This window comes from Taudactylus pleione, unplaced genomic scaffold, assembly GCF_031769625.1.
Source record: "Taudactylus pleione unplaced genomic scaffold, aTauple2 ptg000202l, whole genome shotgun sequence".
In the NCBI taxonomy this organism is placed as follows: Eukaryota; Metazoa; Chordata; class Amphibia; order Anura; family Myobatrachidae; genus Taudactylus; species Taudactylus pleione.
This window is the reverse complement of record NW_028284604.1, coordinates 12,585,544-12,729,722: the sequence shown is the minus strand read 5'-3', so window position 1 is coordinate 12,729,722 and position 144,179 is coordinate 12,585,544.

Genomic DNA, 144,179 nt, shown 5'->3' with positions numbered 1-144,179 from the left:
AACAGTAGCACGGGAAAATGGAAGTGCATCACCAAAAAATGTTTCATTTACCAGAAAATGTATCATAAATTATCGCTACTGTCATAAAGAGTTACAAGATGTTCCTGTAGGCCAGGGATGGGGAACCTCAGGCCCGGGGCCGTATAAGGCCCTCGGAGCCATTTGGTCTGGCCCTCAGAGCTTTTCTCTGCTAGCCTCATCTGGCTAGCAGGGTGTCTAGAATGGCATCCCGCAGCCAGAATATGTGCTTCCTGTAGCATCCTTAGAATGCTTCAGATAGTCACACGGCTGCCTTTACAGTGACGCCCCTTGTACCATCATGCGGAGAAGGGGCGTAGTCTGCATCAGGCCCGCGAATAATGTTATATATATCAAAATGGCCCTCGACAGAAAATAGGTTCCCCACCCCTGCTGTAGGCCATGCAGCACTTACACAATCAGGGACAGTCATTTCCAGTGGCTTGCTCACCACTATGATTTACTGGGATGCAGTCGGGATGCCGACCATCGGCATCCCGACTGTTTAATCCCGGCAGGTGTCTAATAAGCGGCGTCGAAATCCCAACGCCAGTCATTAGACCTTAGCCGGGAGCCCGACACCCGGCTTACCGATCAAAGGTAAACCGGGCACGATTAGCTGCGTGGGGGGAGGCTTAGGTTTAGGGTTCCCAGGGGGGATTTAGGATTAGGCACCCCCCCGGGAGGTTAGGTTTAGGCTAGGGGAAGGGAGGGTTAGGGTTAAGCACCCACCACGGGGAGGTTATGGTTAGGCACCCCCCGGGGGACTTAGGTTTAGGCGACGGAGAAGGGGGGGTAGGTTTAGGTTCTTAGAGGTGGAATTAGGGTTAGGCACTTGGGGGGGAGGTTCCGGTTAGGCAACCCTAAGGGAGGGTTAGGGGCTAAAATTAGGTTAGGAAATACTTACATAGGACGATCGGGATTTTCACCCCTGCCGGGCTCACACTGTCAGGATTTGAACCGCCAGCCGCATGTATGTATTCCGATTCGCAGCAATTCACCATCTTAGCCCACCAGTGCCAGCTCCTGCCTCCTCCAGGGTTGGGCCACAATAGAACTGTACATGTGCGCTGGCCTCTTGGACTCCTCTTCGTGAACATCATCAGCAGGTACCTATGCTCCAGCCCTACACATTCATTCAATGCTTGGTTATCTCAGCTATACCTGGTGTTCTTGCTGCTGCAATTTTTGTTACTGAATTTTCAATGTACTTCTAGCTTTGTGTTTAACCGTGCCACCGCTATTACCATGTACGTGCATCTTAGTGTAGGATTCAAACGCATTTTCACAGTGTTCCTAAATCTTCTTGCCATCATCAAAGCATATTCTCTGTATGTGTGAGAATGTTATATGTGCTGAGATACAATAATACATGCAAACCTTCCATTTACGTCCGTATTTTTGTAGTGCGCATGCACCTTTGATCATGTTTTATTGGTGTTACGAATGAATCGCAACTTATGTACGGTTTAATTTTCATCCGATTCTACTGTGTCTGGTCAAAGAAATAGTGTTGTGCGTGCACACATTCGACTATTCCTAAGATTTTTCCTTTGAGTGTTCCTACGATTGTACATAAAACCAGTGCCGCCTCTATGGCCATGCATAATTAAACTCAAGAGGAGAATCATGCTATGTCACATATTTCCAAACCAGAGGCACGTGGAAGAAGGTGTCTTGTCTTAGCAGCCAATCCCTGGTCCAGCAACTGTGGTACCTGGTCCTCTTTCTCTTCCTGATAACCTGCTTCATTCTCATTAAAGCAATAAGAATGCAAACTTTATCCTGTCTCTTTCTCAAGCTCAAACTCATGATGGGAAATGAAACAAACATACTCAATCCTCAGCAATTGTTCTGGAAAATGGAGATGCAAGTCCGTGACTCTTGTTTTGTTCCCCTTTCTACGCCCTGTTCTCTGGTCCTTATAGTAATTTAAGAACCCTTGTTGTGACTCCAGCCCTGAATCTGTACTGTGTGTGTGCTTGTACGATCATTTTGTTTCGATATTATGGCTGCCAAGGATCGAAGGATCACAAGTATGATTGTATATGTGTGTATGTGCATATTGGCACTATGATCGACACTTCAGAATGGGAATTAAGTCGTACGAGCAATCACATCGAAAGTATGATTGTATCCGTGTGTACCAGCTTTAGTAGAAGCAGCCGCCCTCCCTCCCCAGCCCAGCACATGCTGCTGGATTGCTGAGGGTCCAGGGACACTGCTGCAGATAATAATGAATGGAGTGGTACTAAAGTGGTAATAAGTTAAAACTTTATCTTAACAAAGTAGCCCATAGTGATACTTTAAATTGATTCAGACCTGGTTGCTAAGAAGCGTTCGCTCGTAGTTGCCGATGGTTTGCATTGTGCACATGCGTATGCATTGCAGTGTGTGCGCGGACCACTGCAAAAGATCAGGAAGCGTACGCTCGCCCAGCATAGACAGCCCAGCAGAGTGAGTGACAGGAGAAGCCATTTGTGGGTGGTAACAGGGGCAGGCTGCTAGAAACGGGGGAGGGAAGGTGCAAACGCAGGCGTGCCTGAGCATCTTAACTCCTCCCTGGCGGAAGCTCTAGCCGCAGACCTGTGCAATGGGCCCATTCATAAACGTGGCTGCAGATCTTCCAAGAGTTGGATGTCAACAAGGATGTATCAGATGGAGCTGGGGCACCAGTGACCGAGTCTGGGGGCAAACCTTTGGTGGAGCAACTTCCCAGCATGTGAAGCAATCGGCAGTAGACTGGGCATTTTGTGATTTGTAGTCCCACCACAGTGGCAGTCTTACAGTGTCTTAACTCAAACTCAGGAGTCGATTCAGCCCCGGACGCTAAGCCGTTTTCGCTCGCATCCAAAAGGGGCCAAGCATGCAAATTCTGCGATCACACTGTCTGGTGTAAGGACGCTCTCTATGTCTTAGAGAGTAATGGCAGAGAGAGCGCGCGCCGGTATAAAGACGCTCACTTTTTTTTCTTAGCACACGTCATCTCCAGGAAGTGTAAGATTAATCAGAACCATCGGGAGACATCGGAACTGCACGTAGCGCTTGAGGTAGACCCTACTCCACCACAAGCACTGCGTTCACTGCAGGCTGAAATACAACCAAGTGACGTGTACAATGATGCTTCCATGCTAATTATGCACACCCATAAAACGCTGTTTAGATGCCGACACGCCTGCGTTCGCAGCACCACTCCCCCCGTTCACAAGCACCTTTCCCCTGTTACCACCCACAAACGGCGCTGTCACTCAAAATAGCGTCCAGTCTTTGTGTTTCGAGCGTACGATTCCCGATCACAGTGACTGGCTGGTGCGCCCGCACTGTGATGCATATGCATGCGCAGACGAGTGACAATCGCCCATAGCGTGCGTCCACGGCTTAGCATCCGGGGCTGAATCGGGCCCTGAGTCCTCAAAGCCCCCACATCAGGTGGTTTTCCTCTCCACCAGGGGTATCAGGAGGGCTCCCCATCCCACATCAGATGGCTTTCTCCTCCATCAGGAGGACTCTCAGCCTCATGCTAATTGCACTATACAGGTCACTATCTTATCTGTGACTAATAATGAATATACTCCTAATTAACCCCAGGGCTGTTCAGTAGTTGAGGAAAGTATTCATACATACATACATACATTACATTCCTCGGTGCAGTCCCCATCTTTATAATAGACAATGTTGCAATGTTCTCCGTTATCTTGTGTCTCTGGTATACGATGGGAGAGCTGTATCCCTTTGCATGTGGATGCGTTCCTCATCTCAGCAGTCGGGATGCCGATGCTAGGGGGAAGGTTAGGGTTAGGCACTCAGCGGAGAGGGTTAGATTTAGGGTGCAGGGAGGGGGAGGTTAGGTTCAGGCACTAGAGGGGGAGGGTTAGGGTAGGGAGTTTTTATGCAGTTAGCATAAAAACCAACAAGTGTCCGGATGCCGGAGACAGGATTCTGAACGCTGGGATCCCGACTGCCGGCATCCCGTACCCAACACCTTTGCATGTGTTCCAGGCACATTAACTGAAGGGGATCTATACACAACCCTAATGCAAACCCTTCCCTTCTCCTAAGAGTGGTCTGAGTAGAGAGTGATAGGGAGGGATGTTATGGAAGCCTCTTCTGATACTTTTTGCGATCTGTAGACCATAGGCAACAGCAGCTAATGCCACCTTGAGATAAAAATGGTGCTGTCACTGTGTATATCTGAGTGCCATGATAATAAAGCTATGTTTGTACCATATTACTGCCTACACTTGTCTCTCTCCTTACACAGAGTTTGCAGGGATCTTGTAGTGTCTGACCTCGGCAGGAATTAGCAGTTAATAACTTAGTACATTAGGTATCATCTTCTCCATACAAATTCTAACACTTTCTTTCTGTACATTAGATTTGTCTTTAGGCTCACACACACTTTCAATTACCTGTTATTCACTAAATGACTACAGTAAGTATAGTTTTTAAGATGATAGGAAAAGCCTCATAGAGCTAGAAAATTGTTGGTGTTATTAACACTGTTCTTTCTTTAAAATACTTTATTATTATACCATAATACAATTTTCTATAATCCCTGAATGTGTTCTGGATGTGTGTCTTCAGCTGATTACCCAGATGTGCTGTAGTTTATCCCATGTGAGGGATATGCAGGTAGAAATGGGAAAATAAAATACCCAATACATGCCAGGGTCATATAGATGAACAAGTTACAGTAGATGGAGTATGTGTAGTGGTGCACATTGGTCATCTTCTGACTTCATAAATTAGTTTCTTACATGGTAGCTATGTACAGTCTCTAAATACAAAATAAACTGGACAAATATATGCAGTGGTGATGATGACTAGCACTAGCACTAATCAGCCCCTTCTGACTGAACCTGACCCTTCCCACTCAGACAGAACAGGATTAAGAGGGGGCGCTGGGGCATGGCTCTCAGAGGCACACCTGCAATGATCGGATTATCAACTGCTGTGAGAGTCTACATGCTTCGGCTGCTCAGTGCTCACTCACTGAGCTGTGCTAATGGATGGCCGTGTCGACACTACAGGTAGTCTGAACTCTGCAGTGGCACTTACACCGACATAGTGAATAATGTCCAACCCCCTAATCTTAACTGTGGGGATGGTCAAGCAATTAGAGACAGTGTATTTGTTAGTAATTAAAATTAGGGGTGAGCGGGTTCGGATTTCTGAAATCCGAACCCCCCCGAGCCCCCCCGATCTGAGTCCGATCCGAATCAGGCTCCACTTTTCCCGCCTGAATCGGATCTGAAATCGAGGCAAAACGTCATCATCCCGCCTTCCGAGTCTCGCGGGTTTTGGATCCTATATAAGGTACCCACGTCGGCGCCATTTTCTCACTCGGCTGTGGACAGTGAAGAGGGAGGGTGGGAGTTAGGGCTGTGTAGTGTAGTGTAGTGTAGTGCTGCTGTTGTCCACTACTTCAAAGTCCATAGGGGCTGGCTGTGTTGTGCTTTGCTGCTGTTGTTAATAGGGGCTGTGTCCACTACTTCAAAGTCCTAAGGGGCTGGCTGGACTGTGTTGTGCAGTCAGTTCTCCATAGGGGCTGTGTCCACTCCAAAGTCCTGTGCAGTGTCCCAGTCCTAAAGAGGTGCTGTAGTGTTGTCCAGGGGGTGCTCTGTCCATCAGGGGTGCTCCCCCCAAGTGCTAAAAAAATAATATATTTTCTGTGTTTGTGAATTGTGTGCGCAGTAGCCGCACGTGCATCAACAAAGTAGTGCCAAGCGTGCGCCTGTGTCATAAGTAAAGGGCCAGCTGGCTTGACCGTTAAAGGGTGCTGTAACCCCCAAAGTACACTCCAGTCCAAACCAAAAAAAAATTTATTTTCTGTGTTTGTGAATTGTGTGCGCAGTAGCCGCACGTGCATCAACAAAGTAGTGCCAAGCGTGCGCCTGTGTCATAAGTAAAGGGCCGGCTGGCTTGACCGTTAAAGGGTGCTGTAACCCCCGAAAGTACACTCCAGTCCAAACCAAAAAAAAAATTATTTTCTGTGTTTGTGAATTGTGTGCGCAGTAGCCGCACGTGCATCAACAAAGTAGTGCCAAGCGTGCGCCTGTGTCATAAGTAAAGGGCCGGCTGGCTTGACCGTTAAAGGGTGCTGTAACCCCCAAAGTACACTCCAGTCCAAACCGAAAAAAAATTATTTTCTGTGTTTGTGAATTGTGTGCGCAGTAGCCGCACGTGCATCAACAAAGTAGTGCCAAGTGTGCGCCTGTGTCATAAGTAAAGGGCCGGCTGGCTTGACCGTTAAAGGGTGCTGTAACCCCCGAAAGTACACTCCAGTCCAAACCAAAAAAAAAATTATTTTCTGTGTTTGTGAATTGTGTGCGCAGTAGCCGCACGTGCATCAACAAAGTAGTGCCAAGCGTGCGCCTGTGTCATAAGTAAAGGGCCGGCTGGCTTGACCGTTAAAGGGTGCTGTAACCCCCAAAGTACACTCCAGTCCAAACCGAAAAAAAATTATTTTCTGTGTTTGTGAATTGTGTGCGCAGTAGCCGCACGTGCATCAACAAAGTAGTGCCAAGTGTGCGCCTGTGTCATAAGTAAAGTGCGCCTGTGTCATAAGTTAAAGGGTGCTGTAACCCCCGAAAGTACACTCCAGTCCAAACCAAAAAAATAATAATTTTCTGTGTTTGTGAATTGTGTGCGCAGTAGCCGCACGTGCATCAACAAAGTAGTGCCAAGCGTGCGCCTGTGTCATAAGTAAAGGGCCGGCTGGCTTGACCGTTAAAGGGTTCTGTAACCCCCAAAGTACACTCCAAACCAAAAAAATATATATTTTCTGTGTTTGTGACTTGTGTGCACTGTGGCTGCACGTGCATCAACAAAGGAGCAGCGCCAAGCGTGCGCCTGTGTCCCATAAGTAAAGAGCCGGCTGGCTCATTTCTTAAAGGGTGGTGTAACCCACAAAGTGCACTACTCTCCAGCAAAAATAAAAAAATATTTTCTGTGTTTGTGTGCGCTTTAGCCGCACGTATATATATCAATATAACATAAATGGAGGACCAAACTTTCTCTGATAAAAATAAAATAGGGAAAGATCAAGAACCACTTCCTACTAGTGCTGTTGCTGCTGCTGGGAGTTGTTCATCATCCCAGAGAGGAAGTAGGAACATCACTACTTTTACTAAACAATTGACCCTCCAACAGTCCCTAGCGATGAGGATGAAGTACGACAGCAGTCATCCTGAAGCAAAACGTATAACTGAGGCCTTGACTGCTATGTTGGTGTTAGACGTGCATCCGGTATCCGACATTAGTACAGTGGGATTTAGACAATTGATGGAGGTAGTGTGTCCTCGGTTCCAAATCCCGTCTAGATTCCACCTGCATCCTCAAAGCAGCAGCGACAAGCGTGCGTCTGTCTGTTAAAGGGTGGTGACACCCTCAAAGTGTGCTACACAAACAATTAAAATATTGTTCTTTTTTTTCTGTCTTTGTGAAATGTGTGGGCTGTAGCCGCACCTGCATCCTTAAAGCAGCAGCGACAAGCGTGCGTCTGTCTGTTAAAGGGTGGTGACACCCTCAAAGTGTGCTACACAAACAATTAAAATATTGTTCTTTTTTTTTCTGTCTTTGTGAATTGTGTGGGCTGTAGCCGCACTTGCATCCTCAAAGCAGCAGCGACAAGCGTGCGTCTGTCTGTTAAAGGGTGTTGTAACTCTCAAAGTGCTCCAAAAAATCAAAAAAAATTTTTTAATGTGTTTGTGACTTGTGTGCGATGTAGCCACACTTGCATCCTCAAAGCAGCAGCGACAAGCGTGCGTCTGTCTGTTAAAGGGTGGTGACACCCTCAAAGTGTGCTACACAAACAATAAAAATATTCTTCTTCTTTTTTCTGTCTTTGTGAATTGTGTGGGCTGTAGCCGCACCTGCATCCTTAAAGCAGCAGCGACAAGCGTGCGTCTGTCTGTTAAAGGGTGGTGTAACTCACGAAGTGCTCCAAAAAAAAAAAAACTATTTTTTTAATGTGTTTGTGACTTGTGTGCGATGTAGCCGCACTTGCATCCTCAAAGCAGCAGCGACAAGCGTGCGTCTGTCTGTTAAAGGGTGGTGACACCCTCAAAGTGTGCTACACAAACAATAAAAATATTGTTCTTTTTTCTGTCTTTGTGAATTGTGTGGGCTGTAGCCGCACCTGCATCCTTAAAGCAGCAGCGACAAGCGTGCGTCTGTCTGTTAAAGGGTGGTGACACCCTCAAAGTGTGCTACACAAACAATTAAAATATTGTTCTTTTTTCTGTCTTTGTGAATTGTGTGGGCTGTAGCCGCACCTGCATCCTTAAAGCAGCTGCGACAAGCATGCGTCTGTCTGTTAAAGGGTGGTGACACCCTCAAAGTGTGCTACACAAACAATTAAAATATTGTTCTTTTTTTTCGGTCTTTGTGAAATGTGTGGGCTGTAGCCGCACCTGCATCCTTAAAGCAGCAGCGACAAGCGTGCGTCTGTCTGTTAAAGGGTGGTGACACCCTCAAAGTGTGCTACACAAACAATAAAAATATTCTTCTTCTTTTATCTGTCTATGTGAATTGTGTGGGCTGTAGCCGCACCTGCATCCTTAAAGCAGCAGCGACAAGCGTGCGTCTGTCTGTTAAAGGGTGGTGACACCCTCAACGTGTTCTACACAAACAATTAAAATATTGTTCTTTTTTTTCGGTCTTTGTGAAATGTGTGGGCTGTAGCCGCACCTGCATCCTTAAAGCAGCAGCGACAAGCGTGTGTCTTTCTGTTAAAGGGTGGTGTAACTCTCAAAGTGCTCCAAAAAATAAAAAACTATTTTTTTTATGTGTTTGTGACTTGTGTGCGATGTAGCCGCACTTGCATCCTCAAAGCAGCAGCGACAAGCGTGCGTCTGTCTGTTAAAGGGTGGTGACACCCTCAAAGTGTGCTACACAAACAATAAAAATATTCTTCTTTTTTCTGTCTTTGTGAATTGTGTGGGCTGTAGCCGCACCTGCATCCTTAAAGCAGCAGCGACAAGCGTGCGTCTGTCTGTTAAAGGGTGGTGACACCCTCAAAGTGTGCTACACAAACAATTAAAATATTGTTCTTTTTTTTTCGGTCTTTGTGAAATGTGTGGGCTGTAGCCGCACCTGCATCCTTAAAGCAGCAGCGACAAGCGTGCGTCTGTCTGTTAAAGGGTGGTGACACCCTCAAAGTGTGCTACACAAAGAATAAAAATATTCTTCTTCTTTTTTCTGTCTTTGTGAATTGTGTGGGCTGTAGCCGCACTTGCATCCTCAAAGCAGCAGCGACAAGCGTGCGTCTGTCTGTTAGAGGGTGGTGTAACCCTCAAAGTGTGCTCCACAAACAATAAAAATATTCTTTTTTTTTTTCTGTCTTTGTGAATTGTGTGGGCTGTAGCCGCACTTGAATCCTCAAAGCAGCAGCGACAAGCGTGCGTCTGTCTGTTAAAGGATTACATCGGTGACAGCATCCAAGTAGGCATGTCAGACAGTCCGTACCTGTACTGGCAGGAAAAAGAAGCAATTTGGAGGTCCCTGTACAAACTGGCTCTATTTTACCTGAGTTGCCCCCCCTCCAGTGTGTACTCCGAAAGAGTGTTTAGTGCAGCCGGGAACCTTGTTAGCGAAAGGCGTAGGAGGTTGCTTCCACAAAATGTGGAGAAGATGATGTTCATAAAATGAATGATCAACTCTTCCAGGGAGACCAGCCTCCAGAACGTACAGAGGGACCTGTGGTTCCAGCAGGGACGAATTAATACTCTGTGAGGATGAGGATGTACATAACACTGAAGAGGGTGAGGAATCTGTGGATGAGGAGGATGAGGACGACTTCTTGCCTCCGTAGAGCCAGTTTGTGCAGGGACAGATTAATTGCCAGCTTGTTTTGTGGGGGCCCAAACGAACCAATCATTTCAGCCACAGTTGTGTGGCAGACCCTGGCGCTGAAATGATTGGTTTGTTAAAGTGTGCATGTCCTGTTTATACAACATAAGGGTGGGTGGGAGGGCCCAAGGACAATTCCATCTTGCACCTCTTTTTTTTCTTTGCATTATGTACAGTTTGGGGCCTAGTTTTTCAATGCCATCCTGTCTGCCACTGCAGTTTCACGCCTAGATGGGTCACGTGTTTGTGCCGCCCACTCGTGTCGCTTAGCATAGTCATCCAGCTACCTCGGTGCAACCTTTTGGACATAAAAACACTATTGTGAGGTGTGAGGTATTCAGAATAGACTGGAAATGAGTGGAAATTAAGGTTATTGAGGTTAATAATAGCATAGGAGCAGAAAAACCTACAAATTCTGTGATTTTAGCTGTTTTTATGCTTTTTTTCAAAAAAATACAGATCCAAAACACAAAACCCAGAACCCAAAACACGGAAGGGTGGTTTTGGCAAAACCAATCCAGATCCAAAACACGAAGAAAGATCCAGATCCAAAACCAAAACACAAAACACGAAAAGTGGCCGGTGCACACCCCTAATTAAAATGAGGGACGAGACATTGTGAAACAGGGAAATTATGATTCATTGAAAACTGTGACCACAGAAGTGCATTTTCTACACAATGATGGGGCAGGCACTGATAGGCAGTGATTGTATAAGTAATTAAAATGGAGGGTGCAGACACAGTATTTAATTAAATAAAGCATTTTTCAGCTGATTGCGAAAGGCAGGGAGCAGAGTTAGGGCTCTACTCCCTATAATGAACAGCCTCCTTACAGTGTGCGGCCAACCTACCTACTGAAATCAACCAAGTAGGTGCACAGATTTGCCTATTTATTTTTTGTTAAGATACAAATAAAGCTGTCCCAAAGATACATTGTTAGTAACTCTCTCTCTCTTTCTCTCTCTTTTACACTTATGAATGACAACAGAGTTTTCTTAATTTTACACCTAGAGGCCTTTAGTGGGTAGTACCCAAAGACTTATTCCAGCACTGCACTCAGGGCTATAACAAGAGGTTTGCAACTGGTGTTATTAATAATATTAATATTAAATAATATTATTTTATTACTTCATTCATTAGAGTTGCATTCCTTAGTCAGTATCCTGCATCAGGAAAAATTCCAATATGTTTTTACAGAGGAAAACAACAAATGTTGGTATATACGGTAATTATACTTTATATGGTAAATATGTCTTTCACATATATTAATAACACTGTCAAGACACACAAATAAAACAATTACATTTTTCAATATGACATGGACATCTCAATATACTATAGTACAAGATAGTGAGATTGATATACACTGAACTGCTAGTTATCATAATCATGTGCGACAGAATTATCCTGTATTCCATTCTATTCCATCTTCTAGAATCAATCCTTTATAATTGGGCTTTCCTGCAAGTTTTGGGGCTATTTATCATTTCCCCCTAGACGGGACCATTAAGCAGCTGTCCTCAAAACTGAACTAATAGTAGCAGCAAAAGTTTACACTGAGGGGTCCTGTCCTGGCACTGTAGAACCAGAGTAGGTGGGGGATCTACATGGATCCCTCTTCGCACTTCGGGAGATCTCTCAATAGAAAAGAGCAAGCAAATGCCATCTGATGATTGCATTAGCTACCGGATTAAAACACCCAAACTTTGCTTTCGAAGCTTACTAAATAGCACAACCACAATGCCTCATACAGCTTTAAACCCAAGATTACAATTATAATTCAAAATGTTAAAATTTGAATATTCCTATTAGAAGACTGAAATGTTCAGCAATGTCACCTAATACTCCATTGTGTGGGAACATAAACTTACTAGAATTAGGCAAACATTGTGGGTGGATGTTTGTGTGTTTTTAGGGGTGTATTTACTAAAGATTGATTTAAAATTGATGAAAATCAATAAAAATTGATCACCATCGATGTTGTGTTTCTGGGGCTAAATCACACTAACCCCAGAAAGTTAACATCGATGTTGATCGATTTTCATCGATTTTAGTAAATATTCTCCTTAAAGTCATATTTGATGATAAATTCACTATTTTTAGTCCAAGTACAGTAAGTTTAACATTCCCAGCGCATGGTTTCCAATAATCTTTTGTGTCACTCAGTCAGGACTCACTGTGACCCAATGTCTGTCTGGTCTATATTTTTACACTAAGGCCCTCATTCAGAGCCGTTCGCTATTTGCGGTCGTTCGTTTAAAAACAAGGGGTGGCTATTCAAATGATCCGTACGCACATTGCAGTCTGTTCACACCTCTAAGTCTGAACGAACGAGCAAAACATACGCTCGTTTATTTGTTAAAAACGCCCCCTGGCCGCACGCATCCTACGTCATGTCCGCTATTTATTAGATTAATCGAGTACATCGACCAGCGTATGAACTGCTCGCTATTCTTGTGGTTGGTGTTTGCTACCACAAATTTGCGAGCAGTTCTGGCTATAAAATAACCCAGTGACGTGGTCAATGACGCTGCTGTTTTAAATATACACACCCATAAAACGCCCGTTTTGACCTTTAAGCACGCCTGCGTTCGGATCTCCACTCCCCATTTTCAAGCACCTTCCCCTGTTACCACCCACATACGCCTCATTCTGTCACTCAAAATAGCAGGCACTCGCTATATAGCGTACAAAGGATTTTCGGCCGCACTGACTGGTTCGCGCATGCGTACTAAAAAGCGTACGCATGCGCAGATGTGCAAACATCGCTCGGAACGAGCGTACTGCCGCTAACGAGCGGCTCTGAATGAGGGCCTAAGTTAGAGTTTGCGATTCCTCTAAATATATGCACTTGCTTCTTATACACCCTGTATTATATTATACTCTTACCATCACTAAGAAAAATATTTACATTCACTTTGTGGGTATTCACCTTTGTGTTATGATTACTTGATTTGATTTGTCTACAATGGTGACACCGCACTCATTTGTGTGTATTATATCTTGTTACACACGTTTTCCACTTGACATTAGGAAAGCAAATAATATAGCAGGTAAAATGTTACAGGTATACCACGAGTAGATAGCTGTTTATTGCAATATGAATGGTATGGCCGCTCTATTCACAATATATCAGATTCTTGTATCTATTCAGATTCTTGTAATTCTGTCTTGTTTTGAAAATTGCTCAACAAAATAAAATATATATATAAAAACGTATTTGCAAAGGTTGATGGATCTGGGAACATCTGTAAAGAAGTGTGGGAGAAAGTTCTCCTAATCCCACAGTCACAGTACATCAAGTACTAAATATATACAAAGGCTGAACTGGCATAGAGCACATTTATATCCTATCCATATTAGGGGTGAGCGGGTTCGGATTTCTGAAATCCGAACCCCCCCGAGCCCCCCCCGATCCGAGTCCGATCCGAGTCAGGCTCGACTTTTCCCGCCTGACTCGGATCTGAAATCGAGGCAAAACGTCATCATCCCGCCTTCCGAGTCTCGCGGGTTTTGGATCCTATATAAGGTACCCGCGTCGGCGCCATTTTCTCACTCGGCTGTGGACAGTGAAGAGGGAGGGTGGGAGTTAGGGCTGTGTAGTGTAGTGTAGTGTAGTGCTGCTGTTGTCCACTACTTCAAAGTCCATAGGGGCTGGCTGTGTTGTGCTGTGCTGCTGTTGTTAATAGGGGCTGTGTCCACTACTTCAAAGTCCATAGGGGCTGGCTGGACTGTGTTGTGCAGTCAGTTCTCCATAGGGGCTGTGTCCACTCCAAAGTCCTGTGCAGTGTCCCAGTCCTAAAGGAGAGCTGTAGTGTTGTCCAGGGGGTGCTCTGTCCATCAGGGGCGCTCCCCCCAAGTGCTAAAAAAATAATATATTTTCTGTGTTTGTGAATTGTGTGCGCAGTAGCCGCACGTGCATCAACAAAGTAGTGCCAAGCGTGCGCCTGTGTCATAAGTAAAGGGCCGGCTGGCTTGACCGTTAAGGGTGCTGTAACCCCCGAAAGTACACTCCAGTCCAAACCAAAAAAAAAATTATTTTCTGTGTTTGTGAATTGTGTGCGCAGTAGCCGCACGTTCATCAACAAAGTAGTGCCAAGCGTGCGCCTGTGTCATAAGTAAAGGGCCGGCTGGCTTGACCGTTAAGGGTGCTGTAACCCCCGAAAGTACACTCCAGTCCAAACCAAAAAAAAAATTATTTTCTGTGTTTGTGAATTGTGTGCGCAGTAGCCGCATATGCATCAACAAAGTAGTGCCAAGCGTGCGCCTGTGTCATAAGTAAAGGGCCGGCTGGCTTGACCATTAAAGGGTGCTGTAACCCCCAAAGTACACTCCAGTCCAAACCAAAAAAAAAATTATTTTCTGTGTTTGTGAATTGTGTGCGCAGTAGCCGCACGTTCATCAACAAAGTAGTGCCAAGCGTGCGCCTGTGTCATAAGTAAAGGGCCGGCTGGCTTGACCGTTAAGGGTGCTGTAACCCCCGAAAGTACACTCCAGTCCAAACCAAAAAAAAAATTATTTTCTGTGTTTGTGAATTGTGTGCGCAGTAGCCGCACGTGCATCAACAAAGTAGTGCCAAGCGTGCGCCTGTGTCATAAGTAAAGGGCCGGCTGGCTTGACCGTTAAGGGTGCTGTAACCCCCGAAAGTACACTCCAGTCCAAACCAAAAAAAAAATTATTTTCTGTGTTTGTGAATTGTGTGCGCAGTAGCCGCACGTGCATCAACAAAGTAGTGCCAAGCGTGCGCCTGTGTCATAAGTAAAGGGCCGGCTGGCTAGACCGTTAAAGGGTGCTGTATCCCCCGAAAGTACACTCCAGTCCAAACCAAAAAAAAAATTATTTTCTGTGTTTGTGAATTGTGTGCGCAGTAGCCGCACGTGCATCAACAAAGTAGTGCCAAGCGTGCGCCTGTGTCATAAGTAAAGGGCCAGCTGGCTTGACCGTTAAAGGGTTCTGTAACCCCCAAAGTACACTCCAAACCAAAAAAATATATATTTTCTGTGTTTGTGACTTGTGTGCACTGTGGCTGCACGTGCATCAACAAAGGAGCAGCGCCAAGCGTGCGCCTGTGTCCCATAAGTAAAGAGCCGGCTGGCTCATTTCTTAAAGGGTGGTGTAACCCACAAAGTGCACTACTCTCCAGCAAAAATAAAAAAATATTTTCTGTGTTTGTGTGCGCTTTAGCCGCACGTATATATATCAATATAACATAAATGGAGGACCAAACTTTCTCCGATAAAAATAAAATAGGGAAAGATCAAGAACCACTTCCTCCTAGTGCTGTTGCTGCTGCTGGGAGTTGTTCATCATCCCAGAGAGGAAGTAGGAACATCACTACTTTTACTAAACAATTGACCCTCCAACAGTCCCTAGCGATGAGGATGAAGTACGACAGCAGTCATCCTGAAGCAAAACGTATAACTGAGGCCTTGACTGCTATGTTGGTGTTAGACGTGCGTCCGGTATCCGACATTAGTGCAGTGGGATTTAGACAATTGATGGAGGTAGTGTGTCCTCGGTTCCAAATCCCGTCTAGATTCCACCTGCATCCTCAAAGCAGCAGCGACAAGCGTGCGTCTGTCTGTTAAAGGGTGGTGACACCCTCAAAGTGTGCTACACAAACAATTAAAATATTGTTCTTTTTTTTCTGTCTTTGTGAATTGTGTGGGCTGTAGCCACACCTGCATCCTTAAAGCAGCAGCGACAAGCGTGCGTCTGTCTGTTAAAGGGTGGTGACACCTCAAAGTGTTCTACAGAAACAATTAAAATATTGTTCTTTTTTTTTCGGTCTTTGTGAAATGTGTGGGCTGTAGCCGCACCTGCATCCTTAAAGCAGCAGCGACAAGCGTGCGTCTGTCTGTTAAAGGGTGGTGTAACTCTCAAAGTGCTCCAAAAAATAAAAAACTATTTTTTTAATGTGTTTGTGACTTGTGTGCGATGTAGCCGCACTTGCATCCTCAAAGCAGCAGCGACAAGCGTGCGTCTGTCTGTTAAAGGGTGGTGACACCCTCAAAGTGTGCTACACAAACAATAAAAATATTCTTCTTTTTTCTGTATTTGTGAATTGTGTGGGCTGTAGCCGCACCTGCATCCTTAAAGCAGCAGCGACAAGCGTGCGTCTGTCTGTTAAAGGGTGGTGACACCCTCAAAGTGTGCTACACAAACAATTAAAATATTCTTCTTCTTTTTTCTGTCTTTGTGAATTGTGTGGGCTGTAGCCGCACCTGCATCCTTAAAGCAGCAGCGACAAGCGTGCGTCTGTCTGTTAAAGGGTGGTGACACCCTCAAAGTGTGCTACACAAACAATAAAAATATTCTTTTTTTTTTTCTGTCTTTGTGAATTGTGTGGGCTGTAGCCGCACTTGAATCCTCAAAGCAGCAGCGACAAGCGTGCGTCTGTCTGTTAAAGGATTACATCAGTGACAGAATCCAAGTAGGCATGTCAGACAGTCCGTACCTGTACTGGCAGGAAAAAGAAGCAATTTGGAGGTCCCTGTACAAACTGGCTCTATTTTACCTGAGTTGCCCCCCCTCCAGTGTGTACTCCGAAAGAGTGTTTAGTGCAGCCGGGAACCTTGTCAGCGAAAGGCGTAGGAGGTTGCTTCCACAAAATGTGGAGAAGATGATGTTCATAAAATGAATTATCAACTCTTCCAGGGAGACCAGCCTCCAGAACGTACAGAGGGACCTGTGGTTCCTGCAGGGACGAATTAATACTCTGTGAGGATGAGGATGTACACACTGAAGAGGGTGAGGAATCGGTGGATGTGGAGGATGAGGATGACATCTTGCCTCCGTAGAGCCAGTTTGTGCAGGGACAGATAAATTGCCAGCTTGTTTTGTGGGGGCCCAAACGAACCAATCATTTCAGCCACAGTTGTGTGGCAGACCCTGGCGCTGAAATGATTGGTTTGTTAAAGTGTGCATGTCCTGTTTATACAACATAAGGGTGGGAGGGAGGGCCCAAGGACAATTCCATCTTGCACCTCTTTTTTTTCTTTGCATTATGTACAGTTTGGGGCCTAGTTTTTCAATGCCATCCTGTCTGCCACTGCAGTTTCATGCCTAGATGGGTCACGTGTTTGTGCCGCCCACTCGTGTCGCTTAGCATAGTCATCCAGCTACCTCGGTGCAACCTTTTGGACATAAAAACACTATTGTGAGGTGTGAGGTATTCAGAATAGACTGGAAATGAGTGGAAATTAAGGTTATTGAGGTTAATAATAGCATAGGAGCAGAAAAACCTACAAATTCTGTGATTTTAGCTGTTTTTATGCTTTTTTAAAAAAAATACAGATCCAAAACACAAAACCCAGAACCCAAAACACGGAAGGGTGGTTTTGGCAAAACCAATCCAGATCCAAAACACGAAGAAAGATCCAGATCCAAAACCAAAACACAAAACACGAAAAGTGGCCGGTGCACACCCCTAATATATATATATATATATTTATTATATATATATATATATATATATATATTTATATATACTGTATATAAATGTAATTTGAGCCTATCCAGGAACAGTGGGTAGAAATGTGACATTTTTGTGTGTCCCAACATCCAGAAATTTGTACATATCAGACTCTATGGGGATCTACAGGTATCAGTTATGTAGGATCATCGGATATGCTTTGACAGTAGGATAATGGAGATTCAGGATTCTTAATGTCTTAAGTTCTCGTTATTGTCTTTTATTATGTTAGTAATTCAATGATATGTACATATTTTAGTATCTGAAGAATAATCACATACACAAAGAGCATATGTTTCCCTATAACCCCCCCACTTCCATTCTACATTAACCCTTCTCTTCTGACCTACTGTTATTTGTGATATATTGCTAATTTCTTAAGCAAATATTATAAAAAACAAATGCACAGCATATAAAAGGATGATGTTGATATCATATACTGTACATATTATGATAGCCAAGAACAAACCAATTTTGTTTAATCACACTTTCAAAAGACTTTTTGCTTTTAAATAATGATCAAAACAGGTGTGGTTAAACCAGAATACACATTAGTCCCATAAAAATTGTCATATACAGTATGTAGTTGCTTCTTCTCATACAAATAAATAGGGGTAACATTTATAAAGGAACAGAAGTGTTGGCAGTTTTGATTTGCACCCCCATGCCCCACCCACTTCATTAGAGACGTGAAACGGATCCGGGATGGTTCGCTGCTCTCCTGGAAGTCAGGGAGAACTTGCTGAAATTCAGGAGTGTCCCGGACATTTACGGAAAAGTAACTAAGTATACAGAAAACAGACGTTTGGGTCATTTTGTAAACCAGTGATAGACAATCTGATACACTACAAGGGTCACATGCATGACTCGCTAACCTACAGGCGCATGGGCAAACATTACCTCAATCATAGTTTTACACACATACACAGTGGCGAGGCTACGTGCATTGCAGGGAGTGCAGCAGCTGGGAGTCTGAAGGTTATTAAATGCAAGGAAAGAAAAGCAGATAGTTGGCAAAGGAAGGATCATACTTGCTGACATACCTGGGGGACAGCCAGGTCAGCATAGCAGGGGGTGTGGCACAGCATAGGAGGGGCGTGGTAGGGGACACGATGTGGAATTGGGGGTAAAGCGGGAGCATGACCCCACAAACACATCATCGTGGCCCTGTCCCCACTACATAATTACGTGACTCGGCGTAATCATGGCCCTGTGTGTATGTGGGAGAGCGGGGTTGATCTGGGGGTATGCCGCTGGCAGGGAGACTTGCCCAGTTTTCCGGGGTGGCCTGGAGCACCACCTGATTTTTGGTAGCCTCCCAGTCATTCTGGGTCAGTAGTCAGGTATGAGGAGAATGGATTGCATTGCCACCATGGAACTCCCAACTGGGTGTGGGTAAAAGCCGGAAACATAGTAAATGCATTGAAAAAGTCAGAAACCATGAAAAGTGTATTGAAAAAGCTGGAAACCATAGTAAATGTATTGAAAAATCCTGAAATCTTATTAAATGCATTGAAAAATCTGGAAATCATATTAAGGACCCTATCTAATTAGCTGTGAAAAGCTGCGGTTTGTCGAAAAGTTTACACTTTTTACCAAAAATGCGTATTGTGCTATCCTATTAGCAGCGGCTTTTTTTTTTAAGGCAAATGCCACATCGCGTCTTTTGTAATAGAATTGCCCGAAAACCTGCATATACAATTGCGGAGAAAAGTGACACATTTGAGTGAAGGGTGCAAAAAGTTTGCACATGCGAAAACATTACCTAATAGAAGTTCCGGCTTTTCCAATACATTTACTATGGATTTCCAGCTTTTTCAATACATGTAATATGATTTCCGGCTTTTCAAATACACTTACTATGATTTCCGGCTTTTCTGATACACTTAATATGATTTCCAGCTTTTTCAATACATGTAACATGATTTCCGGCTTTTCTAATACACTTACTATGTTTCCAGATTTTACCCTCTTCCCACCCAATTTTGTATTCTAAAACTACTGTAAAAAAATCACAAACTTAAGTCTGCATCCCCACATGTAATTAGTGCTCCACTTTCCCACCATAACCATACACTTTCCACAAAACACCCCACATGTCCTCGTGTCCCATATTTCACTTCAATTAACTTCATCATGACCCAGCGCTGTGATGCTGGAAGTCACAGTCAGTAAGTATGCTTCGGTTGCTATTCCTTCATCACTTTTTTTTTTTGCACAAGTTACAAAAAATTAACCATATTAAAAAACACACTCATACTTTCAGAGCAGCTTTTACATGTTATCTAGGCTTACTTTAATAAGAATTACTACTATGCTTCAGTCCCCGGAGTGCTCATCAAGAAACGGTGAGGGCATTGTTTTTGTATGTATGAGAGGAAAACTACAGATATCAAACAATAATTTTTCCCTTGGAGGTTTGGGAGCCAGCCTTGATCCATTTCTCAGCATGTAAAAGCTCTGCTGTCAGAGGGCATTGATAATGTGCTGCAGTCTCTACTCATAAGTAGAACCGAACTACAGTATCTGTTACAGCATTAAGCATTCCCTTTCTTTCATGTTCGACACTTTTAGAGATTCTGAAACAAGGCAGCAAAATAATTATTATAGAGATGGGTGCAGTGAAAAACAGAGGAACTAAACATTTTTGATGTTTGACATTGAAAGGTACCACCTTTAGTTGCTGGAAATTGTGACCAGTCTATTAGAGTGCAGGGACAGAGCTTTCTAGAAAAGGGACAGCCTATTACACAGTAGAGTCTGTATCATTAGATGAGGCCGGAAATGGTTAAGCAGAAAGGAAAGAGCAGAGCCACCAAACAGCACCGAGTAGCGATATGTGGTTTCTGTCCTGCTAGAACAGAACAATTGTGTTGTCAAGCTGTTACATGAAACTGTGTAATACATGCTGTGCTTGTTGACGTTTGTCTGCAACACTGTACTGTGCAGAATGTTTTTTAAATCTTTGGTTTAATATGAAAATGTGTAAGTATGCAAAAGTGAAACTAACAGTGAAAATACTGTTATATAATATGCACAAACCCTTAACTTGCTATTTTTTCCCATAAAATACTACTGCTCTGCAGACTGTATCAATATCTTTGTAGCAGGCTTCTTCTTACTTGGCTCCATACAGGCTGCTGCAGAGTATCACCACCACAGAGAGGCAAGGGTCATCCCAAACAGAATCAGGCCAGAGGCAGAATTGGTGATTTGAACCAAACAACTTTGACTTTTGCAAATAACATTCAGAAACCACATTACAGATATTAAATAGGTTAATTTACATAACACATATAAACAGTAATACAAGATGGTGAAATCAGTTACTTTAAAGAAAATGGGTAGTAGAAACAATTACTCTACTGAGTGCTCTCATGATTCTTATTAGGACTGATTCAGAATTGCACACAATGCCACTTTGTGGATGGATATTGCAAATGTTATTAGTGTGCATGCTCCATGGACACATGTACACAACTACAGGTGAGTCAGAGGCCTAGGCATCTCCACTTGAGGTCGAATATGTGTAACTGGGTGCTAATGGAGTGTTTGCACATATGCTGTGTCCTAAAGGTGTGATATGGATGTGTAGGCAGGATTTGTTGACTATGGGGGTTATGTAATAGGTGCCGATTTAACGAAGCTGTCTGTATTTCTGGTTCAGCCTTATAACTGATTTGCATGTACACAGAAAGTAACCAGTGACTACAAATAGGGGAGACACTTGACAGTCTATGTAAAGGAAAATTTGGCGTGAGAAATTTATAGAACTGTTCAATTCTTTGGGAGCTATTGTTAAATTAGAGGAAATTTTCATCTTCTTGCATCTCCCAGCAAACAGTTATGATATTGCAAGTGACATGTTTTAGTTAAATATTTTATGTTATATAGAAAACAATTTGCATCAGAATATCTTTGTATGTCATTTCTATTTATTGTTTTTTTTTCTCATATTAAACTTCATTTAATAAGATCGGTGTCTGTGATTCTTATAAGATCCAATTACCTGTGGATTTGGCTACTCGACACTACATATCTCTACCACGTGATTATTTGGGTATTTATAACTGGGTTAACTTGAGAACTAATTGTAGTTGTATCAGGATAGGCTTCCTAGCTAGAATGAGCAGCTCCTGAGAGAACCCTAGTGGGGAATTCGATTAACTGTGTTAAAGTTTTATTTTACAGCTGGTCAACTAAACATGCATATTGCCAGGGGTGGATTGGGCCACCGGGATGCCGGGCCAGTTCTGGCTGGGCCAGTCTCCTTGGTGGCTGGTGGCCGCCCAGCCCACCCCTCACCCTTCATTGACTGACCCCCCCCCTCCGGCCCTCCCCCATTGCGCTGCCACAATCGGAGCTTAGCTCTGATCTGGCAGCTGAACTGTGTAGCAGCATGGCCCCCTCCCGCGGTCTCCTCTACCCCGGCTGTCCCGCTGCCACGATCAGGTACCTGCAGTGTGCACAGCTTCTGCACAAGTGCAGAAGCTTAATAACGCTGACAGTCATTGACTAGTTTTAAAAAAATGGCCGACGGGGGAGCTGCTGCGCATGCCCAGCCGCAGCAGCTCCTCCCATAAGCCTTTGCGGAGCCTGGGCCCGTCAGTGAACACTGATGGCCCCGCCTCCAGCCTCATACACGCTGGGCACAGAAGCAAACTTTACTATGTGCAGAGTCCCCTCCCTCAGCCTCTGTTGCCTGCTGTCATGCCTCTATTTTTCTTTGGGCCTTCCCACCCTGTTCCCTGGGGCTGCAGAGGGTGAGGTGTGTGAAGATGTTCCTGGGACGGAGAGGAGTGGGACATGGATATGGATGGCAGGGGATTTTCCAACACACTCGGGATGTCAGCGCGGAGAGAGAACGACGGCCGTGAGCTGAGATGACCCTGGAGTGGAGTTGATTCTCGTTCAGCTTCTTTCACTCCTTATTCCCACCACTACTCCCATCCTGCCCCCTGCTCCACACTACTACTCCCATCCTGCCCCCTGCTACACACTACTACTCCCATCCTGCCCCTGCTACACACTACTACTCCCATCCTGCCCCCTGCTACACACTACTACTCCCATCATGCTCCACACTGCTACTCCTATCCTGTCCTCTGTTCTGAAATACTACTCCTATCCTTCCCCCTGTTCTGAACTACTACTCTCAGCCTGCCCCACACTACTACTAATCCAAGCCTGCACCTGCTCTGCCATTATTACTGCTACTACTCCCATTTAAGCCCCTGCTTCACACTACTACTACTCCTATCCTGTCCCATGTGTCCCACTACTATTACTACTCCCATCCTACTTCCCACTACTGCTACTCCCATCCCGATCCCAGCAGTGGCAAAGTTTATGACGTTTGTGCTCCAGGTGCTAGTTCTGGTGGGGACGTACACTGCGCACCTTATTTTTGTTTTTGTGGAGGACAAGGTGTTTGTATTTTTACCTCTGGGGGCCAATGTTTGTTTTTTTTTCTGTGGGAGCTGCTGTGTGTTTTATTTTGTTCTTGTTGAGGCTAAGAACATGCGGGGGCCAGTATGGGTATTTTTTTTACTGTGGGGGCCAATGTGTCTTTTGTTTGTGAGGGCCAATATGCTTTTATTATTTTCCTGTGGGGGCCAATGTGTTTTATTTTTTCTATCTGGGGGGTCCGTCGAGGGGGTGGTAAAAATGACAGTTTGGAGCTGATTGGTTGGGACATCTTTCTCCATTTTATATCTCTCTTATTGGAACTTTCAACAGCCCTATGCTAGGCACAGATCAACCATCTAAGTATGGCCTCCAATGTGAGCAATTCAGCATCTCTGTAGCCACCTAGGAACACCTAACACATTTCTAATACACTACTTGGTGCATGCATCTGAATCTGTACTGCAACTGCAAAAATAGTAGGAAAAAAGTGTTTTTCACCAAATTAAAGCCTCTAGATTTGTTGGGGTACAGAAAACTGTATGTAATGTGACTTTTAATTGTTTTAAGCAAGTTTTAAAAATATTGGAAAAAACACTTGTAACTCCCATCTACAAGTTGAAAAACTCATTTCCCATCTATGCAACACCTCAAAAATACATGTCCCACTAATTAAACCCATTTTTGAGCTTTTTACAGAAAATCACCTAAAAATTATACGTAATTAATCACCAAATTATGCAAATTATATGCCTTCAAGTGCATGATTCTTTGTTGGGAGGGGTGTCCCGACATTTTTACCTTCAATAAAGATTTTTCACTACTTTTCACCTACTCTGGGTTGCAAACTAAAAGCCATGTAAACTCTCATTCCACATAGAGATAACACTAATACAACCTTAATGCCCAACCATATACATGATGTAAGTCCTCAGTCTGTACAACTCAGAACTGCTGTGGAGAAGGCTCGCCATTGTCCATCAGTGGTTAACAACCGTCAATTGTGTGTCACTGATGGTCAATAATCTTGCCAACGATGACATAGATCTGATGGTTCTCTGGCTTTGATGGCAGCCTGGGAGCAAATTGGTTTTTTTTTACACCCATTGGCACTTGGATCATGTTTAGCCTTACCCCAGGCAACAAACTGGGCCTGATTCAGAGGCGCTCGCTATTCGCGAGCGCACGCTCTGAATCAAGGTGGATTTTATTTTTTTTAAATCCGCCTCCAGGCCGCTCGCACAGCTGTGGGTGACCATTATCGCGACCATCGGGCTTCCGCAAGCCTGAGTGAACTTCCTGCTCTAATAGAACAGGAAGTTCACTACTGACATCACGAATGATGTCAGTAGGGCCGGCCACAAATGTCAGGCGTTCCTTCGGGAACGCCTCTATTTGTCCAGCCAACCCCGCTTCCCACCTACAAAATGGGGCGAGCTGTCGATCAACATCGACAGCCGCCCCATTTTGTAGCGAGCCCCGCTCTGGGGCTCACGCACACGCATTGCGCATGCCATGCGTGCGCACTGGCTGACCATCGACCCATTTGCGAGCGTTATGCGCTCGCGAGCAGGTCTGAAACAGGTCCTAAGCCCTGTCCTTTATTATTATTATTATTATTATCTTTTATTTATATGGCGCCACAAGGGTTCCGCAGCGCCTTACAAAGTACATAAACAGTACTTAAACAGTTGAACAAAACAAGAAAACAGTGACATACATTACAAGATATTTCAGGACAAGTTCATGGTATATAAACAATTTAGGGGTGTGCACCGGCCACTTTTCGTGTTTTGGTTTTGGATCTGGATCTTTCTTCGTGTTTTGGATCAGGATTGGTTTTGCCAAAACCACCCTTCCGTGTTTTGGGTTCTGGGTTTTGTGTTTTGGATCTGTATTTTTTTTTTAAAAAAGCATAAAAACAGCTAAAATCACAGAATTTGTGGGTATTTCTGCTCCTATGCTATTATTAACCTCAATAACATTAATTTCCACTCATTTTCAGTCTATTCTGAACACCTCACAATATTGTTTTTAGGCCAAAAGGTTGCGCCGAGGTAGCTGGATGACTATGCTAAGCAACACAAGTGGGCAGCATCTAGGAGTGACACTGCAGTGGCAGACAGGATGGCAGTTTCAAAAACTAGGCCCCAAACAGTGCATTATGCAAAGAAAAAAAAAGAGGCGCAAGATGGAATTGTCCTTGGGCCCTTCCACCCACCCTTATGTTGTATAAACAGGACATACACACTTTAACAAACCAATCATTTCAGCGCCAGGGTCTGCCACACGACTGTGGCTGAAATTATAGGTTCGTTTGGGAACCCACAAAACAAGCTGGCAATTAATCTGTCCCTGCACAAACTGGCTTTACGGAGGCAAGTTGTCGTCCTCATCCACCGATTCCTCACCCTCCTCAGTGTTGTGTACATCCTCATCCTCACAGAGTATTAATTTGTCCCCGCTGGAATACACCACCTCAGGTCCCTTTGTATGTTCTGGAGGCTGGTCTCCCTGGAAGAGTTGATAATTCATTTTGATGAACATCATCTTCTCCACTTTTTGTGGAAGCAACCTCCTACGCCTTTCGCTGACAAGTTTCCCGGCTGTAGTAAACACTCTTTTGGAGTACACACTGGAGGGGGGGCAACTCAGGTAAAATAGAGCCAGTTTGTACAGGGTCCTCCAAATTGCCTCTTTTTCCTGCCAGTACAGGTATGGACTGTCTGACATGCCTACTTGGATGCTGTCACCGATGTAATCCTCCACCATTCTGTCAGTGGTGACAGTATCATGTGCAGTGACAGTAGACATGTCAGATATTGTTGCCAGGTCCTTCAGTCCAGACCAGATGTCCAAACTTGGTCCTGCCTGCCCTGCATCACCACCAGCGGGTTGGTTAGGATATCTAAGTTGTTTCCTGGCAGCCCCAGTTGCGGGAGAAAATGAAGAAGGAGCTGTTGACATGTCACGTTCTGCTTCAGCTGACAGTGTTTTCACCAGCAGGTCTTTGCACCTCTGCAGGCTTGTGTCAGCCAGAAAGAGAGACACCAAGTAGGCTTTAAACCTAGGATCGAGCACGGTGGCCAAAATGTAGTGGTCTGATTTCAACAGATTGACCACCCTGCAATCCTGGCAAAGCGAATGAAGGGCTTCATCCACAAGTCTGACATACTGAGCGGAATCGCTCTGTCTTTGCTCCTCCTTCACTTTCTCCAGCTGCTTCTGCAAAAGTCTGATGAGGGGAATTACCTGACTCAAGCCTGCAGTGTCTGAACTGACTTCCTGTGTGGCAAGTTCGAAGGCCTGGAGAACCTTGCATAACACGGAAATCATTCTCCACTGCGCTTGAGTCAGGTGCATAGGCTTGAATGGCCTTTTGCTGCTCCTCCATCCTCTGAAGCATATAGAGGGTTGAGTTCCACCGCGTCACAACCTCTTGCTTCAGGTGATGGCGGGGCAGGTTCAAGAGTATTTGCTGGTGCTCTAGTCTTTGGCACGCAGCCGCTGAATGGTGAAAGTGGCCAGAAATTTTTCAGGCCACCCAAAGCCTCTCCTGCCTGCCCCTGTCGTTTTTCAGAAAATTCAGCACCACCAAATTTATTGTGTGAGCAAAACATGGGATGTGCTGGAATTTGCCCAGATGTAATGCATGCACAATATTGGTGGCGTTGTCAGATATCACAAATCCCCAGGAGAGTCTAAGTGGGGTAAGCCACTTGGCGATGATTTCCCTCAGTTTCTCTAAGAGGTTGTCGGCGGAGTACCTCTTACTGAAACCAGTGATACACAGCGTAGCCTGCCTTTGAACGAGCTGGCGTTTCTGAGATCCTGCTACTGGTGATGCTGCTGTTGTTGCTGTGTAAGGTGATACATCTACTCAGTGGGCTGTCACAATTATATAGTCCTTAGTCTGCCCTGTTCCACTAGTCCACATGTCCGTGGACATTGGGTACAACTGCATTTTTTTAGGACACTGAGGACACTTTTTCTGACGTTTCTGTACAGTCTCAGTATCGCCTGCCTAGTGCAGTGGAATCTAGATGGGATTTAGTATTGGGGACACACTACCTCCATCAATTGTCTAAATCCCACTGCACTAATGGCGGATATCAGACACGTCTAACACCAACATAGCAATCAAGGCCTCAGTTATCCATTTTGCTTCAGGATGACTGCTGTTGTACTTCATCCTCCTCGCTAAGGACTGTTGGAGGGTCAATTGTTTAGTAAAAGTAGTGGTGTTCCTACTTCCTCTCTGGGATGATGAACAACTCCCAGCAGCAACAGCAGCAGCAGCAGCAGCAGTAGGCGTAGCAATGCAGGATCCTGTGGAGGAGGAATCCCGGATAGGAGAGTCAGTCATGCCAGTGAAATGGCCTGCAGGACTACTTCCAAAGTTTCTGAACTTGACAGTAACTTTTTATGAACGCAGTGCAGATGACGTATAAGGGAGGATGTTCCTAGGTGGTTAACGTCCCTACCCCTACTTATTTCACCTTTACATATGGTACATATGGCAAGACAGTTGTTGTCCGGATTTGGATAGATATATTGCCAGACTAAAGAGTTGGAATGTTTGGTCTTCTGCCCAGGCATGACCGTGATGGGCTTTTTCATCCCACAGACAACAAATGTCTCCCCCAGAGCCAGATTTAAACAAACCACATCACCATCAGAATCCTCCTCGCCGACTTCCTCCTCAGCGCCAGCTACATCAGTATCCTCATCCTGTTGTACTTCAACAGTGACATCTTCAATTTGCATATCAGCAAGTGGACTGTGGGTGCTCCTTCCAGCACTTGCAGAGGGCGTGCAAATGGTGGAAAGAGCCACCTGTTCCCATCCAGTGTTGGGAAGGTCAGGCATCGCAACCGCCACCACACTTGGACTCTCCTTGGGAATTTGTGATATATTCTTAGCAGGGCCGGACTGGCCATCGGGCACTTCTGGCAAATGCCAGAAGGGCCGATGGGCAGATGGGCCGGTGTGGCTGCTGCTGAGTGCAGGCTTACCCGGCCGGCACTGCAGTGTTCAGCACTTACCTGGTTTCTTCCGTGGCTGCATCAGTGCGTAATGTTGTCATGAAACGGCCGCGTCATGACGTCATTACGCGGGTGTCGGGCATGCAGCTGGATGCTATGTAGCCAGCTCCTGTGCTGCCCGGTGTTAAGTGCGGCCGCATCAAGACGTCATGATGCAGCCAGGTACTATGCACGGTGGGGGCGGGACCCAGCCATTAGCTCCTGAGAGCTGACTGCAGGGGGGCTGCTAACTGCTGAGCAACAGGCGCCGTGACACCATGCTGACCACTGGAGTGTCACATGCGGCCACCGCCGCGGTGATGTCAAAAGCGCGGCATGGGCGGGAATCTGAATGGACTGGACTGATGCCATCTTCAGACCTCATGAGCTGCTGCTGACAGCCTGACACAGGCACCAGCTGAGACTCACAGTGGGTGTGCACAATTTGTCTTCCCCTTGGTGTGGTGGGTGGGCTACTCTGTGGGGACTACCACGGGGGCCAATGCATAGGGGGTACTACTACTGGGGGCACTTTATAGGGGGGGCTACTACTGGGTGGACTACTACCATGGGCAATGCATTGGAAGACCACTTCTGGGGGCACTACATAGGGGGACCACTACTGAGGGCAGTGCACTGTATATGGGGACCACTACTGGGGGCACTGCATAGGTGGGATGGCTGTTACTGGGGGGTGCTGTATGGGGGGTGGCTGCTACTGGGACACTGTATATGGGGGGGTGCTACTAGGGGCACTGCATAGGGGGGGACTACTACTGGGGGCACTGCATAGGGGACCACTACTGGGGGCACTGCATAGTGGGGACTACTACTGGGGGCACTGCATAGTGGGGACTACTACTGGGGCCACTGCAGAGGAGGGACCACTACTGGGGGCACTGCAGAGGAGGGACCACTACTGGGGGCACTGCAGAGGGGGGACCACTACTGGGGGCACTGCAGAGGGGGGACCACTACAGGGGGCACTGCAGAGGGGGGACCACTACAGGGGGCACTGCAGAGGGGGGTCCACTACTGGGGGCACTGCAGAGGGGGGACCACTACTGGGGGCACTGCAGAGGGGGACCACTACTGGGGGCACTGCATAGGGGGACCACTACTGGGGGCACTGCATATGGGGGGACCACTATTCGGGGTTCTGCATAGGGGGGACCACTACTGGGGATTCTGCTTAGGGGGGACCACTACTGGGGGCACTGTATATGGGGCACTACTGGGGGCACTACTGGCAGCACTGTATATGGGGCACTACTGGCAGCACTGTATATGGGGCACTGGATTTCCCCCTATTCCTCCTCTCTCTCTCCCAGCTTCCTCTCTTTCTCCTATGTCTCTCCTGTCTCCCCCTATTCCTACCCTCTATCTCCCAGCCTCCCCCATTCATTCTCCCCCTCCCTCTCCCTCTCCCCCTCCTATCTCTCCCCCCCTCCCCCCCCCTCTCTCTCCCACTCTCTCTCTCCCCCCCTCTCTCCCTCTCCCTCCATCCCCCTCCCCCTCTGTCCCCCTCCCCCTCCATCCCCCTCCCTCTCTTCCCCCTCCCGCTCCATCCCCCTCCCTTCCTCTCCCTCCCTCTCTCTCCTTCTCTCTCTTCTTCCTCTCTCTCTCTTCCTCCTCCTCTCTCTCTCTCTCTCTTCCTCCTCCTCTCTCTCTCTCTTCCTCCCCTCTCTCTCTCTCTTCCTCCCCTCTCTCTCTCTCTTCCTCCCCTCTCTCTCTCTCATTTCCTTCTCTCCCTCTCTTCCTCCTCTCTCTCTCTCTTCCTCTCCTCAGCCCAGCTCCCTTCTCCTATGTCTTTCCTGGCCTCCCCAATTCCTTCTCTCTCTCCCGGCTTCCCCTATTCCTTCTTTCTCTCCCAGCTCACCCTATGTCGCTCTAGCTTACCCAATTCCTCCTCTCTTTCTCTCAGGTCAACCTGTTCCTTCACTTTCTTGCGGCTCTCCCTATTTCTGCTCTCTCCTGGTTCAACCTATACCTTCTCTTTCTGTCCTGGCTCTCCCTATTTCCTCTCTCTCTCTTCCCTCTCCCTTCCCACTCCCCATATTTATCCTACATCTCTCCTGGCTCCCCATATTCTCTCTACCCCAGTTCCTCCTCTCTCCTGGCTCTCCCTATTTCCTCTCTCTCTTCCCTCTCCCTTCCCACTCCCCATATGTATCCTACGTCTCTCCTGGCTCCCCATATTCTCTCTACCCCAGTTCCTCCTCTCTCTCTCCTGGCTCTCCCTAATTCTCCTATTTGGTCCCCTCTTTCCTTCTCTCTCCCCAGCTGCCCAAATTCCTCCTCTTTTTCCTGTCTCCCTCTATTCCTTTTAATATGTTGCTATTTCAAACCTGCAGATCCATGTAGTATTAATATTAATTGTATACAATATATTTTTTATAATATTTCTATTTTATAATACTTGTTATGTGCAAATATTCATGTTTGTGTATAAGGGACACTATTGTGTGACATAAGGTGAAAAAGTAACACTGACGTAACGTGAAAAAGGGAAACTACTGTGTGTTGTAACATGAAAAAGGGAAAATACTGTTTGATGAAAGGTGAAAAAGGGCACTACTGTGTGATGTAACATGAATAAGGGACACTACTGTCCAGTGTAGTATGATGAAGGGACACTACCGTGTGGTGTAACGTGACTATGGGGAACTACTATGTGATGTAACGTGACTATGGGGCACTACTGTGTGACATAATGTGAAAAAGGGACACTACTGTGTGACGTAATGTGAAAAATATACTACTGTGTGATGTAACGTGACTATGGGGCACTACTGTGTGATGTAATGTGAAAAAGACACTACTGTGTGACGTAACATGAAAAATTAGGTGGCTACGCCCCTTCCTAACAAGACCACACCTGAATTTTTTTGCACGCGCTCTCCCTGCTTCACCTATGGATTTGGCACACATGCTCTTTTGTCAAAATGTGTAGTTACGGCTCTGCTTTGGTGTGCACAGATGTCATCTCCGTTCAGCACCCCTGTCCTAAAAGAGTCCTACAGTGAACACTATCTAATCTACAACTGCTAAACTAGGGCTTGGGAAAATGCCTTCCCCTTTCTTTGTGTATGACCTGCACCAGTGAAGTGCCAGCTTTACCTATAGATATCTGTCCAATCTGTCTGGTGGGAAGGAAAATGTGGTCCATTTTCCAGCATCTGGGAGCAAATTTCTATTGTTATTTGTCCCATGCATTCCCAGATTTTCTGTCCCACCATACGAATTGGACAAATATATCTATATGTGTGTACACAGCTTAACAGAACCAACACCATACCAAATGTTTGACTCCCCTGCAGGATGTGCTCTGTTGTATGTATTTTAATAGATAATGATGTGTACTTGTCTGTTCTAATATTAATTATATATGTAAGAGCTAGCGTTCCCGCTAGGCTGTTTCAGCGGGGCGCCGCGCCCTGCCCTATTTCTGAAGGGCAGAAAGCACCCTGCCCTCCAGCGTGGCACCCCGCTGAGACTGCCTGCGGGTTCTCTCTCCACCTGCGGGTTGCCATCTCCCGTGGGTGGTCAAAACAGTGGCACAGCGGTCACTGCCAGTGAATGGATGCCGGGCGCATGCGCCCGGCATCCATTCACAGTGACCGCAGCACTTGGGGGCTGCCCAGCATGTCCAGAAGTGCCGGGCACGCCCCCAGGAGTGACGAAAAGGGAACGCATCATAAAAACATGCCCCCTTTTCTTTGGTGAAGCCCCCTTTTCGGGCGTGCGCGCAGAAGTGCCCTATCTCTAAGTCTGGCGCCCTGCCTGCTGCCGGACATAGAGTGAACACTAAGAGCATAGACTAAGGAGTGGGAGGGGTCAGGAATAGTAAAGGTGGGCCTGTGTGCTCTTTAAATGCCAGGGCCTATTTTTAGTCCCAGTCCGGCCCTGCTTCTTAGTACGCACAGTTCTTCGCTGTGCTTTTGCCAGCTTAACTCGTTTGATTTTTGTAGCAGGAGATGGGCTTCCATCATCATGTGAAGCTGAACCACTAGTCATGAACATAGGGAAAGACCTTAGCCATTCCTAGCCACTCCGTGTCGTAAATGGCATATTGGCAAGTTTACGTTTCTCCTCAGATGATTTATATGTTTTTTTTAAGGTAATTTTCCTGAACTTTGTCATTTGGGATTTTATATGCCCTCTACTTTGACATTGGGCATCGACCTTGGCAGACGACGTTGATTGCATTTTATCATCTATGTCATGACTAGTGCCAGCAGCTTCAGCACTAGGAGGAAGTGGTTCTTGATCTTTCCCTATTTTATTTTTATCGGACAAAGTTTTGTCCTCCATTTATGTTATATTGATATATACGTGCGGCTAAGGCGCATACAAACACAGAAAAGAAGAATTTAAAAAATTTTTTGGAGTGCACTTTGGGGGTTACATCACCCTTTAACACTCGAGCCATCCGGCCCTTTACTTATGACACAGGCGCACGCTTGGCGCTGCTCCTTTGTTGATGCACGTGCGGCTATAGCGCACACAATTCACAACACAGAAAAGAAGAATTTTACATTTTTGGGGGGAGTGCTCTTTGGGGGTTACACCACCCTTTAACAGACTTATGACACAGGTGCACGCTTGGCACTGCTCCTTTGTTGATGCACGTGCAGCTACAGCGCACACAATTCACAACACAGAAAAGAAGATTTTTTTTTTTTTTTGAAGTGCACTTTGGGGGTTACACCACCCTTTAAGAGATGAGCCAGCCGACCCTTTACTTATGACACAGGCGCACGCTTGGCGCTGCTCTTTGTTGATGCACGTGCGGTTAAAGCGCATACATTTCACACACAAACACAGAAAAAAAGATTTGTTTATTTTTTGTGGAGCGCACTTTGGGGGTTACACCACCCTTTAACAGACATATGACACAGACACACGCTTGGTGCTGCTCCTTTGTTGATACACGTGCGGTTACTGCACATACATTTCACACACAAACACAGAAAAAAAGAATTATTTATTTTTTGTGGAGCGCATTTTGGGGGTTACACACCCTTTAACAGACAAGCCAGCCGGCCCTTTACTTATGACACAGGCGCACGCTTGGCGCTGCTCCTTTGTTGATGCACATGGGGCTACTGCGCATACATTTCACACAGAAACACAGAAAAAAAGAAGAATTGTTTATTTTTTGTGGAGCGCACTTTGGGGGGGTTACACCATCCTTTAACAGACTTATGACACAGGCGCACGCTTGGTGCTGCTCCTTTGTTGATGCACGTGCGGCTACAGAGCACACAATTCACAACACAGAAAAGAAGAATTATTTTTTTTTTTTAAGTGCACTTTGGGGGTTACACCACTCTTGAGCCAGCCGGGCCTTTACTTATGACACAGGCGCATGCTTGGCGCTGCTCCTTTGTTGATGCACGTGCAGCTACAGTGCACACAATTCACAAACACAGAAATAAATGTTTTTTATGCACTTGGGTGGAGCACCCCTGATGGACAGATCACCCCCTGGACAACACTACAGCACCCCTTTAGGACTACAGCCTTTATGGGACACTGCACAACACAGCCCAGCCAGTCCCTATAGACTTTTGGAGTGGACACAGCCCCTATGGACAACTGACTGCACAACACAGCCCAGCCAGCCCCTATGGACAACAGCTGCACAACATAGTCCAGCCAGCCCCTATGGACAACAGCAGCACAACACAGCCCAGCCAGCCCCTATGGACTTTGGAGTAGTGGACACAGCCCCTATGGACAACAGCAGCACAACACAACACAGCCCAGCCAGCCCTAACTCCAACCATCCCTCTTCACTGTCCACAGCCGGAGTGAGAAATGGTGCCGACGCAGGGACCTTTTATAGAATCCAAAACCTGCGAGATCCGGAAGGCAGGATGATGACGTTTTGCCTCGATTTCAGTTCCAAGTCATGCGGGAAAACCCGAGCCGGACTCGGTTCCCGGCTCGGATCGGGGGGGCTCGGATTTCAGAAATCCGAACCCGCTCATCCCTAATAAACATTTGGAGTATAGAGTAGATAACAATCTAATTAAAGGAAGGAAAAACACATTTGGGAAGAGGGCCCTGCTCATGAGAGCTTACATTCTAAAGGGGAGGGGCAGACAGACAGGGGTGACACAGATGGGGTAGACAATGAGCATGGGACAGAGGGTTAGGATGACAGTGGGTGGAGTCCTATTTTACAGCATGTGAAGAAGTAATTTATAATAATAATTGTATTTATTTAGCACTGTTCTCCCGCAGGACTCAAAGTCGCTTTACAGACATCAGAAAACATGGTGCATTGTTCATGGATTAGGTATTGCAGAAAATAGAAAATCACACGGAGATAATTAAAAACAACCAGAACCTAAAGAGCACAATAAACATATTGCAGGGTTGGTGCAGACATTTTGCGAAATAACTTCCACATGTTATATATTTCACCAACAAAAGGTACCAGATGAGGCAGCCATCTTGGGTGCACTACGCAGGATTACCCTGGGTGGAATAGGTTATGCCTAGAAAAGATGACACAAAATGAGTGGTTGCAGCGTCCTAACGCTAGGAGTGGGGTCCCACCATAATCGTCAGGTCCATGTATTTTTCATCCCATCCACGAAGGTACCAGGTGAGGCAGCCATGTTGGGCGCACTACGAAGGTTACAATGTGGGAGATAAGCCGTACAAGGATTCAATGCATATATGTGCAAACTGACATGTGTGTGGCAGTACGATATACCCAGTATGAATAGATCCATGTGAAGTACATACTGCCTATGGAGGACGCACTTCATTGGAGGTATAGTACGCAGGCATATCATACAGTGGGGCAGAAGTACATGGTTCAAAGCAGGGAGTAGCAAATACTGCAGACAGTGATGCAGTTTGGACATGATGTATATGGGTGACTGAAACATCTGTAATATAATACACCCTGAATGAATAGATGCACGTGATTGTTCTTCCTGCTAAGAAATAACAATCCAGGCAGCCATCTGGGGTGCACTGCATAGGTTACATCTGGCAGGGTGTGCAAGTAGCGGAAGTATAACATCTAGGCGGAGAGAAATAAAAATAATGAATGAGAGGCTACATACAAAGGTATAAAAAGGCCATCTTAAAAGAATAGGGACAGCATTATAAGGTAAAAACCATGTTAAAGTTATTCAGAAATTAAAATTAATGGTGTAAACTGTAACAGGTAACATGACTGCACCAAACGTTTCCCTCGTTCGTGTCTGAGAGCTTGTCGCATCCAGAAGTTTGTTGAGTGTGATTAGGATGTAGCATGAGACTGCCCCAAACCAAGTCTAAGGGGGGGAGGGGGGTGAATTGAAGGTGGAGTGGTAGCATTACTGAGCTGCAGTGTTTGAGATATTGTTCCATTTCGGTTTAGAAAGTAGTTCAAAGTCCAAATCCAGTTCCAACTCCGGTTCTAACTCCATGCTTCAGATGATATGCTTACGATGCAGGCTATAGTGGCAGGCCAAGCCTTTGTAGGCTGTTAAATGATTCCCCCTTGTAGGAGATGCTGGGTCAGCTGGTACAGGGGGTGGGGGTGTTTCAGCAATTTGCTCAACAAACTAATTCATGGTGGGGGATGTTGCAGACCCACAATTGCAAAACAAACTTTCAATACAGACTATTCTTGCATTTAAAAGCATCAGTTATGGAAGATGGCATTCATTTACCTGAAGAGAGATGAGATGAGAGATGGTATTAAAACTCAACTCCGGTTCTAACTCCATGCTTCAGATGACATGCTTATGATGCAGGCTATATTGTCCCATGGCCGGCAGTGCCACCATGCCCACCAGTACTCGATGAGTGCAAATGATCGATGTTCACCATCAAAGGCTTAATGCCATTGACAGTGACCATCGATGGTTAACCCAACAATGTCCATCACTAGGATAGGGTAGAGGAGTAAAAAAAGATGAAGCAGTAATTCAGGTTGAAAAAGGAGGTGATGCAGACTTGGGGAAGTGAGGAATTAGGAACACCCTCACTGCAGCGTATTGGTGTCTGGTTCTGGTGGAAGGACCAGCCATCATGAACCACAATACCAGCAGTACAGGTCCCCTTTATAGTCAGAAGCACCCATCACAGTCCAGACCTTGGTGATGAAACCTAAGTGGCCTTGAAAGTTTGCAAGTTAAATGAATTCAGTTCAATATACTATCACTTTCATTCCTCATTTCTACGCAGCTTTTCAGAATGTTATACAGTATATGATAGCTAATTATCCTTGGCAAGATCCTTTTTCCTCTTTGTGAATATCTTTGCTTATGAGAACAGCGATATACTACGCTTCTGGCAGAGAATGGCAGCCTGCATGTATACTTCAGAATCAATTCATGTTGTGCCCAGGTCAGCGCTTTTTGGAACATAATTAAGGACAACTTAAATGTCCATACAGGGAGAATAAATATGAGCCTAGTGTTTTCCTACGCATCTTTCACCCCTGCTATGCCATGATATTTTGCCAGCTATGCTTTGTTCTTACTCTGCTTCTACATTTTATTATTACAGTCACCTCAGCAGCTGGAAAGGTCAAGCTCTCAAACATCTGTGTTCTACTGTGTGTTGTCCAAAGCCCTAAGCATATTGCCAAGCTGATGGAATTGATGTCAGACTTGCTTATTGCACTCTAGTAAATTAAATAAATTATAAATCTTTTAGGACTAGATGTGTGGATCCAGGCGCATTATTTTAATAGCATAACTACCTGGTAGATTCATTTTTCTTGTTCTCTACCCATCATTCATCATGCATTAAGAAAATGGACTCACGTGGAGGACATTTTGGCCTGTGGGTTTCTGGGAGCAATAAATACAAAAGACAAAAAATATTTTATGCAGCTATTTATAAGATGTCGCTTCCTATGAATGCACTGAATTTCCATTTTTATTATAGATTAAACTCAGATCCTTATGTAAATGTTAAGGTGTGAACAGTTATATATATGACGAGTAGCAAACAAAGTGTACAGTAAGGGTGGGCGCACAGCAAGATGTATACAACTCTGCATACAGGTGAATATACACATTTATTTTGCTATGGGGTAAGAGATGTGTCTGATTTTCACCCAACTCTGTATCAGGCCCTGTCTGTATGATGGTATAACAAGGGCATTGCTAGTACAATATCGGCATTTCTTATGCCATATTCTCTTACTGTTATATAGCTGTATGTACAATATAGGAACCTTTGCTGGTATATATTGGCACTCCTGCTACTGTAGAACAAGTACTGCTGCTATATTAATGAAATTGATACTCTGTGAACCATGGCGGAAGTGTACTTGCATGATGTGTATAAGTATAACACAGCCACACCTCCAATTGTGCTGTTAAATACACCAATTGGGGGTATGCTTATATAACACATTGTGGGCACTGCAGGTATTATGTGGGAATGATGGTATCATATAGGTAGCTCTGCTGGTATTGGATGTTGCTGGCTTTATATGTGTACCACTAATGGTATTTTATGGGCACAGTTACTAAGGGCTCTATTTACTACAATCCACATTTGTAATGCAGATTGTAGTGTGATATTACCGAATGAATTCGCATTGAAAATTCAGGCAATATCACAGAGATTTACTACAAATCCCTTGCAGGGACAGAGCTTGCGATAAAGCTCTGTCCCTGATAAATCCCCTCCGCAGCCTTATCCCGGTATTTTAGCAAAAAATACAGTGAAAAGTGCTGACGCATGCGCCGACCGACTGTTGCTAAGCCCCTCCCCCATTGATAAGCCCCGCCCTCCATGATTGCAGATCCCCCCTCCCTTAATTACACTTACTTGCAGTCATCGGTGCTCCGGTGATGTCCTCCGTGGCTCCGGTCAGCTGACATCCCATACTGCACTGGGACTCAGTCAGGTGACGACCAGGCACCAGTGCAGGCTGGGAGACCAGCTGACCAGAGGGAGGACATCACGGGAGCCTCGATCACCAGTCCCTAAACTCAGGTAAGTTTTTTCTTTTTACTATTTTTTTTTTTTTTTAGCAGTGATCAGCGTGTGGTCTGTTTAGACAAGACAGCTGATCACTGGGTCTGGCTCCGGGCTCTGATCTGCCCGTTAGAGCAGAGCAGGAGTCCGGTAACCGGGGGAGACCCTGGATAACGCCACCTCCAGGTGACGTTATTATCACAGGGCTTTCCCCGGTATTTTTTCACAATTTATTTTTAGTAACTTTGGCAAGATCACATTTCCCATTGCAATTATGGGAAATGCTATCTGCTTACTAAAAATAAGTGATAATTAGGGGTTGGAGTAGAATTTTACGAAGAATGATAATAAACAGAAATTTGACAGGCCCAAACAACGCCCCCTGACCTGTGGTGCCCTGTGCGATGGCCGCACTACCCTAGCTACGGTCCTGATAGGATGAATAGGATAATCATCCATAATGTATAAATGAACAAATAGTGTCCCACAGAAAGAGGAGCACAGCACATGCACAAACACTGCTCCTATATATTCAGCTTGTTAAATTGTCTGATGTGCCAACAGGAAGTGTGTAGAAAATGTGAAGGCATCCTGTGACAGTTTGGATTGGGCACTGTGCATGCGCAAACACGGATTCAATCATGTCACCCTTACAGACAGATTACCCTAAATATCACATAATAAAGATCATTTTCACCCGCCTGCTAGGAAATCTTGCACTAACTGCCCACCCGTTATAGGCCGCACCATACATTAATTGCTGTGAACGTATGTTGCGCTAATTCCCATTGCTGTAGCACTAATCCCTGTAATGGTAGCTCTAATCCCTGTGACGGTAGTGCTAAGCCAAGTCATGTTAGTGCTAATACCTTTCATAGTTGCAATAAATAATTGACAAGCAAAGCATCTGGACCTGCCCATCGTTTGACTGTTGGTTAAACTATGTGCAGTTATGTATTATTCCAATGTCAACATTCTAAGTAAGCTTTATGGCCAAATTATGCTAGCAAAATGTGCAAAATTGTGTGCATAAACGTGGAGTGAGGGGAGTATTTGCAACCATTAAAGCTGTAGATTCAGAATTTAGGGGGAGATTTAATAAAGCTTGGAGAGAGATAAAATTGGAGGTAAATAGCACCAACCAATCAGCTCCTAACTGTCATTTTGCAAACACAGCCTGTAGAGTGACAGTTAGGAGCTGATTGGTTGGTGCTATTTATCTCCAATTTTATCTCTCTCCAAGCTTTATTAAAATTCCCCCTTAGGGCCTGATTCAAAGTTGTTACAGTCTTGCACAGCCGCAGGGAAATAGCTGTGCTATACCATACAACTCTTATGCAAATGCAGCAAGAGGTGTCTGGTGTAAATATCACCAATTGGCTACTTACATTTTCAGCATGCTTGTATCACCAAATGACTACATACATTTTAAGCATGCTTGTATAACCAATCGGCTAATTACATTTTCAGCATGCTTGTATCACCAATCGGCTACTTACATTTTCAGCATAGAGCACTTATATCACCAATCGGCTACATACATTTTCAGCATAGAGCACTTGTATCACCAATCGGATACATACATTTTCAGCATAGAGCGCTTATATCACCAAACGGCTACTTACATTTTCAGCATAGAGCACTTGTATCACCAATCGGCTACTTACATTTTCAGCATGCTTGTATCACCAATCGGCTACTTACATTTTCAGCATAGAGCACTTATATCACCCATCGGCTACATACATTTTCAGCATAGAGCACTTATATCACCAAATGACTACTTACATTTTCAGCATGCTTGTATCACCAATCGGCTACTTACATTTTCAGCATAGAGCACTTACATCACCAATCGGCTACATACATTTTCAGCATAGAGCACTTACATCAACAATCGGCTACTTACATTTTCAGCATGCTTGTATCACCAATTGGCTACTTACATTTTCAGCATAGAGCACATATCACCAATCGGCTACTTACATTTTCAGCATAGAGCACTTATATCACCAATCGGCTACTTAGATTTTCAGCATGCTTGTATCACCAATCGGCTACTTACATTTTCAGCATAGAGCACTTATATCACCAATCGGCTACTTACATTTTCAGCATGCTTGCATCACCAATCGGCTACTTACATTTTCACCATAGAGCACTTATATCACCAATCGGCTACTTACATTTTCAGCATGCTTGTATCACCAATCGGCTACTTACATTTTCAGCATAGAGCACTTATATCACCAATCGGCTACTTAGATTTTCAGCATGCTTGTATCACCAATCGGCTACTTACATTTTCAGCATAGAGCACTTATATCACCAATCAGCTACTTACATTTTCAGCATGCTTGTATCACCAATCGGCTACTTACATTTTCAGCATAGAGCACTTATATCACCAATCAGCTACTTACATTTTCAGCATGCTTGTATCACCAATCGGCTACTTACATTTTCAGCATAGAGCACTTATATCACAAATCGGCTACTTACATTTTCAGCATGCTTGCATCACCAATCGGCTACTTACATTTTCAGCATAGAGCACTTATATCACCAATCAGCTACTTACATTTTCAGCATGCTTGTATCACCAATCGGCTACTTACATTTTCAGCATAGAGCACTTATATCACCAATCGGCTACTTACATTTTCAGCATGCTTGTATCACCAATCGGCTACTTACATTTTCAGCATGCTTGTATCACCAATCGGCTACTTACATTTTCAGAATAGAGCACTTATATCACCAATCGGCTACTTACATTTTCAGCATGCTTGTATCACCAATCGGCTACATACATTTTCAGCATAAAGCACTTCTATCACCAAATGACTACTTACATTTTCAGCATGCTTGTATCACCAATCGGCTACTTACATTTTCAGCATAGAGCACTTATATCACCAATCGGCTACTTACATTTTCAGCAAAGAGCACTTATATCACCAATCGGCTACTTACATTTTCAGCTTGCTTGTATCACCAATTGGCTACTTACATTTTCAGCATAGAGCACATATCACCAATCGGCTACTTACATTTTCAGCATAGAGCACATATCACCAATCGGCTACTTACATTTTCAGCATGCTTGTATCACCAATCGGCTACTTACATTTTCAGCATAGAGCACTTATATCACCAATCGGCTACTTAGATTTTCAGCATGCTTGTATCACCAATCGGCTACTTACATTTTCAGCATAGAGCACTTCTATCACCAATCGGCTACTTACATTTTCAGCATGCTTGTATCACCAATCGGCTACTTACATTTTCAGCATAGAGCACTTATATCACCAATCAGCTACTTACATTTTCAGCATGCTTGTATCACCAATCGGCTACTTACATTTTCAGCATAGAGCACTTATATCACCAATCGGCTACTTACATTTTCAGCATAGAGCGCTTATATCACCAATCGGCTACTTACATTTTCAGCATGCTTGTATCACCAATCGGCTACTTACATTTTCAGCATGCTTGTATCACCAATCGGCTACTTACATTTTCAGCATGCTTGTATCACCAATCGGCTACTTACATTTTCAGCATAGAGCACTTATATCACCAATCGGCTACTTACATTTTCAGCATGCTTGTATCACCAATCAGCTACTTACATTTTCAGCATGCTTGTATCACCAATCGGCTACTTACATTTTCAGCATAGAGCACTTATATCACCAATCGGCTACTTACATTTTCAGCATAGAGCGCTTATATCACCAATCGGCTACTTACATTTTCAGCATGCTTGTATCACCAATCGGCTACATACATTTTCAGCATGCTTGTATCACCAATCGGCTACTTACATTTTCAGCATGCTTGTATCACCAATCGGCTACTTACATTTTCAGCATGCTTGTGTCACCAATCGGCTACTTACATTTTCAGCATGCTTGTGTCACCAATCGGCTACTTACATTTTCAGCATAGAGCACTTATATCACCAATCAGCTACTTACATTTTCAGCATGCTTGTATCACCAATCGGCTACTTAAATTTTCAGCATAGAGCACTTGTATCACCAATCGGCTACTTACATTTTCAGCATGCTTGTATCACCAATCGGCTACTTACATTTTCAGCATAGAGCACTTATATCACCAATCGGCTACATACATTTTCAGCATAGAGCACTTGTATCAAAAATCGGCTACTTACATTTTCAGCATGCTTGTATCACCAATTGGCTACTTACATTTTCAGCATAGGGCACTTATATCACCAATCAGCTACTTACATTTTCAGCATGCTTGTATCACCAATCGGCTACTTACATTTTCAGCATGCTTGTATCACCAATCGGCTACTTACATTTTCAGCATAGAGCACTTATATCACCAATCGGCTACTTACATTTTCAGCATAGAGCACTTATATCACCATTCGGCTACTTACATTTTCAGCATGCTTGTATCACCAATCGGCTACTTACATTTTCAGCATAGAGCACTTACATCACCAATCGGCTACATACATTTTCAGCATAGAGCACTTGTATCACCAATCGGCTACTTACATTTTCAGCATGCTTGTATCACCAATTGGCTACTTACATTTTCAGCATAGAGCACATATCACCAATCGGCTACTTACATTTTCAGCATAGAGCACTTATATCACCAATCGGCTACTTAGATTTTCAGCATGCCTGTATCACCAATCGGCTACTTACAATTTCAGCATAGAGCACTTATATCACCAATCGGCTACTTACATTTTCAGCATGCTTGCATCACCAATCGGCTACTTACATTTTCAGCATAGAGCACTTATATCACCAATCGGCTACTTACATTTTCAGCATGCTTGTATCACCAATCGGCTACTTACATTTTCAGCATAGAGCACTTATATCACCAAACGGCTACTTACATTTTCAGCATGCTTGTATCACCAATCGGCTACTTACATTTTCAGCATAGAGCACTTATATCACCAATCGGCTACTTACATTTTCAGCATAGAGCACTTGTATCACCAATCGGCTACTTACATTTTCAGCATGCTTGTATCACCAATTGGCTACTTACATTTTCAGCATAGAGCACATATCACTAATCGGCTACTTACATTTTCAGCATAGAGCACTTATATCACCAATCGGCTACTTACATTTTCAGCATGCTTGTATCACCAATCGGCTACTTACATTTCCAGCATAGAGCACTTATATCACCAATCGGCTACTTAGATTTTCAGCATGCTTGTATCACCAATCGGCTACTTACATTTTCAGCTTAGAGCACTTATATCACCAATCGGCTACTTAGATTTTCAGCATGCTTGTATCACCAATCGGCTACTTACATTTTCAGCATGCTTGTATCACCAATCGGCTACTTACATTTTCAGCATGCTTGTGTCACCAATCGGCTACTTACATTTTCAGCATGCTTCTGTCACCAATCGGCTACTTACATTTTCAGCATAGAGCACTTATATCACCAATCAGCTACTTACATTTTCAGCATGCTTGTATCACCAATCGGCTACTTAAATTTTCAGCATAGAGCACTTGTATCACCAATCGGCTACTTACATTTTCAGCATGCTTGTATCACCAATCGGCTACTTACATTTTCAGCATAGAGCACTTATATCACCAATCGGCTACATACATTTTCAGCATAGAGCACTTGTATCAAAAATCGGCTACTTAAATTTTCAGCATGCTTGTATCACCAATTGGCTACTTACATTTTCAGCATAGGGCACTTATATCACCAATCAGCTACTTACATTTTCAGCATGCTTGTATCACCAATCGGCTACTTACATTTTCAGCATGCTTGTATCACCAATCGGCTACTTACATTTTCAGCATAGAGCACTTATATCACCAATCGGCTACTTAGATTTTCAGCATGCTTGTATCACCAATCGGCTACTTACATTTTCAGCATAGAGCACTTCTATCACCAATCGGCTACTTACATTTTCAGCATGCTTGTATCACCAATCGGCTACTTACATTTTCAGCATAGAGCACTTATATCACCAATCAGCTACTTACATTTTCAGCATGCTTGTATCACCAATCGGCTACTTACATTTTCAGCATAGAGCACTTATATCACCAATCGGCTACTTACATTTTCAGCATAGAGCGCTTGTATCACCAATCGGCTACTTACATTTTCAGCATGCTTGTATCACCAATCGGCTACTTACATTTTCAGCATGCTTGTATCACCAATCGGCTACTTACATTTTCAGCATGCTTGTATCACCAATCGGCTACTTACATTTTCAGCATAGAGCACTTATATCACCAATCGGCTACTTACATTTTCAGCATGCTTGTATCACCAATCAGCTACTTACATTTTCAGCATGCTTGTATCACCAATCGGCTACTTACATTTTCAGCATAGAGCACTTATATCACCAATCGGCTACTTACATTTTCAGCATAGAGCGCTTATATCACCAATCGGCTACTTACATTTTCAGCATGCTTGTATCACCAATCGGCTACATACATTATCAGCATGCTTGTATCACCAATCGGCTACTTACATTTTCAGCATGCTTGTATCACCAATCGGCTACTTACATTTTCAGCATGCTTGTGTCACCAATCGGCTACTTACATTTTCAGCATGCTTGTGTCACCAATCGGCTACTTACATTTTCAGCATAGAGCACTTATATCACCAATCAGCTACTTACATTTTCAGCATGCTTGTATCACCAATCGGCTACTTAAATTTTCAGCATAGAGCACTTGTATCACCAATCGGCTACTTACATTTTCAGCATGCTTGTATCACCAATCGGCTACTTACATTTTCAGCATAGAGCACTTATATCACCAATCGGCTACATACATTTTCAGCATAGAGCACTTGTATCAAAAATCGGCTACTTACATTTTCAGCATGCTTGTATCACCAATTGGCTACTTACATTTTCAGCATAGGGCACTTATATCACCAATCAGCTACTTACATTTTCAGCATGCTTGTATCACCAATCGGCTACTTACATTTTCAGCATGCTTGTATCACCAATCGGCTACTTACATTTTCAGCATAGAGCACTTATATCACCAATCGGCTACTTAGATTTTCAGCATAGAGCACTTATATCACCAATCGGCTACTTACATTTTCAGCATGCTTGCATCACCAATCGGCTACTTACATTTTCAGCATAGAGCACTTATATCACCAATCGGCTACTTACATTTTCAGCAAGCTTGTATCACCAATCGGCTACATACATTTTCAGCATAGAGCACTTATATCACCAAATGACTACTTACATTTTCAGCATGCTTGTATCACCAATCGGCTACTTACATTTTCAGCATAGAGCACTTCAATCACCAATCGGCTACATACATTTTCAGCATAGAGCACTTATATCACCAATCAGCTACTTACATTTTCAGCATGCTTGTATCACCAATCGGCTACTTAAATTTTCAGCATAGAGCACTTGTATCACCAATCGGCTACTTACATTTTCAGCATGCTTGTATCACCAATCGGCTACTTACATTTTCAGCATAGAGCACTTATATCACCAATCGGCTACATACATTTTCAGCATAGAGCACTTGTATCAAAAATCGGCTACTTACATTTTCAGCATGCTTGTATCACCAATTGGCTACTTACATTTTCAGCATAGGGCACTTATATCACCAATCAGCTACTTACATTTTCAGCATGCTTGTATCACCAATCGGCTACTTACATTTTCAGCATGCTTGTATCACCAATCGGCTACTTACATTTTCAGCATAGAGCACTTATATCACCAATCGGCTACTTAGATTTTCAGCATGCTTGTATCACCAATCGGCTACTTACATTTTCAGCATAGAGCACTTCTATCACCAATCGGCTACTTACATTTTCAGCATGCTTGTATCACCAATCGGCTACTTACATTTTCAGCATAGAGCACTTATATCACCAATCAGCTACTTACATTTTCAGCATGCTTGTATCACCAATCGGCTACTTACATTTTCAGCATAGAGCACTTATATCACCAATCGGCTACTTACATTTCCAGCATAGAGCACTTATATCACCAATCGGCTACTTAGATTTTCAGCATGCTTGTATCACCAATCGGCTACTTACATTTTCAGCTTAGAGCACTTATATCACCAATCGGCTACTTAGATTTTCAGCATGCTTGTATCACCAATCGGCTACTTACATTTTCAGCATGCTTGTATCACCAATCGGCTACTTACATTTTCAGCATGCTTGTGTCACCAATCGGCTACTTACATTTTCAGCATGCTTCTGTCACCAATCGGCTACTTACATTTTCAGCATAGAGCACTTATATCACCAATCAGCTACTTACATTTTCAGCATGCTTGTATCACCAATCGGCTACTTAAATTTTCAGCATAGAGCACTTGTATCACCAATCGGCTACTTACATTTTCAGCATGCTTGTATCACCAATCGGCTACTTACATTTTCAGCATAGAGCACTTATATCACCAATCGGCTACATACATTTTCAGCATAGAGCACTTGTATCAAAAATCGGCTACTTAAATTTTCAGCATGCTTGTATCACCAATTGGCTACTTACATTTTCAGCATAGGGCACTTATATCACCAATCAGCTACTTACATTTTCAGCATGCTTGTATCACCAATCGGCTACTTACATTTTCAGCATGCTTGTATCACCAATCGGCTACTTACATTTTCAGCATAGAGCACTTATATCACCAATCGGCTACTTAGATTTTCAGCATGCTTGTATCACCAATCGGCTACTTACATTTTCAGCATAGAGCACTTCTATCACCAATCGGCTACTTACATTTTCAGCATGCTTGTATCACCAATCGGCTACTTACATTTTCAGCATAGAGCACTTATATCACCAATCAGCTACTTACATTTTCAGCATGCTTGTATCACCAATCGGCTACTTACATTTTCAGCATAGAGCACTTATATCACCAATCGGCTACTTACATTTTCAGCATAGAGCGCTTGTATCACCAATCGGCTACTTACATTTTCAGCATGCTTGTATCACCAATCGGCTACTTACATTTTCAGCATGCTTGTATCACCAATCGGCTACTTACATTTTCAGCATGCTTGTATCACCAATCGGCTACTTACATTTTCAGCATAGAGCACTTATATCACCAATCGGCTACTTACATTTTCAGCATGCTTGTATCACCAATCAGCTACTTACATTTTCAGCATGCTTGTATCACCAATCGGCTACTTACATTTTCAGCATAGAGCACTTATATCACCAATCGGCTACTTACATTTTCAGCATAGAGCGCTTATATCACCAATCGGCTACTTACATTTTCAGCATGCTTGTATCACCAATCGGCTACATACATTTTCAGCATGCTTGTATCACCAATCGGCTACTTACATTTTCAGCATGCTTGTATCACCAATCGGCTACTTACATTTTCAGCATGCTTGTGTCACCAATCGGCTACTTACATTTTCAGCATGCTTGTGTCACCAATCGGCTACTTACATTTTCAGCATAGAGCACTTATATCACCAATCAGCTACTTACATTTTCAGCATGCTTGTATCACCAATCGGCTACTTAAATTTTCAGCATAGAGCACTTGTATCACCAATCGGCTACTTACATTTTCAGCATGCTTGTATCACCAATCGGCTACTTACATTTTCAGCATAGAGCACTTATATCACCAATCGGCTACATACATTTTCAGCATAGAGCACTTGTATCAAAAATCGGCTACTTACATTTTCAGCATGCTTGTATCACCAATTGGCTACTTACATTTTCAGCATAGGGCACTTATATCACCAATCAGCTACTTACATTTTCAGCATGCTTGTATCACCAATCGGCTACTTACATTTTCAGCATGCTTGTATCACCAATCGGCTACTTACATTTTCAGCATAGAGCACTTATATCACCAATCGGCTACTTAGATTTTCAGCATAGAGCACTTATATCACCAATCGGCTACTTACATTTTCAGCATGCTTGCATCACCAATCGGCTACTTACATTTTCAGCATAGAGCACTTATATCACCAATCGGCTACTTACATTTTCAGCAAGCTTGTATCACCAATCGGCTACATACATTTTCAGCATAGAGCACTTATATCACCAAATGACTACTTACATTTTCAGCATGCTTGTATCACCAATCGGCTACTTACATTTTCAGCATAGAGCACTTCAATCACCAATCGGCTACATACATTTTCAGCATAGAGCACTTATATCACCAATCAGCTACTTACATTTTCAGCATGCTTGTATCACCAATCGGCTACTTAAATTTTCAGCATAGAGCACTTGTATCACCAATCGGCTACTTACATTTTCAGCATGCTTGTATCACCAATCGGCTACTTACATTTTCAGCATAGAGCACTTATATCACCAATCGGCTACATACATTTTCAGCATAGAGCACTTGTATCAAAAATCGGCTACTTACATTTTCAGCATGCTTGTATCACCAATTGGCTACTTACATTTTCAGCATAGGGCACTTATATCACCAATCAGCTACTTACATTTTCAGCATGCTTGTATCACCAATCGGCTACTTACATTTTCAGCATGCTTGTATCACCAATCGGCTACTTACATTTTCAGCATAGAGCACTTATATCACCAATCGGCTACTTAGATTTTCAGCATGCTTGTATCACCAATCGGCTACTTACATTTTCATCATACAGCACTTCTATCACCAATCGGCTACTTACATTTTCAGCATGCTTGTATCACCAATCGGCTACTTACATTTTCAGCATAGAGCACTTATATCACCAATCAGCTACTTACATTTTCAGCATGCTTGTATCACCAATCGGCTACTTACATTTTCAGCATAGAGCACTTATATCACCAATCGGCTACTTACATTTTCAGCATAGAGCGCTTTTATCACCAATCGGCTACTTACATTTTCAGCATGCTTGTATCACCAATCGGCTACTTACATTTTCAGCATGCTTGTATCACCAATCGGCTACTTACATTTTCAGCATGCTTGTATCACCAATCGGCTACTTACATTTTCAGCATAGAGCACTTATATCACCAATCGGCTACTTACATTTTCAGCATGCTTGTATCACCAATCAGCTACTTACATTTTCAGCATGCTTGTATCACCAATCGGCTACTTACATTTTCAGCATAGAGCACTTATATCACCAATCGGCTACTTACATTTTCAGCATAGAGCGCTTATATCACCAATCGGCTACTTACATTTTCAGCATGCTTGTATCACCAATCGGCTACATACATTTTCAGCATGCTTGTATCACCAATCGGCTACTTACATTTTCAGCATGCTTGTATCACCAATCGGCTACTTACATTTTCAGCATGCTTGTGTCACCAATCGGCTACTTACATTTTCAGCATGCTTGTGTCACCAATCGGCTACTTACATTTTCAGCATAGAGCACTTATATCACCAATCAGCTACTTACATTTTCAGCATGCTTGTATCACCAATCGGCTACTTAAATTTTCAGCATAGAGCACTTGTATCACCAATCGGCTACTTACATTTTCAGCATGCTTGTATCACCAATCGGCTACTTACATTTTCAGCATAGAGCACTTATATCACCAATCGGCTACATACATTTTCAGCATAGAGCACTTGTATCAAAAATCGGCTACTTACATTTTCAGCATGCTTGTATCACCAATTGGCTACTTACATTTTCAGCATAGGGCACTTATATCACCAATCAGCTACTTACATTTTCAGCATGCTTGTATCACCAATCGGCTACTTACATTTTCAGCATGCTTGTATCACCAATCGGCTACTTACATTTTCAGCATAGAGCACTTATATCACCAATCGGCTACTTACATTTTCAGCATAGAGCACTTATATCACCATTCGGCTACTTACATTTTCAGCATGCTTGTATCACCAATCGGCTACTTACATTTTCAGCATAGAGCACTTACATCACCAATCGGCTACATACATTTTCAGCATAGAGCACTTGTATCACCAATCGGCTACTTACATTTTCAGCATGCTTGTATCACCAATTGGCTACTTACATTTTCAGCATAGAGCACATATCACCAATCGGCTACTTACATTTTCAGCATAGAGCACTTATATCACCAATCGGCTACTTAGATTTTCAGCATGCTTGTATCACCAATCGGCTACTTACAATTTCAGCATAGAGCACTTATATCACCAATCGGCTACTTACATTTTCAGCATGCTTGCATCACCAATCGGCTACTTACATTTTCAGCATAGAGCACTTATATCACCAATCGGCTACTTACATTTTCAGCATGCTTGTATCACCAATCGGCTACTTACATTTTCAGCATAGAGCACTTATATCACCAAACGGCTACTTACATTTTCAGCATGCTTGTATCACCAATCGGCTACTTACATTTTCAGCATAGAGCACTTATATCACCAATCGGCTACTTACATTTTCAGCATAGAGCACTTGTATCACCAATCGGCTACTTACATTTTCAGCATGCTTGTATCACCAATTGGCTACTTACATTTTCAGCATAGAGCACATATCACTAATCGGCTACTTACATTTTCAGCATAGAGCACTTATATCACCAATCGGCTACTTACATTTTCAGCATGCTTGTATCACCAATCGGCTACTTACATTTCCAGCATAGAGCACTTATATCACCAATCGGCTACTTAGATTTTCAGCATGCTTGTATCACCAATCGGCTACTTACATTTTCAGCTTAGAGCACTTATATCACCAATCGGCTACTTAGATTTTCAGCATGCTTGTATCACCAATCGGCTACTTACATTTTCAGCATGCTTGTATCACCAATCGGCTACTTACATTTTCAGCATGCTTGTGTCACCAATCGGCTACTTACATTTTCAGCATGCTTCTGTCACCAATCGGCTACTTACATTTTCAGCATAGAGCACTTATATCACCAATCAGCTACTTACATTTTCAGCATGCTTGTATCACCAATCGGCTACTTAAATTTTCAGCATAGAGCACTTGTATCACCAATCGGCTACTTACATTTTCAGCATGCTTGTATCACCAATCGGCTACTTACATTTTCAGCATAGAGCACTTATATCACCAATCGGCTACATACATTTTCAGCATAGAGCACTTGTATCAAAAATCGGCTACTTACATTTTCAGCATGCTTGTATCACCAATTGGCTACTTACATTTTCAGCATAGGGCACTTATATCACCAATTAGCTACTTACATTTTCAGCATGCTTGTATCACCAATCGGCTACTTACATTTTCAGCATGCTTGTATCACCAATCGGCTACTTACATTTTCAGCATAGAGCACTTATATCACCAATCGGCTACTTAGATTTTCAGCATGCTTGTATCACCAATCGGCTACTTACATTTTCAGCATAGAGCACTTCTATCACCAATCGGCTACTTACATTTTCAGCATGCTTGTATCACCAATCGGCTACTTACATTTTCAGCATAGAGCACTTATATCACCAATCAGCTACTTACATTTTCAGCATGCTTGTATCACCAATCGGCTACTTACATTTTCAGCATAGAGCACTTATATCACCAATCGGCTACTTACATTTTCAGCATAGAGCGCTTGTATCACCAATCGGCTACTTACATTTTCAGCATGCTTGTATCACCAATCGGCTACTTACATTTTCAGCATGCTTGTATCACCAATCGGCTACTTACATTTTCAGCATGCTTGTATCACCAATCGGCTACTTACATTTTCAGCATAGAGCACTTATATCACCAATCGGCTACTTACATTTTCAGCATGCTTGTATCACCAATCAGCTACTTACATTTTCAGCATGCTTGTATCACCAATCGGCTACTTACATTTTCAGCATAGAGCACTTATATCACCAATCGGCTACTTACATTTTCAGCATAGAGCGCTTATATCACCAATCGGCTACTTACATTTTCAGCATGCTTGTATCACCAATCGGCTACATACATTTTCAGCATGCTTGTATCACCAATCGGCTACTTACATTTTCAGCATGCTTGTATCACCAATCGGCTACTTACATTTTCAGCATGCTTGTGTCACCAATCGGCTACTTACATTTTCAGCATGCTTGTGTCACCAATCGGCTACTTACATTTTCAGCATAGAGCACTTATATCACCAATCAGCTACTTACATTTTCAGCATGCTTGTATCACCAATCGGCTACTTAAATTTTCAGCATAGAGCACTTGTATCACCAATCGGCTACTTACATTTTCAGCATGCTTGTATCACCAATCGGCTACTTACATTTTCAGCATAGAGCACTTATATCACCAATCGGCTACATACATTTTCAGCATAGAGCACTTGTATCAAAAATCGGCTACTTACATTTTCAGCATGCTTGTATCACCAATTGGCTACTTACATTTTCAGCATAGGGCACTTATATCACCAATCAGCTACTTACATTTTCAGCATGCTTGTATCACCAATCGGCTACTTACATTTTCAGCATGCTTGTATCACCAATCGGCTACTTACATTTTCAGCATAGAGCACTTATATCACCAATCGGCTACTTAGATTTTCAGCATAGAGCACTTATATCACCAATCGGCTACTTACATTTTCAGCATGCTTGCATCACCAATCGGCTACTTACATTTTCAGCATAGAGCACTTATATCACCAATCGGCTACTTACATTTTCAGCAAGCTTGTATCACCAATCGGCTACATACATTTTCAGCATAGAGCACTTATATCACCAAATGACTACTTACATTTTCAGCATGCTTGTATCACCAATCGGCTACTTACATTTTCAGCATAGAGCACTTCAATCACCAATCGGCTACATACATTTTCAGCATAGAGCACTTATATCACCAAATGACTACTTACATTTTCAGCATGCTTGTATCACCAATCGGCTACTTACATTTTCAGCATAGAGCACTTATATCACCAATCGGCTACTTACATTTTCAGCATAGAGCGCTTATATCACCAATCGGCTACTTACATTTTCAGCATAGAGCACTTATATCACCAATCGGCTACTTAGATTTTCAGCATGCTTGTATCACCAATCGGCTACTTACATTTTCAGCATAGAGCACTTATATCACCAATCGGCTACTTACATTTTCAGCATGCTTGTATCACCAATCGGCTACTTACATTTTCAGCATAGAGCACTTATATCACAAATCAGCTACTTACATTTTCAGCATGCTTGTATCACCAATCGGCTACTTACATTTTCAGCATAGAGCACTTATATCACCAATCAGCTACTTACATTTTCAGCATGCTTGTATCACCAATCGGCTACTTACATTTTCAGCGTGCTTGTATCACCAATCGGCTACTTACATTTTCATCATAGAGCACTTATATCACCAATCAGCTACTTACATTTTCAGCATGCTTGTATCACCAATCGGCTACTTACATTTTCAGCATAGAGCACTTATATCACCAATCGGCGACTTACATTTTCAGCATAGAGCGCTTATATCACCAATCGGCTACTTACATTTTCAGCATGCTTGTATCACCAATCGGCTACTTACATTTTCAGCATGCTTGTATCACCAATCGGCTACTTACATTTTCAGCATGCTTGTGTCACCAATCGGCTACTTACATTTTCAGCATGCTTGTGTCACCAATCGGCTACTTACATTTTCAGCATAGAGCACTTATATCACCAATCAGCTACTTACATTTTCAGCATGCTTGTATCACCAATCAACTACTTACATTTTCAGCATAGAGCACTTATATCACCAATCGGCTACTTACATTTTCAGCATAGAGCGCTTATATCACCAATCGGCTACTTACATTTTCAGCATAGAGCACTTATATCACCAATCGGCTACTTAGATTTTCAGCATGCTTGTATCACCAATCGGCTACTTACATTTTCAGCATAGAGCACTTATATCACCAATCGGCTACTTACATTTTCAGCATGCTTGTATCACCAATCGGCTACTTACATTTTCAGCATAGAGCACTTATATCACCAATCAGCTACTTACATTTTCAGCATGCTTGTATCACCAATCGGCTACTTACATTTTCAGCATAGAGCACTTATATCACCAATCAGCTACTTACATTTTCAGCATGCTTGTATCACCAATCGGCTACTTACATTTTCAGCATGCTTGTATCACCAATCGGCTACTTACATTTTCAGCATAGAGCACTTATATCACCAATCAGCTACTTACATTTTCAGCATGCTTGTATCACCAATCGGCTACTTACATTTTCAGCATAGAGCACTTATATCACCAATCGGCTACTTACATTTTCAGCATAGAGCGCTTATATCACCAATCGGCTACTTACATTTTCAGCATGCTTGTATCACCAATCGGCTACTTACATTTTCAGCATGCTTGTATCACCAATCGGCTACTTACATTTTCAGCATGCTTGTGTCACCAATCGGCTACTTACATTTTCAGCATGCTTGTGTCACCAATCGGCTACTTACATTTTCAGCATAGAGCACTTATATCACCAATCAGCTACTTACATTTTCAGCATGCTTGTATCACCAATCGGCTACTTACATTTTCAGCATGCTTGTATCACCAATCGGCTACTTACATTTTCAGCATGCTTGTATCACCAATCGGCTACTTTCATTTTCAGCATAGAGCACTTATATCACCAATCAGCTACTTACATTTTCAGCATGCTTGTATCACCAATCAGCTACTTACATTTTCAGCATAGAGCACTTATATCACCAATCGGCTACTTACATTTTCAGCATAGAGCGCTTATATCACCAATCGGCTACTTACATTTTCAGCATGCTTGTATCACCAATCGGCTACTTACATTTTCAGCATGCTTGTATCACCAATTGGCTACTTACATTTTCAGCATGCTTGTATCACCAATCGGCTACTTACATTTTCAGCATGCTTGTGTCACCAATCGGCTACTTACATTTTCAGCATGCTTGTGTCACCAATCGGCTACTTACATTTTCAGCATGCTTGTGTCACCAATCGGCTACTTACATTTTCAGCATGCTTGTATCACCAATCGGCTATTTACATTTTCAGCATAGAGCACTTGTATCACCAATCGGCTACTTACATTTTCAGCATAGGGCACTTGTATCACCAATCGGCTACTTACATTTTCAGCATAGAGCACTTGTATCACCAATCGGCTACTTACATTTTCAGCATAGAGCACTTGTATCACCAATCGGCTACTTACATTTGCAGAATACAGTACTTGTATCACCATCTGGCTGCTTACATTTTCAGCATTCTTATATCACCAATTTAGCTGGTTACATTTTGAGCAATTTTGTAATGGGGCACTAATTTAAAGTGGCTGCAGGTAACAGAGGCTCTGGGTAAGAGAAGGTGAAAGGCAGTAGAATATCTTTAATACAAGTATGTTATGTTTAGAAAATATGCTGTTCCTAGCTATGGGATATTCTGTATAAAACAATTATGAATGTAATCACATCGGAATGCTGTTTCACTAAAGATCTCCTCTGTTGAACTCCCCAATAGCACAAAGGTTACTAAAACATTATGTATATTCCAATTGTACTTCCATTCATTTTATTCCTCAAAGTCTGCTTTTATTATGTATGCAGCTGCTACAAAAATGAGTCATTGCATAACAAGGAATAAAAAGAACAGAGAAAAAAATATGGGGATAAGATTTCACTGTCAAACAGTGTGACATTAGTAGTGACTTCTTTATATACTGTATGCATACAACTGCTGGCCTCTGTAAGCATACAAGCATTTGTGCCAACTTTTAAAGTAAGGTGGTTTGGTGGTGAGAAAGATTTTGAACTCTTAAAAGAATTCTGTTTTCTTGTATAATTCCTAAACCCTAAATTGTGATTTAATTTTTATCTAAAGGTAACAGAAACAAAATAATACATACCAATGTTATTTTCCATACCTTCCAGTAAATGTGATGCATTGGTCTAATATTTACTATAAAACTTTATATTCAGCAACTATATGAAACCTCTTTTAGCACCAAGTGTTTCCTGTACCTGTTGATAAACACTGCAAATCAACATGAACGTAGTTTCATTTATTTGCTCATTAATATTTTAAGTTGACTTGCATTAACTTTTCAGTTTAGTTAAGTCAAGAGATTCCAATGCATTGTATCCTCCTTCTTCATGCATTTTGTTGGCAATTCACAGTTGTGTTTAAGATCGCTCTGCGTGACCCACATTTTTTTATTCATTAACCACAAACTAAAACCTGACATTCTCCATTAGAATTTGATTTTGCAAATCCAAAATTGATTGTTTTTTCAGTGTTATGAGCCATGCTAATTTAGGAGCAAGTTCACTGTGGTTAAAGTCTATAGTTTATTTTCTCCAAAAAGAATGTTTCTCATTTATACTCCAAAAAAGTGAGATAATGATTTTCGGAGGTCTATTCTTTATGTTAATTATCGGGCTCCTGGCAGCCCCCGATAATTACATTCCTACTCTCTGAAAGCGCCAGAGCAATTAATTATTGTTCCGGTGCGTAGACAGCTGATCCAAAAGTCATCTGGACCCCAACATCAGCTACATGTAAGACCTTTTATGTGAGTTTTTCCCTTCTCATTCTTAGCACTTTTAATGTATGTAATAAGGACAATACTAACATTCTTAATATAGAAGAGGTCCATAGGAGAAAATAAGCCCCATTATTATACTTTCAAGTAATGGAGTCTGGACTGGAGCTTCTCTCTAAAGCTGGGTACACACTAGACGGTGGATCTGAGCGACATGTCGGGCACATCGTCTAGTATGTACCCGCTATGTTGCTGATGATGCTCGCTCCCGCATGTCATCATTGACATCCTCCTTTGGCCTTGCATGCAGGTCAGACGGGCAATATTGTTAGCGGCAGCCATGGTGCAGAATGCAGCATGGCCCCCGCCGTCGCTCCATCACTACCGGCATTGGCAAGTGTGTATGCACTTGCTGATGCCGACACCCAACACCGGGTCCCGTCGCTAACGAAACTGTACACACTAGACATCATCCAGTGTGTACCGGCCTTTAGACACACTGTCCTATAAGTAAAATACAAGATATTTGGTTTAAAAGATGGAAGATACTGTATTGCTTTCAAATTAAATTAAATGTAAGGTTTATAGTCATAAACAGCTAAATTATATCTGTAGCTTTAAAATATCAACTTTAACCACTAGATTGCTATAACATTAGCCGAAAACTTAAATCTGAAATTTTGCACATTTTGACTGTAGCCTCAATCCATATCAAGCCTAACCATAAACCTGAGTCAAGCTCTAAAACTATCCTAAAGCCATGTATCCTCTTGCAGATAGTGGAACGATAGTACGATTACAACATTGTAATCGTACAGTCATTCCTCATCCCCTGTAATGCCTACACTGAACGGTATGTAGTTCAGTGCAGGCACCCTGTGTCTCATCCCTGAACATGCCCAATCTGTTGTTATCGGCAGATTGACAGTCATGTTCAGGTGATAATTGATGCCGGAAATGACCAGCGGGAGCGCACATCGCTGGTCATTTCCGACATTAAACTGTGCGATTTATACAACAATGAGCGATTGAATGATAACGATGTTGTTATCGTTCAATCGCTCATTTATATCTGCAAGTGGATACGCTGCATCAGTCCTACTAGAATTGTGACCGAACTTCTCAAATTATAATTAATAAATCTTCACAATTTGTATCAGGAGAAACAATAGACACCTTAAATGGATTCCCTTATGTTTTGGGGCTATTAATGTGATTTTTACACTGTGCCCCTAATGTTGTTTACAAGACCTTCAGTAAGTGAACTTTTTACTTTTAATAGACTTTGTTGAAAAAAATGCAGAAACCAACATTTTATGAACTTTACAATGTCAACTCTTAATTAGGATAACCCAACAAAATCCTATTTTTCAGAATGAAATCAACTTTTCCCTTTGAAAAGTAAACCCTATAGACTTAAGGAAACACTGGTTGCTTCTGAAGAAGATAATGATTAAATTTGGTAGTTATTCTGGCTCACTAAATACACTGTACTCATCGCAATGATAAAACACAAACCTATTTCTTTTAACACAAATATGTGTGACCACTAAATAATTTATTAATACTGATATTATGTTCACAATTTCTCGCTTTCAATATTTCCTTCTTCATCCTGTTATGCAATTAGTAGTACGCACAGATCAAAGTGTGTGTAGTTGCTTTGGATTAGACTTAATAGAACGCAATGTCAATTTCTTTCTTTTTCAATGTGAATTAGATCATTGGCAAATGCTTTATATGAGCATTTTTATATTTCAGCAGAATATTAATCCAGTCCCTTATGAATTTTACATAATATGAAGGTGCGATTCATTATTTCACAAACCGAGTGTCCCAACCACAAATAAAAAATCAGAGGAAATAAAAAATAGGATAAATATGTGAAAACTATTTGCAGACACGTTATTGATAAGCATCTGAAAAATTATTAAGTGAAATATCTTTGACCATCAATATGTTAATGTGTTCAACTCATGTTTTAATACATTATGAAAAAAATAGATTTTGCACCGAATTCATAACAGATCAAATGAGTTTAGAAATGTGAATACATTAAATATATAACTCATTATATTTGCAGTGCTTTAAATATTCCAGCATCAGACCTTCAAGTTCATTGCAACATCTTTATATGTTGTTGTGAAGGTTTGTTTTACTGTGCACTTACTGTTCGTACTTGTAATATCTCACAGCAGGATCATGAACTAATAATAATAATTACTGTTGACACGGACATGATAAGAAAAGCTCTAACCTTCAAGGTGCATTATTAGGAACGCTTTCTGATGTTCTTTCATTTGTTGTTAACAGACTTCCTGACAGAAAAGCAAATTAGTTAGGTCTCAAACCTTTTGTTTGTGCTGTTCTGATGAAATTTAGTTAACAAAGTTGTCTTTGTATTTGAGATTTTTCTTACTGAACGGTATAATTACACCTTATAAATCCAACACTTTCTGGTTCAGCTCAGTGCCAAAGATTCATGTTGATACTTTATCATTAAATATGAAGACACAAAATTAGCAGAAAAACAACTTAACTAGTAATTCCTCTAGATTTCGTACCAAAGAAGCATTAAACATTTATTTACTATATTTTATTTATAAACAGTTATTTATATAGCGAACACATAGTCTGCAGAGCATTACAGAGAAAATGTAGTCATTCATATTAGGCTCTGCCCTGGCGAACTTACACTGTATATACTGTACACACACATATACACTAGGGCAGGCATTCCCAACCATGGTCCTCAAGGCACACGAACAGTCCAGGTTTTAAGGATAGCCATACCTGAACACAGGTGACTTAATTTGTACCTCAGTTATATTTATTTTATTTATATTGATTTAAACGTCTGTGCACAAGATATCACCAAAACCAGGACTGTTAGTGAGCCTTGAGAACCAAGGGAATCACTGCACTAGGGTTACTTATTTTTAAAAAATCCATTTAATCTACTGCACCAATAAGGATTGGATTGTAGGAGGAAACCACATACAAATATGGGAATAACATACAAACGGGATGTAGTCAGGAAGCCGCCGGTCGAAATGCCGACCGCCTAAAGATAGGTGTTTAAATACTGATGCCTATCATAAGCCCCAGGCCGACACCCGGCATACCGAACATAGGTAAGCCGAGCGTTGGGAGCTCTTAGCCGTGATGGAGGGGGGGTAGGTTTAGGGACTCCCAGGGGGACTTAGGGTTAGGCACCCATCTGGGAGTGTTAGGGTAAGGCTAGGGGAAGAGGAGGTTAGGGTTAGACACAACCGGGGGGGGGAGTTAGGGTTAGGCACACCCCAGGAGGGTTAGGTTGAGGGTGCGAGGAGGGGGGTTTAGGTTTAGGCACCCCTGGCGGGAGGTTAGAGTTAGGCACTAGGGGGAGGTTAGGGTTAGGCACCACTAAGGGAGGGTTAGAGTTAGGGGGGGAAAGGGGAAGGTTAGGGTACTTACTTACCCAAGTCAGGATCTTCATCTGCCGGCATTCATCCGCCTGGCTTAGATCCGGCAGTGTTACATACTGATTCCCATAAAAACCCCACACAGACAGGCCATGGTGGGAATTGAACTCAATACCTCTGTGCTGTGACGCAATAATGTTGCCCACTACACCAAACATAGTTGCACAGTGAACATTATTCCATTACTGCTTAATTTACAGAAACAGCACTATTCCCAGCAGACTCAGCCACAAAGACTTATATTAGCAAGTGTCATCCAATCACATGTCTCTCCTTTGAAGGGTAGAATGACAGAGAAAGAGATGGAGAGAGAGCCTTGCTTGGTGACCAATCATTTAAAAAGTGCCGTGTGTGGGGATGAGAACGATGCCGATGCGCTCTCCCGTGGTCGCTGATCTCTTGAACCTGCAGAAAGATATTGACCTATCTTTCACAATTTGGCACACATCGTTTCGTGTGTATGCACGATGAACAATGCGATGGACGATTTGTCTACCATCATCCTGGCCCCTCCCCTCCTCCATTTTGTGCAAGACGATGAGGATAACGGAGACAGCAGCAGCATGCATTGTCTAGAGAGATTTGGCTTGTTGATTCTAGTGAGTATACATAACGCCAATGTATTTCACTGCACTACCGACTATACTACCAATGTTATTAACCCATTGTACCCACTGCACCACCAATGGGTGAAGGCCAAAATTAAAAATCTGTGGACAGTCTACCTGAGAGAGTATAAAAAACAACAGGACTCGCGAGCATCAGGAGCAGGGCCCGGTGATGTCTATAACAGCACGTTATGGTACTTTGACCTGCTCTGGTTCATTCACGACCAAGAACCACAAAGAGCTTCACAGTGTGTAATGGTTGAGAATGTGCCAGGAGAGCCGGAAGAGGACACAGAGGAAGAGGGTGGATCATTGTTATTGGATGTGGCAAGTACAGTGCATACACACCATGCCAAATGGTTGTTAACAAAGTCCTTTGACAAGTTCCAAATTGTCCACATTTGTTCATTGGAGACAGTCCATGGCACTGCCTCCACTCCACTAAAATTGGCCAGGTATTGCTCCCTGACCTCTTTAGCCCACGCAGTCCCCGTTGTTTCCAGATTGACAGGTGGTGACACCGAGCGCATTTGCACTGTCTCCTTTGGCTGGTCCGGGTCAATTGGCATAGCTGTGCTAGATATCCTCTGTTGGCTGGTTGTTTTGATTCTCAGAAAATTGTGTAGGACATAGCATGCCAAAACTGCCGAATCAATTTTGTCGACACGTAGTTTGATTGCTGTCTGGAAAATTCTGAAATGGTTGCTGAGAATACCAAAGGTGCTCTCAACAACCTGTCTTGCCCTGGATAGCCTGTAATTAGATGTGCTTTTCTTTAGTCAGGCCCCTTTGTGCGTACGGCTTCATCAAGTGTTCATGTAGTGCAAATGCCTCGTCAGCCACAAAAACAAAGTTTAGTCCATGCTTTGTTTCAGCTGTAGTTGGCAATGTCAGGCGATTGGAGGTAAGCTTATCATAGAAGAGGGTTTTTTTAAAGGACCCTCCATCATAAGAATGCCCATTTTTCCCTACATGAACAAATATAAACTCATAGTTGGCTTTCACCACCACCATGAGCACTATAATAAAAAAAACCCTTTTAATTCTAATAATAAGATCTGCTGTGGGCAGGTGGGGTAATGCAGATATGTTTTCCATTAATCGCTCCGCTGCAGTTTGGAAAATGCCACCTCCGATCAAATTCCTCAGCAATGGATTGTCACACCTCCACCGTTGAGGGAAACTAAAATAAAATAAGTAAAAAAAACATATTATTACATGTTATTTATGCTAATTTTGCTACCCTCCAACAGTCTGGTACACCTGACCTGTACCTAAGCCCTTATCCCTAAATGTCTACCGTCGCAGAGAGCGAGGGCAAATCCAGTCAGCTTCCTACCAAGCGAAGATATAGGCGCAAGACCCCAACCTATCAGTCTTCTTTGGGACTAATGAAACAAGTGGAGGAGACCCTCCAAAAACCGCCTCAATAAGTATAATAATCTGGTCACCCATATCGCAAGTTCTTTCTGTGCAATGGATCTAGAACAACAGATCCATGCTGAGAGAATAATATATGAAACTGTGATAAGTGGTAAAACAAAACAACTGTCCGGCACCACAAGGCTTACTGATGATCCTCTGACCCAGCCAACTGTCCAGCCACTTCAGATGATTGGTCCCTCCATATCACATTCAAACCGGTAAACCACTTACTAGCCCACTACACTCATGGGTCCAACCCCATTTTACCCTACTCCCCGACCCACTTACCCTACTCCCCAAACCACTTACCCCTCCACATCCTCAGTGGCTCTCTACAGAGCCATGCTGGAGGTGGACGAGGAGCCACCTCAATTTTTGAATTATTGATAAGTTTATTTTAATTTTTATATTTGCTATTAAAAATATCAACAAGTTTTATCTCTCCCTATAGCTACTCTATGGTATATGGTGGTGACAACTATGATTGGACACGGTCACTAAACATATGGCGTAAGGACAGATTGTTGGAAGCCGAGGCAACAAGCTGTACTTGCGCCATGTGTTTCTTGGCCTATTCAATTCTGCATCTGACCCACCATATACCATAGAGCAGCATAGCTATTGGGACAGATAAAACTTGTTGATAATGCAGTTTTATATTAACAATTTAAGCCATGTTGGTTTTAACACTTAGAAAATTCAGCCATGTTGGTAGCCACATTTCAAATATGCAGCCATAAATGTTGCCCTGTTGCAAATATACAGCCATGTTGGTTGTTTTTTCTACATTTTGGTAAAAAAAAAAAAAAAACATTTTCTTTCACAAGAAAAACATGTGTAGTGTTTTTACTCACCTTAAGTACTGGTACTTCAAGACATTCAAAATTGCTTTGCAGGTGTCTGGAAAGATGACGTCCAAAGATTGGGGGGGAATGAGGGTCCCAAACTCAGGTCTTCCAGGGACCTTCCTGTAGCCAGGAACCTCAGGATAGCAATCAGCCTCTCCTCAGTAGGAATGGCCCTCCGCATATTAGTGTCTGTGTCCGGATATAGGGGGTCACCAGATGCAGCAACTCCTGAAAGGTGGCGTCATCCATGCGCAGGTACTTGTGGTAATTGTCCAGGTTGTTCTCTCTAATCTCCATCAGCATCGGCATGTGGGAACGAGTGTCCCTCCTCATCAGCAACTCCTTTGTCCAGCAGGACCTCGTCCACCTCCTTTCCTCAGCTCTCTCATCTCTCAGCTTCATATACCCATAGGCTAGCAGAAGTTTATAGAGATAGAAATCCATCACCACAGAATGCAGGATATAATACAGGATATAATGCAGAATAAACACACTTTGTTGCAAGCCAAAAACAAAGCAGCAGACAATAGCAATGTACGTTCAGTAGGTATAAACCAAGCCTCACTAGTCACAGAGCAGAAGTGCACAGACCTAAAATGGCACCTGCTTTATATACCGCCTAGTTAAACACTCTCATTATTTAAATCCAGCAGATGCATGGTGAGGTTGTTTGCTGCAAACGATATATCATTAATGATTTGCTGTTGTTAACGAGCCATCTATATCGTTTGGTCGCTTGTATCATTCCATGTGTAGGTACAATATCGTTTGTTCAGGATTTCAAGGGAAATAGCGAAAGAGATTGGATTGTTTGCAAATTGTACTGTGTGTAGGCCCCTTTAGACAAAAGTGAAAGTGGAAATAGAGGCTGCAGAACAAGCTATCTCCGGGTGCTGAGTACCAATGAACTTTGTAACAATTATCCTATAGAGATTGATTATTGCTAATGTGGATAATTTTTATTTCTGCTTGTGTGGATTTCCTCTTGTTTATCCTGTTTCCTTTCACATTCCTCCCCGGAGCGCAGCGCCGCTAAGCCGCGCTGAAAAAGTGATGAGTGTTTATTTTTTCAAAGGGGCGTGGCCATGCCTCCCACAATTAGGCCACGCCCCCTCCATTACCCGCACCTTACCAGGCTCTCAATGGCTATATATATATATATATATATATATATATATATATATATATATATATAGACAGCAGTGGGGGGTGCAGCACTCCTGGTTCTTCATAAATGACACAAATGCGGTATACAATATAAAGCACTGCTTAAATAAAAGAACACTGAAATGTTGCTTTATATTGTATACTGCATTTGTGTCGTTTATGAAGAACCAGGAGTGCTGCACCCCCCCACTGCTGACTGTAAGTTATTCTGTGCGGGCACCCGGCCAAGTATTGCTCAATCTGGGAAAGCCGGACCTCATTGACTTTTGTGTATATATATATATATATATATATATATACACATAGTACATAAACAGCAACAAGATGGCGGCACTCTGCAGGCAGGTTAGTTACCAAAGTTTCAATACCAGATGTATTTTCGTCAGGGTACAAGACAAAACAAAGATGAATTTACCAGCTTAAATCCCCTTGTAGACTGTCCATGGTGCTGAGAAGCTGGTGGGTCCCAGCAACCGTGGTGACGTCATCAGCAACGCGGCGTCCCAGAGGTCAGAACGTGTGATCTCCTAAGTGTACAAAGATAGGAGGAACAGTTGCTAAGAGACAGAAATAACTAAACAGGAAGTATAGTGCCATCAAAAGGTTGAACTACAAAAGTGAGAACCTCCGGAACCAGCGCTTGTAATCAAGAGAGCATGAAAACATGCACTCGCAATGTAGAAAATGTTCCGCAATATGCAGAAACAAATAATCCCTAATATGGGGGACTGTATTTACACTGCCATCACATAAAAATGCCTGCACAAATATTATAAAAAATATATAGAAAATACTATAATACATAGGTAATCAGATGCAATATCAACATGTGATGTAAATCAGTATATAATGAACTCAAAACTACTATTAAAAAAATAGAAAATATATGAATATATAATAGAATAGCATCAATAAAACAGAATGCATAAAAAGCAAAAAAAAAGAATATATAGTGCTATAGAATGAAGAATTAAATCCAAGGAGAAGAGTAATGAAAAGGTAGGAAATGTTAAAAGTAAGGAAAATAAACATTTCTTAAGGATTTTTATAAACAGGATAATAAAAAATCAAAATAAGAAAAGAGAATAAACAAAAAATATAAAAAATTAGAAAACAATGTAAATTCAAAGAAAACAAGATAGGTCCAAGTCCTCATTGAGTCCTCTCAGAGACAATGCCTCTAAATGATGGATCCATCTACTCTCAGCCTTTAACAGCATCAATGAACGATTGCCTCCATGTTTAGGTACAGGGATGTGGTCAATAATGTGATATCGTAGAGTAGCGAGTCTGTGTCCAGCTTCCACAAAGTGTTTGGCTACAGGATGTTCACTTTGTCCTGAGGAGAGGGCCAAACGAATAGTGGACCGATGAATGGCCATCCTCTCTTTAAAAGCATGCTTGGATTTCCCAATATAGTTGCATCCACAAGGGCAGCTGATTAAATATATATGGTAAGAAAGACAATGTTGTATAAAAAACTTTTTCCCTGTATAGGGTTGATGAAACATGTCCCCTGGTACCATGTATCTACATGTGGTGCAATTAATGCACTTAAAGCAGCCACGTTTGTTGCTATTTAAATTTTTTTGTATTAGCAATTCCAGACTCAGTTGAATTGATATTAGAGATGTTAGTGTGGACCACATAGTCTCTGATGTTATGCCCTCGCTGGAGGGTGTCATTAATTACAATCCTGTAGAGTTGAGAGTGCTGGATCCGACTGTATTATGGGCCAGTACTTTTTCGACATGCTGTTGATATGGGAACTATGTTCATTGAACTTGTTGACCCAAATACATTTTTTATCAGTATTGGTTACTTTGCAGGATCCATTAATGGCCACCTTTCATGGAATCTTTATAACCCATTCCATTGTAGACAATAATTGAGGTCTATTGTATCCACGAGCTTCAAACTTATTAACCATACTGAGAAGTTCATGATGTAGTGTAGAGTCATCACTTGTAATCTTTCTCACCCTCAGCATCTGCGAATATGGAAGTCCTAGCTTTAGGGGAGTTGGATGATGGCTTGTAGCAAGTAGAAGGTTATTACTGTCTGTGCTCTTATGAAAAATTGCTGTGGAAATGAGTCCACCATTAACAGAGATTGACACATCCAAAAAGTTGACACAGTGTGTATTGTGACACAGTTAGGTTAGGGGGTCCCTCTCCTGGGTAGAGGACTCCTTCCTAACACACACACACACAGCAGCAGGGAAGCAGCACACCAGTCTGGATGCAAGTACAAGCTGGTTGGCGCCAGTCTTTATTGTACAATGACAGAAATATAAAGAAAACATAAATATAAATCCTAGCCCTGTCGGGGCACTAACTTCACAGGTAGTTCCCTCACTACCAGAACCTGGCAGGGACTAATGCCCTCGCCAGCAACAAAGCACAGCACAGTACTCACAGATAGGTTTTCCAAGTGTCTCTGAGCAAACTCCTTGCCTGCTCTCCCAGGTGAGACAATCAGCCCTCAACACACTAGGCTTATATTGGCCACCCTCAGGTGGGAACCCAATCAAGCCTCTTACCAGGCTGCGAGAACCAAAACCTGGAGTGGGCATGGGTGGAGCCCTCCCTCCCCTCTCACCCACAACCCCCAGGTCCCAAACCGGCTTTTCAAAAAGCCGAAACTCAAGCCTGCTACACTGCAGACTTTCTCCTGGGGGTTTAAAACACAAAAGACAGGAATCTGGGACAAATGTACCTGCCACAGACCACTTTACCAGTGATCCTATCACAGTATCTATAGTATATGTAAGTTGAACTGGTGACAAAGATGCATTGTGGTCTCCAAGAATTGTACTAAATCATCACGATCACCCTTCCACAGCAAAAGAAGATCATCGATATATCTTGTGTAGAAGATAACAGTTCCATAACATGATCATTCTGATAAAACAAAGCCTGCTCAATCTCAACCATGTAACTGTTGGCAAATGAAGGGGCCATATTCATGCCCATGGTGCAGCCAGATACTTGTAAAAAATAGGTATCATTAAATATAAAATAATTTCTTTTGAGAGTGAGTTTGAGCAGTACCAAAAACAATTCAATGTTGCATCCAGTGAAATTGGGACTGTTGGTAATCATCTTCCATACAGCACCTATTCCTGCAGCCAGTCCCTAACTGCCCCCCCTGAAGCCTAACCCTAACCCTCTCCTCCTCCTAACCCTAAACCTAACCCTATCCCTAGTACTCACCATCGGGATTGCAGCCATTGCGATTCTGGAGCCAGGATTCTGGCTCCACGATGCTGACCGCCGGAATTGTGTGCACCAGGAAGTCGACTACATCCCCTTAAGGAGGAGACCTCAAATATTCAGAAGGGCTGCACATTACCATTTTTCTCAGCTATAAGTCAAAACAATACTATTAATCAAAGAATAGACACCTATGTGTAATAAGAGATCAACAGACATTTTAAACAAGCGTTAAAGGCTATAACACAAATCTGACAATAAAGCAGGGACGAAGGAGCTGATGGTAGCAAATGATGCTCCCAGGGCTACCTGTTGCCCGTCACTATCTAAACACATAGACTAATTTATCTTTATATTTGCAACTTTGTATTTATTAATGCAAGTAGCTCAGTCAAGGTGAAATGTTATATATTCATTTTAGAAAGTAATGAAACAGCATCCCTACTGGGTAAATTATCATGCAACATGGTATCCAAAAAATTAGATGTAGTCAGCATCCCGGCACAGTCAGGATCCTGGCTCCAGAATACCGACCTTCGGCATCCTGAAGGTAAGTATTTGGGGTTAGGGGGAGGGTTAGAGTTAGGGTGTGGGCTTAGGGTTAGCCATTCAGGGGAGGGTTAGGGTTAGTCACTAAGGGGGGAGAGTTAGGTTTAGGGTGTGGGGAGGTTAGGTCCAGGCACTGGAGGGAGGTTAGAGTTAGGTACCAAAAATTAGGGTTAGGGTCAGGGTAGGGAGAGGGTGAGGGTTAGCTTACCAACCAACAAATGTTGGTATGTTAACTCTGATGGGATCCCGTCATCGGATTTCTGATTGCCTGGATCCTGACAACTGGCATCCCATACCCAACCCCAAAAAGCACTAATGTAATGTTAAATATAAATCCCTATTAGTTACAGCAACTGCTTAATGACTTCACCACATTTCCTGGTACCCCTAGTTCATGTCTGAATTTTTGTCAACATAACCGATGTTATTAATTTGTTTAACTACGTCTCATTTCATTCCCAATTAATTTCTGTTACTCCTCAGGTTCCATTATGTTTTCTTAATTCAGATCATTTATTAGTTTTTTATCCTATCATTCCCTGTTAATATATTTCAGATTTGATCTCCATGGATATCTGATGTCACATAACACAGATACAATGCATCTGTACAAAGTTATTCAGTACAGAGTAGATACGAGTGAACTTTTCTAAAGTGTTCTGAAAACTAGTTGTCTGCAAATGGGAGTAAAATTTTGCAAGCTTCACTGCAGGTATTTGCTCTGAAATTAACCATCATCTTTTCCACCAGGATAAAACATTTTACACAATTTAAAACAAATTTCCAAATGTTTCCATTTTTCTCAGACTATGGGCCTGATTCAGAGATTTATGGAACTATGATGTTCACGTAAATATCTCGATGATTGAAGATCTGTGCATGCGCAGAAGCCGCACTGCACATGTGCAGATCAGGTCCTGTCACAAAAGATGCAGCTTGCTGCTGGCATTTGGGGACGGGGAATATAATCACACAAGCCTGGCCATCTTCTTGAAGAAATATGGTAAAAAGCACCAGTTATCCATTGCATACACAGCAGAACAGAGTGGTGTGAGTGAGCATGCCAACTGCTCAATTCTGGGAAGAGCGTGGAGTATGCCAAGTGACACAGGTCTAGAAAATAGTTTTTTGGCAGAAGCAGTGTCCACCACAGTATATTTGAAAAACCGTGTGCCCACAGTAGCTGTGAAAAGTAAAATAATGCTAGAGGTGTGTTCTGTAAGAAAGCCTAGAGTCTTTCATCTCCGAGTCTTTGGTTGCAGAGCATCCCTAAAAAGAAGATGTGTGTGTATCATGTTTAGATACTGCCAAGAAAGTAAAAAGTACAGACTATGGGGCATTACAAATAAAAGGCTTATAAAATCCAGGAACATGGTGTTGGTAGAACCTCAGTACAAGTTTATTGCGCTGGATTTGCTGGCAACTGGAAAAGTGTTTGAGACTGCTAATGTGGATATCCAATCATAGAGCAGGAGTTCTATGAGAAGTAACAATGGAAAACCCTCTAAGACAGAGGTGGGCAATAAGCCCCCAGCTGTTGTTGAACTTCACATCCCAGCATGCCTTGCAACAGTATTAGCATGGCCAATTAGGAAAACTGTGGCAGGGCATGTTGGGATGTGTAGTTCTACTAAATTTGGGGGCCACTTATTGCCCACCACAGGGCCGAAACTAGGATTTTTGTCACCAGGGGCAAGACAGTAATTTGGTGCCCCCCATGTAATTCCCCCTGCAGTAGTGCCCATATTGTAATGCCCCCATAGTAATGCCCATATGTTAATACCCCATAGTAATGCCCCTATAGTGCCCACCATACAGTAATGCCCCTGTAGTGCCCATGCTCCCATATTAATGCCCCTGTAGTGCCCATGCTTTCATAGTTATGCCCCTGTAATGCCCATGCTCTCATAGTAATGCCCCTGTATTGCCCATGCCCCATAGTAATATCCCTGTAGTGCCCTTACAGTAATGCCCCTGTAGTGCTCATGCCCCCACAGTAATGCCCCTGTGGTAATGCCCCTGTAGTGCCCATGCCCCAATAGTAATGCCCCTGTAGTGCTCATGCCCCATTAGTAATGCCCCTTATTGCCTATGCCCCCATAGTAATGCCCCTGTGGTAATGCCCCTGTAGTGCCCATGCCCCAATAGTAATGCCCCTGTAGTGCTCATGCCCCATTAGTAATGCCCCTTATTGCCTATGCCCCCATAGTAATGCCCCTGTGGTAATGCCCCTGCCCCCATAATAATGCCCCTGTAGTGCAGCTTATTAAAAAAAAAATACTTACCTTGAACCCCGCTCCTGCATCCAGCGTCGCGTCCGGTCCGCCGGCTGCTCCTTGGAACTATGGGGGAGATGTCATGACGTCTCCCCCATAGTGCCCGTGGGGAGAGCCGGAAGCTGGAGTTCGGGAGAGAACTCCAGCCTCCGGCTACACCGCGTCGCTGCCGAGAAGGAGCCGGGCGCCCGCTGGTAATAAATATTACCAGCGGACGTCCGGCTTGGAGCCTCTCTGCAGCGCCGGGCTGGAGGTCACTGGCACCAGGTACAGCGGCTCACCCGGTGCACGTGCACCTCCAGCCCCCCCCTAGTTGCGGCCCTGCCCACCACTACTCTAGGAATTATTATGCGGAATTCACAAATATCGCTTTCTGTGATCCACAAAATATCCAAGAGACAAAGTCAAGCAATGACTGGGAGGAATGGAAATCAGCAAATGATAAAAAGCTAACGTCATTGGATAATAACAATACATGGACTGGTGATGACAGGTAAAAAGTTAAATACAGACTGAACTATTGCCTGTTATAAAGCCTGCCCTGTCACTAAATGATTTGACTATGGGGAAATATTCTTGTCTGTTGCAAGGTACATTAGACTGCATTTAGTGATTACTATATCTACCATGAATAATTTACTGTAGTACCAATTAGACTTTGACTCTGCTTTCTTAAATGAAGAACTAGTTGAGAAAATCTAATAGGAACCATTGGAAACTCTGTCATTTGAAAAAGTAATTGTAGGGTTTAGAATAGCATGGTCATGTTGGTACATTAAGCTATATGCTGTAATTTTTGGTGGTGCTTTTCAGTATAGCAGAGGGATCTTGTACTGGGGTTGGTTGAGGATTTGGAGAGAAGAACATATTGCACTTTTTTTATGTATACTGTATGTATGTTAATCACCTCTTTAATTCTAAACTAGTCAGTGATTTAAGCAAAGTGTACTTAAGTGACATAGGCCCTCATTCAGAGCCGCTCGTTAGCGGCAGTACGCTCGTTCCGAGCGATGTTTGCACATCTGCGCATGCGTACGGTTTTTAGTACGCATGCGCGAACCAGTCAGTGCGGCCGAAAATCGTTGGTACGCAATATAGCGAGGGCCTGCTATTTTGAGTGACAGAATGAGGCGTATGTGGGTGGTAACAGGGGAAGGAGCTTGAAAATGGGGAGTGGAGATCCGAACGCAGGCGTGCTTAAAGGTCAAAACGGGCGTTTTATGGGTGTGTATATTTAAAACAGCAGCGTCATTGACCACGTCACTGGGTTATTTTATAGCCAGAACTGCTCGCAAATTTGTGGTAGCAAACACCAACCACAAGAATAGCGAGCAGTTCATACGCTGGTCGATGTACTCGATTAATCTAATAAATAGCGGACATGACGTATGGTGCGAGCGGCCAGGGGGCGTTTTTAACAAATAAACGAGCGTATGTTTTGCTCGCTCGTTCAGACTTAGAGGTGTGAACAGACTGCAATGTGCGTACGGATCATTTGAATAGCCACCCCTTGTTTAAAAACGAACTATCACAAATAGCGAACGGCTCTGAATCAGGCCCATAATTCCTATATACTGACTCGTTCTTCTTATTCAGAGCCAAGAAAGTTACCAAGCTTAGGAGTCATTTGAAGTGCAATTGTACTGAAACAGCATATGTCACGTGCATTCATGTGTTTTTATTATTATTAATATTATTATTATTAATAATAATAATAAATTGTGTATTATTTTTCAAACAATCTTAAGCTGGGTACACACTGGCAGATATATTGTCCGATCAATTGATCAGCTAAGACAGATGATGGTTGTTCAGTGTGTATGAACAACCATCATCTGCAGGTATATCTGTTAGGTGTGCACCCAGCTTAAGCGATTCATTGCATGATATATCATTCCACGCAAATCGGAATGACATATTGTGCGGATCGCATGGTGTTTACCCCCGATCGTGTGTGCCCAAGGGTCATTCATCGCATCGTCCTATCTCCTGCACAGCAGATGGGACAATTAAATTAATTACATCATGCTGCTAAATGCAGCATGGAATAACACATTGTGCTATTGTCCAATGCATCGTGCAGTGTGTATGGATGGCGCAGTGTATTGCTCCATCGCATCGTCTCGTCGCTGGGTGCACATATCGTGTAGTCTGTACCCAGCTTTACTCTTTGAATTTATCATTCATTTATCATCTTGCAGTTATATAACTCTGCAGCTCTTCTAACACATCAGAGTTTATATTTGTGCTATTATCAGGTTTATTGCCATATGGTTGAAGGGCCTTACTAAACATGTGCCAAGTGGCTTATCCCATTTGCCACAAGTAAAGGCATCAAAACTAATGGTGGCACCTGGGGGTAATTTTACTAAAGTTCGATTTGGGATTCATTTTTATGAATCTCTTAAATCAACTGAAATCGAATTGAAATCGAACTATAAAATCCCTTAACAAATCTCAAATTTACTAATATTCTATTTTGCATTCGGTTTTCAAATCAAATTCGATTTTGGTCGAGTTTAAGAAGGGATTTGACTAGCGGTCAGGGATAATGCTTTGGGTTTCCCTGGCTGTGGCATTGTGCTTTTAAGGGGGGACCCCCATCAATTTATTTTAAATTAACACTTGACAAGCTTTTTACACTAAGATATATGCATGCATCTCACTGATTTGCAAATCGAATGTTAGTAAATGAAGAGATCCTATATTCTTCTATGGGAAAACATCGATGTTTTTCAGAAATTCCATTTGAAATTAAATACATTTTTCTATTTGATTTGACATTCGATTTGGGTTTTAGTAAATCTCCGCTAAGAAAATCGAACTAAAATCGAAAGGAAAATTGAACTGAATCCAAAATAGAACTTTTGTAAATAAACCCCCTGGTGCTGCAACTACCGACCCCTTGTCAAATTCCACCTTGACTTGACTACCATTGACTGAAATAACCAAATCACAATTAAAGGGGAAACAAGCAGCACATTTTCAAAGTGGCAATACTCAAAAAAAACCTTGTGGTTTAATGTCCTTCAGGCTTATAGTCACAGCCTTTGGGATAAACATAGAAAACTATTCCAGACTAAATAAAACTTAATTTTAATTTTTGATGAAACTGTAACTGTATTACTCTCATAATAAGGGGAAGATTTCTCAAACTGCCACAGAACACAACAATACAGTATTGTGCTGTAACTAGACATTTTGGTGATCTGTGCCAGAAAGAGCATTGCCCCCCCCCCCATATTTTAAATAGGGACAGCACGCTACAAAAAAAGGGTGCAGTCTTTCATTCAAGGGGCGTGGCTACATGATAGTATTCCCCAAATCAAATTATGCCATACAGGAGTGCAACCTTATTCACATTTCCCCGCAAAGTGGTGCCCCTTATTCATATTACACCACACAGTAGTGTCCCTTATGCAAATTATGTCAAACAGTAGACACCCTTACACAGTATGCCACACAGTAGTGCCCCTTACACATTATTCCACACAATAATGCCCCTTGCACATTACTCCACACAGTAATGCCCCCTTCCATAGAGCCACAATGACAACACTCACCTGGCTGCCAATCTCTCACTGTTACTCACTGACTGCTGGTCCTGGTCATCTGCCTTCCCCGCCTGTGAAACCAGAAGCCACCCTGTTGTGTCCAACGCACACTCTAGGCACTGTGGAACAGAGGGCCTGATTCAGAGCCACTTGCAAAAATCGAGCGCTTGCTCTGAATCAGGGCGTGTGTTTGTTTTTTTTGTTGCGGCCTCTTGGCCGCTCACATAGCTGTGGGTTACCACCCACAGCTTATGCGAGTGGCCATGATGATGGTCACGATGGTCAAGATCATCGCGACCATCAGGCTTGAGACAAGACCCTTGCGGTAAGGTCTCATTTCCGCAAGCCCCAGTGGACTTCCTGCACTATTAGAGCAGGAAGTCCACCTACTGACATCACTAGTGATGTCAGTAGGGCTGCCCACAAACGGAGGCATTCCTGCAGGAAAGCCTCCATTTGCTCAGCCACCCCCCCCCCCCGCCCCGCCTTCCAAACGGGGCAGCTGTCAATCAACATCGACAGCTGCCCCTTTTGGATGCGAGTGCTGGAGCACTTGCTCCGGGGCTCGCACATGCGCACTGGGCCACCATCGACCCACTTGCGAGCGCATAGCGCTTGCGAGTGGGTCTGAATCAGGCCCAGAGTGCTGTGAATGGGAGGAGTAGTTTGGGGCAGTCAGGGAGAGAGACCAGGAAAGGGGAACCTGTGTGAGGCTGGGGTGGGTCACAAATGGGGGGTTTGGAACTGTGTGAGGGGAGAGGTAGCAGGAAAGGGTAACCTGTGTGAGGGAGTGGGGTTGGGGGTGCTGCAAAAGGCGGGAGAAGTTTAGAGCTGTGTGAAGGGAGAGAGACCAAGAGAGGGGAACAAGTATGTGTGGGGAGGGGTCGGAGGTGCCACAGATGGTGGGAGTATCGAGCTGTGGGGGTGACGGGGAGCAGGAAAGGGGAACCAAGAACTGAGAGGGAAAGAAAGGGCAAGGCTTACCTCAAGTAAGACCCAGAGGAGAGTCAGAACATGTGAGTGCCGCGGTGACTGCCGCATAAGATCCAGCATGGACAGGATTTGGGATGGAGATCTGCCCAGGACTGCAGGCGGGGAACTTCATTCTGTTTAATGTGACATCAAGATCTGTCCGTTGACTAGTTCTACCGACAGCCGGTAAACGTTTCGCATACAGCCACTGGAGGATTGTTCTAATTAAGAACGATTTGATACCATGTATATTAAACATTTTAAATAGCCATGTTTTATGGTTATATGTTTTATTAAAATGGCAATACACTATATATGCCTTTTTTCTTCTTTTATGCTAATGACTGCGGGGGAGACAGGTTAGATAAAGATGACTATCTAACCTGTCATAGAAAAAATTATTTACGACCCCACAATGAGTGGAATCTCCTAGAAGTTACTGTTACAGGACTTTAGAAGTTACTAGTATGCATACTAATTAATTCATGAAAATAGTTTGACATTTCTGAATCAGATTTTTGCAAAAAGAGAATAAAAATAAATTGTTCAATTAGTGTTAAGAGTCAAGAAACCTTCGGAAGTTATAATATGTATAGCACATTATTTAAAGTGGAAAAGCCAACTTAATTTCTTGATGACAGAAATAGCTGGAGAGATTAATGAGGAAAGCTGTCTGACCATTTCATTATGACAAAATCACTAACTGGTAACGAGACAAAATCAGGTCTACCAGCTAATCTGTTCTCTACACGACATGCATTTGCTAGTTCCTAATTGAATGAAAAGTGATTGGACACATACTTTATGCAAAACAGAAATCTGAAAACAATTGCAAAGAACCTAAGACTCTAATTATATCATTAAGATTTGTTCCCTTCGCAATCTATAATATTCAGCTTGGTAAAGATAACGCTTCTACAAAACACAATTTATCTTCATAAAGAAAGGCATTCAATAACAACAACTTGTATTTATTTTGCAGGAGAAATAGCTAGATAAATGCAACATGACACATCACCCCCATAAAGGATGATGTGTATTCTATGAAAACCTGGCACCACAGCTTGATGGCAATACAGTTCTCTGTTTAGTGGCTGCCTAGCTGTTAGCAGGATCTTTGTGTCTCAGCCATGCCGAGTCCTTGACTTGGTACAAATCTTTCTCAACCAGTACAAAGCCTGACACTACACGGCTGCAGGTCTCTCTTATTCCATCTGTAGCTCACAGATGGCACACAGTTTGGGAAAGGACGTCTCTTTCCCATCAAGTGATACGAAGCATCTGAGCCTGTGAAGAAGAAGGTAGGATATAAAGCTAAAGAAGTCAATACCTCACTGATTCACCCATTGGTAGCTTTAGTACTTACAAATAAACACAGGAGTGAAAATGAGTTTGTTTCCTCAATAAGCCATATGCTGTTGTGTTAAAGCTCATAAAACTGTACAATATAGCTTTACCTGGGGCTGGTTATTGAGACATGAATTCAGTTTCTAAAAATAAATATACTGCACATTTTCATTGGCCTCAAAGGTTTTAATATTATAAATCATCATTAACAAAATCTGAAAGAACATATAATATTGCATGGTTTTATTACATAAAAACAAGAAAAAAGGATGTTAATGAAATAATGTGATGTACATGCAAGGTATACACAGTAAGAGGAAAGCTGCCTCTAGAAACTCATACCTACACAGTATAATTTCCAGATTAATTCACTGTTCCTAACTATGGCCCTGATTCAGAGCCGGACGCTCTGACCAGAGCGCTCGCTCTGAATAGGGCCCACCTCCATAAATATGGAGCGTCCTCCTGGACGCTCGTATAGCTGTGGGTCACCACCCACAGCCTATATGAGCGTGCAGGATGATGGTCGCGATGGTCTTGACCATCGCGACCATCGCCAGTGCGAGCAGAAGCCTGCGGTTGAGTTTCTCAACCGCAAGGCCACGAGTGATTTTGGCTCAATCAGAGTGATGTCAGTGGGGCCGGCTTCTGACGGTAGGCGTTCCCTTGGGAATGCCTCCGTCTGGCAGGCACGCCCCCGGCACGCCCACCAAAGGGGGCGTGCTGTCAATCAACATCGACAGCATGCCCCCTTTGATCAGACACAACGAGCAAAGGAAAGTCCTTCGCTCGTCGCGTCTCGCGCATGCGCACGATGGAGCTCCCTCCATCGTGCGCATGCGCAGTGCACACCATCAACCCACTTGCGAGCGGACAGCCGCTCGCGAGTGGGTCTGAATCAGGCCCTATATACCAAGTATTAGTGTGCCCTCAGCATTGTCTTTATTTATTATAAATTATGTATACAGCACCAGTCATATTACACAGCGCTGTACAAGGAATATTTAATCATTCAAAAAGACTCTACTCCAATGAGGTGTACATTAAAAAGGGACACCCACAGAGATCTAGACCACATTATTCAAGATCTTGCTGATCTCTGCACTAAAAACGAGGACTTAGAAAACCGGGAAAGGAGAAATAATTTGCATCCGGAATATTCCAGAATATGTGTCCCCGGACAACCTAGAGAACTATCTACACAAAATATTCACCTCTATTATCCCTGATCTAGGCCCCCAGCAACTAGAAAGAGCCCACCAGGTCCTTAGACCCAAACCTCGAGATGGTGAACCCCCACGGGACGTAATCCTGCGCTTTCTCAGCTTTAAGGATAAGGAAAGAGTCCTTGCTCCAACACGTAATAAATCTCATATTCTATATGATAACACTAAACTATAGTTCTTTTAAGACCTGGTCCCCCTCACGATCATTAAATGCCGAGAACTTCAAGATTTGACTAGTTCACTACGCTCACGAGGTATCCGTTACCGCTGAGGCTGCCCCTTCAAACTGCTGATCGATTTCAATGGGAAAACAGTTGTCATTAGAGATCCCAGAGAAGGCAAAGACTTTCTCACCCATCTGGAGGACTCTGGCCCTCCTCCACCACATCAACTGCTACTTAAAAGAAGTTTACTGTTCCTTCTTTCCACCAACTCTAATCCACATTTGCTGGGGACTTTACAAATCCGAGACTTGACCATACCATAAATTACCGCTCCCGATTTTTCCAATGGTCACACAAACCACGTCTTTGGCTCTCCTCCAATAACTATCTCATATCCTTTTCAACAATAATATTATTCTATATCCTGATATGTATAGTTATTATCATTGTTCCACTGTATTACTGTTTGGTAGTATCTCCAATCAATGGAATTTTGTTCTTAAAAGTATAGTATTAACCTAGATATCTCTATAATTCTCCAGCGGCTTAGTTTAGCCCATATATGTGTATTACTGACTCAACTCTAACATATTGATTGCTAAATTATGTTTATATAATGGGTATACTGTTATTTTTTATATTAATGACTACATTTGTGTATTTCATACCCAAACCCTTACTGACCTTTTTACTCTCCGCCTTCGCTCCCTCCCTCTCTCATCATCTACAGTGACTTATTTACAGTTTTCATTAAGCCATTCTACATTTTCTTTTCTTTTTATTATTCGACTACCACTGGAGGGTTATGAATCTCTGACACTCCCACCCTCTATTTCTGATTACCTCCACACACCACCTCACATTGAATATTAATCCATTTTATAGTCCATATTCTCTAAATTTCTTAAGGTGGCTCAGACTGCCCTCCCTGCCACCTCTCTGGACTTTATTGTCCTGATTTCCGTGTGCGTCTTCCTCTGCAGGACACAAGGAATTCCCATTCGGATCCTTCCCCATTATTCCTTTTACTCTGATCTTATCATTTCCCCTTCTTCCCCAACGAGTCGGATTCCCCTCATTCTAATTTCAAACTACCTTTTCCAATGTACCCTATTATTATGTCACTAACCTTCTTCACCCTAAACGCCAAGGGTTTGAATACCCCTCAAAAGCGATCTTCGCTTTATTGATCTGTCCGAAGTCTCAAAGCTGGGATTGTTTTAATACAAGAGACTCACTTTAAAGCTAATATGCAGCCTTCTCTACATTCCAAGAACTTACTACCTCTTACTACTCTGTACACACTGATTATGATGGAAGATACATTATATTAACTGGTAAACTGGGCAACCTGGAGTGCACAATAGCTAATGTATATGCCCCATAACACTGGTCAGATATCATTTTTCAACTCCTTTTTTTCTAAACTAAATAAATACAGGATGGGATGTCTTCTTGTGGGTGGAGATTTCAATGCTGTCCTCAACCCTGAACTTGACAAATCCCCCACCCCTACTAATCTGCAGCCTTGCTCTTTGATCAGATCTTTGAACTCATGTATTCGTGAATCAGGTCTTTTTGATACCTGGTGTGCTCTCCATCCTACTTCCCGTGACTTCACCTTTTTCTCAAATCCTCATCAATCTTATTCAAGGATTGATCTTTTTCTGTGTTGCACCGCAGCATCTAAACACCTCTCTGATTCATCTATAGTCACCAATCACTGTTCTGACTATTCCATAGTTACTGCTTCATTTGATTTTTTTGATACGCCTGCATCTCGACCTCCCTGGCGCCTAAACGAAACTCTCTTTCAAGAGAAACTTAAACTTGAAGAAGAATATTTTTCTTTGAACACTATAGACTCTGCATGCACACCTTTGGCCTGGGAAGCACATAAAGCAGTCATTAGGGGATACATCATTAGCTATGCCTCTTTCAGAAACAAAGAACGTAGATCCCAAATGACTTCCCTGACAGATGAGGTCCACCATTTGGAAACCTCTCATAAACGTCTCCCTTCATGCTCCATATATTCAACTAACTTCTGCAAAAATATCCCTTAATGTCCTTCAGGCCGAAAAAAACTGAACAGTCCCTACACTGGCTTAACCAAAAATACTATGAAAAAAGTAACAAAGCGGATTCCCTACTAGCTAATAGGTTGAAAGCCTGGAAAGCCAGAACTGTGATCCCAGTATTAAAAGATGACCTTGGCACCCATCAATATAATTCTACTCCTATCAATTCGTTATTTAATACATATTACGCACACCTCTATAATATTTCCAAATACTCCCCTCTTCCTTCGCCAGCTAACACCTCTATTGCAGATTAATTAGCCTCTTGTAATCTTCCCTATATAAATACCGCAACTTCCTCTGACTTCTTCTTCAGCGGAGATAGGGTCGTTGCGACCCTATCTCCACTGAAGAAATTATCTCGGCCCTTAAATCGCAAAAACCCTCTAAACCCCCAGGTCCCGACGGATGTCTTATTATAAAACTTTCCAATCCTCTCTGTTACCCCATTTATAGTGGTTTTTAACCAAGGGGTCTATTTACTAAGCAGTGTTAGTAGACAGAGTGAAAAGTGATAAGGTGCCAGCCAATCCACTCCTAACTTTCATCTCACAGGCTGTGTTTGAAAAATGACAGTTGGGAGCAGATTGGCTGGCACCTTATCACTTTTCACTCTGTCTCCTAACACTGCTTAGTAAATAGACGCCCAAATCCTAGAAGGAGCTTCATTTCACCCAGACATGACTAAAGCTACTATCACCGTCATCCCAAAACCAAATAAGGACCCATTACTTATTACCGATCTGAAATTTTTGCCAAGGTACTAGTGAATAGGCTAAACCCACTTCTCCCCACTCTAATTCACCCTGACCAAGTGGACTCTGGGCCTGATTCAGAGCTGAACGCTCTGACCAGAGCGCTCGCTCTGAATCAGGGCCCTCCTCCATGAAAATGGAGCGGCCTCCTGGCCGCTCGTATAGCTGTGGGTGACCACCCACAGCATATGCGAGTGGCCAAAAAAGACCATCGCGACCATCGGACTTGCGACAGGTCTCCCTGTGGTAGGGTCTCCCTGTCACAAGCCCTGGAGTGATTTTGGCTCTATCAGAGCCAAAATCACTCCCACTGACATCACTAGTGATGTCAGTGGGGCCGGCTTCAGACGGTAGGCATTCCCTTTGGTGCAAGACCCGGAGCGATGGAAAGCCCGTCGCTCCCCGGGTCTCGCGCATGCGCACGACAGAGCTCCCTCCGTCATGCGCATGCGCAGTGGGGAACATCAACCCGCTTGCGAGCGTGCTGCCACTCGCGAGTGGGTCTGAATGACCCCCTTTGTCCCATCCAGGCAGGCACTAGACAATATTAGACGCACGATTGATGTAGTTCATTATATCAATACTCATAAGCTTCCTCCTCTGGTGCTTGCTTTGGACGCAGAGAAGGCCATTGATAGGGTCTCCTGGCCATTTATGTTCCAGACACTACGCAGCTTCGGGTTTCACAGTAAATTCTTAGAAGCTATTCAAGCCCTCTATTATAACCTTTCCGCCTCAGTATATCAGACCCATTCTCGATCATTAATGGGACTAGACAAGGGTGTCCTTTATCACCCCTGATATTTGCCCTTATTAAAGAACCGTTCACTAGCCGCATAAGGGAAAATCCTAACATAGCCGTGTCAAAATCAAACAATCCCAATATACCCTTTCCTTATTCGCTGATTATATACTCCTTACACTAACAAGACCACTCACGTCACTTCCAAATCTATTTCATGAACTCTCTCTCTACGGCTCTTTATCTGGCTATAAAATCAATCATGACAAATCTGAGGCCCTTCCTCTCCATCTCCCTGGAGGTACGAGGCAGTTATTACAGTCAAATTTTAACTTCCTATGGAGGAGGAATTCCCTGAAATATCTCAGGGTCTCCATCACAAAGTCCTATGATTCACTATATAAAACCAATTATCCCCCCCTCATTAGATCAATCCATAAAGACCTACAATGGCGATTGTGTTTTCTGTCATGGATAGGGCGTATTAATGCTGCGAAAATGAATATTATCCCTAAACTGCTATACCTTTTCCAGACTCTCCCTGTACCTATCCCATCCCACACTCTAGACACTCTTCAATCTACGCTTGGCAAATTTGTTTGGGATATTAAAAAAAAAAACGTATTCATCGGGATATACTTGCCAAACATACATGGGAAGGAGGCCTGGGTTTACCCAACTTACGCCGTTACTATAATGCTACCCGATTAAGTCAGATGGTCTCATGGCTTTCTTCTCGATATGTTAAACATTGGGTTGACCTAGAAAGCAATCTTGTGGAAATACATTCAATCTCCTACTTGCCGTGGCTGCTTCGTAAACACAGACCCAAATCCTCCTTACTGTCTCCCACTATTATGTCGACGCTTAGTAACTGGGATCTAATGAATAATAAACTAAACCTCTCCTCGCACCCTTTCCCTCTAACACCCACCTGGAATAATTCCCTCCAGGCCTATCACATGTCAAGGCTCGCCCCTGGACCTTCGGCGGTATCACAAGGCTCCACCATATCGTCGGGACACTCTCTCCTCTATCCCTCGCAGAAATCCAGGAAAAACATGGAATCCCTAATAATCTACACTACCAATACTTGCAAATCCGCCATTTTGTGACCACTTTCCTCTGCTCTCTCCCCACCCAACCCCACACCCTTTGAAAGACAATGCATTTACAAATTTAATAACAAGGGAGCCATTTCATCCATATACCATACTATTCTGGCATTGGAATCTCCTCCACTTGAAATACATGAACAAGCATGGGAATCAGATATGGGCTTATATCTTGGAGAGGACGCTTGGGAAATTATGCGTTTAGCTATCTCAAAGTGTTCTATCAGCGTAGCAATCAAAGAGAATTCTTACAAGGTGTACACCAGGTGGTACCTAGTACCGGAACGTCTCCATCGCATGTATCCTAACTCTTCCAACCTTTGTTGGAGAGTTTACGGTCAAATTGGTACCTTTTTCCACACATGGTAGACCTGTCCCCTGATCGTTCCATTCTGGGACATGGTTCGCACCCTGCTCTCTCAACTCCTTAAACTTCCGACTTCTCTCACCTCCGCTAATCTTCTACTTTGTGCCCGATCGATAATGTCCCCAACATCTCTAATAAAGTAGCTCTTCACATATCTTCAGCTGCCAGGTATCAGATAGCCCGTAACTGGAAGGTCCCGAACACTCCCAGCAAACAGGAACTTGTGAATAGGATTTGGTTCGTAGCAAAAATGGAATACATTACAAGTTTGCGGAACAACACTGTCCAGAAGCTCCAATCTATCTGGAACGCTTGGTATTCTTATCAAAATTTACCCCTCCCCAGTCTTGGGTAGTGCCGTGATGATCACTCTTATTGTAACTCCTAATTCCAAATCCCCATCCGACTCGCACCCCCTGCACTTTTTCTTTACCCTACTTTATCTTCCTCCTTTCTTCTTCCTCTCACCTTTTTTCCCTCCCACCTTCCTCACCCCTACTCCCAATCCTATTTACTCTAGCCAATTTTATAAGCCAATTCTAATTATGTTGTGCATAACAGTCTATATTTCTTTTTCACTTACTTGAATTGTTTTATAATAATTCCACTTTATTGCCTGTTACATTTTTTTCAATGTTCCCTCAAATTTATTCAATAAACGAATACAAAAAAAGGTCATTATGGACCAATATCTACAATAACTGCCTGCAGATCTGAGCAAATGGGTGAGCCACTGAGAACTTAAAACAGCTTGTGGAAATGGTGGAGAGGGTTGTAATGGCCGAGGAACTGTTGTGTACCCCAATGGCCAATAGTCCCACAACAGCAATCTCCAGTGACTTCTGGTAAGACTGTTCTAGAGGAAAAGGGTCCTGGGTGAGGGAATGAATTTAAGAATCCAGAGACTGTAGGTTTGGAACCTGGAAACTGGCCAGCGGTGCCAAGAAGGTTCCCACCTAATAGACTTGATAAAAATGTGATTAGATGTTTTAGATTTGGCGACCTGGGCTGCTAATAACCCCTAAATAAGGTGAGAGTTTTCTTAGGAATCAAAGGATATTATAGAAGATACATAACCAATTTTGCCACCATTGATGTCCCTTTGACTGACTTTGCTAAGGATAAATAGTCAGTTATGGTTAAGTGGAATCCTGAAGCAAAAAAGGAGCTACCAATCTATCAGGAACATGGTCAGGTTATTGGGAAAAGCTGCCAGACTAACAAATAGAAATGCCAATTCCAAAAGGCAGCATACCCTGGTGTTACCTACCTTTATCAGTCCGGGAAGTGTTCCCGGGCTTCAGCTTAGGTCAGCGATGATCCAGACTCCAGAGTCCCTAGTATTAAACATGCGCAGAAGCCAGACTCAGGGATGAAGGGGAATTTTTAAAACAAACATACATGTACAGATGGAGAATAACAGCTTCTAGGAAGCACATTACAACCAACGATCAGCACAGAGCAGGCTTCCTGCTGGAAGCACTTACTGTGCTATCACACTCTGGACTGACACTCCCACAGGAGGAGTTTCATCCCCTGAGACTGCCAATCCTGAGTGAGATTAGTAGGTAGAGCTTCCAATAGGAAGCCACTACACAGACAACACATGCAGTGAAGGTCTACACAGGGGGACTGTCCTGCTCCCTGCTGTGTCTGCCCTGCTAAGGATGCTTTTGCCGGTGAGTGCCTGAGTGTGGGGTTCCAGAGCCGGTACGGTACCCAGGACCGGAGCTCACTGGGAACTCACAGTGGTGGATTTTTACTGGGGGGCTGCAGTCCCGTACCCCCTAGGTAGAATCCACCACTGGAAGCATATTATTGCCAAATAGCAAGCTGCCAGGAGTCCAGTTACTGTACCTTTCTCATAAATTGCACTTTTTTATACTTATTCTGGCTCAAGTGGAAGTACCCTTGGTTTTATTGCATTTCCAAATATTACATGTGCTGGAAATACTATCCCATACCTCCCAACATTTCAGTTTCTCAAAGAGGGACAGGGTGTGGGGCATCGTGCAAAAGGGAGGGACATCAGGAAAATGAGACGGTGCCTCGCAGCACCCTCCATTTATGTTACTGTGGGGGAGTGCCCAGCACTCTCTGTGATGCTGGGCAGCCCCCAGGATCTCCCTACACTGGTGAGCAGATGTAGTGAACATCTCTTCTACCATCTCTTCTACCTCTGCTTACCTGCTGCTCTGCTATGCCCCCCAACTTCCTCCCCACTGCGGGACACTATGGCCTGTGGGTGGGACAGCAGAACAGTCCCAGAAAAACAAGACTGTCCCACTGAATGCAGGACAGTTGGGAGGTATGCTATCCACTTTATCTTCATCTTCATTCTAATCATTATTGAGACTACAATGACCTTTACAGTATATCTTCCTCAGAGTGAGCGTTTTCTTCCTACTTCTGTTTTACAAATAATATACTTCTCTGCATTATCTAATGTTATTCATTTCACCATAATTATGTTAAAGATTTCCAACAAATAATATATGTTGTTATATCATATTTTAAGTCAGAGCGAATTTTGGTTCAGAGCTTACACTCAGCATCTGTTAGTTCCATCTCATTCATATCACCTGTAATGTGCCATAACACTATGCAATGAACAGATGACTGTCAGTGTCTGGCATGAGAATGAGTTTGCAGAAATTTAGAACATAACTTTTAGCGTTTTGTTTAAAAATATATATATTTAATTTTTTAATTAGACATCAGGAAAGGATTTTAAACCAGGAGAGCGATATCTTTAGAATGATTAAATCCAGCATACAGTAATGTAACTATCCACTGCACGCACCTCTTCCCCAGTACTTAGGTAAGTTGTTGGAAAGAGGAGACTTCAGGTATCTCTGCCATAAAGGAAAATAACAATGCAGCCTTTTACCAACAAGCAAATTGTTTCTCTGACCAATTTTCACTCTGCTGAATGTGGAATGGCCTGTTCTCTTGAGCACTGTGCTCCTGTATTTCCTGTACACCTAAGCTGTCTGTGTTATGACTTGTTATTAATATTTATAGGGCTGCCTGTGACTTCTCTCTTATGTGCGCTAGTTTGTTTGTAAATTCATAGCCATTTTTAGGCCTCACTGTCTTACTGACCTGGCCTGTCCCTACCCATGTTGTACTTTTACAACACTAACTATTAGCTTGTATCTAACTTTCAACCTGTGGTGCCCATACAAGCTCTTGGCCTGTCCTAGGCTACAATTGTGTCTCATTATATGCTAGTAAGTCCTGCCTGTGTAAGTTGCTGCCTAGCAGGATTAACCTGGTGGGCACAACCCAAGTTCATCATGCACCCATATAGACTCCGCTACTGAGGTGATCCAGAGAACACTGCTAGCAACATAGTGGGTCCACACCCATAGCTCGCAAAATCTTTCACAGTCTGTGATACTCACGTTGTTTATCAATACCACTGTGTACAGTGCCATGCACCATATTTGGAGATCTGTGGATATTCATTGATCATTCTCAGTCTTTGTACTAAAAATGTGTGCAGACCCTCGTGTTTTGATTTTGGTTCAAATTCATCACTAAGTTTTGGTTTTGCCAAAACCATCCTCAAGTGTTTTGGTTTTGGAGCTGGAATTTTAAAAAAAATTGATCAAAGCAGATACAATTATGTAATTTGAGCCTCTTTTTTTGTTCCTAAAGTATTTATTAAACTCAATACCATTAATTTCCAGTAATTTCCAGTCAATTTTGACCATCTCTCAACTCACAATATTGTTTTCAGTTTCCACCCATATTGGCCAAAGGTTGCAGCAAGCTGACTGGCTAAACTCATGGCAATTTAAAAAAGAATGTAGCACATCTAACATAGTGGCACTGCAGTGACAAACAGGATGGCAGTTTAATATAAACTATGCAATGCTATAGAAATGTTTTCATTAATCAAGAACTAGATCCGAGGCCTGCACAAGTAAATGTAGATTGTAGTATTAGTGGAAGCCAGGAAAAAGGATGATTCATTGACTGATTAATTGATGAGTGATTCGATTATTGAAACGGAACAAAAAATTAAAAAACAAGAATCCAAATGAGATTGGATTGATTGATGATTGATTGCATAATATAACTGTAAATAAAAAAAATCTAAGTTGAACAATCCATTAAAATATATTAATCCAATTTAGATTGATTGATTCATTCATTGATTACAGAATATAACTATAAAAAAAAATCATAGACATGGAAACACTTGATTCCTCAGTATTCACGGCAGAGTAACAGCCTACTCAAATTGAATAATGATTTATTAATTATATTATTAGCAACCCACCCCGGCATCACACTGGAGCAATTTTAAATTTAAGGTGATAGTGTTTTTTTAACCAAGGTCATATAAGATTGCCTTGTAGATGACATTAGTTGTTTTTCCTTATTATGTCAACATGAAAAGATTCATACCCCTTCAGACTAGCAGCAAAATCCTGGGTTATTGTACATGAACCCAGGATTTTGCTTATACCCCTTTCACACATAATGCAAAAACCCAGGTTTTTCATGTCGACACGCATCAACCCGGGTTTTTGCTATATGTGAATGCAAATGACCTGGGTCTAAGTCCCGAGTCCGTGACCCAGAAAATTCACAGGTTGATAAACCTGTGTATGCCTTTCGTCATCGGTCTGAAAGGGGTATGAGTCTGAAAGGGTCCTTAAAGAAAAAAAAAACAGCTTGACTGACCTGGCATTTCAACCCGTGTAGGCACAAGGGTTGAACCCAGAATCTACCCAGGTCACGGAGCAGTGTCAACGGGTAACCTGGATCATCCGACCTGAGACCTATTTACAGCAAAGGATGATCTCATCTCCAAGCGCCAACACTGCACTGATGTTGCTGACCCAGGAATATGCCTCCTGTCTGAAAGGGGTCTCAGCCAGGTCACATCCGGGTTGAACCTGCGTTCAAAATCCCAGGTGCAATGCTGCATTTTGATCTAAAAAGGGTAACCAGTTTTGACTGACACACAAAAAGGCCATGTAAAGTTGTTCATGAGAAAAACAGTCTCCACTTACAGTAGGTCAACTCCAGCCATGTTAAGCGTCTATCCCTGTGCTTTTATTTATTGTGATGCCAAAGCAGACTCTTAGCAGGAAATGGGCTCATTTGAAATGAAAGAATCATTTTTCATATAAAAGAAATAGGAGTGGTAACAAAAGGAAACAAACTGAAATTATATAACAGTAAACAGGGCTTACATCAATTTTTCTGGAGAAACCAGATAATATGTAACAATCTGTACATGGTATAAAATAAAGTCCACTGTTATGATATATACTTAATGGTTTAGGCAGCCTACCAGGGACTTTGGACCTCATTCAGTGGCGGTCATTAGATGCAAGCAGTCGCACTGAATCACGGTGGCCACTTGCATCCTGAACGGCTGCCTCCTTGTCGATAGTTAAGCTGTGGGTTGCCACCCACAGCTTAACGACTGACCAGGTTGATGGTCGCAATGGTGATCACCATCGCGACCATCGGGGCTTATGACCAGACCCTAAGTTTGGGTCTGGGCACTCGTAAGCCACAGGGAGCTTTCTGCTCTGATGGAGCAGGAAGCTCCCCACTGACATCACTGATGATGTCAGTGCTGCCGCCCACAAAACGGTAGGCATTCGTAAACCACCCCCCGGCCAGCCTACCAAATGGGGGCAGCTGTCGATCAACATCGACAGCCGCCCCTTTGGTGGCGAGCTCCAGGGTTTGCGCACGCACAGTGAGGCTGCTGCGCGTACACAGGACAAACCATTGAGTCGGTTACAAGTGCATCGGTGCTCGCGACCGACTCTGAATAAGGTCCTTTATTTTGTACTATGTATAGATATGTTTTGAAGATACTAGTCTGTATCTGCTGAGAAGCTACAGAAATGGGGTATCTATGCCTGGATAAGAAGCTGGTGATGGCAGGCCTTGCAAGGTACAAAAGAACATGAACACACCAGTAAAGTACAGTAAAATGCAGTACACTGCCTGTCAAACATATACTATCTTATGGTGCATGATGGAATTGCCCTTGGGCCCTCCCACCTACCCTTATGTTGTATATTAAAAAGGACATGCACAGTTTAACAAACTAAGCACTTCAACAGCAGGGATTGCCACATTTGCAACTGAAGTGCTTTGTTTGGGTCCCCACAAACTAAACTACCAATAGGCTTAAGGCAACTAACAGTGATGATAATTATCTCTGCAGTTAGCAAATATCATTATCATCCTCATCACAGTTAATATCATCCCCATTGGAATCCACGGTTACAGAATTCTCAGTAGTTTGTTTTAATTGTCAGCTAAGGTCTTCCTCAAAGAATTTGTAGTTCATTTTTTATGAATATCAGTTTTTCCATATTCTTAGGAAGTAGCCTCTTATGCCAATCACTCCAAAGGGTCCTGGCTGTGCTAAACACTCTTTCCAAGTACAAACTAGAGGGTAGGCAGCTTAAGTAAACCAAAGCTAATTTGTACAAGGGACTGCAAATTGTCTTGTTTTCCTCACAGTGACCATTATTCAGAGCCGGATACTCTTTCAGACTGCTTGCTCTGAATCAGGGCGGCATATTTTTTTTGAGCTGGCCTCCTGGCTGCTCGCTAAGCTGTGGGTGACCACCCACAGCTTTTGCGAGCGGCCAGGTGATGGTCGTGACCATCGGGCTTGTGACAAGACCTTTGTGGTAGGGTCTCATCCATCGCAAGTCCCAGTGGACTTCCTGCTGTAATAGAGCAGAAAGTCCACCTACTGACATCACTAGTGATGTCAGTAGGGCCGCCCACAAATGGAAGGCGTTCCCTCAGGAACGTCTCCGTTTGTCCAGCCACCCCCCTGCACACCTACAAAATGACAGCCGCCCCATTTTGGTGCGAGACCCGTAGCGACGGAGCTACTGTCGCTGGCCGGGTCTCGCACATGCGCACGTCGGAGGTGGCGCATGCACAGGGGGTAAACATCGACCTGCTTGCGAGCGCATAGCGCTTGCGAGCGTGTCTGAATCAGCCCCAGTATTCAATGGGATGGTGGGACATGCTAATTTGTACAATGTCATTAAAATAATACTCCTCCATTCTATTGATGATTAGTGTATCTGTTTGAGTAAAAGTAGAGGTGTCAATAATTTGGGGAATTTCTTTTATGCCTGACCAGAAGTCATAATGTTGTTTTACTCTGATGCACTGAGTTGGCTCAACCTCATCACCGATGGGTCTCTTGGGAATAGTAATTTATTTTCCTAGCAGCATTTGGAGGAGAACATGAAGAAGTAGACATAGAAGTTGAAGTTGCATTTTGTGCCACTTCAGTTAACAACTTGCTCGCAAGGAGATCTTTGCATCTCTTAATATCTGTTTCAGTTGGAAAAAAAGACATTACATATAACTTAAACCTAGGATCAAGCAAGGTTGTCAAAATGTAGTGATCCAATTGCAAGATTTTGCTAACACTTTGGTCCTGGTGAAGGGAATAAAGAGGAAGAGGAGGCCATCCATGGATTTGGTAGAAATTAAATAAATGGATTTTGGATGTGCTTTTTTAATTTTAAATAAAATACTACAACATATGGTTTGTGCATATTGTGTTTATTTTAATATTTTCTTTACAGGTAGACTAAAGGTGCCACTGGACTATAAGAGCCCAGGCATGCTGGCACTTGTTGTTCCACAACTGCCGGCATGCTGGTACAAGCTTGCTAGCACCTGTAGTCCACCTGTAAAGAACAGTATTATTTTCTATTCTTCACACATTAACCCAACACCCACTGCCACCAGGGCTAAGGGGAATAGCTTTCAGCCTAGGGCTGGTTGATCCTCTGGAGGGGGTTCCCACTTTCTGAGAAATTTCAACCATGGGCTGACCAGTTTGGGGCCAGTTAATGTGATGGCTGGAGGACCCCACACTGTGTGTTTCCCTGCTATGGCATTATCCCCTCGGAGAGGGTATTTTTTGGTGGGGGCCACACATGTTTTTAAATTGAATTATTTTAAAAGATTTTCAACCTAACAGTCTGCAGAGATTATGAATACCATTTAGTTGCTATTTAGCGCTGCAAGACGCTTAAGAAAGAATTGCTTTCCAGTCCGATCGTATGGTTCCAAAGCACAAGAACTTATTTATGTAAAAAGGGGTAACACGATGTAAGAGTTAACAATAGAGTAAAAAGCAATAAAGTAGTACAGCCCGATACATACGCGTGCGCACTGGTCCCAGTATACAGTCATCAGTCCTGAAGTCTGCGGTCGCAAAGAAGATGTGTGTGCACTGGGATCAGGACACAAGCATATATACCTTACAGGTTTCAGAGTTAACAAAGGGACAAATTGACAGGTTTTCATTTTTTCTTGCTTCTAGTCAATCGGGTCATTGGTCAGTTCATACGGTGTGATCAGGGATATGGCTCAGTCTTCCAACGGTCACATTGTGTAGCTTCCCGCCGACCAACTGGTTAAAACTGGCTACAACACTGCATCAAGTAATAGCATTCTACTCAATAACTCCCTATCATCCATAACTAGCAGACGCACGATACGACTTCTTTGCCGATTGAAATGGATGTCTGCAAAAAAACAGGGATTTAGTATGATACCAAACATGACATGTCCACTGTATTCTGAACCTTAGATCTCTTTTAAGTACATCTTACACCATAATTATTAGCTAACAAATACCTTTAATTACTCTAATTATTATCTATAATGTGTGGGAACCATTTTATATGTATGCGTTCGCATATGTCCGTATGTGTATTGAAATAGCAAATGTGCATCTATGTATATGTATGTCAATATACATGAGCATCTATGTGTATGCATGTGAATATGCATATGAGCATCTGTGTGTATATATGTATATATATGTGTGCGTTATGTGCATCAGCGTATATTGCACCAATGCAAAGTAGCGTCCTAGTAACACGTCATCAGACTATAGATGACTATATCGTCAGAAAATAATTGTACAGCAATCATATCCAGTTATTTGACTTTGACAAGATCATAGTGATCTGTGTTGTGCTTCTCACACACTCACCTGCCTTCATTGTACGGTGGGGCTTTTCATTAGTAAATCTGCGGGTTATATAGTGGCCTATGTAAAAACATTGACAGTTGATCCGATGTTCTGAGTCAGATTTTTGGTCATTTTGCCATGGGTTATTGTCTGTAAAGCACTGTGTAATATATGTGTGTAATAAAATTAACTCTTAATAAATAAAAAACTTAAAATTTAAAAATTCACCAGATAATGTATTCCAATAGGAATATCAGGTCAAACTCAGTGCATGTAACATAAAGAAGCCAATCAGAAATGTCACATCTGTTGTCACATAATAGGAGTTAACAGCCCCTCTGGCACTTGTTCTTCCTGGATTGTTCTAGGGGAAAGGTCTGTGAATGCTACTGTTTGTGATTGTTACTTGTAACCTGAGTATGACTTATCAGTGGCCTCTGAGTATTCTAATCTTCATCTTCTGTTCTGTGCACATTTCATACATAAACCATTGTAAGATTTGCTTACTGTTTCATCTTACAATTTAGCAGTATTGTGACCCACAGTATATGTTCTGATTTGTATATGTTCTTTTTTCCATTATATAAATTGACCATATATCTATCTTCACCTTCTCCCCTTTTATTTTGTCCAGTAAATCCAAAACCTATTGTTTTGATACTTCTCATTACCCATAAATAAATTAAAATGCCCAGGCAATGTAATGCTTGTTACCACAACTAATGCAGTTTCTCCTTACCACCATCATTTTTTTAATAGAGATCTGTGTGGATCCACATGTTTTGGTTATAAATTTTTGCCGTGTTTTGGTTTCGGCAAAACCACCTTCAAGTATTTTGTTTCATTTTTGGATTTCTTTAAAAATGTCCAAAATAATTAAAATCATGTAATTTGGACCTACAGTATTCTTAACATTAATTTTCAGTCATTTCCAACCATCTCACAGCATTGTTTTCACCAATTTTGGCCAAGTCTGCAGAGAGCTGTCTGGATAAACTAAGCGACAGAGCAGTGCCACAAGCACATGACAAGTAAAAATAATATAGGACATCTATGAAACATAGTGGCACTGCAGTGGCAGACAGAATGTCAGTTTATTAAACTACAATATACAACCCTATAGAATGTTTTCATTAAACAAAAACTATATCAGAGGTCTGAGGCCAACACAGGTAAATGGAGGTGAAGTATACAATTACCTTCAGGCTCTATGTATAAGGTGTATATGAAACATAAATGAATTTCATGTATGTACACAAACTTTGCCTGAGCTACAAAATTATTGAAAATATTGTATAAAATTACCTGCAGGCTGTGTATATAAGATGTATATAACACATAAATGCATTCTGTGTGTATATTGGGGTCCCATTCCCAAGATATTTCATTATGATATACAAATATTCCAAAATATGGAATATTCCATTATCCAAAATACCCCTGGTCCCAAGCATTTTGGATATGGGAGACTCAACCTGTAATTATTATATGATGATTATATGATTTGATGATACTACACTGTATCTGTGGAGAAGCTGCAGGAAATGGTGCCTGTAAGCCTGGATGAGAAGATGGTGATGGATGGCCTTGCAAGATACACAAGAACAGGAATGCTCCACAGTAATATACACTACCTGTCAAACACACACTATCTTGGCAAAGCCCATAATGAAAATTGGTGCACAGTGGAATTGCCCTTGGGCTCTCCCACCCATTGTATGTTTAAAAGGACATGCACAGTTTAACAAACCAAGCACTTCAGCAACAGAGACTGACACTTTTGTGACTGAAGTGCTTCATTTGTTTGAGTCCCAACAAACCAAGCTATCAATAAGCTTAAGGGGACTAAGTGTTGTTAATCATCATCACAGTTAGAAGATATTATCATCCTCATCATCATCCTCATCACTGTTAATTTCATCATCATACAAAATTAGTTACAGAAGACTTGTTAATTTGCTCTAATTAGCGGCAAAGGTTTTCCTCAGAATTTGTAGTTCATTTTTATGAACATCAGTTTTTTCCAAATTTTTTGGACATAGCCTCCTATGCTGATCACTCGCAAGGTTCCCCGCTGGTCTAAGCACTCTTTCCAAATACACACTGGAGGGTGGGCAGCTTAAGTAAAGCAAAGCTAGTTTGTACAAGGGGCTGCAAATTGCTGTTTTCCTCCCAGTATTCAAATGGACAGTGTAACATGCTAATTTGTACAATGTCATTAAAATAATACTCCTCCATTCTATTGATGCTTAGTGAATCAGTTTGAGTAACAGTAGAAGTGTCAATAATTTTGGGAAATTCTTTTAAGCCTGACCAGATGTAATAATATTGTTTTACTCTGATGTGCTGAGTTTGCTCATCCTCATCACCGGTGGGTCTCTTGGGACAGGTCATTTTATTTAAGATCAAGCAAGGTTGTCAAAATGTAGTGATCTAATTGCAAGATTTTGTAAACTCTTTGGTTCTGGTGAAGGAAATAAAGAACTTGGGGGGTCATTTAGACCCACTCGCGAGCGGCAGTACGCTCGCAAGTGGGTCGATGTTCCCCACTGCGCATGCGCACGATGGAGGGAGATGGCATGCGCGAGACCCGGTGAGCGACGGGCTTTCCATCGCTCGGGGTCTGGCACCAAAGGGGACGTGCTGTCGATGTTGATTGACAGCACGCCCCCTTTGGTGGGTGTGCCGGGGGCGTGCCTGCCAGACGGAGGCATTCCCATGGGAATGCCTACCGTCTGAAGCCGGCCCCACTGACATCACTAGTGATGTCAGTGGGAGTGATTTTGGCTCTGATAGAGCCAAAATCACTCCAGGGCTTGTGGCTGGGAAACCCGACCGCCGGGTTTCCCTCGCAAGTCCGATGGTCGCGATGGTCAAGACCATCACGACCATCTTTTTACACGCTCGTATATGCTGTGGGTGGTGACCCACAGCTATACGAGCGTCCAGGAGGACGCTCCATTTTAATGGAGGAGGGCCCTGATTCAGAGCGAGGGCTCTGGTCAGAGCGTCCGGCTCTGAATCAGGCCCTTGATCTACAAGTCCAACATACTTAGCAGAATCACTTTGTTTCATCTACTTTTTCAGTGTCTCTAGCTGCTTTCCCAGTAGTTTAACTAGTGGAATCACGTGACTGAGGCTGGCAGCGTTTTAACTCACTTCATTAGTTACTATTTCAAATGGTTTCAGTATCTTGCATAAAATGGAGAGTATTATCCACTGTGCTGGAGTAAGTTACATTCCCCCTGCTATTCCTATGTCATGACTAGTGTAGTTTTGGCTGGCTTTTTGCTGTCCCTCTAAACACTGAAGCATGTGATGGGTGGAATTTCACCTGGTTACTATCTCTTTTTTCAATTGGTGGAATAGCAAATTGAACAGTTCTTGCAGCTGCTCCAATCTTTTACATGCAGTTGCTGAATGCCAAAAATGGCAAGGCATTTTCTGGGTCGCAGACAGCATCTCCTGCATGCACCTGTCATTTAAAAAAAAATCCAACCACCAAGTTTACCGTGTGTGCAAAACATGGTATGTGTCCAAATTTACCCAGTTGTAATACTCGTATAATGTTACTTGCATTATCTTAAATGACATACCCTGAGCAGAGTCTTAGCAGGGTTAGCCATTTGACTATCACATCCCTGAGTTTTTCAGACAGGTTGACACCGATACGTCTCTTAGTGAAGTCAGTGATAGAAAGAGTAGCCTGCCTCAAAATGAGTTGGTGTTGTGTGTTAGACACTGCTGCTGCTGAAGGTGATACATCCACCCAGTGGGCTGTCACAGTCATGTAATCTTTCATTTGACCAGTACAACTTGTCCACATTTCTGCAGTTAAGTGGATACTCTACATAATGGCAATTTCTAGGCCAAGAATAAGGGGTTTTTTTATGTCCCAGTACAGATGAGGAATTACTGCTCTGGTAAATGGAATTGAGATGGAATTTGGTAGTGGGGACACAACTGTCTAAAACAAGCTGCATTGATGGAGGATATTGGAGACAGATCTAATGCTAGCATATGCATCATGGCTTCAGTGATTTGTTTTGCAACTAAATTACAGCTTTCATACTTGCTTCCTCTTGCAAAGGATTGTTTCACAGTCAATTGTTGTTAGAAGCTACTAGTCTTCTTGGCCCCCTTATTTGATGGAGATTCACCCAGAGCAACAGCAGCAGCCCTACTGTGCACGGATTCTTCTGGGGAATCCTGGATTGAGGAGGAGTTAGCTAGCCCTTGCAAACTGGATGCAGGAGCACTACCTTTAATTATTAATGATGAGATTGACAATTACAGTTTTGGTGGTGGAGATTGCATGTGGTGGGATCTATCCATGCTGCTGGTAACTGATGATGGACTTCTTGTTATTTTTTTACAGGATTTTTGAGATTTTCCCAAATAATTTGCACGAACTCGCTTAAAATGATGTAACAGAGAGGAAAATCTTCGATAGTTAACATCCCTATCTGTACTTACCTTAGCCTCACAAACGGTACAGATGGCATTTTTATCACTGGCAAGAACTGCTCCCACCGATGACTTACTTACTTTATCACAAACAACATCCTATTGCTGAACTTTATACATTTCTTCTTGTCCAACAGATTCATAATTAACATCCTCAATAGTGTTATATACACAAATATCCCCCTCCTCCTGTTGCACTTCCACAGTAGCAGCCTCCATTTCTATGTCATCATCTTTACTTTTTCATCCTTTCATTTGCTCAGTGTGCAGAAATTGCAGAAAGAGGCTTCTATAGTATTACAGTGTGAGAAATGTCAGACACACATAGCACTCGTGGACACAGGGCCTAACCTCTTTTGCATGCAGTGAGTACATAAGCTGTGTATGGAGTTGCAGTGGCTAAATTATGCACACCCATGCAACAGCGTTCAAACAGACAGGCACGCCTGCATCTTTCTGACCACTCCCATGTCACTACCCCCAAATGCTAACCTCCCGTCACTCACTCTGTGATGGCATCCATTCTGCATGAGTGATAGCAGGGTGATCACAATGCTAACTGCAGTATGCACCATCGGCTGATCTGCGTATGTTGTTGCAATTGTGATCTGTGATGAATCAGGCACACATTTTGTTCTTCAGCCAAAGGGCGGTATCCAATTAGCCCCAAACATTGCTCACGCATAAATGGATCCCCGCAATCAGCAAAAAATTTGGATTTTTCGCCTATTATCCCCGTTTTTTGCCAATGTTTTTTTTCAACCTATACTATATATCCAGACACATCAGGTCCCAAAAAATACTTACTATAAGTGCCAGTGTCAGGCAGAACTTCGGGGCTAATAGGATAGCCCTGCCATGATCAATTAGCAGTGCTACTTTAGCACTGCTAATTGGATAGCCCCCTTAGTGTTGTTTTCGGTGTACTGATTTGCCTGTTTTAAAGGTGACAATTCTAGACACAGAGATAGAAGTTGTTGAATGTGAGGTTACAGATGATGCCTGACTGTGTTTGGTCCTGGCTTCTGAAATAGGCATTCTAGTCCATGAAACATGAGTAACACGACCACCACTCACAAACAAAGGCCAAGGTCTGATCCTTTCTGTGCCACTGCACGTGGTGTATGGCATTTGGACAATTTTTTTTGTTTTTCGGCAGTAAATTCTCATTTATGTTAGAGGTGATATTTTTTATTTAACATTGTAAAGTATTGTTTAGATTTCAGGTGCCCTTTCTTAAATCTTCAACCACCTTTAGTAGATGTTAAAGTACTATCATGACTGGCTGCAGCTGCAGTATTAGTACTGGGTTGCTGCTCCTACTCTTCTAGTGACTGATCCATGATTGGTTTTATTTTTAACACCAGCCAAGAAATGATTTATGTGCAGTTAAGAATTGTTTTGGGGTGCAGATTGAGGACAGGACCCCACCGCACACACCCTTGCTTACACTGGAAGTATAAAACACTATGCAAATGTTTTGCACTTAATATTGGCTTTGTTTTTTACACAAAAAAACACTGCCAATTGTTTGCAGTGCTAACACATGGAGGAACAGGTATTTGTGAGAATTGTTTTGGGGTTCAGATTAATGGTGGGACACCACCACACACCAACCTTTACTTACCCTGGAATAATAACATGCTATGGAAATGTTTTGCTCTAAATAATGGCTTTGTTTTTTTACATGAAAAAAACAACTGGCAATTGTTTGCAGTGCACGCACTTGGAGCAAACAGGTCTTTGTGAGAATTCCTTTGGGGTGCAGATTAAGGGTGGGACACCACTTCACACACCCTTGCTTGCACTGGAAGGATAACACACTATGCAAATTCAATTAGAAAAGGTTTTTTTGTTTTAAACAGGAAAAAATATATATATATGTATATATATATATAGTTGAAGAGTGGCGGCACTAATGGATAAATAGTTTCAGTCAGCACAGGTATAAATTCAACGTTTCAATGATTTTATTTAATCATCACCAAGATAAAAACAGTACACAATGCTCACCTTATATCCTACTCCTACACCACGTGGAAGCTGGCAGCAGCCGGGGCAGGAAGGTGGCGCCAAAAATTGCCGTAATCAAACAGATCCCGTTGCCATGCTGCATGCTAACAGCAGCTGGGACCGGAAGTAGGCATCAACAGATCATGCCACCACACAGTAGCCATTGCCATAGCAACAACATATAAACAAAATATTAAAGAGAAAGAAAACAAAATCAGGCAGACACAGTATATATAATATCACAACAGCGATGCAATGAAATTAGAAATATCAAATCAAACCCTCTACTAAGGCAATATTACATCAAAAAACAACATACATAATACAATCATATATATAACAGGCAATGCAAACTCAATTTCTCGTTCAACCCTTTAGGAGACAGGGTATTTAAACAGAAGATCCAGTGGGTCTCGCACCTCAGTAATTTCAGAGAACGATCACGACCCCTAATAGATTCAGGGATGTGATCGATAATCATATATCTAAGAGTCACAAGACCGTGGCCAGCCTGTGCAAAATGCAGTGCCACTGGCTGGTCACTAGTCCCACACTCATTAGCCATCCTAATCAAAGAATGATGTAGCGCCATGCACTCCCACAGTGTCCTATCTGTTTTGCCCACATATCCCAGTCCACAAGGACATAGGATCAAGTAAATGATAAATCTAGTAGTATAGCTCAACACGTGTTTGATGGAAAAACTTTTCATACTGTAGGGGTGTACTGACTGTCAGATAACGACACGTAAGACAGTTTAGGCACTTGTAGCAACCATTTTTCCTAGTGAGGAATTCCTAGGAGTACTTTTATTCAACTTAGTTACATCAGTTTTCATGATCCAATCTCTTATATTTCTCCCCCGGGAATAACATGGCATCACATTCAGTGTCCTGCAAACCCAGATCTTTATCTGTTTTGATAATAGGCCATCTATTCTTAAGCACACCATGTATATCATCACTAGCTACATTACAGTGATTAACCCAGGGTTACGTTTTCTAGATGTCTCTGGTTTACTTTTAGCCAAAAGGCTATTTCTAGAGTAAGACAATGCACACTGTTTAGCTCCAAGTAGTTGTTGAAAATCATATACCCTCTCTAGAAAATTGGAGATCATATTATCAATATGCCCTTCAGCATCATTGTCATCATTACAAATACATTGTGCCCTAATAAACTGTGAATAGGGCAAGCTATATTTCAATGGCTTAGGGAGAAAGCTAGAGACATGTAAAAATGTGTTCCTATCTGTGGGTTTCTTAAATAATGACGTACTCAATAGTCCTTCACATAGTTTAACCTGTACATCAAGAAAATTTACACTACAAAGGTCAATAGTGTAGGTAAATTTTACTGGACTGTCAGAGTGATTATGTAAATCAAAAAAAAAATTCCTGTTGGGTACCAGACCAAATCATAAATAAATCATCAATATAGCATGTATAAAAAATCATATTTTTTTGAAAACTCATGATTACTGAAAAATAAATCTTGTTCAATCTGAAACATAAAAGAATTGGCGTACGTTGGGGCCACATTGGACCCCATTGCATATCCTGAAGTTTGTAAATAAAATATACCATCATACAGGAAATAATTCTTTTTTAAAATCATCTCTAACAAATCCAAATCCAAGACCAAATCCACATCACACCCTGTAAATACCAGTTTCCCACAAATTAATCTGCATACTGCTTCTAGGCCCACCCAATTCAGTATATAAATTGCATACATCTATGCTACATAGAAATGCATTAGATGGGATCCCTCGAACCTCAGATAATTTCTTAAGAAAAGAAGTAGTGTCAAGAAGAAAATTTTTATGTCCCTTGACACAAGGTTGTAGTAAACTGTCCAAAAAGACAGAACACGGTTGAAACAAAGATCCCCTAGCAGCTATGATAGACCGTCCCAGGGGGTTACATAACCCCTTGCGAATTTTCAGCAGAGTATATAACAATGCAGTTACAGGATATTTAGGTGTTAAAATATCAAACAAAGCTTGTGAAATTGTACCATCAGTAACTGCTACAGACAACCTATTCACCAAAATATTTCTAAATTCAACAGTAGGGTCTTTATCTAATAGCCGATATACAGATGTATCGGCAAATTGGCGTTCAATTTCGACCTTATAGGAATCCAAATTCTGTATCACTATTGCCCCGCCTTCATCATTATTCTCCCAGAAATATAGTGTAAATCGGCCAAAAAAATACACAAAAAAGAACCCAAATAGAACACCTTTTTCTATTCCAGTTTCACATCTAAACCTACACAGAAGCATGTAATGGGTCAAGGAGATCCATGATACATGCATCTGTGTGTAAATAAATAAACACAGAAGCATGGATGGGATCACTGAGATCCATCTGTGCTTCTATGTTAAAGAAATTAAAACCAGTGTAAAATTAGAAAAAAATTCTCATGGCCCCCTCTCCAAAAGAAATAGAGACCCAGTACTGGTTGTGCTAAATACAGGGGACAAACAACATAGGTGTCCCTTGTATTAAGCATAACCAGCACCAGGCTATTCAGTACCAGCCCTGGTGGCCAAAATACAGGGGACAAAAGATGCAACAAGCACTGGGCTCTGAGCCGGTCCTGGTTCTGGAAATACAGGGGGAAAAAATGCGTAGGATACCTCTGTAAATTCCAGAACCAGCACCGGACTTTTTCTAGCAAGGGGGTAATGCCACAGCCAGGGAGATCCTTTCACCGGGTCCCCAGGCCAAAGCATTACCCCTGACTGTTATAAAATATTAAACCAATCATAGATCAGTTAATAGAAGAGCAAGAGCAACCCAGTACCAGTGCTGCCAGTCATAGTACTTCTTCTATATCTACTAAAGGAAGTCAAGTGGAAAAAAAGTGTAAAGGACACCTCAAATCTAAACATTAGTTCAAAATCAAAAAGAAAACATTATCTCTAACTATAATGGGAATATTTACTTCCAAAAACACACAGTGGCAAGGAAATGCTAAGGGCTGCTGGTGGGGGTGATTCTTCATCACAGAAGGGGACCTAGAGGACTAGTACTGTAGTTCCAAACATCAATTGACTGTGAAACAATAATTAGCAAGAGTAACTAAGTATCACAGCCGTCATCCTGTTACACAGTGGAGCACAGAAGCCATGATGGATGTTAGAATTTGATCGGATTCCAACATCCACTATCAATGCATCTGGTTTTAGACAATTAGTATAGGTCATACCAAATTAAAACATACCAAGGTCATACCAAATTAAATCTTGATTCTATATTACTAGCAATTTCTCCCCTTTACACCGACATTGAAAAAAAAAAATATGCTTGGACAATAAAATACCATTGTACTGACTATCCACTTAACTACAGATATGTGGACAAGCAATACTGGCCAACAAGTATTACATGACTGTGACAGCCATTGGGTGGGTGTATTGCCTTCAGCAGCAGCATATAACACTAAGTTCATTCGCAGGCAGGCTGCTCATTGTATCACCAGCTTCACTAAGAGGTATACAGTCTGTTGAAAAAACTCAGGGATGTGATAGAAAAATGGCTTACTCATGATTTCTCATTTCTGATAATGCAAGTAACATGATACGAGCATTACAACGTTGTGATTTTGAAAACGTACCATGTTTTGCACAATCAATAAACTTGGTTGTTCAGAATTTCTTTAAAACGGACAGGTGCATGCAGGACATTCTTACTGTGACCCAAAAATGTCTGCATATTTACAGCATTCAGCAACCACTTGTAGAAGATTGTAGTGGCTGCAACAACAGTCTAATTTGCCATGTCACCATCTGAAGCAAGAGGCAGTAACCAGGTTTAATTTCACCCTTTATATGCTTCACTGATTGGAGGAATAGCAACAAGCCAACCAAGCATACATATCAAACCAAGAGATAGGGAGGGGGGCAGGTTACCTTAGTAAAGCACAGTGGAGAATACTCTATTTTATGCAAGCTATTAAAACCATTTGAAATTGTAAACAATTAAGTCAGTTCAGACTCTGCCAGCCTGAGTCAAGTCATGCGCTACTGGAAAAGTTGGTTTCTAGGTTTAAGTAGTATGTAAAGTCTTTCTTTTCAACTGACACAGATCTTAAGAGATGCATAGTGCTACTTGCGTGCAAGTTGTCAGCTCAAGTGTCATATGACATGACAACACCTCCTGCTTCAGTTTCTCCTGCAAATGCTACTGCCAGGAAAAACTGATCTTTTCCAAGAGACCTACTGGTGATGATGATGAGTGAAGTCAGTGCACCAGAGTGAAACATATTAACATCTGGCCAGGCTTAAAAGAATTTCCCACAGTTATTGATACCTCAACTGTGACTCAATCTAATACAGTAAACATCATTCAAATGGTGAAGGATTATTTTAATAGTAATGTATTCCTTTGAATACAGGGAGGAAAACAAGGCAATTTGCAGCCCCTCGTATAAACTAGCTTTGTTTTACTTAAGCTGCCACCCTCCAGTGTGCATTTGGAAAGAGTGCTTAGCACAGCTGGGAACCTTGCAAGTGATCGGCATAGGAGGCTATGTCCAAAAAAAATTGAAAAAACTGATGTTCATAAAAATGCACTACAAATTCTGAGGAAAAATTTTGCCGCCATTTAGAACAAACTAGCAAGACTTCTGTAACTAATATTGTGTGATAATGATACTAACAGTGATGATGATGATAACCTTATCTTCCAACTGTTCCTTTAAGCCTATTGGAAGCTTGGTTTGTGCTGACCCAAACAAACAAAGCACTTCAGTCACAAAAGTGGCAGTCCCTGTTGCTGAAGTGCTTGGTTTGTTAAACTGTGCATGTCCTTTTAAATATACAATATAAGGATGGGTGGGAGGGTGCAAGGGCAATTCCAATGTTCACCAATTTTCATTATGGGCTTTGCCAAGATAGTGTGTTTTGACAGGCAGTGTATATTACTGTGGGGCATTCCTGTTCTTTTGTATCTTGCAAAGTCATCCATCACCATCTTCTCATCCAGGCTTACAGGCATCATTTCCTGCAGCTTCTCCACAGATACAGTGTAATATCATCAAATCATATAATAAACAACTTTGACTAGGCTAATATTCTGCCTTTAAACTCTTGTATTGTCCTAAGGCCTATGATTTGCTCTTTGGAATCCAGTTTCCATTTTAAAAATCTCATTGGGATTTTGGAAACTTGTTTTTTAATAGTTTGCTCCATGTCTCTTATTTACTTTTCTTTATAGTTATTAATTATTATTACTATTAGTAATCAATCCTTTACCCGGCTTCCACTAAATACATCAACCTCCATTTACCTGTGTTGGCCTCAGACCTCTAATCTAGTTTTTTATTAATGAAAACATTCTATAAGGTTGTATAGTTTATTAAACTGCTATTCTGTCTGCCACTGCAGTGACACTATGTTTCATTATCCAGCAGGCTCTCTGCAGACTTGGCCAACATGTGAGAAAACAATGCTGTGAGATGGTCAGAAATGACTGGAAATCAATGTTATTAATGTTAATAATACTGTAGGTCAAAATTACATGATTTTAAACTAAGTTTTTAAAGAAATCTAAAACTGAACCAAAATACTTGAGGGTGGTTTTGCCAAAACACAACAAAGATTTGGAACCAAAACATGGAGGTTTGCACACATCTCTATTAAAAAGCAATGGTGGTCATGAGAAACTGCATTATTTGTGGTAACAAGCATTACATTGCCTGGGCATTTGAACTTAGTTATGGGTAATGAGAAGTATCAAAACAATATGTTTTGAATTTACTGCACAAAATAAAAGGGGAGAAGGTGAAGATATATGGTCAATTTGTATAATGGAAAAAAGAACATATACAAATCAGATGTACATTACACTGTGTGTCACAATACTGCTACTTTGTGAGATGAAACAGTAAGCAAACATCACAATGTTTTATGTATGAAATGTGCACAGAACAGAAGTGAAGATGAAGATTAGAATAGCCAGAGGCCACTGATAAGTCATACTCAGGTTACAGGTAACAATCACAAACAGTAGCATTCACAGACCTTTCCCCTAGAACAATCCAGGAAGAACAAGTGCCAGAGGGGCTGTTAACTCCTGTTATATGACAACAGATGTGACATTTCTGATTGGCTTCTTTATGTTACATGCACTGAGTTTGACCTGATGTTCCTGGAGGAATACATTATCTGGTAAATTTTGATCTAGGGCCCTGATTCAGACCCGGTCACTCTGACAGAGTGCTCGCTCTGAATCAGGGCCGGGCTATTTTTTTTTTTAGAACGGCCCCCTGGCCACTCACATAGCTGTGGGTGACCACCCACAGCTACAGCAAGCAGCCATGATGATGACCATCGGGCTTGAGACGAGACCCTTGTGGTAGGGTCTCATGGCCGCAAGCCCCAGAGAGCTTTCAGCTCTATAACAGAGCCGGAAGCTCTCCACTGACATCACTTGTGATGTCAGTGGGGCCGCCTCCAAACGACAGGCGTTCTCATGGGAACGCCTCCGTTTGGGTAGCCACCCCCCCGGCCCACCCACCAAAGGGGGTGAGATGTCATTCAACGACAGCTCGCCCCCTTTGTTGCGAGACCCGGAGCGACGGAGTTCCCGTCGCTATGCAGGTCTCGTGCATGAGCACGACGAAGCTGGCTCCATCGTGCGCATGCGCTCTGGGCCACCATCGACCCGGTTGCGAGCGCTCAGTGCTTGCGACCAGGTCTGAATCAGGCCCTAGGTTTTTTATTTATTAACAGTTACTTATATAGCACACATATATTACACAGTGCTTTACAGAAAAATATTTAGTCATTCACATTAGTACCTGATGTGCCATCAATGCCATCAGTGGAGCTTACACTCTAATTTACTAAAGGTTGTTTCTGGTAATTTTGCCATTTATTTTGCAAACTGACCACTTACTAAAGGAAAAATTGACAGCAAAATGACCAAAAATCGGACTTTAGAACACTTTAGAACATCAGATGAACTGTCGATGTTTTTACATAGACCACTATAGAATACACAGATTTACCAATGAAAACCTGACCGTACAACAAAGGCAGGTGAGTGTGTGAGAAGCACTGCACAGATCACCATGATCTCTGCAGGCTTTGTTAGGTTGAAAAGCTTTGAAAAAGTTACATTTTAAAAAAAATGTGAGGCACCAACCAAAAAAAACATCTCAGAATATGCAAAAAAATAGGATAGACACAGCTCACCAGCGCTGGTGAGCTGTGTCTATCCTATTTTTTTGCATATTCTGTTTGGTGGAGGTGAGGAGAACTCCTTTAGACACAGAATACCTTAGCTGCTCTGATCACGCCTTGCGCACTCTAGTTTCTTCACACACTGTTTAAAAAAAAACATCTCAGCCTGGGCTGGTATGGGAAAATAAGGGGAAAATGGTGTGGGGCTCCCCCTATTTTCCTATAAATAACTCTGGGCTGAATCATCCAAGGGGAGAATACCATAGCAGGGAGAGACACAGCGTGGGGTCCCCCGGCCATCACATTAACCAGCTCCAAACTAGTCAGCCCAGGGCTGATATTTCTCATAAAGCAACGACCCCAAAAATGCCCCCCCCCACTTCTGAGGTCAACCAGCCCTAGGCTGAAAGTCCAGAGCTATTTCCCACACCCACACCCCTGGTGGCGGTAGGTGCAGGGATTAGGGGGCTTCATTCAGAGGCGGCCGTACGGTCTACGACCACACGGCGCGCCTCGATGTTTGTCCAGTGTGCATGCGCACGAGGGAGCCAGCTCTTTCGTGCGCATGCGTGAGACCCGCTACGACCGACAGCGCCGGTCATAGCGGGTCTCTTTCCAAAGGGGGCGAGCTGTCGATGTTGATTGACAGCTCGCCCCGTTTGGAAGGCGGGCCGGGGGGTGGCAGCTCAAACGGAGGCGTTTCCATGGGAACGCCTGCCATTTGGGGGAGGCCCCACTGACATCACTAGTGATGTCAGTGGAGAGCTTCCGGCTTTGACAGAGCCAGAAGCTCTCCAGGGCTTACGACAAGTGAGACCCTACCTTAGGGTCTCGTCATAAGCCCCGATGGTCGCGATTGTCTATGACCATCGTGACCATCACCCTAGCAGTCGTTAGAGCTGTGTAAACAGAGGTGGCCGGTCAGGATGCAAGCGGCCGCCCAGTTTCTGAGCGACCGCTTGCATCCTCCGACCGCCTTTGAATGAGGCCCTATGTGTAAAGAAAAGATAATACTTTTCTTCACAGGTGGACTACAGGTGCTAGCAAGCTGGCACTTGTGGAACACCAAGTGCCAGCATGCCTGGGCTCTAAAGGTCAGCTGGCACCTGTAGTCTGCCTGAGAAGAAAAAAATGTAAATAAACACAATATACAGAAACTGTATGTTGCAGTGTTTTATTTAAAAATCCATTCATTTCATTCCTACCAAATCCAAGGCTGGCCTACTCTTCGTTCCAAGAAGACACCCAATGGTTTTCTGAAAATATCAAACTCAAAACACGAGCCCCACGGACAGGTCACCAGGGGTAGATGGAGAACTAAAAGTGGCCCTGAAAACATTTGTCAAAGTGGCCTCATGTGGGTGGAACCAAATAAACTGTAGGCAGAGCCAACACCAAAAATGTCCCTTTCCACACACCTTAAAAAGAGAGTGGCAGAGCACATACTACTCAGACCTCCTCACGTGTCTCCAGATGTCACTCAAACCACCCCAGCTGCTTACAAGTAACACATTTGCCCCTTTGACCATCCCACCTGCTTCCACATACCACAACATGCCACTCTGAGCATCCCACATTCTACTCTGACCACACCACATGCCTCCACATGCTGTAACACGTCGGTCTGACCCCAATGCATCTAGATATACACCTCTATCTGCAGTGCTACACCTCTTCATGCTTTCGGATGTTGACAGTCAAAATGTCGACAATTTTATCATAACCCTAACCTTCACCTAAAATGCACCCTAACGCCCACTCTAATTGCACTGTAACCCAAAATGAAGCCTAACCCTAACTGCAGCCAACCTTAACAGCAGCCTAATCTCATCCAAACCCTACCCCAACTAAAGCCTAACCCAATCCTCACTACAGTCTAACACTTACCGCAGCCTAATCCTAACCTTACCATCACTACAGCCTAACCCTAACCGCAGCCTAATCCTAACCCTACCCTCACTACAGCCTAACCCTATCCGCAGCCTAATCCTAACCCTACCCTCATTACACCCTAACCCTAACCCAATCCTCACTACAGTCTAACCCTTACTGCAGCCTAACCCTGCCCTAACTACAGCCTAACCCTAACCGCAGCCTAATCCTAACCTTACTCTCACTACAGTCTAACCCTAACCGCAGCCTAATCCTAACCTTACTCTCACTACAGTCTAACCCTAACCACAGCCTAATCCTAACCTTACTCTCACTACAGCTTTACCCTACCCGCAGCCTGGTCTGGGGGTGCCATGGATGGGGAGGGGTTGGAGCTGTGAGGAGAGAGTAGAAGAAACAAACCTGTGTGGGGGAGGGGGTGCAATGGATGGGGGAGGGTTGGAGCTGTAAGGACAGAGAAAAAAGAGCTGTGAGTGGAGAGAGACCAGAAGGAAACCTGGGAGGGGAGGGGGAAGGGTGCCGCAAGTTCTGCTGCATGTTTCTCTCACTGGGTGGTGCTGATGCTGAGCAGTTCTGACTGGGTAGATGAAGGAGGGAACTTGTGAATGGAGGATCTCTGTCTCGCGAGATGTCAGCCTTTTCTCTCAGTTTCAGAACCACAGAGCTCCTCCAAGCTATGGGCCTCTGACAGGCACTGGTGGGCTGCCAGTGCCCATTAGAAAGAATATGACACACTACTGGGGGGGGGAGTTACATGCGGCATTCAGCCCCACATCTGGTCGGCCTCCCGGGAAACTTCCTGGTGACTTTAACAGCCAATCTGCTCTTGCAGGTCACTCAGGGACAGTGTCATAGGATTAAATGGGTAAGTGATGATTAGCAGAGAAGGTGGGAGTGATTTTGGTTATGGTTCTAAATCATCATTGTGTTTTGGTTTTGCAAAACTGCCCTCAAATGTTTTGGTATTGAATTGATAAAAGCAGCTAAAATCATGTCATTTGGACCTGTTTTTGTTCCTACAGTATTATTAACATCAATATAATTTATTTCCAGTCAGTTTTGACCACCTCACAGCTCACAATATTGTTTTAAATAATATTGGCCAAAGGCTGCAGCGAGCTGTTTGGTTAGACCACAGGTTCTCAAACTCGGTCCTCAGGACCCCACACAGTGCATGTTTTGCAAGCCTCCTCATAATCACAAGTGTAATAATTAGCTTCACCTGTGGATCTTTCAAAATGTGTCAGTGAGTAATGACTGCACCTGTGCACATGCTGGGTGACCTGGAAAACGTGACCTGTGTGGGGTTCTGAGGACCGAGTTTGAGAACCACTGGGTTAGACTAAGCGAAAGAGCAGCGGTACAAGCAGGCAGGATGGCAATTTAACAAACTTTTCAACCCTATAGAATGCTTTCATTAATCAAGAACTAATAGCCTAAAAGTAAAAGCCTATTAAAAAAATTAAAAATATAATATATTACGAAATCACAGGCCTCAAGCCAATAGAAATTAATAATTAAAGAAAGTAGAAAGTGATAATTAATTAATTCGTTAATAACAAGCTTCTCCAACCAGCAAATCATAGGCTGGAGGCTAATAGAAATGTATAATTGTAGAAAGCAGAAATTGATAATTGATTAATAAGTGCAGAAGAAATCACAGGCCCAATCAAATCACAGGCCCAATCAAATAAGAGAGTCTCATTACCAGGGGACACCTATTAGTATTTCAATAAATTCCCAGCTTTCAAAGGGACTGTGTGAGATGCTAATTTGACACTATCAGAATGAGTCACAACAGAGGTGTCAATATATGTGGGCAATTCTTTTATGCCTGACCAGATATCATAATGCTTCACTCTGATGTGCTGAGTTGACTCATTATCATCATCATCATTAGTGGGCCCTGAAGAAGAGAAAAAAGAACTCGAACTACAAGTCATACATACTTAGTGGGATCACACAGTTTCATCTCCTCCTACAAATTCTGTAGCTGCTTTTCCAGTAATTTTTCTAAGGGTATGACCTGGCACAGGCTTGCAGTTTTTGAATTCACTTCACAGATTACAATTTCAAATGGTTTCAGTAGCTTGCAAAAATAACAAGAGTATTCTTCAGTGTGCTGCAGTAAGGTGGTAACATGTCACCCCCTCCCTTTCTCATGGCTTGATGTGTACATCATGATGGCTTGTTGCTGTTCCCCCAGTAGCTGAAGCATAGAAAGGGTGGAATTCCATTTGTTTACTATCTCTTGTTTCAGTTGGTGGCATGGCAAATAGAACCATTTTTGCAGCTGCTGCAATCTTCTACATGCAGTTGCTTAATGCCAAAAATGCCCAGAAATTTTATGAGCTACAGCCAGCATCTGCTTCATGGACCTGTCAGTTTTTAAGAAATTATGAACCACCAAGTGTATTGCTTGTGCATAACATGGTATGTGTTGAAATGCACCCAGTTGTAATGCTCATACAATGTTACTTACATTATCTATAGATAAGTGTATAGTTGGGACAATGGCATTTTCTAGGCAAAGAATAACTTTTTGTTAAATTGTCCAGGTACAGGTGAGGAATTACTGTTCTGATAAAGTAGGATTGAAATGGAATTTGTTAGCATGGACACATGACCTTAACTAGTTGGCTAGATGCATTGATGGCAGTTATTTGATGCAGATCTAATGCTAACATAGCCATCATGGTTTCAGTGATCCACTGTGCAACAGGGTGGCTGCTGTCATACTTGGTTTCTCCTGCAAATGATTGTTTCACAGACAATTATTTTGTAAAACAATATCTTATTCTTGATCCCCTTCTGTGATGAAGTTTTGCCCTTTTCTTGGGATTTGCCCTTTTCCTGGGAATCATGGATAGGAGACTGTAGCAGTCATGGACATGACCGTCACTGATCGCTAGCCTTCCCAATCAGAATCCTCAACAGAACCAAGCACTGATGACTCATGCAATCCTCTAACCTAATGACTCATGTAGGTAATCACCTGTCAGCCAACCACTATAATGGCTTGCCTCAGTATCAGTTGTGTTTTCAAAGATGCTCCTGATTCAGATCTATATTTTTCAATATAGTTTTCATCCAGTGTTGTTTTCATCAGAAATGTTTCCAGGCAGAGTCTTCATACCAGATAAGTACTCTGGTGGTACTACAGTGGGAACAAAATACACTGGGCCATGACCAGGTTCCTCACTGAATAAAGTCCATATCCTCTTGCAGTTGATCCCTGGTAAATTCTGATGCGGGTCTGAGATTTGGTGCCACTGTATTTACTTGTGCCAATTTCATCGGCTTGTTATGTACATGTGTGTACTCTGATACACTTGCTGTCTGGTATTGAGCTCCAGGGTTATTGCATTTACTTCATGTATCTCATTGCATGCTACATGCCTTTGAAAACAATGCCAACACATCTGTGCCACTCAATGCAGACAACGCACTGTTCTCACAGTGCCAACACATCTGTGCCTCTCATTGCATGCTACAGTATGTTCTGTTACCACAGTGGCACACCTCCGTGTAACCTATTGCATGCTACTTGCTGTACAAACAGTGCCTAAATATCCATGTACTGTATTGCATGCTACTAAATGACCACCTCTCAGAGTAACGCTTTAGGTATGTTCCCCCATAGAAGCAAAATACCAAGGCTTTACAGGGAGTCAGTTTGCTTTTGCATATTGGATGCAGGACTACCTACAATCATTAATGAGGTTAATGATTAAGGTGTTGTCGGTAAAGATTGCACGTGCTGGTATCTATCCATGCTGCTGATAGCTGATGCTGGATGGTTTGGTATATTTATATGATTTTACAGATTTTGATGCTAGGAAATGCTACAGATGCCTTGACAAATGTTGTCAGGATTTGCGTAAAAGTAATTCTACATGGTAGAGGTGGATTTTTTGCCCAGGCATGACAATGTGCATCTTATTATTACTGGCAAGAACTGCTGCCACTGCTTGATGACTTTCTTTTACACAAACATCATCATTCCCACCCGGAAGCCACTGCATGCGGGGAGAATACTCAGCTTCTCCGCTGCCACCGCGCCAGCTGCCCGACCGCCCGGGATGTCAGGGGAAGCCGGCGGGACGGAAGGCGAGAGTCATTCCCAGCTGAGCGCTGACAGTACCCCCCTTTCAGGGAGGGCACTGAACACCCATCAGGCTTATCTGGAAATCTCCTATGAAAGTTCTGAATTAATCGCAGAGCGTGTACATCAGAGGCTCTGATCCAGGCCCTGAAATCTTCATTTGAGGAGGAAGTTCCAATTTATAAGCTACTGGACTGATCACCTTGAGGACACGATATGGCCCAATAAAGCATGGGGTGAGTTTCATAGATGGTACTCTTAACCGGATATTCTTGGAAGATAACCAAACCCTGTCCTCAACTCTCAGCAATGGAACTGCCAATCGTCTACTGTCCACAAAATTTTTTGAGGATTGTTTTAATGATTTATGAATCTTACTCCACAAAACTGAAAAAGATTGGATATCTTTGTTTACTGCTGGAACATCCATGGATGGGAGTTTTTGGAAATCTGGAACTCGAGGGTGTCTTCCAAAGACCGTAAACAAAGGAGTGGATTTAGAGGAAGAATGGTACTTATAATTGTGAGAAAACTCTGCCCACGGTAGGAGGTGTACCCAAACATCCTGGGAAGGTCTCCAGCTCTTGATTAACCCTTTCGGTTTGACCATTCATCTGTGGGTAGTAGGCCGAGGAAAACTTCAGTTTAATTCCACATGTATTGTACAGGGCTCTCCAGAATTTGGATATAAATTGAACACCTCGGTCAGAGATTATTTCCTTTGGAAGACCGTGCAATCTGAAAATATCTCGAATAAAGATTTTTGCCAATTGAGGGGCTGAAGGAAGACCAACCAGTGGAATATAGTGTGCCATTTTAGAAAAGCGATCCACGACTACCCATACCGTATTATGCCCCTTGCACCGAGGTAGTTCAGAAATGAAATCCATTGAGATTTGGGTCCATGGAGCAGTTGGAATTAGTAAGGGGCGTAGAGTACCAATCATCTTCCTACGAGGGGTCTTATGTTGGGCGCATTTAACACAAGATAGGACAAATTCTGTTACATCCTTCTTCACGGTAGGCCACCAGTAGGATCGAAGTAGAAATTGATATGTCTTGGTGATTCCGGTGTGACCAGCAAACAAAGATGCATGAGCCCAACCCAATAATTTTTTATGTAAATTAGAGGGCACAAAAATTTTCCCAGGTGGTAGAGACACTACTTGAGTGGGAGCAAAAACAATAGGGTCAAGAACGGGGTGAACTTGAGAGTACTCCTCCTCCAACTTGGTCATAAAAGAGCGTGATAACGCATTGGCTTTTCTGTTCAACACACCTGGACGAAACTGAAGCTTTAAATTAAACCTAGAAAAAAAGTGACCATCGAGCCTGTCTGGTATTTAACCGATGTGCAGTTTGAAGATAAATCAGATTCTTATGGTCTGTAATAATTGTAACTGGAAACTTAGCCCCTTCAGGAAGATACCACCATTCCTCCAAGGCTAAACGCATTGCTAAAAGTTCTTGGTCGCCTATTATATAATTCCTCTCTGCAGGAGAAAATTTACGGGAGAAGAATCCACAGGGATGGGTTTTCCCATCTTTGGCAATTTGAGATAATACCGCCCCTACTCCAACAGAGGATGCGTCCACCTCTACAGTGAATGGTTTGTCTATTTGAGGCTGGCAGAGGATTGAGGCTCTGGAGAAAGCAGTTTTTAATTTTTGAAAGGCTTGTACTGCTGAAACAGACCAATTAGATGGGTTGGCTCCTATTCTTGTGAGGGAGGTAATGGGTGCCAGAGTAGAAAAGTGTGGGATAAACCTCCTATAATAGTTTGCAAATCCTAAAAGCCACTGGGTGGCCTTTAATGAAGTAGGCAGAGGCCAATCAGAAATTGCTTTTAATTTGTCAGAGTCCATCTGCAGATTTTTCCCGGAAATTATATGTCCCAAAAAAGGTACCGAAGTTTGTTCAAAAATACATTTGGAAAGCTTTCCAAAAAGGTAATGATCACGAAGGCAGGACAATACCTCCTGTACATGATGACAATGGCTCTGAAATCTCTGGAAAAAAATAAAATATCATTGAGAGAAATCACAACAAATTTATGAAGAATATCCCGGAAGATCTCATTGACATAACCTTGAAATATGGCTGGGGCATTGCAAAGACCAAAGGGCATTACAAGGTACTCGAAGTGCTCGTCTCTGGTATTAAACGCGGTCTTCCACTTGTCTCCAGCTTTAATTTGAATCAAGTTATAAGCGCCATGTAGATCTAGCTTGGTGAAGACCCGAGCCCCTCAGACTTTGTCAAAAAGTTCGGAGATACTGTTTTTTTATGGTGATTTGGTTTAACCCTTGATAATCTATGCAAAGATGGAGCCCTCCATCTTTCTTCCCTACAAAAAAGAAACCTGCCCCTGCAGGAAGAAGATGGCCAGATAAACCCTTTGGCAAGGTTTTCCTTAATGTATTCTTCCATAGCAGCGGTCTCTGGAACAGACAAGGGGTAAACACGACCACATGGAGGACTTTTCCCAGAAAATAAATCGATTGCAAAATCCCAAGGTCGATGCGGGGGAAGTTTATCCACTGCTTGTTCACAGAATACGTCAGCAAAATCTTGATAGACTTTAGGCAAACAAGGTTGAGAGGGGTGTTTTGAAGACTCAGGACTGGGGGGCTTCTCTGCTGCGTTAGTAACTGTTGCTTGGCTACATACAGGAATGACCTTGGTCAAACAATTTTGAAAACAATGTGAACCCCAGGATAGGATTTGCATCCTACCCCAGTCGAAGACAGGATTGTGTCTTTTCAGCCAGGGCAATCCTAATACTAGCTCGTAGGAGGATTCAGGCAGTACAAAAAATTCCAGCATTTCCTGGTGCAAACAACCAATTCAGACAGCCACAGGCTCAGAGAGAGAAGAAATGGGGGGCCCCACCAGAGTTTTACCATCTAAACCAGAGAGTAGCAACTTATTAGGTAGGGGGATGACTGGGATACCTAAATTGTGAACCAATTTTTCTGAAATAAAATTACCAGCGGCTCCAGAATCAATTAAGGCTTGGATCCTTCTTGTCCTGGACTTATGGGAAAGCGACAAAAGTAGAAGACTATCTGATATTTGGGATGGCTTGAGAATGACCCCTAACTGAATGCTCCCTACTTCAGTCAGGGTCTAGCATTTCCCACAAGCAGAGGACAATTTTTCAAAATGTGGTTAGTTGCAGCGCAGTAAATGCACAATTTATTCTGGAAACGTCTATTACGTTCTGCTGGGGTGAGTTTGGTCCTATTGACTTGCATAGGTTCCTCCTCACTAACTGAAGTGGGCATAAGCGGATTTGCAGATGAAGAACGAGCTGGTAACCATTCACCTCTTCCCCTACTAGTCCACCGCTCCCGGTGACGAAGGTCAGTTTTGATGCAGAGAGAAATAACATCAGCGAAGGATTCTGGCAAATCCCTAGAGGCAAGTTCTCCTTCATCCTCTCAGAAAGTCCATGAAGGAAGGATGCCTTGAGGGCCTCCTCATTCCATTTTAATTCGGATGCCAGGGTCTGAAACTGAACAACATACTGTCCTACGGATCAAGTACCCTGAAGCACATGAAGTAGATCAGAAGATGCTGACACAGAGCGACTGGGCTCATCAAAAATTCTCTTAATTGCCAAGACAAATTCTTCATAGGTAGATACAATGGGGTCGGCCCGTTCCCATAAAGGGGAGACCCAATCTAATGCTGCTCCTGTTAACAATGAGATCACATATGCCACTTTCGCCTGAGACATGGGAAAATTCGGGGGAAGACATTCAAATTGGATCTCGCATTGATTAATGAATCGTCAGCACCGCCTAGGATCACTGTCAAACCTCTCCGGGGTTGCCAACTGGAGTCGGGTTTGAGAGTTGGAGCCACCGGAGGAGAGGGTACAGTTGCCTCGAGAGCTCCTGTAAGTACTGACCCACTTGTTGTTGGGCCGCCTCTTGGTTGTCCATCTGAGAGGTCAACTCTTGTAGGGACCCAGTACCTTGGGACCCCGCAGCCTCCATTGGGCCTGAACAAACTGTCACATCTGAGACTGGAATGTGGGACGTGGTGGGCATAAGTTGTGGGAGGAAGTGGAGATCAGGAGCCTGGATATGTTCTCCTCATCCACAGGTCTTGAGTGTTGGTGAGACCTGGGCAAAGGTGCGGAATCTAACCCACGGGATGGTGTTCACCAGTAACCCCTCCAAGCGGGATTTGGGCTTTGCTGCACCCCAAGAGCAGGTCGCGGACCTTTGGCCAGGTACCCAAGCCCCATGGGAATAGAGACACAACACCCGTGGCCCGAGAGGATATGCCTGGGTAGGCACTAACGCTGACCTATATTGCGGTGTATAACCCCTTGACACGTAGATCACTAGTAAAGAAGATATTCAAGTAGAGATGGACTCACGGTTACACGAGGAATCACCAGAGACAAAAGGCACGCAGGTAGAGATGGTATACACTGCTGCACGGATATTCACCAGAGACGGGAGGCACACAGGTAGAGATGGGATACACTGCTGCACGGATATTCACCAGAGATGGGAGGCACACAGATAGAGATGGAATACACTGCTGCACAGATATATACTGCTGCACGGATATTCACCAGAGATGGGAGGCACACAGGTAAGGATGGTATACACTGCTGCTGTAATGATGGATAGGAACCTGGACCGGGAACTCAACTATAGCACACTATGAGACAATCGTTGTTCAGGCAACTTCCTGTAACCAGTGGGGCAGTTATATACCCAGGGGAACCCTTTGATAGATGCAAGGCATCAGCTGATCACTCACCTATCCTGGGATGGAGATACTGTCACATGGGCCGACTGTCATGGCGGCGCCCATGTTCAGAGTTACGATGCCAGACACCAGCCCCACCCGGAAGCCACTGCATGTGGGGAGAATGCTCAGCTTCTCCCCCGCCGCCGCGCCATCCCGTCAGGGGAAGCCGGCGGGACGGAAGGTGAGAGCCGATCCCCGGCTGAGCCCTGACACCCAAACAGTGCATGTTTTCCAGGTCTGCTCACAGAATTGCAGGGAAATAATTAGCTTCACCTGTGGATCTTTTAAAATGTATCATTGAGTAATGAATACATCTGTGCACCTGCTGGGTGGCCTGGAACATGTGAACTGTTTTGGGTCCTGAGAACCGAGTTTGAGAACCACTGAAGTAGTGCATGTGAGGTTACAGAATATGCCTGTTAATGGCATTGGCTTTTCACTATAGGCTTTCTAGTGCATGAAAGAGCAGCAGCGGGACCATCAATTGCAAATAAAGGCCATGATGTGAGCCTTTCCTTGCCCCTGCATGTGGTGTATGGCATGTTGGCAATGTTACGTTTTTCAGCAGTAAATTTTTCCTTCATAGTTACTGTAGAGGCAGGGCCAGTGCTACCAATAAGCAGCTGCCTAGGGGCTCCAACCACTAGATGGCGCTGCAGAATCAGTGTACCGTAAACATGAAGACAGAGTAGATCCCCCTAGAGGAGACAGAAATATATGAGGAGCTGGCTTGTGCTGGGATGAGAGCTACAGCTTCATACTGAGGAGTGACACACTGGTGGTAAGTGCCTTGTGTTTGTGTCAGAAATGTAGACTGACACCTGCAATTTACTTTTATTTGCTATGTTTTGCAAACACATCTGTGCCACTCCTTCCCTACTGCTGCCGAGGGCTAACTATCTATCTAATATCTATTATCTCATATCTATCTATCCCATATCTATCTATCCATCTGTCTATATCTCTCTCTGTGTAATATCTATCTATTTATTTATTTATCTATCTATGCATCAGTTTTGCAATTTGGCTGTAATTTGCATTTTTTTAGTCAGCATACACATTTTTATGCAGATTCAGTCTGACTTGCGATAGTGTACTATTAGGGAGCTGGAGTAGATATATGTGGGAGGGGCCGGGCAGAGGGTTTGGGGGAAGTAGGGGCGGCACAGTGAACCTTTGCCTAGGGAACCTTAAAACCCTGTGTAGGGTTGATATTTTTTTCTTAAAGATTGTCAAGCATTGTATAGATTTGGAGTGCCTTTTCTTAACCTTCTTCTTACCCCATTACCTTCTTTTATAGCAGATGTTGAAGTATCATCACTGGGATGCTCCTGTTTTTCTATAGATTGATTCATGACTGATTTATACTGTACCAGGATAGAAGAAAGGCTACTGTAACTGAACTTAACTGTCAACATATCAAGTGTCAATGAGATAAGAAAACCATGCAGTTTTAATAAAAGACTTGAGATTTTTTTTTTTATACAAAACAAGGCTTTTTATCTCTGGGGTGACGCTGCCATGGACTTGACCAAACCCTGTAAGAACAGTAATGTATGCTGCCTCTCAAAACACACTCTCTTGATTTGTGATTTAAATTGAATTATAAAAGACTTGAGTATGTTATTTTTGTTTTAACAGAAAAACTAGGCTTTTTAGCATTTCTTATTTTAGGATTCAGCAGATGGGGACATGATCACACCAAGTAATAACAGTAATATATGGTGCTTCTCAAAAACACACACTCTTAAAATATTATTTCAATTGTATTAGAAAATCCTAGAAATCTTTTTAAAACCAGGAAAAAAAGGCATTTTAGCACGTATTATTTGGAGATGCAGCTGATGGGGACATGACCACACCCAGTAAGAATAGTAATATACGCTGTCTCACAAAAATCACAATCTTCCCTTATAGGATTTAGGGGTCTATTTACTAAGCAGTGTTAGGAGACAGAGGTCCTGATTCAGAGCCGGACGCTCTGACAGAGCGCTCACTCTGAATCAGGGCCGTCCTTCTTGTTTTTCAGAGCGGCCTCCTGGCCGCTCGCTTAGCTGTGGGTGACCACCCACAGCTATAGCGAGCGGCCAGGAAGATGGTCGCGATGGTCAAGACCATCGCGACCATCGGGCTTGCAATGAGACCCTTGTGGTGGGGTCTCGTTGCCGCAAGCCCCAGAGTGCTTTCGGCTCTAACAGAGCCGAAAGCACTCCCACTGACATCACTTGTGATGTCAGTGGGGCCAGCCCCAGATGGTAGGCGTTCCCATGGGACCTCCTCCATCTGGGCAGCCATGCACCCGGCCTGCCCACCAAAGGGGGCATGCTGTCACTCAACATCGACAGCACGCCCCCTTTGGTACGAGACCCGGAACGATGGATTGCCCGTCGCTATCCGGGTCCACCCACTCCATCTAACCACAATTCCCTTAAATGGCATCTCTAATGGTGTCTATTGAAGTATAACTACAGGAGTATAACTACTCCATACACTCTCCTGTGTGAAGTGGCACCTGATCATGAGGGGGGGGACTCTTATATTCAATCCAAAACACGCAAGATCCGAGAGTCCTGTAAAAATAATGTTTTGCCTCATTAGCAAACTTGGCAGAAAGACCTAAGTTGGGCCTCGGTAGCTCATTCAGACCCGCTCGCTACATGCGTTTACTCGCACTATACATATGCAAATTGGGAAGGCAGGCGATCGCATGGCAAGGCATTAGCACGCCCACTATGTCTTGGTGTGTGATCGCACTGTGTATGCAGACGCCCAACAGCCTGTCTTAAGACGCCCACTTGTGCACGTCATCCCCAGGAAGTGTATGCAACCGTTGGAACATCAGTTACCATCGGAAGTGCTTGTGGCTGGCCATACCCTGCCGCAAGCACTTCAGTGTGAAATACAACCAAAGGACATGTACTATGACGCTGTCTCTAAATTATGCATGCCGCTGAAACGACGATGACACGCTCAGGCACGCCTGCCTTTGCACCTCCACTCCCCCATTTTTAATGGCCAGCCCCTGTCACCACTCACAAATGGCTTCTCCAGTCACTCACTCTGCTGGGCAGTCTATGCGCAGCAAGTGAACGCTTCCTGATCTCTCACACTGGTTAGCACACGTGCACTGCAATTGTTATGCATGCGCATAATGCGAAAATCGGCTAGCTACGAGCGAACGCAGCCTAGCGAGCGGGTCTGAATCAGGTTCTCAGTTCTATTTGGAAACCTCAAGTTTGGGCGTTTTTGCATTTCTGCAAAACTGAACCGATTATCTCTAATTTTATGTGAGAGAGTAGCTTATTTATAATGTCAACCAATCACAGTCACATTTTATTATAGAAGGTTGTATTTTGGTTTCTTGTGTCATTTTAAAATACATTATGGTGTTTTTGTTTATAATCATGATCATCTAATGTAAAACCTAGAAAAGACAAACTGTCTAAAATGACCTACAGATATCATGCCGGAGGTCACCATTATCTAGTTATCTTTGAAAATGTCAAACAACGAGTTTAAGAGGCTGTTGGCCAACCACCTCTTGTGCTAATCTAATTATGAAAAATGTTCACAATAAAATCACTGGTACTTATAGATAAGACGACCAATCATTATAACCCAATTGCTAATGTTATTGTCCAAGTACATTTCGATTACAAAGCAATTAAATTACATCACTTTATTACAGTTAACCTTCTAATCCATAAAGAGATCTTGAACTGTTTAGTGCATTGTTTTCCTTTTAAAAAGCAGTCATTGAGCTAAGCAGGCAGCATGAATCCAATAATGCATCTAGCAATAAACAAAAACATTTATGGAAACTAGTGTTGAGGTGAAAGTACTGTAACCTTCAACAGTCAATCTGATTGTAACTGTCCTTCTCGTATTGTTAGAATAATGTGTTATTAATATGTTTATTTTGAGAACTGGTCTGCATGTGTTTTATAGTTTATTATAATTTCCAGCCAGAAAGGGAGACATATAACTTGAGGGAAGGAACTTTGGCGTTATAATGTCAGATGATAAGAAGGTAATCAAGCACAAGCAGTGGAAAAGTCAATAGCATAGTTGGTTGTATAAGAAGCTGTATAATAGTTAATCAGAAGGAAGGGAAAAGTTATATTGTCACATTATAGTTTAGTACTCACCTCAAGTACTAGGTACACTTCTAAAAGCCCTATCTCCAAAATTACATTCATAAAATAAAGGGTAAAAATATCAAAGGACTACAAAAATGGTGCATGGGCTGCATTATAAAACATTTTATGAAAAACTTGTTTAAGTTGAATATACACAGCTTAGAGGAGAGAAGGGAGAGTGGGGATATAATAGAAAAGTTCAAATATATTAAAATATAATAGCTTCAGGAAGGCAGTACTTTTTTGGTTTTGTAAAACAAGGGGAAGACTGAAATGTAGGGCCACCTAGTATTAAGCAAACTCCGATAACTGAAAGTTTTCAGAGTTTGCCTGCAGGAAACAATGCCATCTTCAGATGGCGCTGGTTTTTGGTGCCACTCTCCTTCCTATGGGAAGGAAGTCCAGGGCTACGAAGAAGGATCTGAGTGGATCCCTGCATTACTGATGCACAGTGCGACCTTTAGCTGTGTGCATGCATGACCTCAGGTCGACCAGACGGCCACCATCAATTATCCCTGCTACTTCTGTTGCAGTGATATGGATCGTGGGGACGGCTGCTGTCTGGAGCAGCTGTCCCCGCACCAGAGCAATATTAAATTGTTCCGATACTTTGGCATTTGCTGAAGAAACCAGAGGTGAGTTGAATAGGCCCCTGTGAGAGGAAGGGCTCACACAACGCCAAGCTGATCCATGCATCTACTGTGATATGGATGCTTTTATATACAGACAAAGACATCACAAAGTTCTAACAAACAAACACTTTGTGGATCTGAAAGCTGTGATACTGTATACTACCTGGGAATCCAGATTTAGAGAGAAGAAAATGAAAACATTCAACTAGAGTGTTAAAGTCAATGCAACACTCATTTAGTTTGGCGATAAAAGAAAACACATGTTCATTAACACCAATGGATGCAACCAAAGTTGAAAGGGGAAGATGATCATTCATAAATATGATTGGCTGATCCTATAGTTATATAGGTGCCAGTGATCTGTGATAGAGGTTAGTTCATGGTACATAACTTAACTAGGATTGGTTTGTTAACCAGATAGAATGAGTTGTTGTGTAACACAGGGTTAATGCGGATGATACTCAATACAGCAGGTTCTACAGAACCAGCCAAGAACAATCAGTATGAGGGTTAATGTAGAAGGTGTGCTGTATAAAGAAGCGCATACGTGCTTGCTGACATTCTGGCTGCCCCCTCCCAGAGGGGCCAGCCAGGTCGGTATAGTGGGGGGGCTTGGCGCATGGATGGGGACATTACCCAACATTAGGGGTGGAGTGGGTGTGTGACCATGCAACTGCATCATCATGGACCCACACCCGCTACACAATGCCAAGATTACCAGCATTGTGAAGCTGATTGGCTGCTTTGGCATACCTCCTAATTGTCCTGCATTCAGCAGGACAGTCCCATTTTCTGGCACTGTCCCACCGCTACACTGCAAGCCCTTACACCCCCTCCATTCCCCATTTCACAGCTTATTTTATCACTTATGAACCGGAATCAGTTGATCATGATCAACATTAAGAATAATAGGGGAAAGTGTACCCCTATTAGAGTTAGTCCTGGTCAGTAAACTCATTGATGACCCCACTTATTCCATACCTGTAAATAACCCATATACTTTGGGCATGGCTATAGATGTTCTAAAGATAAATACAAAGTCTGGTGAATCCCAGAACAGTAATGTAAACAATCTCATATTATACTGTAAACATTCAGTATTGCAAACCTAAAGCGCTATATGAATAAATGTTAATGTATTTAATAATCTAGCTTTATGAGTGACAGTAATGTGTTATTTATTAATTAGGTGTTATGAGAAAAGTAGAACTTGAAAGTGAATTATTATATACTGTACTTAGCAGTTTTAAGGTTTTTATGATACGGACATGTTCCTAGGAGAGAATATATCACTAATTAACACATATATGCAATTACATCTGAACTCACTTTCAATACATACATTAACTACAAGACTGTATACACGTCTAATTAAGAGTTGTTATTGAGCCATTTCACTATTAAAGAAAATCAAGGAGCTACTCAGCCTGATAAACCGAATTGCTAGATACAAATGTAAGGCGGTTTTAAGCAATATATTGAAATCCAACAAGTGCAAGTTATATTAGATACTAGCTGGGATACCGGCAATGTCTGGGTTGAAGACTGGAGCCTGAAGTACACCGGCAGCCCTTATTTGTTTACATTGTCCTCAACTATAGCTCCATTGGATTGAGCCTGAAAAAGACCCCACTGTTCGCTAACATGCATGCAATCAGTGGCGTAACTATCGTGGGTGCAAGCGGTGTGTCTGATATGGTGCCCGAGCTGCCTCTGTGGACCGCCGCTCCCACTGCACCCAGTCACACACACATGGTGGGCCGGTCCAATCAGGGCAGTCGTGGGAAGCCTGGGTGTCAGCGATGTTGAATAGGTGCTGGCCCACCAGCTGATTACAGCTGGTGCACTGGTAGGCAGACATGGAGAGACAGCGCCCATAACTGAGAGGCAATCAGAGCTTGCGGACCAGCACCCAATCAGCAGTGGCAGCTCATAACCGGCACCAGATTCAAATTGCGCAGACGCTGTCTGTCCATGTCTGCCACTGCCTGCCAGTGTGCCAGCTTTAATTAGCTGGTGGCCCGGCCCCAAAACCCCACCTGCTAGCTGCTGATGGAACACAGGGGAGGTGAGAGGCTGCTTTCTCCCTTATTATATAGATTAGAAAGGTTGAGAATGCTTAATTATGCCTCACTTTCAGCTGCTACAAAATCAATGATGATTTTGGGTACATGAAGGGATTTTACAGAACTTGTCCTCCTAAATTGCTCTAGATTGACTGTTGGCTGTACAGGGTTTCATAAGTGTTTTCCTGATTTTGGATCACCTTTTTCTTTCCCTTGTGAGGCATGTTATAGATTGTCTTAGTTATAATTACATGTCATGTGTTAGAGTTTTGAGGCAGTGTTGTCATTAGATAATGTTCTAAAGTGTTTTAGTTTTATCACTGCGTAATTTTGAGGGGCCACAAGGTGGGTCATAAGTGCTGCTGCATACCTATAGAATTACAGATAAGCCTTGAATATCTTGTTTTTATGTACGGGCATTTGCCTTTGTTCTACATTAGAAATTAAACTTGTTTGTGTTGTGTTACACTATGGTATTCTCTCTTTATATATTTTTATGATGATGGAGACTTGATACCGGGTTACTCACAGGAATTGGATCCAAGGACCCATGGGTCATTTATGCTGATACATAAGTGGTGTATTCCACTTACTAAGGTACACCCCCATTCACACAGAGGGGACTATACCTGGTGGAGGTTACCATTAATATACAATACTGCACTAGGAGGCGCTCTCTCTCCACCTTTTTATCATATATATATATATATAGAGAGAGAGAGAGAGAGAGAGAGAGAGAGAGACAGTGAAATTGGGTCAGAGTGTCTAAAGTGCCACAAAAAAAGAAAGATTGTATATAAATATAAAGTGCAAGTGCTAGCTGTGCATTTGAAATAAATTACCTTCTTCTTCAAGAAGTCCACTAAGTGACGAAATGCGTTGGAAGCCTGTACCTCACTGATAGACTCCTCCACATAAATACAAGATAAGATATCTATCGGTTTTAGCATCCATTTAATATCAATATTACTTTTATGTTCTTATCGATGTTTTTACTATATTCTCTTGTCTGAATTTGTTGTTTGTTTTAATAATGTCTCTCTGTCATAATTGCCCCAATTTTACTGTATTGTACATACTGTAAACTGTACTTTTTCATTCTTAAGTTGTTCTGTATGCTACAGTTCTTTTTACAATAAGTCATTTATTTCAAAAGCACAGCTAGCACTTGCACTTTATATTTATATACAATCTTTTTTTTTGTGTGGCACTTTAGGCGCTCTGACCCAATTTCACTATCTCCATATCGTTTTCTCTAAGGGGCTAAACACCCTTTACTATCTATTGGACTGAGCTGACACCGCGTTATGTTGGGGGGTGCCCTTTTTGTTTTGTTCTGTTCTATTTCATGAAATATTTATGTTATTCTGGCTTTCCTGGTACTGACTAGGACAAAATACCGATCACGCTTATTTTAATTCACATACTTATACATACCTTTATGGTAAACCACACCTACTGGCGCTCTAAAAATCTACCAGCTCTATATTTTATATATATATATATATATATATATATATATACATACACACACAATGTAGCAGAGTCCGGCACTCCTTATCACAATCCAACTTCGCTGGGTGCCTCCACAAAACGAGCATTCAGAAATAGGCAGGTGCGGCACTCCAAGCAATAATACCCAAAAGCGGCAGTGTTAGTGTGTCAACGTTTCAATGTGTTTATTCACATTTTCTTCAGGACATGAAGAAAATGTGAATAAACACATTGAAACGTTGACACACTAACGCTGCCTCTTTTGGGTGTTATTGCCTGCAGTGCCACATGAAAAAACAGGCGGCTCTCCTTCAAACTTGTAAGTGAAAAATATATTTAGAAGAAATCACATCAGTGTGGTCGATGTTTCAAGACCCTTAAGGTCTTTTCATCAGGACATGTGAACAAACTCACACTGACATTCAGAGTCAGTATATTGTGTATACGACATACCAAACATTTGAGGACACACAGGTCCTGAGATGTTGGTATGCTGCATACATAATATAATGACTTTGCTTAAGGCTCTGTGTGTCACCATTTCTTTTTCCATGAAATGTATTATATGAGAGGAGGGCACCAGAGCAGCAGAGACATAAAAGCATACAAGCGTGAGTGCCACACTGCTATCACTCACAGAGGGAAGGGGGGATTCAGACTGCACTGCAGGGGGAAGGCAGGCTTCTGGCTGCAGGGGGAAAGAAGAGTCAGGCTGCACTGCAGGGGGAAGGAAGGAGGGATTCAGTCTGCATGGTAGAGATGGCCATCGACCATTGATGGTTAAGAACCATTGATGGTTAACTACCGATGGTTTTGCCATCTATGGTTCAGATCTAATGATGCTCTGAAATCTATGCCAGACTGAGAACCTTTGTTTTTTTTCTGGTTCCCAACATCACAGGGCTTAGCCTCACCCCGGTGCTGATTTGTCTACGGCCTGTTGTGCCCCCTGGCAGTGGTGGCCATCGAGGGGTGCAAACCATCGGTTTGTGTAATCACAGATGAAGCCATCGATAGTGACCATTGAGAGGCATCTCTACTGCAGAGTGGAGGGGTTCAGTGTGGGCTGTAGTGCAGAGTCCTGGTTTACAGAAAGCAAGTCTCGTGAGATGTTGATGCAGCTGTGGCATCGCACAAGACCAATACTGTAGTTTAGTGGCAGCTGCCCTCTAAACTGAATGGTAGAGTGAGACGCTGTGAGCATGAACCAGAGGCAAGGACATACTGCCTGCCTGCCCAGTCACCAGTTTGTGGGGGCCCTCTATGTGGTAATCCGGCTCTGGGTGCCCGCACTGCACCCTCTATGAGGTGGCGCCCCATTTGGCCACTCCACTTGAATGGCCATTGAGCCTGCCCTGGGCGCATAAGAACAGCCTTCTGGTGGGTTCAGCCAGCGGATGATGGGTAGGATTTCCAGGACTCAGATTCCACCAGTTTATAAAATACGTATATTTTATTCTAGAGTATGTAAATCATACATTAAAAATACACTGACTGAAAGCAAATTATGAAACAATGTATCATAACTGTTATGTAGTCTGTCCATGTTACAGGTAAGAATATCGATAAAAAGTGATACAGTGTCTCTGAGATAAAAAGAAAATGAATCCTTGTTAATACAGTGTCCTCAAATGAACTTGTTGGATCCTTATGACAAAAGAAAAAAAGAAGGGTTGTGTAGCGGGTAAGTTCAGACGACCAATGGGAAACTGAGAAGATGCAAACAAGTAAGCTTTTATTCCAGGCTTGAAAAGGCAAAGTCAGTGTAATGATTTCTTACATAAGGCAAACATAGTTCAGGAACAATAATTCATCTTACATGAGACAGCAGTTAAAACAAGCAGAGTATTCTCAGCACAGTCATGGTTCATATTGTCCAGCATAGAGAGAGCTGCAAAAGGTGCAACCTCTCCCTCACATTTCCACTGACTGACTAAACTTACCAGGCTTTTATACGTTAGCTGGTCTTAATTGAGGAAAGGGTGTGGTTCCTCCCTGGCTACAGGGAGGTTAACCCTTTCCTCAGAATTTGGGAGAGACCCACTCTGTCACAGGTTGATATTGTAAAAAATCAATTGCCATAGAAATGTTTGTGCATATGTCCTTTTGTTATATGTTCCTGTCTGAGAAATGTGTATAAAGAACTTCAGGGCAGCGGCAGTATAAACACTTCATGTGCACAGCCAATAACATCAAGTGTAGCAGGTATCAAACAATAATCCAGTTATAACTGAGTACCCTGCTGGACCGGTAATCTCATGAATCACACAGTCGTCTCCTGCAGTGTGAGTGCAGGCAGGTATCTGGTAAGGCGAGCTGGCCAGGATCTCTCCTTCTTCTGATGGTATGTCACTCGGCAATATTGCAGTGGCGTGGTCAAATTGCATAGAGCCTGTCTGACTACAGCTGCTGAGGCAACATATAAATCCCCAGAACCGTACCAACAGATAGGGCATACATATGGATATTGAATGGTCCAGGATCCAGCTTTGGAAAGGCTTGATATACTCTAGCTGTTGCGCCCTGCTGTGAATGAATAGCTGTGAATTGGCAGCGCGGACTGAGGTATTTCCTTAGTCTCCAGTATACGCTTCAACACTTGGATATATTTACTAAGGTGCGGGTTTTTAGAATTGGAGATGTTGCCCATGGCAACCAAAGAGATTCTAGCTATTATCTTCTAGAAGGTGCTAGATAAATGTTAAGTAGAATCTGATTGGTTGCTATGGGCAACATCTCCACTTCTTAAAACCTGCACCTTTGTAAATATACCCCTCAATGCGGGAACAAGGCGAGAAGAGTCAGTGGGAGAAGTATATACATATTTTATAAATGTACTGGAGGAACCATCTGAGTGCTGTTTCTTCAAAGCGTCGTCTTTTTTATAATCGATTTACTTGTATTCCTATAAACCACACATAAGTTTATTTATCCAGATGGCAGCTGGACAGTCAACATCGTTTACTAATGCGTTGGCATTAATAGCACTAGTATCTTATTTATTTTGCTTGTGTGATCTCCAGGGCCTAGTACTTGGGAGGCAGGTAGTTACCTTATAAAGGTTTACAGTATAGCTGGAGTTTGTATTTGGAGTGCTGTTTGTTGAGATTTGATAAATAAAGCTGTGATCTCTTTTTTTTTTTCCACGCATGTGTCCATTTATTTATTTGAAGGTCCTGAGTTGGCGTAAAATTGCTTGTGATAAAGAGGCGCGGAGGACCACAACTGTTAAATAGTTTTAGCGATTTCCTGCTGCTGTAGAGTGTAACTAGTAACAGATTAGATATAGCATATGTATTATATTTGATCAGTAGACTTATTTGTCATATTTTGCACATATAACTTATAAAATAAGTGCACAAAGGTGAACCAAACCTTTAACATATTAACAGATTTTATTCTTTGATTTTCATGGTGTCTATTTAAAAGTTCAGTAAAATAAATGATTAATTGCATTTCTAATAGGGCACAATTCTATTTTTTATTGTGTCATTTTAGTCTTGCACTTCATTTACACTACAATTTGTTCATTAAAAAAAGACATTTAAACAAGTCTGGAAAAATGTGTTGTTAGTCTTTAGTCATATTAGTTATTAAGAATTTCAAAATATAACAGGATCTTGATCTCCTGGAAACCAAGTGAGTCATTTGGAAACAGAGAACAACAGAGCAGATTGTATCACTATTATGAAATCCTGTGAATGTAAATGTGCAGACCACCCTCAGTCCAGCCTGGGAGACCCGGGATACAACATACAATACATTTTCATCAATAGGTACAAGAGGCTCATCCCTGGCTGCTCTTACTAATGAGCTGGAATCTCTCTTGAGACTGAACATATTTGCAATTACATTGTTACTAAGATAAAATAAATACATTGCTTCTAAGGAAGATGGAGAAATCTATGAAATGGACAAAAAGCTATTATTGTGCAAACGATTACAGACTGGATACAATACTATTTAGATAACTTTTTTTTAAGAAGAGGAATCATTATAAGGAACATTAAGCACAAGAATTAATAAAAATTGGGTTATTTCCCATGGGCAAAGGCAGCAAACTGCTTGCCTTCTTTTGTGTCTTTACATATATTTATTCACACCTGCAGACTACATAACCTTCCCAGTTTTGCAGCCATAATAAGCCAGATAATCTCTATTTGAGCCCTACCAGTGCCCAACCCATATGAAACAAATTGTGTTTACAGCAAGTATCACCTGCTGGTGTTTCTATGGCCCACCTCCACATTAAACAAACTTTGCCAAAAAAGTTCAGGCACTCATTTGACCCAATTTTAATAAAAATAAATAAAAAAACTCATCAAAGTAAGGATATCATATTGTGCTGTCTCATTCTTGTGCCAAGTGTTACAGATTTTATAATTGAAGGACAATGATGTAATATGCACGCATCAGTATGATAACCTATTTTAGATATCTACCTTTGTACACTGATTTAATCGAACATCTTGGTTGAGATAAAATTTAAACGTGTTTACACTCTGTGACGCCCTTACCATTGTAAAGCTGGGTACACACTGACAGATACAATATATCTGCTCATGTCAGCCAGTGTGTACCCGCGATATGTCGGTGAACGTCGTCGTTCACCGACATATCGCATTGGCTGTGCTGCACAGCCGATGGACAGATATGTCTGCAGACATATCTGTCCATTGGTAGGTGTGCACACACAGTGGCAGCCGCGAGGAGGGGGCGGGACATGCCCACCGGCCGCCAGGCCCACCCACCTGCTGCCGGGACCCGAGGGCACAAGGAGATGATGGCCGTTCAGTGTGTATGAACGACCATCATCTGCAGATATATCTGTCAGGTGTGTACGCACCTTAAGACACCCTTCCAAAACTTAGTAATTAACTTTCTTTTTAGCGCATTAAAAAAAACTTGATTTGCAAAACATCTTTTTGTTTGCAATATTTTATTCACTAAAGTAAATATTCACACATACAGTCCATTACAATACTTATTACCAATGCTTATACGCATCAACCTTTTTGGTGTACAAAAACAGATAAAATTATATCACATACAGTATGAACTTTTTTTAAATGACTTCCATAATTTGTATTATAAATTACAAAACACACAAATAGATACCGCACCGGAATATATTAAACAAATTCAGTACCAACAATAATGACCATGAATCAAATCTAGAGTAATCAAATGTGTTGGTGGTGCTCCCAGGGAAAAGTATACAACATATTCATAATCACAAAAAACCTCTAGACTAGAGCTAGAAAAGAAACTCCCTTTCTGGGGCACTCTTGATTAAATGTATATAATAAAATGATAAATATAATTAAAAACCTTTTTTGTTGTATTCTACTAAGAAAGACAGGGATGTATTATAGACTCAAAAATAATTAATACAACCAAATGGTTAGTCTACCCTTAATATTAAAATAACAGGTGTTGCTCAATGAGCTATAATCACGCAAGAATCTGGTGACCATATAATGGCGAAAATATTTATAAGCACTATAATATGGAAAGAAAATTTTTAGAGTTACAAATTTAAGGACAAATTGCCCCTCCAGTAAGTGCTTTGCTTTACTTTAACAATTATGGCTAATTTATTTCTCAACACATTTGTACATTCTGTGAGGTTACCACACCTGACATAACAAGAAGTGTGTGGTTACAATATAACTAATTAGTGCTGAGAATCGTGTCCACAGGAAATCTCTTACAAGTAACTATCTGCACAATTTAACACAAATACATAAAGTGTATAGACTCTCCTAAGCACAATGTTTCCCTTACTAATATTTCTAACTTGCTATTTTTGCTAATTATAAGCACCTGGCTGGTAATTACTAATGCAAGACCACACAGATGCAGGTATGGCTGTCATTTATGCATTTACTTATTATATTTGTGCGCCTGAATAGCATAAATTCATACACACTGGATCTGCCCCTACTCTAGGCAGGCTAGGGTTAGCAGCTCCACTACAGTCTGAGAAGCAGGTATTGCACCAGGGGCTAGTCTAAGCAGAAGGGTTTATGTTGCCTCTCAGACTTACCTCCATTACATATGCACCCACACATTTTATTTATTATGTTTTTATTTAATTAGGATACATCTTTAAAATGTTGAATTGTAAACTGTCTTCACGTCGATGAGAATATTAAATATGATATTAATATTTTTTTATTAGAATTGTAAAAATGGAAATAATGTAAAGCAGTATAATTATGACTTTATGATATATTTATAACACAAATTAAATATTAAACATCACTATGGGGTCAATTTAATAAATTATTAAACAAAATGTTGTCAATCTACTAAAAAAAAACACCTTGAGTTTTTTGGAAGAATAGAAAAACGCTATATTAACTAATTATTATTATTGTTTTCCAAAAAAAAATTTGCTTTTTGAAGCTTGACCCCATTAGAAAACACCATGTTTAACTTGCGGATGAACATGCGCTGCCCAATGGTCTGCATGAGTATTTAAGATGCCAAGGAGCCTATGTATCAAATCTTGATGAGAGATAAAATAGTGAGAGGAAAAGTATTAACCAATCAGCTCCTTACTGTCATTTTTCAAACACAGCCTATAGAATGTAAGTTAGAAGCTGATTGGTTGATGATTTATATCTCACAATTTTATCTCTCATCAAGCTTTAGTACATAGGTCCCTAAGTCTGAACCCTGAAGTAAAGTGATAGTATTATCACTATAATACATTTCAAATCAGCATGATATGCGGCAATAAGGAATGTTACACTCAGATCATTGTCACAAAAATGTATACATAGGGAGAGATGTACTAAGCCTTGGAGAGAGATAAAGTGGATAGAGATAAAGTACCAACCAATCAGCTCCTAACTGTCACTCTACAGACTGTGGGGTCTATTCACTAAGCCTTGGAGAGAGATAAAATGGAAAAAGATAAGTTCCAGCCAATCAGCTCCTGTCATTTTTCAAACACAGCCTGTATCTTTCTCCATTTTATCTCTCCGTCCACTTTAGAAGGCTTAGTACATCTCCCCCATAGGGCCTTAAATATTTATTTTAAAGTTGTGTGATTTTATGCATATGTTATAATGGTTTCTGTCACTATTAGATTAAATATATTACATAAGTATAATGCAGTTGAAGTGTCTATTGTTTAGTTATACCACACAAGTGTGAAGCCTCACCCACATGCTTTGAATAATCAAATTTAGATTTTCCCTGTTTTTACTATAAGCCCCATCACATCAATTAGGTGTACCTGGAATTTGTCCTCAATGTTAGCAATTATGCAAATATTTTAATTATTCAGGATTTATTTTAGCATTATACATGAGGGGTGATTGGAAATGTCGCCTAATAAAATATTAAAAGGGCACAAGTGAAGAATTATGAGAAATGAAATGAGAAGAAAAACTTCAATCCATTTTACATTTCTCATTGACTTCTCATTTTATAACAGATCAAGTGAGACATTTCCGAAGGACACGTTTTGTCATGTGAAATGTAAATCCATAATTTCTTGTGAAACATCCCTGACAGTAGTTTGTACTGATGTTATGTACGTATATAGGGATGAATTGACCAGAAATGTATTAAGATTCATGGTGCTCTTTTCTTTTGGGTTACTATGGAAATGAGATGGTCATGCCCTTTGAAATGTTATACAGATAAGCAATATGTTACATGCAATGCTTAGTGTATAGTGTGATTTCTAGCTGCCATCTATTTGCTAGGTGGGATAAAATAGGCCGATAATGTGGGAGATTCAGTTGACTGCAACGTTGGGCTGTTCACATCAGGATAGCTCGTACATAGTATCCCGACATTGCTAATTTTCCTGCCCACAACTATGGAGTCTGAGGAAAATTATTCATATTACCGCCGCAAAGCACCTTAAACCAAGCATTTCAGCAGAACTTTGAGGCCATCACAGCTATTTTATTATGTAGACTGTTGTCTTACCTGTAGTTCCCACACTTAAGTGAATTCTTTTTTTTTACTTCTTCCAATGCATGCCGGAGCAGGGCTCCCAGGTGCCCTGTGTCGACCCGTCCTCAAACATGTGAAATTATTATTATCCTTTATTTATGTAGCGCCATAAGGGGTCCGCAGTGACTTACAAAGTACTGCACAAAAGCAGAAACAGTGTAAACAAAAACATTAACAAAAGGTGAAAAATTTCTAAATACGGAACTTTGCAGAACATGGACACTGTTTATAAACATTGCTGCATCAGCAGTCATGATGCCCAAATAATTAGCAGGGTGGAAGAACCCAAAGGTTGGGTGCAGTTGTAAGAAGTGAGGAAAGGGAATGCATATGAGGGAAGAGGGTCTTGCTCGTGAGAGATTACAGTCTAAGGGGAGGGGGGGCAGATTGACAGGGATGATACAGAGTGGAGAGACTGTAAGCAAGGAGCGTGGGGCAGTGGGTAAGGATGAGAGCTGGCAGGCTTTGAGGAAGAAGTGGGTTTTGAGAGCTTGTTTGAAATTTTGTAGAGAGGTGAAGCATCTAATAGGAAGAGGGAGATCATTTCTGTGGTGGGGAGCAGTACGAGGAAAATCTTGGATACGAAAGAGAGTAGGAGGAAGTAATCAGTATGGGTGGAAAGGTAGCATTTGTGGGTGGAGCAAAGTAGGCAGGCTGAAGTGTGAAGGGAGATGAAGTCAGTGATGTAAATAGGAAAGGATTGGGCGAGGGCTTTGAAAGTTAGTGTGAGAAGTTTGAATTGGGTTCTCAAGGGGGAGGGGAGGCAGTGTAGGGTGTGTAGGAGAAGGGAGGCAGATGTAGTGTGTTTGGAGAGGAAGAAGAGCCGGGCAGCAGCATTGAGGACATGTAGTGGAGACAGGTGGGGGCGGAACCACCAGCAGGAGGAAGTGTAGAGCTACCAGGATGCCCTGGGTGGTTCTATACAATGCTGAGTGCATGCCCAGAGCTTCCTTTGGACATTCCAAGCAGCACTGCAGCAGCGCTACTGGCCGCAGGGAGCCATTTCAGGCACCTTGCTAGCCAGATGCAGGGGCCAAAGTGCAGCACTCGCACACCCGTCCCTTTGGGCCTGGCTCCATGATCAAACAGTTCTAAAAACAATGGAAAAATTCAAGAGTATAAAAAATAAAATGTAAAAATAAAGGAAACTACTCTGAGACCACTACATCCCTGAACTGAGATTACTGATTAAGAAATTATTGGCCAACAGAAAAACCTAAATACAAATGCCATCTAAGCAAATCATTATCAAACAGTATATTTCACCCACTGTGGACTGTAGGTTTCTGTGAGCTTAGTAGTACTGTCTAACAAAGGATGTCTTATTAAAAAGTGGAGGAATGCCCACAGGTTCCTAAATATTACAGTTAAGGTGAGTTACACACCCATTTTGGTAATAGTTAAATTGGACTCTACAACAGGAAAACATTTAGAATCTAGCATATCTTTCATCTTAGCATATCAACTTTCAAAGAAAGTGTGATCCGAGTAAGGACCAACTGAAGGGAAGTGATGAATTGTGACAGCTGGTCATAAGGATATTCAAATACTGAATATATTTAAAAGAGAAGGGATCCGGTCAACATTCATTATGACAACACCAAATTGTCAACATTAGTATGTCAACATGGTTCAGCATGTCGACAGGCACCATTTCAATGTTCTCAGAATGTTAACATGCTCACAATATCAACATCTGAAATGTCGTCATGTGAAACATTGACACTCTCAGAATGCCAACAGATAGGCTCCACTGAGAGGGATAGGGTTTGACTGCCAGGGGAGGTTAGGGTTAGACTGTGGTGGGTAGGTTAGGGTTTGGCACTATTACCAGGGTTAGGGATTAGGGACAGGGATAGGGGTAAAATACTCACTGGAACACCGGAGATGCCACTACCACCAGGACCAGGTAATTGACTCCTGGGCTACCAGGGATGTTAGGTTCATATTCTATCATGTCAACATGTCATCCACCTAGATATGCTGCATTCTCATGTCAACCTGATGCATGTCGAAATGAGAACTGTCGACCTAACATACCACACCCAAAAGAGAGGCATTCCTGTTTTGTAGTAAAAAAGAAAGTAACTTACAGTACCTTTATGAAATATACCCTACAAGAGTTTTCCAAAAATGAAAATAATGGAAAAAAACTGAGATTTAATTGGATGGTGGGTGGTACAGCTCCAGGGAGTGCACTGTTATTGTTCAGCTATGCACGTTTGACCAAAAACTGGCCATACACCTTAAGATTATCTGTCCAACTAGTTGGCTGGTTGGAAAGAAAATCTGGTAATATATGGAAGCAATTTACATCAACCATTTGCTCCCAAAAACTGAAAAATTGATAAATACAGGTTTTCAGACAAATTGGTTAAATTAGTTTGATCCAACCAGTGTGTCTGAGTGACTGTTTTTGTCCATTTGCAAGTCATTGGAAGCAAATAGCTGATTTGCTCCCTTACATTACCAGCATACATTACCAGATTTTCTTTCCAACCAGGTAACTAATGGTTGGACAGATAATTTTATAGTGTATGGCTAGCTGTAAGCTATGAGATGACTTTTGAGTACTGAACAATCATCGTTTCACAGGTGATGAGCTGTTTTTTTTAATGTGAGCCCGAACCTGTTGAGCAACCATAGTTCATCACCCTTCACAAATAGCAAAAATGTAACAGATATGATTCTCAATTGACCCCATTCATCAAATGCTCAGCCGCTGGGCAGCCACTAACTGTTTTTTTATTCGTGATTTAGTGATTTTTATCAACATGCAGCATGTCAACATTGACCACATCAATATTCATCAATGTCAACACTGATGAAGTGTCACAATGATTAGAATGTTGACAATATGTTCCTGATGGACCAGTGTTGACTTTTTTTTCCAATGTCTTCTGGATCCAGCAGTCAGCTGATGGTGACTTTTCCATAATGTTGACATCATTACGGTCAACTGTCAACATTATATTTTTCGCCATTTATGCTGCATCCCTAGACAGTGATATGGAACAGCAGGTGTATACTATCAATTTGATGTAAAGTAGTTCATTCATTGTAAATTAGTTACATAAAACAGACGTAGTAGTCGGGCATACATCGATGTGATTGGTTAGTAATATGACAGAATCCCAATGCTCCTGAATCCTATATATGCCACAATCACTGACCTTCTTCAGAAGAGCTTTTTTAACAACAATGGCATTTATTTATGGTTCTACCATATCATACGTATGTTACATTTTCAACAATGTAAATCACAATTTCAAGGAAAAAAGAATCATGATTTCCATACTTTTCCTGGAATCTCACAAGATAAATTTGAAGAAAAACAATTATTGCATTGATTACATACAATTTTACCATAAAACAGGAGCAGGCTGCAGTTTACCGCAATTCTGATGAATAATTGTCTGAATAAACAACTAAAGTGTATGTGTACAAATTAATATACAATGATTTAACTGAGAGAGCTATGAGCTATCCACTGTGTGAATGTGCCCCCCTGAACTTCCTCCGAATCAATGAGTTTCCTGTTATGAAACACTACAACCACTGACCTGTAAGATCATTACACATTACACTATGGGAGTTAGGGAATTAGACGGCTTGTACAAACATTGTTTCCTATGTGCATCCTTCCTTTGGATATTATGCTTAACAAGTCATACAAATATAAGCCACGTACAGCACAATGTGGCATTTTATACAATACAAAAAAATATTAAATATTGCCAGTTATAAACAATATCGGAACTGGAACGAAAAAAAAATTCCATCCATCACTAGTTATTCATCTTTATATTTTCTGCAAAAATGATGGATTAAAAACCTGTAAAAATCTGTTAATTTTGACAGGAAAGAGTGTAGTATGACAAATCCTGAAGGAGGAAAACAATGGTGTAGGGATTGGTAACCTAAACTGAATACAGTACACTCATCCTCCATCTCTCCTGCAGTAGCTAAACAATGATGCAAATCAACCTCCGCCAACCAGATGCTGGTCAGCTGCAAACTCATTATAGTCAGATAACCTGAGGAGGATAACAGGAGATTTATTTTATCAATAGATTTTACAGATGAAATAATATTACAATAGATTTTCATCACCTGAAAATGTTTTAAGCACTTTATTCAATCGCTAATAAAAAAAAATAGTAGGATTAAGGGCTCTATTTATAAAGATTTTTTCTGTAGATAGTGATACTTTTCAAATGGCTTTGAGGCAAAAATAAAAAAAAATTGTCTAGTATGTAAAAAAAAATACTTACCTTCCATTGTCTTCCAATGCGCTGTGGTAACCTGGTCCACCGGTGAGCTTCTGAATAGCCCTCTGTAGGGCCTTTTTCCAATCCTGGACTGTGCTTACTTACAGTAACTGACACACTTGTTTTCACACTGAGCCAATAAGTTAACTCACGCCAATACCTCAAGTTTAATTGTTACTGTGCATGGGCCAAACAGATATTGCGCACGCATGGTACCACTTTTTACAAAGATCGTGGATGGGTAAGTATAGCATGACACCATCCTGAGATGTCGCTATGCTTCCATCTATACTGAATTGCCAGCCAGTCACTTTCTCCATACTTGTGTATGTATGGGGAGGCCAGCTTAGATGAAAAGTGGGAGACCGCAAAGGAAGTCTTAGATTTCCCACGGTATCCTGCTACTCAATATTCTTAAGCTATGAGAAAGCCTTTTATCAGTGATAAAGGGTTTTTCACTGTTTTTTAAATAGAGCCTATAATGTATTAGAAAACTTACAGCAAATCTGGCCAAAGATGGTTTGATCTTGCCATTGTTGGTGCCAAATTGGATGAGATCTGGTTTAGGGGCCCATTTATCAACGAGTTTTATCATATGTAACGAGTTTTAAAACTCATTGTATATGATAAAAGGTGCTCAAGCCATTCAGCTCCCAACTGTCATATTTCAAACAGATGACAGTGAGGAGCTGATTGGCTGGAGCTCCATTATCATACGCAATGAGTTTTAAAACTTGTTGCGTATGATAAAATTCATTGATAAATGGGCCCCTTAGGAGTCTATGTATCATTGACTATTTCTGGCATATCCCTAGAAAACACCCATTTTTGAGGGATAACTCAAAATATTAAGGATCCCCTGAATGTAAGACGGAAGGACCAGAGCAGATATCTCTAATATCTGCCGCGGTGACTGCATTTCTGACTGTAGCCGTAACCCCCATAGATTTCTACGAGAGGCTGCAAAGCTGTCTGATTTACCAAGCTTTGTCCCTAGCAGCTAACACCATCTTCCATACTCCAGAACCCTTCCTGGCAATAGCCCCTGCACATGCGTGGTTAGGAGTGAAGTGTCCACTGATACAATCACTTCACTCCTAAAATGTCACAGAGAGCCCCTTGTCCCTGCATGTGTATACTGTATATTCTGGTGGTATATCATTTCTTGTTGCCACAAACGGCAGCGATAAGAAATTACAATTATCGAGTCTAAAACACAATAATTGATAAATATGCCCCTTAGGCCAATCAACAACTTTTAGAGTGATCTGCAGATGATGGCACACAGACAGATAGCGATACTTTTCCAACATGACTGACAAAATTCCAATCAATATTGATTGGATTATCATTGAGTGTCCCAGTTATTTTTGGACAAGATACTTTTCTATTGTGCAGGGTAGCTTAACGGTCAGTAGAGAAGAGTAAAATGATTAAGTGAAGGTCAGAAATTGTACATATGACTTGAATACATATGTAGACTGAAGTTCACAATTTTTAATGTGAAAGCATGAGAAAGCCACATTTGCCAATATTACTATAAGACTTTCACCAAGCTGCATTTGAATGCAAACAGTTAACAGAGATGTTTTGTTGTATGATGGCCATACTAGAAAAAATATCAAATTAAATAATGTTTCCTATTATTATTATTATCAGTAGCCAACTGCTTGAGTGTTAGATCCTAAACTGAGGAAGCATAGAAGGCAGATGAGGCCAGAGGAGGAAGACTTGAGACCGGATCTACTTGTGAATATTAGGTTTTGTTTGATTGACAGTTTTTGTAATTTTTGTAGTTGAAGCTCTACTTTGCAGAGGGGTAGGGATTATATTGTCTGTTATTACCTTAAATTGTTGACTTATCAGTCCAAAACCTGATCCACAATCCATGTCTCAGCTACACAACATACAGCCCACAGTATGTTGTTATAATTTTTTTCAAACTTTTGTGGAAGTCTGCTAAAAGTAGTTGCAGACCAGTGATTCCCAACCTCGGTCCTCAAGGCACACTAACAGTCCTGGATTTGGTGAAATCCAGGCTTGAGCACAGATGGTTAAATCAAAATAACTGAGGTGCTAATTAAGTCACCTGTGCTCCAGTATGGATATCCTCAAAACCTGGACTGTTAGTGTGCCTTGAGGCCCGTGGTTGGGAACCCCTGTTGTAGACCATTCACTGACAAACTCATGAGCAATTGCACATTCATTATTATTTTTCTAGTTAAGTCATTGCAAAGAAATGCAAATCAGTATCAATAAATAAAATAAGAAAGTACCAAAAAAATTGGCTAATGGATTACACCACCTGTTGCACAAAGAAAAATTTGAACATGTATGACATAGGTGTGTAAAAGTTGAATCAGCATAATACAACCAGGTCTTTCAAAAATTAACTAGAAAAATAACTAGGTTTAGTCATACTTACCATCGGAAGCCACGCAGGATCCGCCGGACGTCATCCTGATGTTATGGCCAGGCCTGGAAGACACTGCTGGAGCACCAGATCTACATTTCATCAGTGTTGATGATAAATGTCAATGTGATCAATGTCTACATGTCAAATATGTCGGCATTTCGACCAAGTCAACAATTTTATATCAACGTGATGAATGTCGACAAAATATACTACACCCTTCCTTTTACCCTTTTTTACACCAAAATAGGTGTATTGATATGCTAATCTGTTTTGTTGATGTATTACCATATTGTTCAAGAAGTGTTCTAGTAATTGGTTCTTTAAATTATACCATAACCATCTTCTGGAACATAGCAGATATATGGAATTACTTCCAGTGAACATTTTATAATTGTATGCACATGTACATATGAAACATGATTATATTAAATTGATTCCTAAACAACATACATCATCCCTATTGATTTTTTATGCGGCCTTCATACAGTACATCATTGATACGTGTTATTTTGGCAAATAAATGTCAGAGCACCTCCACTGCAGTTTAAAAAGTAAACTGGGTAGAACTAAAAACCCAAACAAGTACAAATAATTGAAAAAAATGTATTTACTTTATCCACAGCTGTGAAAAATTCTTTAACTAATATGGTGGATTCTGCAAACAATATGAATCTACAATAGTATAGAACCTTTTACAAAAGATTGGAGATGTTCCTTATACTAAGTGAGAAGTTCCAAGGCCTTTTGAAAAAGATTATCACATTGAAACGCATCAAAGTGTCAAGTGGAGAGCTTTGGTAGACAGAACCTGGAGTGGCAGAGTGTGGGGGCGGAGAGCACTTATACAGAAAGATCAAAAATAAACAGAGCACAGAGCCCCTTGGGTGACACCATTCCTGCCACATGGCCCCTGCATCTAGCTAGGACCGAGTTAGAAATGTCTAAAATTGTAAACAATGTGAATGAAACAGAGTCCTTTTCTGGTGTTACCGGTTTGCCTTACTTGATGTAACCAAATTTATTCTTCCTCACTCATTTGTAATCATACAAACCGATTTGTAGTATAGGAGTTGAAATGGTATCAATGTAATTTCTGCAAATATCATGTAATAAAAACCGGACTGTAGCTTTAAGAATTGCTCCTGCACGCGAAAGCTTATAGTAACCATGGCACAGTACATGCAAAACTTTACATGACCAAAAGCAGGTCGGTCATTTTACACAGAACTAAACATGCTGACCATGTATTAAGGTCAGGAAGAAACTTTGTAATACCTCTTTGATTCTTTTAAAAGCTCCTAGGTCATAGTGAGGAATACCGAGACTCCTGAACAAACATCAGGCAGCCCACAATATGATACCATCTGGTTACCAGTGAAGATGGTGGGCATACTTTATGCTACTATCATTGTCTGTAACCACACTGCCACAATCTGGGCAGTGTGGTTATCCATTCTGTAATCTTGCTTTCATCGAATTGTGCTGATCAGTAATAAGAGAACTATACCTTTATTTTTATACTTTATTATACACAACATAAACTACAAAACACATACAGTATAGTAGTCATAGTAAGTATAAATTCATAAGTCTACGAATAAATATTAAGGCATTGTCTGTGTACCTCCATTGGCCCTTTTCCTGGTATGGTGAGGCCTTGCTCTTTGTTCAATGCTGTGAGGAGTCTTCATTCTTATTATTGGTCAAACTACTTTTCGTGACTTGTATCAATTGCTTTTATTGAAGACATATTTTTGTACTGTACCTGAAGCTATACAGGTCCATTGGTGGAGGAGATAATCTGTGCATTTTGGGGATGTCTCTGCACTTGGGGATATCTCTGGGTACTATATGTAAGTTTCTTGGAACGTCTCATGGTTCTAAGAAAGGGTATTAATATTCATGCAATGGAGGAGGAAGAGTGAGCTCTGTCCAATGAGGGAACAAAGAGTCTCTATGCAAAGTGACAGGATCTTATGAGATGCAGCTTCCCTTTCACAGTAAATGGTATATTGCAGTTTGACCCTGCATTACACACTGGGCAATAGAGATAGAAAAGGTTGATAATTTGGCAGCTGTCACATGACATCCCAAAGGCTTTTAACTATGACACTGCACTTCCCATCTTATTGTAATACAGGTTTGGTTAATATCTATAAAAAGACTTTGGACCTGATTCAGACCTGCTCGCTAGGATGCGATCGCTCGTAGCTGGTCGATATTTGCATTCTGCGCATGCGTATGCATCACATTGCGCGTGCGCAAACCACTGCGACAGACCGGGAAGCACTCACTCGCTTAGCATACACAGACATGTATGACAGGACAGGATGAGTGACAGGAGAGACCGTTTGTGGGTGGTAACAGGGACAGGCCACTAGAAATGGGGAGTGGATGTACGAACGCAAGCATGTCTGAGTGTTTCAACGCCGTTTCATAAGCGTGCATAATTAACAGGCAGCGTCATTGTACATGTCACCTGGTTGTATTTCACACTAAAGGGATTACAGTGCTTGCGGGCAGGTATAGTCAACCTCAAGTGCTGTGAGCACATCAGATGGAGCTCGATGTATCAATGTTTTCATGCACTTCCTGGAGATGACGTGCTCAAGTGGGCATCTTATGAGTGGCTGGTGGGCGTCTGCTTACACAAAGTGATCGCACGCCAAGACATAGTGAGCGTGCTAATGCCTTGCTGAGCGATCGCCTGCCTTGCTAGGCGTGCGCTGGATTCGCATATGCTGGGAGTGAGCAAGCGCATCTAGCGAACGGCTCTGAATCAGGCCCTTAGAACACAGGATAGCAATGCAATAACATTTGTCAGTTCATCCATAATGATACAAGTGGAATATGCAACTGCATAAAAATAAATTAGCAATGTGATCCTCCCTGTAGACATTGATTAGGTCAGGGCGAGACGCCTTCCCTTTTAGATGTAACTTAGTCTATTTTATGCATTGCCGTATAGGGAAATGAAATACTTTTTTTTCTATGGAGTTTCATTTTCATCATATTTTAATTTACCATAATAAGCCTACCAGCTATGAACGCATTGCTTAATCCATCAATTAAGATTAAAAGCACAAATTTCTTGGCAAGTGAGCAACTAGATTCATAATTCTTAGAGAAACTGGAGATATTTTACAAATCAGAAGAATAAAAACATTACTGTGCTGTAAGATGATATGTTATTTGTCATCCAGCATTTTTGCTCTTTACTATACGCTCACTTTACATGGTAGTTATCATCCAGTAATGCTCAGGGATAATTGTGCATATATAGTAGCAGTGGATCCATATATGTCTTGTTCTGTATTTTATATGTTCCCAGGGCCAGATACTGTATGTGGCAGAAATATTGGCCAGGGCAACAATAGAGCAAAGGCAATACTTGATAATGATTTGCTAGTGATCATGCTCATATTATCTACAGTGGTGCACCTGACTGTAAAGGTCACAGCTCAGGAGTAGACTGACTTTGAATAAGTAGCCACCAGAATCCCCATCTCCAGAGGTGAGACACCAATAACCTCCCTCTCCAGAAGTGAGGCACCTGAACACTCGTCTCCAGAGATGAGGCACCTATGTCCCCCTCTACAGTGGCATGCCATAAGTATCCCTTTCTCCATTGGTGGAGTAGCAGAATCATGCTCTCCCCAGGTGAGTCTCCATAATCCTATTGTCCAGTGGTGAGTCAGCAGAATCATTATCTCCAGAGATCAGCCTCCATAATCCTTATCTCCAGGGGTGAGCCTCCAGAATCCTTATCTGTAGGAGTGAGCCTCCAGAATCCTTATCTCTAGGAGTGAGCCTCCAGAATCCTTATCTCTAGGGGTGGGCCTCCAGAATCCTTATAGCCAGAAGTGAGCCTCTAGAATCCTTATCTGCAGAGGTGAGCCTCCATAATCCTTATCTCCAGAAGTGAGCTTCCAGATTCCATATCTCCAGAGGTGAGCCAGCAGAATCCTGATCTCCAGGGATGAGTGAGCAGAATTCTTATCTACATAGGTGTCAGCTGTTTTTTTATATGACAAGGTGAGCTAGCAGAATCCTGATCTGCATATATGATAACCACCAGGAAGTGAAGAATACAGGTAGGAACATGACACTTTGAAGATAAATCTCTAACAGTACAGTATGACACCCACTTCACTCTGGGTTGCGATTAGAAATTGTAAAGTATCCTTAAGTCGAGTGTACAAAATGATTCAATGCTTTCAGAATACTGGGGGAATATACCCACAAGGTTAAACCAGAAAGTAAAAACTGCTTGCCTGCAAAGAAAAAAAAAAAGAGAAAATTATTTTTGTTCAATTTATTTTACACCTACAGTATAGTCTTTTTGTCTATTTCTCCTTATAAGCGCCTCCTCTTTCTTAACAAAAAGGTGAAAATATATTGTAGCAATGTCTAGAATGTAGGGTGGATTCTTAAAAATCTCCCACCCGAAACTGTGACAAGTGATGAGCATCCCTGTCGATCTTCGTCAATACATTTTGCCAGGTCTCACTTTCTGTGCATTCAAGAATCGAATAACACTTCACACTTCACAGTCAGAAGGATTTTGTAATGTATGGTTCATTTGTGAAACACAAAACATTGCCAAACACAACCATAACAGCACACCACTCACAGAGCACTAAGAAACAGATTAGGGAGTCCACCCAACCATTATGATTATGAGGCCTATTTATCAATTATTATTTTGTGAGATATACCCCCAAAACATCTATTTTCATCGGGTACTCACAAATAATTAGTATCCCCCGTATGTAGCTACAGGGAACCACAGCAGATACCGGAGATATCTGCTAAGGTCCCCCGTTTTCCACTGCAAAAGCAGCCCTTATAGAAATTTATGGGGGCTGCTTTCTTCCCAAACTTACCAAGCTCTAGAGTGCAAAGCATTGAGAAGCTTGGCCACGGTAGCTAATGCCATCTGCAGATGACATTAGCCATTGTAGCCTATAGGCTACACTTTGCAAAAAGTACCGCGAGAGGGATCCCTCCCCGGCACTCACCACTCGCGCATGCATATTCAGCAGACCACACATCTGCAGTAGTGCGACGGACCCGGAAACTAAAACTAAAGTGAATGCCAAAGCAATCACTTTACTTTTACATATCGCAGGGACAGGCTCCTATCAGGTCCCCTATCACTGGATGTGTATAATAATACACCTGGGTGGTAGATACATTTATTATTGCCGTGAATAGAGATGATAAAAAATTATAATAATTGAAAACCAGATAATTTATTTGTCCAAATATACCTCTAACTATGCCAATATTAAATTTCATAGTGAAACAGTTATAAGCTTGTTGGTTCTACTTAATAAATGATTCATACTTGAATCACCAACATTACTGAAAATGTATGTTACTACTCCCATAGTCAGCTCAGTAGATATTTATTTAGGTATTGTTTATTAATGAAGAGCTAGTGCTGGGCAGGATGGATGGAAAAAGCATCCCCCAGCAGCCCTTGTTGTGGTGGAAGATGAAGT